The sequence below is a fragment of the Paramormyrops kingsleyae genome, chromosome 8 (assembly GCF_048594095.1).
Source record: "Paramormyrops kingsleyae isolate MSU_618 chromosome 8, PKINGS_0.4, whole genome shotgun sequence".
Lineage (NCBI taxonomy): Eukaryota > Metazoa > Chordata > Actinopteri > Osteoglossiformes > Mormyridae > Paramormyrops > Paramormyrops kingsleyae.
Genome location: NC_132804.1, coordinates 25396675 through 25539807, shown reverse-complemented (window position 1 = coordinate 25539807; position 143133 = coordinate 25396675). Strand labels below are relative to the sequence as shown.

At 42.0% G+C, this 143133-nt stretch overlaps 12 protein-coding genes across 14 annotated transcripts; 9 read left to right on the top strand and 3 right to left on the bottom strand.

Moving 5' to 3' along the window:
* Positions 1-3577: 3577 nt before the first annotated feature.
* On the bottom strand, positions 3578-9064 carry gdf5 (growth differentiation factor 5). The gene is made up of 2 exons (XM_023799574.1): positions 7938-9064; positions 3578-5306 (listed from the first exon to the last, which is right to left on the bottom strand). Exons 1-2 carry the CDS (start codon positions 8626-8628, stop codon positions 4447-4449), a joined length of 1551 nt encoding a protein of 516 aa, XP_023655342.1. The 5' UTR covers positions 8629-9064; the 3' UTR covers positions 3578-4446.
* Positions 9065-24279: 15215 nt separating this feature from the next.
* Positions 24280-34576, top strand: sdc4 (syndecan 4). 2 transcript variants are annotated; one of them, XM_023799741.2, is made up of 5 exons: positions 24280-24709; positions 31389-31563; positions 31666-31700; positions 31854-32046; positions 32208-34576. In XM_023799741.2, the coding sequence occupies exons 1-5, from the start codon at positions 24662-24664 to the stop codon at positions 32357-32359; spliced, it is 603 nt and encodes a 200-aa protein (XP_023655509.1). In that variant the 5' UTR covers positions 24280-24661; the 3' UTR covers positions 32360-34576. The 2 variants fall into 2 exon arrangements, with proteins under 2 accessions (XP_023655509.1, XP_023655508.1); XM_023799740.2 differs by having other exon boundaries at positions 24284-24709; positions 31386-31563.
* Positions 34577-50524: 15948 nt separating this feature from the next.
* Positions 50525-55518, bottom strand: oser1 (oxidative stress responsive serine-rich 1). Its single transcript, XM_023799531.2, has 4 exons — positions 55180-55518; positions 53999-54105; positions 52180-52290; positions 50525-51580 (listed from the first exon to the last, which is right to left on the bottom strand). Exons 2-4 carry the CDS (start codon positions 54073-54075, stop codon positions 50848-50850), a joined length of 921 nt encoding a protein of 306 aa, XP_023655299.1. The 5' UTR covers positions 54076-54105; positions 55180-55518; the 3' UTR covers positions 50525-50847.
* Positions 55519-61125: 5607 nt separating this feature from the next.
* matn4 (matrilin 4) lies at positions 61126-101676 on the top strand. 2 transcript variants are annotated; one of them, XM_023799527.2, is made up of 12 exons: positions 61126-61285; positions 83308-83444; positions 87592-87711; positions 87882-88448; positions 88571-88693; positions 90558-90680; positions 93682-93804; positions 94835-94957; positions 95370-95783; positions 96135-96287; positions 98435-98539; positions 100034-101676. In XM_023799527.2, the coding sequence occupies exons 3-12, from the start codon at positions 87642-87644 to the stop codon at positions 100090-100092; spliced, it is 1860 nt and encodes a 619-aa protein (XP_023655295.1). In that variant the 5' UTR covers positions 61126-61285; positions 83308-83444; positions 87592-87641; the 3' UTR covers positions 100093-101676. The 2 variants fall into 2 exon arrangements, with proteins under 2 accessions (XP_023655295.1, XP_023655294.1); XM_023799526.2 differs by lacking the exon at positions 61126-61285 and having other exon boundaries at positions 83187-83444.
* rbpjl (recombination signal binding protein for immunoglobulin kappa J region-like) lies at positions 74447-80148 on the bottom strand. Its single transcript, XM_023799528.2, has 10 exons — positions 80014-80148; positions 79869-79939; positions 79394-79509; positions 78670-78844; positions 78196-78333; positions 77875-77987; positions 76591-76728; positions 76161-76316; positions 75967-76070; positions 74447-75309 (listed from the first exon to the last, which is right to left on the bottom strand). The coding sequence occupies exons 3-10, from the start codon at positions 79466-79468 to the stop codon at positions 75036-75038; spliced, it is 1173 nt and encodes a 390-aa protein (XP_023655296.2). The 5' UTR covers positions 79469-79509; positions 79869-79939; positions 80014-80148; the 3' UTR covers positions 74447-75035.
* Positions 101677-104237: 2561 nt separating the features above from the next.
* LOC140592224 (odorant receptor 131-2-like) lies at positions 104238-107211 on the top strand. The gene is made up of 2 exons (XM_072714941.1): positions 104238-104429; positions 106221-107211. The coding sequence occupies exon 2, from the start codon at positions 106246-106248 to the stop codon at positions 107209-107211; it is 966 nt and encodes a 321-aa protein (XP_072571042.1). The 5' UTR covers positions 104238-104429; positions 106221-106245.
* Positions 107212-110859: 3648 nt separating this feature from the next.
* LOC140592223 (odorant receptor 131-2-like) lies at positions 110860-114810 on the top strand. The gene is made up of 4 exons (XM_072714940.1): positions 110860-111780; positions 114010-114145; positions 114277-114603; positions 114731-114810. Exons 1-4 carry the CDS (start codon positions 110860-110862, stop codon positions 114808-114810), a joined length of 1464 nt encoding a protein of 487 aa, XP_072571041.1.
* Positions 114811-116478: 1668 nt separating this feature from the next.
* Positions 116479-117417, top strand: LOC140592222 (odorant receptor 131-2-like). The gene has a single exon (XM_072714939.1). It carries the CDS (start codon positions 116479-116481, stop codon positions 117415-117417), a length of 939 nt encoding a protein of 312 aa, XP_072571040.1.
* A 6073-nt stretch (positions 117418-123490) lies between these two features.
* On the top strand, positions 123491-124423 carry LOC111837512 (odorant receptor 131-2-like). Its single transcript, XM_072714938.1, has one exon. It carries the CDS (start codon positions 123491-123493, stop codon positions 124421-124423), a length of 933 nt encoding a protein of 310 aa, XP_072571039.1.
* Positions 124424-125960: 1537 nt separating this feature from the next.
* On the top strand, positions 125961-126893 carry LOC140592221 (odorant receptor 131-2-like). The gene has a single exon (XM_072714937.1). It carries the CDS (start codon positions 125961-125963, stop codon positions 126891-126893), a length of 933 nt encoding a protein of 310 aa, XP_072571038.1.
* A 4926-nt stretch (positions 126894-131819) lies between these two features.
* Positions 131820-132764, top strand: LOC111837511 (odorant receptor 131-2-like). Its single transcript, XM_023799650.1, has one exon. It carries the CDS (start codon positions 131820-131822, stop codon positions 132762-132764), a length of 945 nt encoding a protein of 314 aa, XP_023655418.1.
* A 2248-nt stretch (positions 132765-135012) lies between these two features.
* On the top strand, positions 135013-135966 carry LOC111837510 (odorant receptor 131-2-like). Its single transcript, XM_023799647.2, has one exon. The coding sequence runs from the start codon at positions 135013-135015 to the stop codon at positions 135964-135966; it is 954 nt and encodes a 317-aa protein (XP_023655415.2).
* The last annotated feature ends 7167 nt before the right edge of the window (positions 135967-143133 follow it).

Here is a 143133-nt window from a genome sequence, read left to right as displayed (position 1 = left end):
AGCTGCCTCGCAGTATAGCCTTCTGCCAGCAGAACCAGGATTAAACCAGGATTTAACAATGCTGATTCTTAAAAAATACGGAGTGGTCTCTTAATTTCTTCCAGAGCTGTATCCTGTATGCATGATGTGAGGTCATTTACTCTGTTGCCCCTCAAAGTTTATCTGATCGGAAAAGGCATCCTGAGCCTTGAGTTGGTGTCAGCAGTTCATGAACCTGGGAGACCAGAGCATGCAAAACACTATCCAGATTCTGGACCCCCCTCTGTATCTCAAGGGTAAAGTCAAGTCATGAAAGGAGATTCCTCATCGTTCAAAAGCCCTGAAACAACATAGTGGAGCTCGGTGAATTGCAGCATCTAGAGTTACACTCCTAAGAATGAAAAACAACATGGTTACTTCAACTTACGCAGAAAAGAGAAACACAAGCATGAGTCCAGTAGCCCATCGCCTATGGTGGGTGGAAGCCTGGTAATAAGTGCAGGAAACACAGCTGCTTACAGTATTACAATTATAATGATGCCAAGCAGAGCATGTAACTCCTTAGGAACTTCTACAGTGAATTATAAGCATTAGCTATTATCGTTGCATGTAGAACCAGTGGGAGGTAAAGATATATACAGTATATATATATATATATAACCCATGTATCCCACATAACTGTTATTGATTTCCCAAGGAGGTGTTTAGGGCTGTACAACAGTATCCATGAAGCCCAAAAAACCTGTGTGCAGCATCACCATGCACCCAACAAGGCATGTTTCACTGTCTACCAGCTAACTGCTGGCATGTATGATGTATCAAAGCAGGGCCAATCCGCTCCATTACCGTCGGCCCCTGGTACATATTTCAGCTTCAGGCTCTGTGACAATTCAGAGCTGCAGGTAAAACTGATCTGACCGCTGATAATCTGAATCAAGGGATTCCGTAACAGGTTTGAACAAGAGCATTTGCATAAAGCACTTTTGTGTCCAAATCATGGCTAAGAATGAAACTGATTCATCACAGCAAAAAGGAGCATGTATTTATTCAGCTAGCAGTTACAGAACAGTCCAGCTCATTATTTATGACTCTGCTGTATAGAGACGACTAATAAGTACAGTTTTTGCAAATCGTGCCGGCTTTTATTACAGAGAAGTCAGTTTCACTGCATGAATGGATAGCACGTATTGGAAAACTTTGTTGTTTAACAAGGAAACGCGTTTAACCTCTCAGTGATGTGGAAAATGGGCAAGCGGGCTGTGCTTTCTGCAAAGAGTAGCGCTGGCGTGCGACAGTTTCCAAATAGACAATGGCAGGACTGGCACCATTTTTTAACCAGGCGTACAAGCGGTAGGTCCTGGCTGTTGGTAATTAGCATCAGCCTGTTAAGATAAGCAGGAAGTCTACTTGCACCTTTGCTGGCCATTACAACAAATACTATTAAAAAAAATGCATGTAAATGAGGAAATATTCATGGCCCTGGGGTGGCCGCCAAATGTTACACGGGAGTTAATTCTCAATGACAATTGGACACGTCTCTGGTTTTCTGCAGGTGTTCACCACATTGTGCACCAACACCGGAAAGCAAAGCGGAGGCAAGAAGACCGATACTTGGCTGTGGTTCCAGTCATAGAGAACAACCCCCCCCCCCCGGCCTTTAGCTCCACACAGATGTGAAGAACAGATTTATTTCAAAAGCTGTAAATCGCCATTAATTCGTCTGGCTATGATGAAACGCCGAACAATTCCGTTGTCATGCGAAGTATGTAAATAAAAAGAAGCAGACGAGCTTGCTCGCCAGAAACGAAAAAACGCTGGGAAATCAAAGACTCCCGCCAAGTTGGGTAGGTGCAGCTCTGCGCTCCTAGCGCTGCCACGCCGGCCTCTTGCTGTGCTACACACTACGCTTCTTTCCTACTCTTTATTAAAAAAGAACACATCAAAGGGCTTTTATGCCAAGCAAACTCAACGTGCAATGGAATCATCAAAAAACGTAACAAACAACGGCTCGTGAGAAAATCAATCCTCGATGGCCCCGATTTCTATTAACGGCTCATTAAATATTATTCAAAACAGAGACACTGACCATGTGGGATATGTTTAGAACGTTGGCAAAACAAAAGGCTTCTTCAAGAAATAAATAAAGAGGAAATCAGGAGCTGCTGGCATCTTTCAACAACTCTAGGGGGGCAGTTAGTTTGGCACAGGAACTTGTGAAAGCAATGGCTGAAATAACAGTGTAACTATTACCCTGCAAAGCAAAAAAAAAATGTAAGTATCTGTGTGAGCAAATAGCTAGTCTGCTCATATTGGATACTGAAGAATTCAGGAATCCATTTAGCTTAAGTGACATCAAGGGCTTGTGTTGTCAGGGGTCATGAAGTACATTAAAAATATAAATTACGCATACATGGTTCTTTGGATATGGGCGTCGTAACTGTGCGTGCGTGTTTTGTTGCTTTTAGGCGAGTCCTAGGTGACATGAGGAAACCTGCAGAGGGTTTGCAATACAGCTGGGCACAGTGGTGTCACGCTCACTGCCAGACATCACATCTCGCATTTTTTTTAATGTTGGCTTGCCACAAGATAAAAATTCCTCCAACATCTGTCTAGGAAATTCAAGACTACATTTACACAATGTTAAACACTGGTCAGGGAAGCAAAGCCAGATCTGATAATGAAACCCAACAAGATTTCTAAACTACAGCTGTAACAAACTGTGACCAGATCATCGGGCACTACTTTAGACGACCTTTGTTCAGTGTAACACTGGGTCCTTTTTTCAGTACACACATAAGGACACATTTTATATGGTCCCCCAAAATATGATTTTGAAACTGATATAGAGTAATGGGGCAGCAATTAAGGGTTCTAGTAAATTAGGTTACTCTCGTAGACCCTTTGAATGAGATCTTGCACATGTTCCTTGTTATTTGTAGAAACACAAGACTTGACTTTAATATCATTTGATCCTGTACTACTTGATTCAGTTTGACACATAACAACAATCTAAGACCACTAACGCTGACAATGAAACAAAATCTTGTAAACAATTCATGCTTCTGGTTAAGCTCTGCGTATTTCAGCAAACAAAAAAACTATCTACACAGCAGCATGCATAATATGATTTGAGTCCCTTTTTTAAACTGGTAATGTGTTTAGCCTAACCCATTCCTCAAGTCATCTAAAATGGAAAAATAAATGTTACTCAGATATTGACTTTAAAGTCTAAGAAGCATTTGCAAAAAGCACTGACGTCCATGCATATGTAAGGTCGACCAGCCCACAAAGGAGACTGATTCCACAAATACACAGAAAATAATGGTAGTTATAATTAGATGAATATGATGAATGCCTCCAATCTGCTATAGGCTGAATTTTCCTGCATGTATTTCATGATGACAGTGTGAAAATGCAATTTTAACACAACAGTAACTAATCTTATCAAAGACAAACTTGATATATTGATATTACAGGCATAACACAAATATTTACTCACTATGCAAAAAAACACAATTTAATTAAAAATGACCACAATCAAGCAATTCAAAATTTTCAAATAATGTAAATAGTAATACATCGTTATGTCTTATTGAGTACACAAACTATTTTATAATAACATTTTAAAAGAATCATATTAATGCTGGAAGTTAACTAATGCTTGTTCCGTTAATTTCATTTGCAAAAGAATAACACCAAAACTTCAGTGATTTCAAATTTTGTTCTTTGTGATTTTTATTGGATGTATAAGGTACTGCATATTAATATTATATGACTTTTAGGACATGGTTAGGGTCATACACAAAGGGATTACATAAGATTATGAACATCAGTAGTGTATTTTTTTCATTTTCTTTTCATAATAAGTCTTTTATTTAGTTTTTGTCAAGTGTGGATCGTGGTTGGAAATTCATTCATGTAGACTACTTAACATAATTAAATAGCACAAAGAAACTGCAGAAAATTAGAAGATGTAAAGACATAGAAGGGGCCTCTCCTTAATGTAAATACAGGAAATACAAAACGATGTTTTAAAAATCTGAAGAACACAATCCATAGATGATATTCAGATAGACATGCAATGGGTATCATTTTTCAAGTCATAACAAATAGTGATGATTTGCTAATGGCATAATTTTTAACCTCTGTGGACTTCCGAGATAAAATCATAATGGACTTGTCTCCAGATCACACCAGACAATCATATTTCTTTGGGAAACAAAGTGCCAGTTCTCTGCTCAACGTGTGTGTGGTACAATATGCTTTGAATGAATTGTCATTTGTTGGTGAAAAGGCAGAAAGGTTCATTAAATTATTCAGGCTAAATCTTATTTAACAGCCTAGTGAAGGGATCTGTCCAGTGCCCTAAACGATAAAATTTGCCAAGATCTCTAATCAGCTGATCTGCATCTCACACTGGTCCGATGTGGGGGCAAAATGAAACAATAAAGCAATGGCCTTCGATTGCTACCTGCACCCACACGATTCCACCACCATATCCTCATACTGTTTATAGACCACGTTGTTGGACGAATCAATGTACAGGATGCTGATTGGACTGAGTCGGGTGGGAACGCAGCAAGTAGGTGGAGTCGAGTCCGGGTCCATAGAGTTCATGAGGGTTTGAATGATGGCATGGTTGGTGGGCTCTAGGTGGGAGCGTATGGGAAACTCACACACCCCATCGCAATGGAAGGCATCGTACTCCAGGGGCGCTATGATCCAGTCGTCCCAACCCATCTCCTTGAAGTTGACATGAAGCTGCTTTCTATTGCACCTTGGCTTGTGGGTTTTCACTGGCTTCTTGATTCGAGGTGTTGGAGCTCGGCGCATGCGCCTCTGGGTGAAGAGATACTCATAAACGGTCTTGTTGTCATGGCCAGAGCGGGCTTTGATCTCATTGTAGAACAAGTCCCGTTTTTTCGTCCTACTGAACACTAGGAAAAAGGCTTTTTCTTTAGTCTGCCTGCCCATGCGGCTGAATCCCAGCGTCCTCGGGTCCACAGCGCGGCCCCGTTCTGTAGCTTCCAACTCAAAGCAAAGCTGGGCCATGTTCCTGAAGTTCTTGAATAGCTTCCAGATGTCAAACACCTCCCATTTTGGTGCATCGTTGTCCTCGATAACGCGAGACTGCAGCAGGGTCGCTTTCTGCTTACCTGCGGCACAGGTGAAAAGTTTCAGGTTGAAGACACCTGCAGAGCGGGCTTTGCGGGGTTCCGCCAGCCGCTTCCGGAGAACCCGCAGCTCCGCCCCCAACAAACCCTCCTTCTCCAGGGAACTGATGTTGAAGTGGTACTTCTGTCTTCGCAGCTGAGGGAGGTGCTCATCTGAATAAGTACAGAGAGAAAAAACTTTAACTGATTCTAACATTTAATACACGCATTACTTCTTGCTGTCGCCATGTGATCCAAGCATTACTACTGTTCTATACAGTTCCAAATAGCCACCAGGAACATTTGCTATTCGTATTCAGTTCCACTCACTGTTCATAGTCCACGTGCTCATTGTTCGGTCAATCGACAGACTCACATGCAGAACTCTTGACCATAACCTACCCTGCTTGCCATTCAGTCCCCAATGCACATGCACTGAAAGAGCACTTCAGTCAAGTGTGAGCCCGCAGATTTATGGATATGTGTCATTATTTTGTTACAAAAATAATTATACAAAATTATACTACATCTATTTTTAAACATACACATCAATTCCTTTATTTTTTAGTGTCTTGCTTGACTCTGAACAAAAATAAGCTATGCTACAATTTGGAGGCATAGTCTATATTATAAATAGACCTCTTTGGCTGTGGTTGTTTGGGTTCTTATAAGTTGACATTCTTTGAAATAGAGTAGCTTTGATAGGCATTTCTCTCCAGAAATAAGTTGATGCCTTTGTGATGTTTCCATTAGTTCACCAGAAAGCTGAGTTCTGTGATGCTAAACTCAGGGCTCAACTTGCATGGGGTGGAAATTTCTCAGAACTTGGAACCACCAAGGCACATGGGCTTCCATATATATATATATATGTGTGTGTGTGTGTGTGTATCAGCCTAGTGAGCAATATTTGATACACTGTGAACACTGTGAATATTAGTGGTTAATTCGTTTATAAAATATTTTTTTATGAAATGTTTGGAATCACTGAAAAAACATGAATGTTTAGAAAATGAATTAAAGAGAGTATAAGAACAAGTTCATATGTAGGCTCTAATTTTCTAGCTTATTGGTTACTTACTGAGTTAGTTAAAAGCAGCAAAAGCAATACCAATATTAATGGTAGTGATAATTGTAACAATAACAGGCCTAGTCGTCTTTATCTTGTCATCACAGTAAAGAAATTTTGTCAAAGATTGGCACACAATATTTTGAAATCCAGACATTCAACAAAAATAATGATCTTATAAGGGATCAGTAACAACCCTTTGAACCGTGTACAGAAGAGGTCACAGCTAAAATGTGCAAAAGACAAGTTGTATAAATAAAGCAAAAATTAAAAGTACTTTAACTAGTCGAAATGTAAACGTTTAACAGCGAGAAATATTAAACAAACATTGTTTAAACATTCTTTTAAATAGTTTTACTTGGTAAAGAAAACAATAGATTGTGGCCACCTACTTGTAGTCTCATAGACTGTTTATTTACATTGCAGAAGCCGTACGTCAGCGCTGAGAGCTCAGTGCAGTGACGCACTCAGGAGCAAAACGCTGGGGGCTTTCAGTAATGTTCTTAGTGAGCTAATAATCTGCTGTACTTTGTGTATAATGGTGGAAGACTTGTGAGGACCTAGATTTCTGACCCCAGCTTTTCACGTCTAACTGCGGTACTTCACCTTGACTTAAAACGGGGAAGTACTGCTTAATAGGACAGCAATGGGCACCCATTCTGCTAGTCATTGAGCAGCCAATGGTCACTGAAGATTAGTCCTAAACTATGAAATATTGCTTTATTTTCTGTAAAGTAGTAAACACTAAGATGGATTACGTGGGATGGGGCTGATTAAACGAACATTGTTTCAACTTATTGTGTTGGACCGACGCATAGGATAATCAGATGGATTATCACGTTGACTGATACTTTTAATCAATTAAATTTAATATATTTAATAGTTTACAATATGCCACAATTTCTAGTATAATGAACCTAACATTCATGAAGAACTTGCCATCTAGAAGTAACTATTATATATAAAGGAAAACCAACACTTATAAAGTCAGTAGCTCACCTACAGAAATAAAAAAATATACAAAAAAAAAATTAAAAATTAAAAATTCAAGATGCTAGAGAATGAGAGCGGAGGGGGATGGAGAGTCAAACTACCTAATAGGTGCCACAGATTGAACGATCTCATCCCTTCTGTTTTAGTGCTCATACTGTATCTAACTTCATAAATACAGTAATATAAAGACTAACATACAGACTACTATAGAGAAAACGATACACTATTAGTTCCAATTAAACTGACTTGGGAAACGACCCGTGTTTATCTAGTTGGCTACCAACTGACGGAGAACAGATTTCTTAAGGTTTGTATTAATACGTCTTTAAACATTAGGCCTATTTAATATTCACCTTTGGTATATGATAAGATATACCCTAGGCTGATTGTTTGTAAACTATTTAACATCTATTCAGCTAACATTATTTTGCACCTTGAATAACTGCTAAAGTATTGTATGATCTCTGACTTAAATCCGTCATGATAATGTTTATGATCAGATTATGCAATGAACCAACAATATCGACAAACCAGATTTAAACAAACTTCAAACCCAAATGTTATCACTGGAAATAAATACCCTGTGATTTTACTTTTATTACTTTAAAATTAGGAATTTAAGTAGGCTACGCAAATGCAGCCCCAACTACACTTCTCACAGACACCCGTAAGTTGTCCGTAAAGCGTCACGCAATGGCTTTTACCATATTATAGTATATTGCCTAGGATGAACTGTATAAATTTACCTTGTCCTTTGTCTACGAAGCTGGTGATGGTATTAGCCATGCCAGCCTCGTGTAGTACGCTACTGTTCACCTCTCCGGTAGACAGTGACCAGTATAGCGACAGCATATAGTCATGCGGGGTCACCAGTGGGTGCTTTGGAGAGTCTCTGTCCGCGACTTTGGGGCTCTTCTGGGCAAGCGGACCGATGTGTTTCTGTGCAGCAGATGTGAGTTGCCCGGGCCTTGCATGCACACTGGAGGTTTTAACAGCAGTCTTTATATTGTTCCTTCCTACCGGGCTCTTGCCCCCGTGCTCTGTTAACGCCCATGGTTCAGTTGCAGCGCTGGCTCTGGTAGCATCTCTGGGTACCCAGGAGAGCGCTGCTTCTTTCCTTCCCAGACCGTTAGCTAACCGCGCACGACTGGATGCTGCGCTGCCCTGCGCCGAAATCAGCGTGTCGCTTTTGATCAGCGGGGGTCCCGTCCGGATGCGGGTGATCCTCGCTCCATTCGTGGGTTTCCGGGCAGAATAATCCCCCACCATAAACTTATCAGCGCCCCCGGTCTTGAGCTGAGCCCTCTCGATGCCGCCGCCCGTGTAACCCTCCGGTAGGTGCGCCTTCCCGGTATGGCTCAAAGCCGCTGGGATGAATTCCAGGTATAACAGAGTCCAACACCCCAATAAAAGAGGGAGACGGTTCAGTACTTTCATCCTCTGATCTTCATTTGGATCCCAGCGTGAAAGAAATATTCACAGACTCTTCCAGTTTGAATTAGGTAAACATGCACGGCTTTGCACAAGAAAAACTTAGGTCTCGAGTTCAGTTTTCTTTTGACAATTAAACTGTGTAAACTGTTTTCCCTCACGTCGCTATTCAGTACCATAGTGATACAAATCGCTTGATTCTGCCTGCGCTTCCCAGTGCGGAGAGAGCAACCCGAGGAAACGGTTTGCATTGAAAAGAGAAACTTAACTTCCCTTATACTGCGGCAATTCTGCTCGATATCTTGTACGACACTTGTTTAAATCCCACTTTTTCCAAGAGGGAAGAATGGCGTAATGCTGCCGCTTAAGATTTTTTTCCTCTAAGTTTTGAACCTCGTCCAGTGAAAATATTTCACATACACAAACCTGCAGGTGCTCAGAAATCTTCACAAACCTGAATTCAAGAATTGAAAACGGAATTCAAAAAAAGTTTAATTGCTCTCTGACGTCATGCGGTCTAAACCAATTTAAGTGCAATATTTCTTTTAAAATCTTAGCTCTCTCCACAACTATGAGTCATGCTCTACATGAAAAATGCACCGGGATCCGCACTTTGCATTATGTCATTTAAAGCAACCATTTGCTAAAGCGCTTTAAGGTTCTTTAAACAAAAAGGTGAAAAGGACAGTCTAAAAGGACTTCCGAATGCTTTTAAATTGTACAGCTAAACCCAAATGAAGCATATACGAAAACAATTTAATGGGAAGCTGTTATCATTTTATACCCCAGCTAAAATTAAACTAAATGGGATTTATTTTGGTCGCTGGGAAAGTGTATTGAATTAGATTAAATAAACTTTGTTGAAAAGTGCCTGGAGTACTGATAACGATGGACATTTATGTTTTTTTTTTTTTTTTTTAAATCAAAGTACTTAAGGATTCCTCGGTTTCTTTGTTGCTGCCAGACTTTTATGGATTAAATTAGTTCCACGAACATAAAATGAAAAACCAGCAGACATTCTTCTACAACAGATAGTAGGCGATGTATATTATAATTACATTGCACCAAAACCACGGGTACGTGGCCACCATACTATGCAAAATTAATAAATATTGTACGATTATATATTGTTATATAATTTAAATATCGCATTTCTGTGTTATCTGTGTACTCGGACTGAAACGGACTGCCATCGCGTCCAGGAGCCAGCTATGCCCTTCGTTTGCAGAGGAGGAATGAAGGGGTCTCTCAGAGGTGGTCTACAGAAAACCGCCTTTTCAACACCCGTAGTGGACAAAAGTGAATGAATTGGGAGTAAGGGAGGAAACTGAATCAAGGCAATGTATTGCAGATGTTTTTCCATCAACTGATTGGTAAACAGCTAATCCTTAGTCATGTGAAGCGGCATCTTCCCGGGGTTGCCAGATTGTTGGGGAATGATACCATATTCTGGGAAGTTCTCTTAAAACCCACAGCACACTTATAAATCTTAGTGAAAGATAAGATTATTCAAATGGCATTTTAAAAATATATGAGAATGAGTCAACTGGCATTTTTAGGGAATCTGGTGGTTTATTTTAAGTTATATAAACGGTGTCCCCACAAAACGCAAAAGCACAAAACTGCTAAAGAGCAGTGCCATGTGTTAATATTTTGCATCCACATTTTACTGTGCAATTTCTTTTCCTCCTTCAGCATCCTCAAGAATAACAATTTCCACATTTGGTTTCTCCAAATAGTGAGGTCTGGCAAATCCTCTCTTTTTTTATGCATTTAAACGGGAAACATTAATTTTTCAGGAGGTGAAAAGAGAACTTATCCATACTTTTTAACAGAAACATCTGTGGAGTGCATTGAAAAGCTCTGATGAAGGTTAGAACTCAGACTCTCGGACACAATGCTATCCATTGAGGGATGAAAATTTACGTTGTCAGGATGTTACGGCGAGCCGGGAGGAAATGTGCCTTGACCTGTGGTTTACCTCGCATCGTGTAGCTGTACAATACCAAGAACATCTCTTTTGTCGAAATGTACATATGTGCTTATTTTAAGTTTCACCAGTGAACAAAAATAGGAACCTACTATGGCTAACTGCATAGGAGGAGAAGGCCTGAGGTTTATTTATCACTGAAACAAGTAAGATGAAGGCCAAAGAACATACCTAAAAGCCAGGCTCAACTTGGCAGCCCAGCTCATTGAAGCATTATTAATTGTGTAGAGCCACACGGCTAAAATGCCATTAATCAAAGCGCTTCCAAGGACAAATGCAAATCATAAAATACCCATGATGCATTGCAGTCGACGACAAATAACACAGTACATGCTTCAAAATGCTAACTACCTGTATTAGCTTAACCTGCTTTGAGTATAAGTAAGGCGATCAGATTGAACCTTGAATGCCGAGAAGCCCATACACATCTGGATAATGCTCTTTTAATGCTTGTCATGATAACATTAAGGGTTAACAGGACTACCTACAGTGAGCACAATCGTTACCTCACCCCAAAGGCCGAGCAGCTGCTAATCCAGCATATATCACAGCTGGATGAAGTAAACAGAATTACAAGCGTGTACTCCGAAAAATATTTCAGGAGTCACTGCCCCTAAAGGGCAAAGCGTTATAGTAATTTCCCCTGGATGCCGCTGAACATCCGGGTGCTATGATACCCACGGGGAGGCATCCTGGAATGGCTGTTGTTCTCCTGAATCTTTGATGCGTGTAGGGAAAAGACTCTGGATTATTTGCTTATTTCATCGCTTTACCCGGACTGTGCTGGAATAGTGTTCTATCCAGTAACTTTCCTCACATCCTGTGCTGCTCAGGATGGGGTCCAGATCTCCATGACCCTGACTGCATAACTGCTTACTGTAAATGTGTTGATTTTCCCTGAACATTACTTAGAAACTTGTTAACATGTATAATTTTAATGAACTTGGAGTTGGCTATAGTGTGTGAGTGTGTTTATGCTGTGCGATGGACTGGTATCTCATCCAGGGTATCCAGTGCCACCAGCTCTGTGCTTCCTGGGATAGGCACAATTTTAGACACCCAGTATGTAGTGGTGATGTCTGACACCCCTAGAAGTGTCCCTGCTTTCTGCCCATGTTGCATGAGACGGACTCTGGGCACCCCATGATCCCTGAACAGAATAAGTGGCTGAAAAATGGATGGATGAATGGGACACCTCATCTGCTGATTCTCGATCATTTTTAAAATCAGCGGTTGCCTAGTCCATAAAAACCACAGTATAACAGCTCCAGCGCACATGCGCCAAATTAAAATAATGCTGCTGGCCGGTATTCCTAACTTTTATTTGCTTTAGGCAGCCTGGAGCACTTTCTGCTTTCATGCGGTGTAATAAGCGAGGGGGAAATCGAGCAACGGCAGGGAATGATTCCGAAATGACGTCATTAACAATCGTCTGCGAGACACGCACCTGCAGCCTCTCCAGCTTCGTCCGTCTCTTCTCTTCCGAAGTGGGCTGTTTATGAAAACACGGCTGTGTCAGAAGTAGCTAAACCAACCAGCCGGAGATAGTGGCGTCGTATGAGGGGGTCGACTATGGTTTATTGGGCCTCGACCGTACAATATGTCTCTCTCAAACAAGAACTATGACACATTATTTCACGACACTGCCAATTATGAAAATAGACATAATTTGGCAGAACATCTTTATAAGGCTCCAAAGAATCTCTGCTCCAAAATAAGACTTTTTTTCAAGTAGAGAGATGGAAGTATGTGGACACATGAAGGCTTTTCTCAAGCCCTGGAGAGGTGCATACTATGGAATGTGAGGTCATATTCTGCGGTATAGAATAATTAGGAAAGTGGAAGGTGAGAGGTCGTTTTCTGGGAGACACCTGGGGCCTGACACACGATAAATAAACCCAGCTTGTTCTCTTTCGTCAACGTGCAAAAAGGTCTTCAAGACATCAAGGTCAGATAAAATGTGCATCTGTATATGACGGCCAAGGTCGATAAATTTGTACCAGCACCATTGTTTGAGCTGTTATAAGAAACATCATACCATAGAGGACTACTATTGATCAGCTAAATGGTATAGATTGCCAGCTAGCAACCAAATCCAATCCAAAAAAAACACCCTAAAATATTCTGTGAGAATTCAGGAGAAAAGATGTTCCACCTCACCATGGCAAAAGATCTCTAAACTCATACTGAGGAACTATCCGCACAATACTTTTCTTTACAAAGTTATTTAATGCTCTCTGCTCAAAACTCAGCAAAATACACAAGGGTGTAGATATGGTTTCAACATTGGTATGGACCAAGCCAGAACCAAACCCCCTACTCCCCCAAACACACACCTGGCACTCCCACCTTATTGGTATGGATGTGCCTACCATCCTAATCCATTTAAATCTACACCCATTAACGTACAAATACTAAAGACATATAAATGAGAATAAACAATCGTGCAAACAGATGTCCTTTGAAAACTGAATATATTTCCAAAAACTTATACCTCCGTGGAAAAGTAGACTCAGGTTTAAAATGTGAAAACTTTGCTTTTTTCTAAGGTGATCCTGATGAGAGCTGGTCATATGGGTTTCAAAGCCAAATGTCCCCCCGGCAAAGATAACGGGTCTTATATTTGCGTGCCCGCGAGCTCTCAAAGAAAGGGGCGTCTATTTCCCCCAGCGCTGCTTTCCCACCTGAACTCCAGGTGTTTGCTTTACGTGCCTGTGGCTTTGAGCGCTCAGACTCCATTCCACTCCAATCTGCGATGGAAATGTTTTCTTTTTCTCCGGCGGCTGATGCTTGCCAGTGGTGCCGAGGCCCCCCCTAGTGTTTCCATACTCTTTTTATTAGCTTTCTCCTGCTTAATGCTTTGGGCTCTTTGTTCTGCGCTAAATCAAATTCTTAATAGAAGCAATATATGATGCACTCAATTTCCACAAAAAATATACGCAAACGGTATGTTCTGATTGAGCTAATTTAGGAATATTAAAAAGAGCTGCTAATTTAAATGATGCAGAACACTAATTGAAACAATAGCTTTCAACTTCCAAGGACACGATGCGTTTAAATTAAATTTCGCATTTTGTGATGTACAAGGTAAGATGCGCGCTTGCGTAATATGGCAGAAAGAGACTTGGAATCGCGGTGAGGCGATTGCAGAGTAACTGAGCTGAAACACAGGATGTCAGGAGGCTCAGTCGCCATAAAAATCGCCAAGCCTCTGAGTCAGCAACATCCCGCCTTTAGTTTCCCGCTGGTCTCGTTTAACCTTGACAGTTAAACTTTGAATTATCTTATTATAAGTGCAGTATTTCTTTCTGGAATAAAATGTACTCTGTGTGGACTGAATGCTGTGCAATTTATCAACGTGTCTCGGGGAAATTCTGCCGTGCACCTGTAAATCTTTAGTGGGTACAGATCATAATTTTAAAACCAGCCCTTAAAGTATACAGACATTTTAGTTAATGAAAATACTACGATGCAGTCAGTAATTTCAGACGTTTCATTTTGATGAACTGCTTTTCAGATAGGCCTGCTGAATGAAAACGTGGGTTTGTATTACATGGCTCCGGATTTCTGCAATTTCGTCTTTTTTTTTTATCCATGTGAAATTGCCACGATAAATCAGAATGCACAAGGAAAGCAGGAATCGGGACACTTCCTGAAATTGTTCTAAAGAGATAAACACCGCCAGACCATTGGCGTTAGTGGTAGATTGCAGCTAGCGTATGGGCTTAAAGGTGATAACCTCGACCTACCTATCAAACATCTCCAGAACGCGCAGGTAGGGCAGATCCGAAGACACCCCGAAACTGCTGGAAGTAAAATCGAGTTCCACAGCTGTGGTCTGGGGATGTATGATGACCCAAAAGCCATCTTGTTACTAATACTGCGTGTTTTAAATGCATTCTTATTACGTCAAGGAGTGCTGCGAGCGAGAGCGAGTTAGGGAATGGAAAACGCTTTAACCTTTAGTCACGGAGAACTGGAAGTCTTGAGATGAGGGCATGGCTTGTTTAATTTGTGACTCAACTGAACCAGAGTTCAGCCTGTCCCTGTTACCTTAATCTATGCCCAGAATATAATGTACTCTGGTGTATTATATATTATACGGTATATTCTTAATGCCTTAAAGAGAAATGTTCATTTTCCTTTACTATTTATTCTGAAATGTTTTTAGCACAAATATGTTTATCTAGGGTGACCAGATAATCCATGTCAGGGAGGACACTCTGAGCTAGGACAGGATTTGTAAACTACCATTTCAATTAAAAGGACCTGGATTTCACTTGAGCACTGAGTTCTTACTGTGTGCTAATTGGTCAGTCTCCTATAATCGTGCATGTGTCACTAGAAGAAGAGCTGACTAATTAGCCGAGCACAGGAGCCTTTCAGTTTGAAATTAGTTTGTAAAACCCGAAGTAGCTCAAAGTGTCCTCCCTGACATGGATTATCTGGTCACCCTAGTTTATCAGAGTTTAACGGTTTATGTCACCCATGGACATGCATTTCAGGTCTGTTCCTGATTGCCGTTGACCTGAGATGAATTCTTCCAGGTGTAAGTAAAGTGTGAAGAGGCTAACATGCAGTCTTGTACAGTCACAGGTCAAATGAACACTTCAGAAAACCACATTTCCTATCATAAAATCGTGCTGGTTCAATGGGTATCACTGGTGCTTCACGCATCCAGGGTACGGTGCTCAAGCGTCGGTGGAGTTTGCCTGCTCTCCCCAAACATGCAGTGAGGCTAACTGTGATGGATTGGTGTCTTTTTTAAGGTGTCCCCTGCCTTGTGCTCTGTGTTACCTGGGATTGGCCCCAGGATCATGTGACCTTCTACTGGAAAAGCCATTGGAAGATGGATGGATGAACAAAAGAGGTCACTGAGAGTTTTTTTTTTGCTGGTTTGGGCATTTCAATCAGACAGCTGGAAGAATCAAATGTTAACTTGAATCTGAAAGCACTCTCTTAACTATACTACCAGGAATTCTGCATCAAACCACTAGCACTCTTGGCTCACTTCACGGCATTTAGCACCCTACGTGTAAAGAAGTATTTCCTTTGTTTTGATCTAGAGTGGCCCTCCATGCAGCTAGCTTTGATCCCCAACCCAGTCGCTCCCTGTTCTCGAATCCTTAAAAACAGTAGCCCTCTGGCTTGACCTTACCTGTCCCCCCGGGATCCCGTCCTCCTCGTCCTCGTCATGGCTCCCTCCTTGCTGCACACAGCCCTTATGTTACACTCTGCATAGGGCTCGCTGGTTTATTTTTGTGAGGATACACTTACTGGCATTACCTGCCAGACACAATATTATGCTGGAAATATACAAGGTATTAACTGTTAGATTTAAGAGAATAAAATAAACTGACGTGCAGGGGACTGGTGTGTCTGAACAGTGTGCCGATTGTGCACGGTGTCATTAATGAAGCACATGAATGGAACTCAATCACTAATAATTACTTCCACACCCTTTAATTCAAGGCCGTTTACTTACCTTCATCTATCTTTGCGTTTTTTGTTTCATAAGAACATTCGAGACCATTTTTTCCCCTAAGATTTCAATGCACGGGCTTAGGTGTCAAACAGCGACTGGAAAGTTGCTGATGTGTAACTGGAGAAGAGCTTCTGCCACCCCACCCCCCTGTCCACCAGTCCACACAGCTTTAGTAGTTTGCTCGCCAGATGCGTAACATGGGCGTTGGGGTGATAAGGACATGACAAGTCTCATGTGACAGTTTTAACAGGCCCCTCGGATGTGCACAGTTAAGACCTTTGACCACCTCCATCCTTAATCCTATACATACATACTTATGTACTGTATATGCCAGTGTGGAGCCTGAAGACCCAGGCAGAAGACAGGGCATGCTGAGGAATGCCATCTGTGCCTGTGATCGGAACGTTCCTTATTTAAATCCGGGGTTCAGCAGCGTGATTTCACTGTTGGGCCCTTGAGCAAGGCCCTAACCCCCACCCCAGTTGCTCCTTGGACTGTCTGGCCCTGCTTTCCCAATTGTCCGTCACTTAGGATAAAGGCATCTGCTAAATAAATGTAAACAAATAAATAAATCTGTATGGTCGCTAGGAGTTTCTGCCATCTGTTTCCTTTCTACAGTCCAAAAACATGCAGTTTAGGTGAATTATTCCTTCTATATTTTCCTGTTGTATCTGTGTATGGGCTACAATCCCATCCAGGATATCCTCTGCTTCATGCCCCATTCTTCCTGGGATTGGTTCCAGGCTTTCGACAATCTTACACTGGACAGGCAGTTATGGAAATGAATTGGGAAAAAAATACATCAGCAGTTCTTTCCTACAAAAAGTTTGTTGCATGAGTTTGTTGAGATTTTTATTATTATTATTTTTATCAGGACAAATGGTCAGGCTACAGTTGTTTTTTTGTTGTTGTTGTTGTTGTTGTTATTTCCCGGTACGTGATAAACTGAGATTTCATCCATCTATATCTGTCATTTAACAGCTTATCAAGGTCTAGGTAACGGAGGAGTGGGGGCGGAGTCTTGGCGTTAATTGTAATTACAGACTGAGACTGGACATACAATTATATCCCAAGACTTCGGAGGCTGCCGTCCAGGCGAAGAATGATGTTCTTGCACTCCTCCCAGCCCATCCTGTTTATCCAGTATGAGCAGCCATCTCATCATACTGGATTTAAATGTACAAAATACATATTCTCTTATTTATTAAGCAATTAGCCAATCAAGATTATGGTGACGCAAACTCAGGAAACACCTGGAGGCAGGGTACACCTCGTATGGGGAAAACAATGCACTAGTTATAGAGAGCAATACACTGCTTTATCGGTACAAATTTTTTATTTTTTTTGGTTAACGAGTTGTTGTTTCTTTTTTTTACTTAACCGTGTTTCGTTCTTAATGTAAATAAGGGTAAAACGTACAAGTCTCGCGTCAATTACTTAATGCCATACGGACAAACTAAAGTTATGAGGCTTACACGCAGTTCATTAAAACATTGATTTGAGTATATACAGATACATATACATAACACTGATTGGAGCACACAAAAAAAACCAGAATGACCACAAGGTCAGCTCAGGGCGCACTAAACCGCCAGTACTTATTATGCAAGTACATGCGAAGCACTGCGGGTGTAAAAATGATGTCACTGTTTCCCATCTCGCTAATAAGTCCGCCTTACTGCGGCCATGCCCAATTTGCATCGTAAAATTAAACCACAATTATACAGCCCATATTACACATGATGCTGACAAATCCTCACCCATCACTATATTTAATTAAAAACATACGTAATGATTACTATTGCTAATCAGCTTTGAAGCTAATTACGGAAGAACTGCTCTGTATATTTGTCAGTCCGCATCTTAGAAAGTTTTTGATAGTGTGGTTAGCTTTAAAACTAACCAAAATGCACCTCCAAAGTGCATAAGCGTGGATCGAGCGCAGTGACTGTCACCACTGTATACTAACACACCCACTGGCCAGCATCCTAAGGCAGTTGTTGTCTAGCACTGGATGGTGGCGGAGCTGACCTCGTGCCGTTCTCGTACTGTACGGTGCATGTACAATGTTTTTTGTATTTTTTTTCCCTAAACAATAGGCTACATTATATCAACTACTGTACTGTTTTTACAGAGGATTCACATTGTATAGGTACAGTTCTGTACTCTATGCATAATTAGTATACGGTAGGTTGAGAATAGGTATATATAGGCTACAAAATAAATAGGCAATTTTATATAAGTGTCTTGAACGGTTTTGGAATAGTTGGAAGTTGGACCATGCGGGACACTGCGTACACACTCACACGCACTGATGCCCCGTGTACTCAGGTGTATTATGCCACCTTCTGGTAAAACTCATGAAGTAGCCTATTTTAGATTTATAAGCGCTTTAGGATCACCACTAACATTTCGATTGCAAAACTATCACGATAGCGTAACATAAATGGTTTGTGGAAGATGGTATAACGTAAAGTTAGTAAATACACTGTGTATTGCATGTAGACCTGTCATGTTTTGTTTGATAATTCAATACAACAACCGTGTAGAAAAGTGGCCAAATACACCCTCTTACAAAATTTGTAAGAGAAATGAAGGGACAGCCAGTTGAAATGTTTAAAAGTCTTAAATCAGAGTTAGTGAAAGACGGATTAAAGACTCTTTTTGGCTCCGATTACAGTTGCTGATTTTTCCACTCGGTCAAACCCAGCGTAACCCGGACTGCCATAGCAGAACAGGTGTGAAATGGAGGCGCCTTATCCTGAGGGTACGCGTCACAAGTGATTCATAAAACACTTATTAACATTCACTTGCCAGTAATAGCAATGGCTGGATAAATCCAAACAGCAAGAGTACCTGATGTGGAAGCCAAGTTAGAGTGTAGCCAGTAGTTGGAGCAAACACAGGCATGATTTTCCAATATGGTTATCCCTGCTGTCCTCCTTGACATACGTTTGTCGGGGAGGGGCGAGGGGGTATTATGATTCCTTCCAAAGTGAAACTCAGTGGAGGGATATATATATTATTCGATCAGTTACACTCGATTACTGAGGACTAAACAAAACAGTGCTAAGCAATACAAGACAGTACTAACCTAAACAGTACGCGGTGGCCGATAAAATGCAGGTGCCGTAGATATGACTGTCACGGGAAATGTTGATGCTGGAAACGGAATGGCTAGAAGAAACGGCTCTTGAATCTCGTAGTCAGTGTTCCGATGCTGCGAAACGTCCTACCAGACTGCAGCGGGTGGGGTGCTTAGGGTCCTCAGAGAATAAATAATAATAATTCCAAAGCACTAGGTCTTCCTGTAATATGCTCAGCAATTACACTAGGTAACAGCAAATAATCGCTTAAAAATACATTCTTGATGAATGTGAATAAAAAAAATAAAATTTGTAAAGTGGTCATACGGCGTTTTGAAAAAAACTAACCGTGAAATGGAACCTGCTTTTTTTTTATAAAAAAAAAAATCACATTTCATTGGGATTAGCTGAAATTATTATTTCTATTACTCTCAAAACTTGTAAATGTTCTATTCAGTTATTACGCAAATATCTTCCTCTAATACATTGCACAAAGGCGCCATCAATGGGAAAGGATAAGAACTGCAGAAATCTGGAAATATTATCTGAGCATTTCTCGCGTATGTTAGGATGTGTCGAATCAACATCTGCTCCTCGTTCAGGGATTACACAGGACGGAAAACATTACCTTACAAAGTAGTAGCAGAGAAATGTACTCAAAATGTGAGTTAACCACCAAAAGCATGTCACTATTTATATTCCTCAGTTATACTGTCCATTTTCTTAATACCAGGTGGGTACTTCTCGACCAGTAAAGTGTCAGAAAAAAAAGAGTAGCAGTTTGTACCTTTCCTTGTCACTGGGGCTGTACCCTCAAGGGTCTGCCAGTTGTACCCTAGCTGTAGGTAATTGTACCTTTTAGGATACAGAAATGGACTCTGAGGAACATCTTTGTACCATGGATGTTCCTCAGAGCCAAAAGTCTGTACCTTAAATTAGATTAAAATGTAAATTTACCTACAGCTAGGGTACAATTAGCAAACCCTTGAGGGTACAGCCCTAGTGACAAGGAAAGGTACAAATTGGTACTCTTCCTCCTGGCAGTGTAACAGGATTCCTCATCATAATTATAGCCTTTACACATGTTTGACAAAAGGATTATCCAAGGAATTCCTGAACTACTAAAGTAATGTGATGCTTGTGTCCATTCATATTATGTATTTTCTAGAATGAAACTGAAATATGGCACATGGATAATAGTAATTTTTGTTCTGATAGAATTATAGGGTGATAATCAGCTATCACTTGGCACATTTTTTTAAAGAAATTTGAAGATCGAGTTATACAGTTACCTCAGTGGGAACAGTTTATTTAATGAGCAAATGGGGACTGCCTGACAGGTTTTCACTTGAACTGAGAGGTGACGGCCTTTTGGATTCCACAGAACAGCAATGTTTCAGTCGGCACATGGACGATCCTAAAATTGGATGATATAGATATCACTCCTTCTGAGAACCTCAAATAATCAGACAAGGAAGGAAGCATTGTTAAATATGGATCGTCCCTCAATAAGGAATTCTTGGCCATAAATAAGATTATAGTGGGGGAATGTGTAAAAAGATGCTATAAGTCCCATTATTTTGCCTCACAGCAGATTTGATATAAACTGCACTCTCCAATGTGTCAGAACTTAAATGACACATACAGCCTCTGGGTGGTGCCACTGACTTGCAAGACCATCCACCCATCCACTTTCCAGTACCACTTATCTAGTCTGAAGCCTTTCCCAGGGGGCACAAGGTGTAGTACCAGTAGGAAAAGCTACCAGGCCATCCAAGTACCACCTTAAGGGCACTTTGGAGATGTCATTCACCCCTTATCTATAACTACTTACTATTGCAGTTCTGGTAGGCCATGAATCAGGCAGAGTGTACTCTGGACTATGAGAGGAAATTGGAGAACCTGGAGAAAACCCCTGCAAATAGAAGGAGGACATGCAGAATTCACAGAGCCAGGGGGTTGGAATCCAACCCACAATGCTGGAGGCTAAAGCAGAATCCACAGGGCAATACCCACATATGATACTAGTTTTTCATAACTAAAGGTAGCTGGAAAGTAATGTTCTCTGGGGGCAAGCTATGGAATCATTGACTGTACCTACTAAAATGTTTCATTTCTAGTATTTATATTGTATGTGGTATGCAACACAAGTCCCTTGGGAAGAATATTATATTAGCTTGGCCATATTTCTTGAGAATATAATTTATATTTACAGTTCTTTTTTAATTTTGTTGCAGACCAATGTTGACGTAAGATGCTCTCATTCATTTACGTTACATCTGGTATTATCTTTAAAGTAGTCCACCTTGTTAAATTAACATTCATTCAGCAGACACTTTTATCCAAAGTAACATATGATTTAGAAAGCAGGGTCAGCCAACCTCTGAGGCAGCAGCTACACTTCCTAGGCTGACTAAGAATAGCATCTCCCTCCACCCTCCACCCAGTTCTCACAGCTTTCTACAGAAGAACCATGGAGAGCATCCTAACCAGCTGCATCACCATCTGGTACAGGAACTGCAAAACCTCAGACCACAAGTCACTCCAGCAAATAGTTGCGACGGCAGAGAAGATCATAGCACATGACCATATACAACAAACAGTGCAGCAACAGAGCCCACTCACAGGTGACCCTTCGCTCGTGTCACACAGCCTCTTCTTCCCGAGTCCAAAGCATGTCCCAAAATGAAGAGCACCATCTAAAGGGATCAAAAACGTACAGCAAATAGTTCACGGGATGTCATTTTAGCCAGCACTTACAAATAGGCATTCAGCTAGCTTTGAGGCTAAGGCTAAACAAGCATGAGCTTTGCAACACCACTGACAAGCTATTAGCAAATTAGACAGACAAATCATAGCACTTTTGAACTTCTGAAATTCTAACATCATGCATCGAGCTAAAAGTTTACCTACCTTGCATTCACTATAAAGTAGGTGGTTGTCACAAAGATTAAAAACCAAAATATGACCACACTTCAGACTTAGTCCTCTTATCAGGCTGAAAAATCTCTGTAGTGCTTTAACTGCCTTCCGCCATGTTTTTACTCGAAACCAACCCATGATGCAACTGCATTGCAGTTGCCAGTGTCAGTTTGAAGCCGGGAACTTTTCATTTCTAGAAGGTGAAGTTATCACTTCATTACCCATGACTCCAATCCCCCCCCACATCCCCATTTTAAAAACTCATCAGATCTACATGAATCATGTATTTCACCTATTTTGGGAACAATATCGTAACTCAGGTGTTCCCATGTTTTAAAATCTTGAAAAAACATTATATTTTAACTATAATGGGAAGCGAGACCCTGGTGCTATTATTTTTGGGGTCATGGGCTGAAAAGTTTGGAAGCCCATGTCCTAAACCACAGAGCCACATAGTGCCCCCAGTTATAGTGTGCGATAGCACTTGTGTTTAGAATTAATTTATCAGTAGTCATTGTTGACACATCACAGCACACAACAATGAAATGTGTCCTCTGCATTTAACCCATATGTGACATCGTGACATAGCAGGGGGCAGCTAATTCAGCGCCCGGGGAGCAGTGCTTGGGGGCGGTACCTTTCTCAGGGTACCTCAGTGGTGCCTTGCTGGTCAGGGATTCAAACCAGTAATCTGTCAGTTACAAGTGCACTTCCCACCATTAAGCCACCTCTGCCCACATGTTTATGCTATAAGCCTGCAGCGCTCTGTATCTTCAAGCCAAAATAATGTCACAATCCAGCTGTAGTCATTGAAAAATGACAAACTGCAGATATACTGTAGATGGTTCCCATTTGGTCAAGCTCCCTGTCACTCCTGAAGGTCAAGGACAATGTGACCATTGTTTGTTTATTTGTAGAGCATGTGTTGCACAAACAAATTGGATCCTGCGCCATAATGAACAGATCAGCTGAGTGATATCTATGCAAGTGTTACACAAAAAAAGCATTATGTCAACAGAGGTGCTTGGACAAAGTTATTCATGAAGGTCTAGATGTAAAAGAGGACAATGCTGTTTCATTCGGCTTTTTGCTGATTTTTAGTTTTTTGTGCTGTGCCAAATATTACTGTCATTTACAAACACAGGTTCACATAGCAGAGAAATACGAGTAGCTATGACAAGACATACAGTAATGTGCGTTCTTCTATATTTTAATGTCTTTAATGAGCAATTCTTCAAAATTAAGCACTTCCATTTAAATATGTTACCATGGAGAATTTATGAAACCTACGGTTATATCTGTGTAACTCAGACTTTGGCGAGACTCCTTGAGAAAGTGGCAGTGCCGAATTTATTCATTTATTTAAACGTTCTTACGTTTGTTAGTACTTTTTCAATAGCAAGAGAAAATAAAATTAAACTGTTGCATATTGAAGCTATAACTTGAAACCCCATAATATTTCTGTTACTTATACAGCTGGCTTTGTTGTTTTGCTGATTTTCTGGAAAGGACAGAACCGAAAGCGTTTTTTCCGGAATGCTACGTCAGCGGACTTTCCATTTGCCGTTTCGCAGTCGGGAAATTCTCTTTGCGTTCTAACGAATACGGAACTTAACTTCTATATTCAATACGGAAATTAAACCAGATATGTGTTACATCATTCATTAATGTTCCCATCTACCATTCCACGTGTCTATATTTAAAAAGACAGTTCTAAAAAAGTATCTATAAAATGAATAGGATCACTTAATGTTTTATCAATAATAGTAAATTATTGTTTAAAATGTTAATGTATAGTTTACACATACATTTATACGTAGATTATGTATGTATAACAGTATAATCCTGTATTTTTTTCAGGATCTTACACTCGTTCTCTAATTTATATTTTTAAGTTTTTGTTTCAAAGTTTTCAAAACCCTCCAAGTAATCAGTAAAATGCAATTCATTCGTTTTTCATTGTTTATTCATTGCAGGGTCGCAGTAAACATTCCCGTCCACCTTACGCCACACACCTAACTAACCGCGTGCTTTCGGACTGCGGGAAACCCGCGGAAAAACATAGAGACCGTGCAATCCCCTCACACATGCGCAGAACCGGGGGGATAAGAGCCAGCAGCCTGGGGAGGTGCTAACCGCTAACAAACCAACATGCTAAAGGTCCGGGATTGCGTTTACTTTATTCATAAGGGCGCGTAAAGCTTCATTTGTGTTTTCCTTCTCGATGAGTCACCACGCTTATCTTGCAAGCCTTTGTCGTTAGCATACTTGCGTAGTCTCCCCGAGTTTTTCCTTCTGTGCGTATTTCTCCCTCCTCCTGGGGGCGGGTCCAAAGAAAAGGATCAAAATACGGTACGTTTTCTAGTACAGCTCGATCGCGGCGCTCGAAGCGTAGAGTATCGCAGCTCTTCACTTTTCTCAGCGGTTTATTTTATTTAATCCTTCGGCGTTTAGATCTCAGAAGGATACATTTGAACGAGCCACCGATAGTTATACTTCGCCATCACTTTTAGCCGCTTTTTCTCGATTGATCTCCGGCGAGTTATAATCGCAGACATGAAAATCATCATCCTGCTTTTAGTTGCATCTGTGTACGCTGAGTCGGTAAGTAAAACTCATTTTTTTGTACATAGATTATGGTTAACTACATTCTCAGTTAGATCACTATCTGTATTCGTGTTTTAAATAAATTTGAAATTCGAGGTAGGTAATTTTTATACGTTTTTGTCTTCGGGGCACGTTTAAAAATACTAAACAAACACATCAGCAACGTAGTTTACTGGAATAGATTGACGATATTTAAAAGAATAATGTTTTGGTTTTGGACCACCGGGCTGTCGAAATTCTTTGCTGACGACTTTGCTGGCACACTAACTAAAACGTCCTTAAATTTTGCCTTTACTTGAAGATTACAAAGGGTATTTGTTGGGGGAAAGCAGATGGGCAGCGTGTCTGTATTGACGCCTGGCAGCTTTGTGGTCTGGCCCTACCCCGGCCAACAGGCTGGTCGTTTGGGAGGGACATGACCACCTACAGACTACCCTGGGAGGGGTCGTCTTTAGGCCGTTTACCTGTCTATTCACAAGTGAGATCCTGTGCTGTCCGACGACCATATATTCATATGGCCCCATCTGTTAGTCTTTCGCAGTTGCTTCATATTGGGGTGCTTTGTCAGTAGTAAACTTAATATCATGGGAAGCTGAGTATACAGGTACTCATTTGGAGAAACTAGGGTTTGAGGAGTGAACGTGACTTCTCCAAAAAGAAGTTCAATAATCTTTGTTGCCTGACGTCAAACCGTGTCATCGCTGCAAATTTGCTAGAAGGCGATCTTTCCATTTCCTTTCGGAAAGTCGACGGCATCCTACTGCGTTGGGTCTTTTCCAGGTTTCCCCGTGCATTCCGAGGGGGAATGACCGTGTACTTTCTGCTGGGGTGGAGCGCAGCCCGTCATCGCGCACGGATCCGCGGCGCGTCTCTGGCTCGCTACCGAGCTGCAAAAGGGGAGGCTTCTCTAAGTGAAAGGTCTCGCATTTCAACCCCCCCGTCCCAACCCGATCCGGTTTCTGAAGAGGTGGGACGCCTTCGAGGAGCACAAATCACGCTCTTGTAAACTACAACTTGGCTCTCGAAATGCTTTGACCCATGTTACAGGAATTTATTTACTTTCCTGTGGGACGACAATCACTCATAGCATTCCCCCCTCGAGTTTTTGTCTCTTCTCTCTCATCCTAGCTACCAATGGTAGACTCGTGTGTGTGTGTTTTTCTTTTTTGGACATGCAGTAGTTAAGGGCATAGTACATGATATTTGTCTTGTCCTGACTGCGCTGTAGATCACGCGCATGTCCGCTTTGTGTAGGTGGGTTCTTTGAGTACTGACCATGTGCAAATGCCATGCTGTTGAAGTCAGAGGGTGGGGGCTGTACCTGCTGGCTTTCCCCAGGGACAGATGCAAATTTCACAACTGACACTTTTTTCCCTTGGCATACATGCACTTTCCAAATTGTCTCCATGTTGTGGTTTTGCAGCCAAGACGTATTGATGGGACCTTTAAACTTTGCTTAATATCCCTTGTTTCTGTAATGTTTGAGTGCCAGACTTTTAAAGTTGTGTAATTTCACGGTCCAGTTCTTTATCGCCTAGTAGTTGTCTTTCTGGTCAAACAATGGTACATGATTATATGACTTAAGCTTGGAATGCTATTTTGCTTTGAGTGGTCTCACAGGTTGTTTACAGCAAAGGACTGTGCCACTCCATAGATTCACCTCTTAAGCGCCAATGAACCAAGAAGAGTGTGTTACATTCCTCAGACCAATGTAGAGGCCTCCACTACTTTTTTTTTTTTTCTTTTTTTTTTCATTTTCCTGTGGAATTTGACCCCTGCTGACCTTGACTGGCCCTATTGTGGGATTTCACACACTTGGGCAGATTTAAATGGTCAAAGCCCCTTCATTAGTCTCCTTTTAGATAGTGGGCTCCTGGCTGCAAGGACACACTTTTTTTCCCCCCTCTTTCTCAGAACCCTTTCTCTATGTCCAGCCATTGTGCCATTTCCCTTTAAAGTTAAATTATGTCCAGGCGATCATCTGGCACACTAGGTTGCTCCCTCGCCAACGTGGATGCGTTAGTGTTTCTTGTGATGTGGCCTATTGTGAGATCTTCAAACAGGCCTAGCTCTAACCTTTCCCCAGTATGACCAATACCTGCCTGTGACGTTTCGGTTATAACAGCCTGTGGTAGTGTGAACTCTGGACAAATGCGTTTAAGTATTGGTCTGTGGCCAAAATATGTTCAGAATCATTTTTGTAAATGCCTTTCTTCCATTAAAATCAGCACTGTGTGCCACAATCGAGGATTTCTGTCCTTAGTTGTATTTGTCTTGTTTGCAGTGTCTATATTTTAAGGTACGAGATCATTTGCACCAGAATGTGTTTTTTCTCCCTCTTTTTAAAATTTTGGATGAGTTCAGTGTCGATGAAAAGCTGCGCAGACGAGACGATAAATACTTTCACCAGGACGTAATGATGGTTCCTGCTTTGCGGTCCACTGGGCTATAAAATCCCTTTTGGAGGCTGGAATGTTGGCATTGAGAGTGAGGTTTTGTTCAGAACTTGGGTTAAAAGAGTTAAAAAAATTTTCAAACCTCCCCCCTCCCCCCAAATAATTTTTTAACTCCTCCAAATCAGTGTGTTAGGCGAGAGTGTAGAATAGTTTCGAAACTTTTAGTGAATGATCTAATGACTGCTTAAAAAAGATTTTTTTCTTTCTTAGGGTGGTTAATGTTGCCCTGAAGTATACAGTTTCCCCCCACGGCTTTTGCTTAATGTAAGTCATTTGATCGAGGCTTTCTGCACGCCAGACACGCCCAAAGTACAAGCTCTGCTCTGTCTTTACCATTGTCAACATATCTGAAAGGGACGTTAAAGTGAAGCACACACTCATTGTATGTAATCATATAAAGATAAAACTGGAATAATGGACCCTTTGTCCTGCCTGGAATGTCAGCTGTGAGTCCTTTCGCCCGTGTCGCTGTTTTGTTGCTGCCATGCTCACTTTATTCATTTGTTCATTTTATTTATTCGTTTGTTTTGGTGATCGAGAAATGTTCTGCAAAATTATCCTCTCGCTGTTGCCCAAACGAGTACTAGGGCGACATTGGTTCAGACATAGTCTGGTTCCTGTGATAACACGACCAGGTCCCACATGTAATCCGACATAAGTGAATAATATTTCTCACTGCGTGGCTGTTGCAATGATGTACGACGCTTGAGTTTGATTAAAAAATTCTTCAGGATTACCTCTTCTAATCCTTACATGTAGATGTGTTCTGTTCCTAACTGAACTGTAGAATCGTGGTAGGACGTATTGCACAAACTGTCCGTACAAGCCAAGGACTGTACTTAAAAGTATGTCTCATACTCAGTGAAAAGTTTTAATGAATCTAATCACAGTGCTTTACCGGTCCAGTTGTAGAAGACTCTCCGGTTCCTGAATACTTTGGATCTTCTTCCAGACCTTGTTACTTAGTCAAAGTTACTTCTACCACTGGAACCTCATGTTTCTGTCTAGCATTCTGAACTGCTGGAAGTGTAAGACCAAAAATAGTCCAGTGAGAGTGGAAGGAATCTGGGAAGCTCCTGGTGAATGTGTGAACGATGGGGCCCTGTGCAGGGTGTAGGCAGACAGCGGGTGGATTTGGGGGGGGGGGGGTGTCAGCTGACATGCTGAACAGCACAAATCTGGCTGATTCAAGCAGGGTCCTCGAAGAGCAACAAGAAGCTGGCCATAACTGTCAAGCAGGGGCCTGCGGTCACCTGGGCATTCTTGAATGAAGCCTTTCATTAGCTGGGGTGGGTTTGCATTGTTCTGCATTAACGGGCCCAGGAGCAGCTAAACTCCTGAAAACCTGACTTCAAAGAGTTTGGCTTCTCTGGATGTCGGAGGGTCGTTCTGAGAAGTAAGCATGTTGCGATGAAGGCTGTCTTTAGCTTGCTCAGGCTAGTCATCCGTGATTTAGCTAGCTATGAAGCGCTTATAAGTTGCTTCGATAGTCATAAAAGTACTGTGATGTCAAGGTGGAAGTTCTTTGCTTATTTGTAAACTTTAAAAGCTGTTAACTCAAAAATGATTGGAGTCTCTGAAGAGGAAGCAGTCCTGCTGTTTCTAGGAGTCATCACTGTGGCATTTTGTGTCAAGGTATTTGTAAATACCCCTGGGGTGTTTTGGGGGTTCAGCTGATGTACTATATAAAAAAAAACCACGGGTGTTTTTTGTGCTCGGTGGTGTCTTTGGTTAAGGTTTCAGCAGTCACGTGACGCGCCTTACAGAAAGCGGGAGTCAACGTGAATCATGTCTCTATAGCTTCCTGTGGTCGTATTGTCTCGGCTAAGCTACTTTTTTGAAGACCACATGGTGAGATGCTGACAGGTTTCATTTCTGCTTATAACCAGTGGGGGGAAATCCTGCGGCATTCAATTAAAATGTCACCTGCGTGGGGATTTCGGTGAGCGGTTTCCCCATATGCAGTTCGGTAAATGTGACAAACCAAACAGAGAAGGCCTGTGGGAGAGGTGTCAGCCCTAAAAATTGAGAACTTTGAATTGCTTTGTGTTTTGAAAAACATTTTAAAAAGTGCGGGCCTTATCTTATTCTTTCAGTGTCCATGAAACGGTAGACATTTCAAACTACTAGCCTGGAGTTTGAGGATTTATGTTGGAATGTGGGGTTTTCCCCCCCCTATATTATCTTGGGTTGAATGAGGTCTGGTTGGGTAGATGGCTGGGTGTGGGAGTAATTACACAGATCTACAAAGCCTTCTGGATTACTCTGGGAAATAAACAATGACTGTTTGAGTTCCTAAAATAAGCAATCTGGTCTCATGTGCAATTCAAACCCTATTCTGTGTGCAATTCTAATGACGTGATTCTGACTTTAGCCTGCAGGAACACATGGTGTGTTGTATCATGTAAAAATGTGTCATTTTAAAATGTATGTTTTGATAGGGAGCAAACTGAAAGTGTGTGGTTTTCTGTGCTGTCTGATAATTGGAAATTTTGGCCCACTGAATACCTTGTAGATACCTTAAAGGCTTTTGACTTCAAACCCCCTGAATCAACAAGTGTTTCGTATTTATCATGTTATTTTGTTTGTGTTTCACATTTAGACCTCAATATGACCGTAGTTTCTGACCTCATGCATGCTAATTTAAAGTCCATGGGTGTGTTAACGGGGGAATCAGACACACTTCCGGCTTCACGTGCATTATGTTCAATCAGAAGTTTTCAGTTAATGCAGAATTGGGCACATAATGGGTTGTATGAATGTAAATATTCTCATTAGACCATCTGTCACTGATTACAAAGAGGTTATCTAGATGGCGTTGCTGCTCTTGTTATTGAAGTCAATGCCTCCCACCCCTTTAAGACTAGTAACCATTACTGAGGTTGTGGATTTTATTTTATGTTCTCTAGTAACGTGAACAAGGATGTGACTTGTCGGGACTGGAAGCGTGAATGTTGTTGTTTGCTATCAACAGGTCGTTGTCGCTCAAAAGACTGCGCTTTTGTCGATAGATATTAATGAACGTCCTGCATGCTGTGGCCTGTTCCAGGATTTTCCGAGATTAACACAAAGACAGAGATCCCAGTACTTGGGAGGAGGATTCCAGGGGCCTGTACTACTAAGCAGGGCTACTGGCTACAGGGTTACTGGGGTAACTTGTCGGATTTAAGGTACCACAGTTTAAATGGACTTCATATTCGTTCACATTTTGCCCAGACTACCTTAAATCCGACAAGTTACTCAGATAAGCCAGTAACCCTGCTTCATAGTACAAGCCCCAGGTGTAGACTATGCAGGCTGTAGTTGTTGTCGTTGTTTGTTTAGTTTTGATCTATTTTTTTAACTAAAGCCTTTCGCTTGTGTGACATGAGCTCGGGTGGCCTAAATGTCTGAACACACGCGTCTTGTTTCCTTGGATTTTTATATCCCATTGCCACTGGCAAGCGAAATGGGATTTATTTGAAACTGAAACAATGGTTGGATACGTAAGCATTTTCTTTAGCGTGAGTGTTTTGACTTTTTGATGTTTAAATTTCGCTGTTTTATGTTTCGGTCGGGGCCACCTGGCTCCTACAACAGAGACGTTCCTGTAGCATGACGATACCGAAGAAAAGATCCTGTTTAGCCCTGCTGCAGCAGAACAATGAACAGGGCAGGAGTGCTTCCCTAATCAGACGCAGAGCACATATTTGAACAGCCCAGCACCAGGTGTTAACAAGAGCTTGTTTCCTTAGCTTAGCAATCAGGGCTAATCGACCCAGTCGATGATATCAGTGGTCACGTCCCCACTTTAACCCAAACACGTTCTGCATTAATGTGCCCCAGGAATCCCTAATGTCTTTCTTTGTGTTTCCTTTCTTTGTTCCTTGCCTAAAATTGACTGTTTGCAGTTTGTTTGATTAATGCCATTCAGAGTATTAATCCCGTTGGGTAATCTAATCAAACCCTTTTAGCAGTCTGGGTAATTAGATTAGGGATTTATATTTTGTTAATTGGTCTTCTCTTCGGTCACTACTGGATTAGCTTTACTGTATTGGTCAAACTATGTAATTGGTGGGGACTAACTGAAGTTTGTTTGTTCTGATAACTTTCAAAATGCAACAATCACCCAATGATATTTAGTCATGTTGGTGCTGCCACCTATTTCTTTACCTTTATGATGGTTATCGTTGTAGTTGATGTCTAAATGGTGTGTGGTTTTCCTTTTTTGTCTTCAGCAGGTGAGGGAGACTGAGACGTGGATTCCCAAGCCAAAACCTGAGGATCTTCAGGAGATGCTAGTCTCTTCTGGTGACTCCCCTGTTGACCCAGACTTCACATCTGACCTGGATCTTGATTTCAATATGGATGATGAAGATGATGAGGACTATGACATGTCTGGTTCTGGAGATGGAGGTATATTTAGTTTTTCAGCATTTTTTTTTGCACAATTAGAATGGAAGCACAGCTCCTCTACACATTTGTTGTTTTTTCTAATCCATTTTATTTTCTCCACAGATCTGTGGAGCAGCAGCATCATTCCCACAACTAAGGTATTCCCCTACCTCATCGATCATTTTTTTTCCTGTTTTGCATTGATTTGTTAGACGTGTTATGAAAAGTTACCATTCTGAATGTTTAAATATAAGAAACCTAAGCCTGTAAACGTACCATTGAGTTAATGCAAGTGACAAATCGTTCCTCAGCTCGATGTGAACGACAACAAGATTCCAGATGAGGACCAGTCGAATAGGCCTAGGGTCCTGGTCAACGACGACGAGCTTGTAAAGAAGAATGAGGTTGCTGAACTGGCTTCGGCGGACCGGGGGAGCCAAATGCCAAATGTGCTGATGGCCCATGCAAATGAAGACATCTTCAAGAAGACCGAGGTTGTAGCAGGTGAGCCCTCGGGGTGTCAGGGTGTGCTGTGAGTGACTGAGGAGTACCTGATGGTATTAAATATAATGCAGTATGTGACCTTACTGTTAAGTGTTGACTGTGAATGATCTCATGCTTTGTAGTTTGGCCGTATTAATTGACAGCTTTCCTCTCCCCATTAGCTCTGATTGCTGGGGGCTCAGTCGGGTTGGTCATCGCCGGCCTTCTCATCCTGTTGCTCTTCTACCGCTTGAAGAAGAAGGACGAAGGGACCTATGACCTTGGAAAGAGGCCTATTTACAAGAAAGCTCCCACCACTGAGATCTACGCTTAGGGTCGCATGGAGTTGTGCGACGGTGCCTTCAAAACACAACCTCTCTACTACCTGCCTTCTCCAAATCGCCGACAGCCTACTGGTCCAAGAGGAAAAACTTCAGATCAATCACTGTTTTTCTTTTTTGAAAACTGAAGTTTAAGAATTCACAATCCATAAATAAAGATGAGTGAATGGGACATTTCCCTTCACGAGCTGTGTGGTACAGAAATTTTCGCATCTTTTTGCCCAGCCTTAATCTGAACTGTCGAGACATGTAATAGTCTTCCCTCTTTTAACACTACAACATCCTTACATGCAGAGCTTGGCATATCTTTGTTTTAGTTTAAATCATGGTGCACCCTCTTATCTGACGCTCAGCCATCTTAATTATGTGGAAACTGGTGCTACGGGGGACAGTTGGAAGGCTCTACTATCTTAGTCACAGTAACTAAAGTTGAGCCAATCGCACAGCCTAATGTATGGGTTTGAGTTGACTTGACCTAATCCTCCTTTCCTGGAGATCCTGTTCCATTCCAACAGCCAGGCTCATGTTACGGGGCAACACCTTTTTTTCTTTTTAATGATGTCAGGGTATATGTGTCCATGTTGTACTGTTACATTTGTAAATTGATTTTAAATTGTATTGATCATAATGTTTTGACTCCCACTACAATATTTCAAATGAGTTAAACTTCATTGTAAATGTATAGCCATTTGTAAATTAATCTATTCCAGTTTTCTACTTACTAAATATTTAAATACCAAAATATTATTTTTCCAGTTCCCAGTGTCATGTTTCTTTCCAGTTAAAAAGTCTTTACATCAGAAATGATTTGCTAGAAACTACCAATGCCAGTAATAGTTGCCAATACTAACTACTTTAAAATGTTTTTATTTTGTGTTAGTAGATTTTTTTTTTTAAATTTTATTTATCTGTCAAATATTGCTTTTTCAGGTTGGGATAGCTTCCCTTTAAGCTGTTTATGGTGTTTTTTTTGTTTTTTAATATACACAAGTTTAAATTTCTGAAGCAAAACTGCTGCTGTTTCTTATACGCAGCGCTTTTATTTTTGTAGAAGGAAAGTAAATGTTCAGGGCTGCTTCGTACTGGAGCCGTGTCACTTGCAAGGAGGAAAAACATTATATATCTGCTGCTTTAAGTGTTTTTTTTTTTTTTTTTTGTCTACAGTAGATGTGAATCTCTCCTCTAGAGAAGTCAATGAATCATTGATTTCATATAACAGGTTCTGATCTCTTTAAAGCATTTTATGCTTATTTTCTTCTTATAAATTATTTGACTTTTTCTTCATGCCCAGTGGCTGGTGTTTTTATCTGCAAGTGTTAAATGGATTAATCTTAAAATCTGTCTCACAAGACCGATTTTTTTTAAATTGTTTTTTTTTTTTTAAGTAATTGGTTCTTGGGTATTGTATGGGGGAGTTGGCCTCCCCTTAAGTTTTATTGTCCCCCATGGGTCACGTTTTATGGTGGACTGCCTGCATTGCTAATAAATACCGACAAAGCTCTTGGTAGTGGGGTGGGGGGGGCGGGTGTGAATCCCTAATTGCAAGGGAGCGTTCAAAAGGTACAGAATGTCATCCGTATAATACTGATAACTGTGTGTATGTCGGGGGCAGTACGATTCGGTCGGTGTGATCTGCAGAAATCTTATTCCTATGAGTCTCCTGTGCCCCTGACTAGCTGGTCAGTCCCATCTACGCCAATTCTGGCGTGTGATTTATTTTTTTATATTTTTAATAACTATCACCACTGGTCTCTCATCCTGTCTGCAGTGGGTTTGGTTTTCCGTTTCTGAATGAATCGAGGCCCTTTGCCAAAATGTGGTTTTGCGGGGGTTGAATAATGTCTTCTGTGAGACAAGCTCTCTGACAACTATGGTAGATTTTTAAAAAAATAATAAACGGGAAACACTGCAGTGATCTGTTGTACTGTAAATGGTCTATAAAACACCTTATGCTGTCATGTACTTGTCTGCTCACTGATTGAATGAAAAATTTTATATTTTGTTATTTCATATTTACCGTTTTATACTGGCATATCTAAGCTTTGCATAGTCTGTGGAGCCACATCGTCGCCTTGGCTGAGAAAAAAAGGCGTTAATGTGAGATGCAGCGTGTCCTGCCTCTCAGTGACCAGCGAGATAACGTTTGTACATACTGAAATCTTTATTCTGTTCTCTTGTTGATTTTATTAAATAATTGAGGAAAAAAAATGTTTGCAGTGTCCCGAGTCTTCTTTTCACATGGTGAAAGTTCCTGACTCGTAATGGAGGGTAATGGAAAAGAAGCGTAAAGTTGCCTCTCGGAGTCAAGGCCAAGCCGAGAGCTGCGGTTGCGTAAGACCCCCCAGCCGCAAAGAGTACGGGAAGTTATGGTTGTTTGCTGGTGTCTAGCAAACGTGTCGACGCACGCCTCGAGCTCCCGGACTTGCTTATTGTACTGTAAAGGTGATAAGGAAATATGGTAGGAAAATAACAGGCAACGGCTAAATTAGCCAAGCTGCATTAGTATTGTCCCTCCGTCTTTCTGCGGATGACTACGGTGGTGACGTCAATGTCCAGGATCGGCAAGCAAAAGCCTCATTAAGCCTTTAATTCAACACCTAAATACTTATATTTAATAAGCATGTAATCTCAAATATATAATCACTAGCAAGCAGCCTTGCAATTTGTGCGCAGTAAACGCTTAGATTGATTTCATACGTCAAATATAATACGTCTGTGGCTTAACACATCCTTGTTTATTTTTTGTTTTCAGCGCTGGAATGCGCAGTTTTCCTCCTGATGGCCCCATTATTTATGAATTATGTTGTGTTTTTCCAACCCGTAGCCGCCAATCTGCTGTTCACAGAGCAGAATTTTGCTCTGTTTTACTAGCTGTAGATCTTACCGCGTAGTTGGTCCAACAAGTAGTGTACTGGTTAATCGTTAACTAGGCAAACAATGGGACGTATTTTTAAAGCAAACTGCATTCTTGTTAATCATTGATATTCGATGGACTTTGTTACCGGACAGGAATGCAGTCGTCCTTTCCTTCCAGCGATGCATACCTATAATAAAAACGCGCTAAAAGTGTTTGCCGCAGATTGGTTTTGCCAACATTCCCGCGGTCTGTTTCGATTACACTTTCACTGGCATTTTAACAGTATTTATAAAGCAATGAAGCTTGTCTCTGGTGCCACAAAGGCTTTGACTAGTAATGAGACTTTTGGACTTTGAATTAACCAAGCAAACCCCCCCCCCCCCATTTCTACTTGGGAGACCTTCTCTTTTTGCCCCATTCACACTGTTACTCATTCTAATATCCAGCTGCCTTTTTCTCCAGCTAGGTATGAGTTAATGCAGAGTCTGCTTTACTGTATAGCAGGAAACTTAGGGTAGGTATGGGGACAAGATCCCAGCTCAGGGCAGAAAACCCAAGTGGGGTGATCTGAACTCGGTGGCCCCCATGAGAATACATGACCTCTATCCAGAGAGTTCTGGGAAACCCTTGCAAGCACATGGGGGTAACATATAAACTACTCAGACTTACACCTGGTCCTGGGTTCAGTCCTCCAACTGTGGTGATGTGAGGTCTACCTGCTCACCCCCCCCCCCTCTTTATGCTTAAACCAAATTCCTTACCACCCACAACACAGAGACACATTCTTTTTAATACAATGAAATCCTTTGTATTTGTGAGGGTTTTTTCCCCCTTTTTATTATTTTTGTGTGTAGCTTGAAGGGATGAGAGGTAATTCTGCTGTGTTATTTACCAATGTGAACACATGGATAGTTCTGCTAGGACGTGATGGTTTAAATAAGGGGATGCCCATTGTGTTCAGAATGAAACCCGTCTCTGGGTGCTAAAAAGGGAACTGCTTGGGGAGCTTTAAAAGTTAAAAGATCTAAATCTGAGGACAACAATGGACTGATTATGAGTAGTGTGACCATATTTTGGTTTTCAAAAAAAGACACTGGAGGAAGGACGTAAAGAGCGGTGTCAGAGCAATGCAGATATGCAGATATGCAGCATTCCGACTAGAAAGCAAACGTCAACATGAAACAAACTGAAATCCCATGCATTTCAGGAAATTTTAGGTCCCAAAAATGCACTTGTGGGTCCCGAATGTTGAGACATTAAAGTAAATTAATGCTTAAAAGATGATTAAAGCAAAGTAGTTATTATGTATAGGAATCACACCTTGGAAAAGAGAAAAAAAATGTCTTGTTTGCATTGTATGTACACATTCTTGTTCTGTTCAATAAAAATATTGCTACAAAAAAAGCAATCACACCTTAAGGTGAGGTTACTGTTCGCCAATAAGGACAGACAGCTTCAGGGAACAGCGGCGCAGATTTTGAAAGAGGCGAGAGGCCACACACCCTGACATGGGACTGCAAAGGATCGTGGGTATACACAATTGGAACCAGTTTGGTAAGCTGAATTTTATAGAACAAATTATATTGGGGTTTATGGGAAGTTGAGAGCTGAGATCTATCAAAGCCAACCTGTTACATCTTTCAAAAAAAAAAAAATAGAAGTTCAGAGGTGGAAGTGAGAAGAAAATATTTGATATTGTCAGCAGTCCTTGCTCTAATGCCCTGTGCTCTGTAAGTTAATAGGTAGGATACTGTGTAGAGGGAAGGCAGCTCACTGAGGTGTAATGTAATACCCCTTAACTGACACAGGATACGTATTGTGGGAGGACCCAACACGTCCCCTAGAAGATAACTGTATTTATAAAGACACTGTAATACCACTGAGTAGGGTTAGGGAAACTTTACATGCTCTTTACTTATATTACACCAAAAAAGAACAATCGCCCTTTTGTTACTTATTTTAAGAAACTTGCCAGCCCGTAAGAAAAGACAAAATATGTAAAGTAGGCAGTAATCTGTATTTGTCTTTTATTACATACTTACACAGGTAAGATCGTGCTTACTTCTCATAACTTCCATATGCACAAGGTGGTTAAATTGGGTTTCTGAGGATCACACTTGCATTGTCCTTGGTGTTTTGATATTTCTTCATGTGGAGAGAAGAAACCTTGCCAGAGGCACTTTCAGATCCTTCCCGAACTGCCTCCTGAATGCAGGTCTAAAGTGTCGGGGTAGGTTTGAACTTCAGTCAAGTAAAAAATAAATAACTTAAATAAGCTTTCTTCCGTGAAGCATAATATTGGCACACAGACGTGTAGAAAGGGTCGGCCAGGGGTCATTCCTGCATGCAGAGGCACTAAATGCACAAACCAAGGGGCTAGAACTGTTGGTGATCTTTTGTTTGTCACAACAGAAGTAAGTAACATCCATCAGGTCAGGATAGTGAATTGAAATATGTGGCACAGATTGGTAGGAAGTGACATCTTATTCATAGGTGAGGCTCTTTTCAAGATTTATGGACCAGGGTAGAACCGGTCAGGGCTGGCTTCAAGAAAATGCAAAAAGTCAACATAAGGGAAACAAAACAAAACAAACATGGATTTGGGAGAAACTGCACTGGACTGTACTGGACTGCACTGGAGGCTGGTATCAAGAATCAAGTTACTTGGTGGGTGAGGAAAAAGCAGATCACTTCAACTTGTGTATTCAGTGAGACAGAGAGACAGGTGGAACCAATCAGCATGACTACCCCCTGTCACATGACCCTCGCTGCCAAGACAGCTAGGGGTCACTCCCCCATCTCATATAGCCATTTTAAGGTTAACTATGTGCACACATTTGTGTCTGGAGAAATTTTCTGTAACACATTACCTGTCTCTTTGCTTGATTCATCCTAGTCAAAAATTCCACTGGAACACCCCCTGAAATCGTAATTCCTACTTTGAAAGTCAGAGGAATCTACACAACCTCAACCTTACAATTGAAGATGGCAGCGTCCCTTTATCAACAGAAGTTAAAGCTGTAGTTTTATACTGTTTATTAGCACTTACGTCTTATTTGTGCCTCATTGCCAGCCCATAAGAAAAGAGAAAATATATAAAATAGGCAGTAATCTGTATTTGTCTTTTATTATACCCCAGTTAAATTAGTCATACACAAAGTTCTGCTACAGTGTTACTATCCACAAAATACCATGTAATGCATTGTTAGCAACACTGGCTAATAATGTACCTGGCTAGAACTGATATCGCTAATCGGCTTTCCGACTTGCCGTACTGGAACATGGTTAACTCAGGTGTGATGTCATTCCCAGCTCCGACTTTTGACCTCAGAGGTAAATTAAACACAGCAATAAAACAGAAAACTTAAATACTCTTCAGACGTGTCAGTGGAACATTAATCCCTTACTGAACTACACAATATGGCTAAACGTATGTGGACACCAGCTTGTCCGTCTTGAAACCAAAGGTATTAATATGAAGATGGTTGGCTCATTATTGCTTTAATAGCCTCTACTCTTTTGGGATGGTTTTCATTAGATGTTGAAATATTTCTGGTCGGATTTGCTGCCATTCAGGTGGGGCATCGACGTTGGGTGAGCAGGTCCCTTTGTCTGAGCTTCTGTGGCTCACAGCTGAACTTGCTACCAGACATTTTGACCTTGACAATCAACAAGTGGAAAGTCACTAACCTCTCCTGTACAACCACACGTTCTGCTGATAGTGTTTGTTGAAACATATAACGTGACTGTGTGTGTTTGCCAGGCTGTCAATGTAAATTAGAAATTGTTCTCAGTGCCTCAGCGGCTTTTTGCACCCCATCCTGCATGAAAGTGTCATGAATAGTGCAGTCACCTATTAACTAAATATTGCCTGGATTCGAAGGGTATTAAAATCTTCAATTGCTCCAAAGGAATTAGTCTAACTCCTCATTATGTGTGAGTACTACTCACACTCTCATTTTGTCAGAGTACTACTCCCTCTCTTTCTAAATCTGTGGAGGGCCAATACATTCATGTCATTCACATAGACTTCATATCTTCACACCATTTTAGGTCTATTTATATACCCCATTGGTTGATCATGTGATAATCAGTCTGGGACACCCACATGGACTGGACACTACGTAACAATATGTTTTTCTGAGCTTCACCTCTAATGGGTTTTGCACTGGATTGAACCAGCAGATGAATAATTGCTGATTCAACATTGAATATACTGGTGGTATAAGTCTGCCTGAAAGCTAAAAAATGAGCAACAAGTGAGACATTTCCTAATGCTGTACGCACACTGGGGAGAATGTCGCAACATTATGACCCTCTTTCCTGCCCAAAAGCAATACAAAAATGCCCCCAAGCGTTTCAGTGAACTTTGGACCAGAAAAGTCACCTAATTTTCATGTCCACCGCCCAGTCTATAAACATACGTGTGTCTCACCGCATGGCTGTCAGATAAGATTAACAAACACGTCTGGAAAGCGCAGTGCCTGAGGCCGCAGCTGTAACTGTATGGGGGATCCCACCGATCCACCTGGCCTCTGTGGAATTGCCCACCAAATAACCCCTCAGTTGTTATCCTATCACAGGCAGCACAGAGCCCTAAGGTGGAGAACATTTTGGACAGGATGCCAGCCAATCACAGGGCACCCACACGCACCAATGGCAGTTTAAAGATATAGCATAACTGCGTGTCTTTGGACGGCTGGATTGCCCAGAGGAAACCTGCCCAACGTGGAGAGTAGAGCCAGGATTCAAATCCCAGTCTCTGGCTCGGTAAAGCAGCACTGCTACCCGCAAGGCCCCCACCTTTACAAGTATATATCTTCAAAGAAACTAAAATGTTTTGTTTGGTCTGGTGATATATTATAATTTAATAACCCAGTATTGAAAGAAGGAATAAGGAGACTGGTGTATAATGAATGTGATATGGCTTGGATTCCAGAATCATCGCTCTAATCTGATTATTTAAAAGGAGGAGAGCACAGTGACACCATAGCATAAGTTCAATGAGTCAGCGAACAGAAGAGAGGGCAAGCGTGAGTAATCGAGTGACCTCAACTGGGTGTAAACAAACCTTCTGGTGGGGGGGGGGGGGGAGATATCTGCCTGTGAGGCCAGGATGAGGCAGGGGTGGACAGGAAGCCCTTAGCAGCAGCTGGAGGAAACGGGAATTATGGGGAATTACTCTGGAATGGATGGAATTTCCTGCAGTTTTGGCAGAGAGGGACTCTGCAAATGTGAGAATTGCAGGACGAATCAGGAGTGACTGTAGAACGAGGATGACGGATATGCCAGACAATGGCCACACCCTGTCCTTTTGAAACACTCCCCTTAAATTATCTATGACGTGAAGGTAGTTATTAGTAGTGTTTTTAAATCCCTGTATTGTTTGAAATATTACAATTCCTTCCTGTCAAAGATTTGCATATTATTGCATGTTTTGAATTATTATTCACCCAAGTAATCTTATTATTTAAGATTAAGGTTAAGAGGAACTTTATTGATCCCAGAAGTAAATTCATAGTAAGCAGCACTTCACATTTAATTTTAATCTGAGTACAGCTTTCTAAACACAGATACCAGAAAACGTATGTGTGATATAGACTGATCTATCGCACACTGAAATGTTTATGCCCTGCTTGAGATTTAGATACATCTGGATAGACAGCCATGTGGGCGATGAGGGAAAAGTATCAGATGCCATTTCCTGGTTGGTGTTTAGCAGATGAGCGGATTCCGCGGAAAGTGCACGGCTAGACTGATTGGCACACCTATGTGAAGGATTGCTTCATGCTGGGGAGTTGAAGCAGATGTCTCCAGGGGCTCCGATTATTTATCATCCTGGGGCGAAAAAAGCAGGAAGTACTTTTGGGTGGAAGTACTCACAGGTTGTTGGCTGATGGATTTTTGTTGATATTTTTTCTGACTTCCTCCTTGCTCGACAGCATCCCCGCTGCCCTCTTTTCTGACCTGAGGACCTGCCACTTCCCCCTGCTAATTGGCCATTTTTCTCTAATGCAGAATTTGATTGGATGATCAAATGCATACTGTACTTTTCCAAAGTAATCATTATACCAAAAAAAGTGATGTACAATAGCTGAAACATTTAGATTTATTTATTTAGCAGACAGCTTTATTCAAAGTGACATACAAATGATGGTCAGAGAGCAGGAGGATCAACCAGGATCCCTGGAGCACTTGATTTCATGGTCTTGCTCAAGGGCTCACGGTGATTTGATTACTCTGACGTTACACCCTGCTATTTATCTCAACAAACATTAGGAATGAGGCAGCAATGGCCGCACTAAAATCATTGTAACAATGGTTTTGATTCACTTACAATTACAATACAGAAACTATTATTGAGTGTGAAGATCCAGTTATCTGAAGGCAAAATCAGCTTTAATCCATATGTTTATATGGAGGTCGCAGAGGATTTGAGTCCTAAATCGGATTCAAGCCGAAGTAGCTGAGTTTCTGAATAGCAGTTCTTGTTAACTATGGAACTGCTGAACTGTTCCTAGTCATGTTGTCACAATTCTCTGAATGTACATATAGATGTAATTGTTACTGACAATTCGGAAGTCCCCGCGGAGGGGGGCATGAAATCTCTATTCTCTGTAAAGGGAAGTGCAGATGAGCGGCGCATCCTGTCAGACTTTCACTTCTTGAAAAGATTTGCTTTTATAGAATGAAGACATGGTGGCAGGTGGGCCACTGTTGCTAGAGAATCTCATTCTTGGTTCAGCTTGACATTGGAAACTGTGGGAAAGCGTAGAACTTCAGAAAATGAAAAACACATACACTAATGCTGTAGTCATTTTCTATATTTTAATTTTCTGCGACTGTTAACATGACAGAACCAAGAACCGTGAAGGTTAGCAATGCCATGAGGGCCGTTTAATCAACACAAAATACTTCCACAGGAGATTAAATCCCTTATTTATGGTAACTTATATCAACTTGCAGTTGTTCATTATATTTCATGGTTGCTACTAACAGCACCTTTATTTAACATTAATATTAATCTTGTGAATCTCACACTGAGTGAGATAAGCAGGCTGTAAAGGAGCAGCGTGCCCCAACAGTGTAGCTGTTCGGGGAATCTGATGTCACTGAAAAACTGGGCAGTGAATCAACTGTTAGATCAAGTCAAGTCAAGTCACTTTATTGTCATTTCACACATATGAAACAAAGTTGCTTTTCTACAGAGCAGTTTATAACCACAACAAAGAATCGGTAAGAACATACATCAAAGACGTACTGGGGGGAGGGGGGGGGGGATAAGTAAAGAATAAATAATAAAATAAAATAATAAAAAGAAAATTAAAAACAAAATACAATAAAAAACAGTACACAAGATGGAAATCTTGCCTGGATCCCACAGCTAAGAGTTACCTGCATCATGGGCCTCTGAATGATTTCCTGCTATGTGTTTATTTTAACATTCCATATAAATGATTATCTTCTGACTTTTTCCCCCAGTTTTGTTTATATATATGCATCAAGGGATAATGAACATAGCATCAAATACATTACTGAGTACGACAGCGGCTCCAGCCTAACCGAACCCAGTTCTTTGGGTAATTACATCAATGGCAATATGCTATCATACATACAAATGACACTTTGTGTATTATATACACCATCTTTTAAAATATTGTAGCATCTTCTTCCCACATTATTATGTAAATTATGCATTTTCATTTGTTAATTAATCAAAAGTAAAAAGTGGATTACATAATGATATCACTTGTTCTATTTTTCATTGTTAACCGTTTGAATTAGACTTATAGCTTTGTGATTTGACACAGCACAAAAAGAAAGTTCATTTTTTTGAACGGCATGTGTTTTAATTCCAAGATTTTGAATGTTAGCATTTCTATCCTCAAGCATTTGGTTTTTCTCACATTACCAAAGCATTAACAGCTGTGTTTTTTATTTCCAAAGTTTCTTGATTCACACATGATTACCCAATGCCCAGTTCTCAGGATAGCAAAGATTGTGTCATATGGAATCATTTAGGATGTTTGTTTCAAAACAGTTCTGTCACCCATTCGGACAAGAGCCACCTTCAATGGAGCACGATCCCAGCAATTGGGGGTCAGAGGTCAACAAGGCAAAGCGAGACAGGAAAGGCCAATGATCTCTGTAATAATATATGAAAGAACAGGGCACTGGCCCCCGGATGGGATCTGGAGGGTGGTAGTTTGTTGTTAATAGAAGAGACACTTTCAGAAATTTCCCAGGACAGGAAATTTCCCGAGGTCATGTAAAAACTTGACTGGCGGTACACAAAATATAACAGGCTCCACATGCAAGATTCGTCTGAAGGTCTGAAAATCAGAAGAAGAAACTCCAGAACCATTTACGCTTTAAAATGAGCGTGCATTGTGCTAAGTGTAACCCCAGAAAAGTAAATGAAATCACCTCAAGTGTTAGATCTGGGAAAAGAGGGGTGGGTAACAATTGAGCTCCTTTCTTTAGATCAAGACATCCTGTATGCAACAGTAAATTTAATCTGGGGGGCCAACATTCCAGGTGAGAAAGGGGGAGGGATCTGGTTCGGGTTAAACGACAAGTCTGGGCAAGACCTGTCTTCTCACATTACAGGAAAACGGTGCGTTTCTGTGAGACTTCTGTCACACACACACACAGACACACAGACACTCTATGCATTATATTTACACAAAAGAGTGAGGGAGCACATGCATAACAGGTTTTGAAATCTAAAAAGTTCTGTATACATGCCACATCGATGTTACAACATTCGTTCTGGGGCAGTTTGGTTTTTCTTCATCTGAAGTAGATAAGCTGCACTTTTCCTGCTTAGCACAGTGCATCTGGAAATGTTGAAGGATCCAACATGTAGACATGGTGATTCCTCTAACTCTGAAGAGAAAGTCATGCTTAAAAAATGCGATGTGCCCATTTTAGCGGGATGGAGATATGGAGGCAGGGTCTGGTCTGCATTATGACCCACAGCGTTTTTGTTGCAGTCGAGATTGTGATGCAAATGAGTCCCTGACCAAACATTCCTAATGCACTGGCTCATGATTCTTTGAATTCCTAATGGCGTTGCCATAGTTTCAACCTCATTCCTGACTTCAAGAGGAAAATGTGCTGTGCAGGCTTTACATATTTCTATGCCTTATATTTGATATAAAATAATAAGAACAACACAAGGCTCTGTTTTTTTCTATATCAACTTTGGTATGTCGTGTTCTAGAAGGATTTTGATTCTCATGTTTTACAACAATTTCAATAAATGGTTAACTGTCTGATGTATTTATTTTATTTAACAGATGCTTTTGTCCAAAGAGACATACAAGTAAGTGAAGCAAAAAGCACATGACAAACATACATGTTGTCAAGGAGCTGACTAGGCAAAAGGGCAACTAGGCTGAGCTTCCAATATTAATACTGTTTTTAATTTTGTTTTTCCTTTACATACAAGTGGTATGGTGGTTCCGTGGGTAACAATGTTGCCGCATACCACCAGAGGGGGGCTCAGTTCCTGCCTTGGCTCTGTGTGTGGGGGGGTTTGCATGTTATCCCGGTCTCTTGCAGATTCTCTCATTTCCTTCTGTAGTCCAAATGTGTGCAGTAGGGCCACCTGATGTCCCTAAATATCCCGTCGTGTGTGTGCAGTTTGTGCCCTGCAATGGATTGGCATCCCATCCAGGGTGTACTCCAACCAAGGGGCCCTCCTTGATCTATTTTGCTGCCATCTGTGGGTGGTCTGCCTTTGTGTATTTCACAAGGGCAATCACCAGCCTTGAGGAAGGCTCATTGACCCTCCCAAGACCAGTCCACTGGAAAATTTCCCTGATGGCCTGTCCACACCTGATCCCGGCCTTGTACCTTCTACTGCCAGGGACAGGTGCAAAGTGACCCTCAGCACGGCATGCGGTTTAAACCTAGATGGACATTAAACCCTTCCCATCATGTAAAAGGACTTTGATAAAACTTTTCACATACAGCCCATTTGCAAGTTTTTTAAGAACTGAATCAGATACTCGATAATGGTGTACATTGTTTCGCATACATATTGCATAAAGATAGCTGAAACATGATTAAGATCATAATAGACTTCATTTTTGCAGTTTAGCTTACATAAAGTCACACAAGTTCAAACTCGTAGACCCTCATCTGACATAATACAGGATTATCAAAAAAGGAATCAAGAAAGGAAAACATTATGACACAAATTAAGGTAGAATAGGCCTGTTGTTCTATGAGACTCTATTCTGCTTTTTTCCACTTACTAAGCAGATAAAATTTATCATCCCCCCCACCAAAAACCCCCCACAAAAGCTCATTGTATACATTGTATAAGTTTTCACATTGCATGTCATTAATAACGTGATTCGGTGAAACTACAAAGTTAAAGTTGAACCAGATGTTCATGGGCATGAACAGCAAGACGTTGTTATCCTGTGACATCAGTGAGATCAGCCGCATGAATAATTCAATTTCGACTGCTAAAGTCCTTGAAAAATTGTATGAACCAAAATCAAGAGCAATGAAATATACTGCTTATGCAAGTCAGGGGGGAGCTGGGGGGGGGGGTGGCACAAGGTTGAGCTATACCCAGGACCATATGCCAGTCCATCACATTAAAAGTAATTAGAGACACCGATTAGCCTAAATAATAGCCTAATTGGACTCAGGGTGGGAACAAGAATATACAGAGGACAACAGGGCACATATGCAAACTCACAGAGAGAGCAGAGCTGAGTCGAACCTGCAGCCCTGGAGGTTTGAGCCAACAATGGCACCCACTGAAGCACAGGTCACCAGTCAAACCAATACTCACTAAAAACTGAAAAAGATCTGAGAACAGTCAGGGCGACATATCCTTCGTTAATGTATGTTTTATCCCTGTGATTTTCTCATTTTCAAGGGCAGGCAAAGCAGCTTAAAAATCGAAAAGGTGAATAACTGTATAATTATGTTATAAAAAAAAACATTTATGTTGAGGAAAGCAGCCACCTGGCACTTAGATTTAGAAATCAAAATGCATTACCTTACTGTATGTCACTGACTAATGGAATTACACAGACAACCACATAAACTATAATTCTGTCAACTCATCCATTGAAAGAGGTGTGACATCATTGATTGAGAATGATCCTGTTTATTTGGGCAAGTACAGAAACAAGCAGGGTATGACATGTTGCAGCTATGCCTCTGGCGTATTAACCTCCTCTGCATAAATAAATGAAAAAGTAAGAGTATTGCAGTTTAATCTGTACACAATGCACATACCTGTACGCCAGTGCCCCCCAACAGAAGGGGCAGCGTATGCCAGTGATCGGACGGTCACTGGTTCAAGAGCGGCTGTGGATTGGCACGTCTGTGGACACGATTAGGAATTGGGTATATTAAAGGGGCAGCTCAAATTGGAAGGTTTGGATACAAAGTCAGAGAGGCGAAATTGGGTCGGTTTGGACATGTACAGAGGACAGATGCTGGGTATATTGGGAGAAAAGCAGTTAAAGCAGATGCTTTTGTGCAAAGTGACAGATGCAGATTACAGATATGTGGCTGTCAAACAGTCGACTAGGCATTGGTGCAGCTAGGCTGAGTTTCCAATGAATATCCAGGTACAGGTGTAAGCAGTACATGAAAAAAATACATGAAAATGAAAAAATAACGCGTTACTATATATAAAACAAACCATAAGGAGTAGCAAAGCAGAAATTTAATAGAAATTGAAATATGTTCCTAAGTCTCAGATGCTTAAAATAACCACTATTTGCCTTGAGAACTGCTTCACAAACATGAGGCTCTCAGTTGACAAGTTTCAGCAAGAAATCGCCAAACATACGGAAGGTTTGTTTTCCATTTGCACAAGTAGAGGAATGCTGGCATGCTTCTTTTCACATATCCCATCTTGCTCTTCTTTGAGACATACACAAAGTTGAGTTCAAAACTCAGGGTCTAGGCCATTTATCTGGGACCCCAACAACATGTTTTTTTTTGGGGGGGGGGGTGAAAAGCATTTGAACTGACAACCTTCGGATCACAGGTACAGAGGCCTAACCGACTGAGCGACATGTACAACACAGAATGGGGATGATCCTGGTGGCTTCTGTCCAGTTATTCTGGAAAACAGACAGGTCTGGCCATTATTTTGAATTGTCCTTCAGCTTCCTTCTTCATCAGATATGTCTTGCCCAATTTTGAGGTGTGTCGTTGGATCGTTATCTGGCTGGAGAATGAAGGACTGCACAAACAGCCATAATCCTAATGGAATGGCGTGCCTTTGAAGTGTGTCATGATAGCTCTGCCGGTTGAGATTGCCAAGGATTTGGCAAAGATCACAAACTATTTCACTAGCAAAGCAACCCCTGACCATGGAACTGCAACCTCTATGCTTGACATGGCAACCCACACATGCACAACTCATGCACATACCCTCTACACACCTTAGAGTTAGAACCCGAGTAATTCACATTTGGACTCAACAGTTCATAAGACTTGCAGTTTGAATTGACAGTTAAAATCATAGCTAATTGTGGTTCCAAGCAGGTGCACTTAAACTTTTGACTGATGTTTAATGCATACACATGGCAGTAATGGTGCCAGAGATTAGATCCTGTTATGTCCATCTATCTTTATTTTGTTTGGCTTTGACTTGTAACCACTGTTTGGCATATGCTGTTTTTACACATTAAATCATTTTGCACCTGCAATTTAGGAATTTCACCCCATTAAGTTTTGTAAGCTGCCACCTGTTGCTTTGAGAATTATTTTTCACCAGAAATACACTGCTATTGGTTCCAACTTAATACTTATGACTTACCCTTTATATACATACAAACATATATATATATATTTATGTGTGTGTGTGTCACGCCCCGCTCCGTCCGCTCCCGATGTGTGCCACGCCCACCTCATTACCTCCTGTTTCGCCCTAATTGTTCCCACCTGTAGCTCGTTCTGTTACCTAGTCTTGTGTATTTAGTCCGAGTCTCAGTCTGTATTCCCCAGATCTGTCATCGTTGTATGGTCCGTCGTTGTCTGCACCTGTCCTTTTACCTATAATAAACCCTGCACTGGACCTTCTGGCTTCATTCGCCTGCTTCCGTGCTCGCGTTCCATCCCGAAGCTGACAGTGTGTGTGTGGATTAGGTATATATTACATTGAGGGGACCAAATGTCCCCACAATGTAATAAAAAACAGTTTTTTGATGTGGGTCCCCACAAAGATCTGTGGACACAATCAAAAAAGTAAAAATGCCATAAGTCTTGCATTTTGTTTGTTTACTTATGATTAAGGTTACAGCTGGGTAGGGGTTAAGGTTGTCATGTTGTGATTAGAGTTTTCCACAAGGAAATGAATGGAGTCCCCACAAAGATATAATAACCGTGGTGTGTGTGTGTGTGGGTTTGCATAGATCACATTTGAGGACCAAATTGTCCCCAGAGTGTAGTAAAACCTGAAATTTCCCTACTTTTGGGGACATCTTTTGAGGTCCCCATTTGGATAACCTCAGTTTTATAAAAATCTGTGAATGCAATCAAAAAAGTAAAAATGCCAAAAGTCTTGTATTTTGGGTTGGTTACTTATGGTTAAGGTTAGGGATGGGTAGGGGTTAAGGGTGTCATGATTGGGATTAGGGTTTATCCCATAGAAATGAATGGACGGTCCCCATTTAGATAGGTACACCAACGTGTGTGTGTGTTTGTGTGTGTTTGTACAAGCACTTCAGGATACGTTTTTTTTTCAAAAGTCATATGAAAATTTTTACCGAATTTCCAAAACGGAGAAAGGACTAAGCACAGCAAGATGCAAATATTCTGTGCTCAGACTGCCCTATTTGTCGTTTTCAGTACCCCCTACCAACACTGCGAGCTCGAAGACTAAAACAGGGGGATTTGCGCCCTCTTGTGGGAAAATGTGTCAATCACTCGTCCATTCAGAGTACAGGGTTGCGGCGAAGCAGAAAAACTTGAAATATTCGCCTCTGGATACATCTCGATTTAAAATACTTTCGACACTGAACTCTGAAAATGCAAAAGTGCCTGTACAAACAAGTTAGCTAAATACATTACACCAAATCCACCGGATCGCAACGTAATTATCGGTTATGAGATTACTTTCTGAAAAGGCTTTTAATAAAAACAGTGAAATTACAAATATATTAGGATATTAACTAAAAGGAAGCCAACGGGTAAAATGGATATGCAATACGTACGTACTAATATGATCTTACACAGTACAAACAGGTGTGCATGTCGTCGTCTTTTCGGGAAAAGCAGCGTCTCTAACCTGACGTCATTCCTAACTTAAAACGTGCCTTTCCGCACTGCTGGGAAAATTAGCTGCAAGCTGCCAAAAGTCTTGCAAAATACTTTTAAAATACGCCTCGTTCAGAGCTTTACATTTCACAGAAGAAAATTATAGTTTCAAATAGTTCAAAGTATAATCGTGGTGATGATTAAACGTTAAAAGACGTGTTTTAGGAAACGTAAAAGACGAAGAGCGTAAATGGTTGCATGAAGAAAATGATCATAAACGGAACATATAAGGAGTTAGAAGCACTGAACAAATTTAATACGTCAGAATACTGTCGCGCCATAAAAGGTGGATATATCTACATCCACTGAGATTGGTTTCTTATTGCCATTTTCCCCCATATGATGTGCTTGTGGGAGTTTCATATATGCGGTGTTTTTAGGGTCTGTGTGACCGGTACCGATCGCAGGAAGCGTGGGGCTCGGAAAGGCACCGATCCGACACAACACGGGGGACTTAAACGTCACAAATTTACCCTAAGTGAATCTCCTAAGACTACCAGCTGAACACTTTTGAATTAAGTGCAGTAAAATGAGATTATTGTGACATATCACGTGACTCAAAGGAAACCAACGTGGGAAAAGGAATTGAAGATTTTTAAACCAACACTGAAATGAGAAGAAACTTGGTTAAAATTGTCCATTAAAACCAAACTTGTTTAACGCAACCGCAGATAGAAGTTAATTTTTACAGCTTAACACTTAATTTATTATATGGGACTGAAAAATAAATACGTATAATTGAACCTAAAGCAAGTCCAGTTTAATGGACTAAATATATTACCGAACATAAGTAAGCAATACCCGAGTTTTTTTTCCGCTGCATTACTTCACTTTAGCGTCATCTGGCCAACTGCCAGACAACTTGTTTAATGAATAAAAAAGCAATTATTCGTGGATGCAGTAATACTCTCCAACAATTACAAATAAGCAGCAGTGTAATCGAAATTAAATTTAATTAGCTGAAATAAGGATTTGGGCATCTCAGGGCAAGAAACCGTTTTCAAAAAAATGTTTATTAAGTGAAATGGAAACTGCAGAGACAGCATTGGCCATGAAAAATATAATTTAAATTGGCATAACAAGTTAGCACATACCATAAATCACATCTGTAGTATTCGCAATAGCTTTGGCAAAACTGTATCATGTAAACCAATGTCTTCAGAGAAACAAAAAGAAGGAAAAAACGCTGTTAGAAATTCTTGATGTGTATTTCACCACTATTTCTGAACACAGGGAAAAAGAAAAAACACAGAGTAAACCGATTACTCTATGATGGGATGGACTGACAGTTATCAGCAAAAGCAATATACTTTTCTCCTAAGTATACATCATCTCTGCCATGTGTGACATTTTCTTGGGAATATATAGGTAATATTCCATGTATCCTGACAGGTCCTCTATCGTGATATCATCCACATAGGCGCGTGCCTGTTCAGAGCAGGAGCGCGGGGATCCGGAGTTTCCGGAAGGACAGGCAGTCCGCCGGTTGGGGGAAGTCTGATACGCATCCTCGACACCTGACAGGTTCCTCTCGCACTCAGAGATGACGTCCCGGAGGCCGGTGAAGGAGTACACTTCCACGCCTCCCCAGCCTTGGCACTGGCATTCCTTCTCGGGACATGGGCACACTCCCGCGTCATGCAGCTTGGACAGGGACTGGAAGTCGGACGAGGCTGCACTGCTCATCGCCTTCTCCGACGGGAGTGAGGCTCCCAGACTCATGCTCGGGATGCTCGTCCCGGCCTCAGGATCACACTGTTTAAGGCTGATCTTCGAGGCCGATCCCTGAGTGTTGTGGGCATACGGCTCATATCCGGCTGCCCCAAACACCGGAGAGGACTGGCCCAAAGACAGCAGCTCCTTCTTGGCAGGGACGCCGAGGACGGCTGTACTGTCCTCGCATTCCGACAAGCTTTTGTGCTTCAGGTGGCCAGCCGGCGGCGACATCTTGGAGCTACAGTACGTGAATTTCGGAGGATGCAGGATGGGAGACTTGGAACGCCTCCGTCTCTGGCTCCTAACTCCACCTCGAGATGGTTTCCGCATGCATCTGTCATTGGAGGGAGGGAAAGGAATCCGTTCCATTAGTGTGAGACACTGATTTTTAAGACATGAATGAATCAGAAGGATATGGATCTCTCGGAAGGGCTATAAGTTCCTAGAAAATTACTATTTCATTAGCATAAGTAATACATAAATAAATAATGCAGGCAGTTCGAAATAATCCATTCCACAACACCCTATGCAACTAAAATTTCACATTAATTGGATTTACCTTCCCATATCATTCGATACCTTATAGCAAAAAAACACATAAAACCAAAATTACTAGTGATACAAACTAAAGAATACTTAATAAACAAACAATAAAGTTTAAATATATTTTCAGCGATATCACCTTGCTACATTTTTTACAGAAGTGCTAATGTTAGATATTTTAAGATAAATACAGATTTACGCAAGGAAGTTCTACATAAATTAAGATATACCTGTACTGCCAACTAGAGACCATTTTCGGTCATCCTTTCTAAAAACAAAAACTGTAGTAATACCCCTTCTTAGACTTGGACTAATGGCCTTTGAGGTACAAGCCCCTCCCTCTAGCCCCTCCCTGCTACAACACAGCTCAAGCAAAAATCTGCATGTTACCCGTGCCAGTTCTCCTTGGGACTAGCCACTTTAGCCTTGGCGCCATCACAATTTGCCCGAGTTGCTGTCCTCTGAGTCACGGCCTCACAAACATGCACCGCATTTATGGAGCTGAAAGACAGATGACAATTCATGCTTTTGGGGGGGGGAACAGAAATATGATGTGGTCATAGACTCACTTTCACATAATGAAAAGCCAGTGCATGACACAACACGTCCACACCATAGACAAGTGTGACGCCAGGCACAGAAGACCAGATGTATGCATTGGCGAGGGCGAGCACCCAGATCAATCGCATGCAGATAAGTGGGAAACATGCAAATGCAGGGATCTGTGACGGACTCCAGTTTAGAGAACATAAATAGTGGGGGAATTAGGAGCTGAAATAAACAAACAAAACTACGCACTATCCCATCTTTTATAGAAGTCTACATGCCATATGAGTTTCCAATAAAGTGGCATAACATAGACTACTACTTTAAATCTATTTAACAAATCACAATGTCAAATAGCACTCTTCTGCCAGTCTGTTACCGTATGAATGTTTACCTGCAATTACAGGTATTCCATAGCAGACTGAACTGATATCTATAACATGCTTACAGTAGCAATATTGTTATTCTTTAATGATATGCTCTATTATATCCAGAAGTCAATAATATATCTATAATAAGTTAACAGGGATTTTATTTATTTTTTATTTTTTTATAAATCAGGAGGAAAAAACTCAACGAAGTGAATGTACTAGAATGACCTGGTTTATTCCTTCAGAATGATATTAGGGTAATTTCAAAAGAGTTTTTGCCAATTAATATACAGGCAACCTGGTTGTAATGAGGAATCATAAGCACAACGTTTCTGCTGCTCTTCAGATTAATCAATCCACAGCCTGTCAAGTGGCCCATATGCTACTGTGCTATAGAGGCATTTAAAAATGCCATTAGGGGAGGTTGTTACAATGAGTAAATATTACACTAGGGAATGTAGAAATACAATCAAATTAGAGCTGGTACACACATCTGGTCTAAATGACAAAATTTTTCACTAGATTTTTTTCAATTGAATTATTACAATTAGCCTGCATTTGAACAGTTTGTAGGTCAAAGGAGCAAATTATAAGATACTGACATTTTGCAAAAGAATTATGATGAGGCCTTTATGAAATGAGCAATAAAACTCTGATAGATAATCAAGCTGTAATATGCAAATTTCAATTATTCTGTAATTTCTGATGTATGACAGATTTCGGCTTTAAAAGAATTCCGTGGTTATAAAGGTGTATTTCACAGCACTATTTATATTCTAGTAATCTACTAAAATATTTTGCTTGCCTACAAAAAATCCTTTAAAGATATTTAACAGATACTATAAATGACATTTTCAACTAGTGTATGCATTTATAAACAGCCACTATTATCCATCAAAACATTAGCTATATAACTGTCAAAAGCCCTCCCATTATTGGAGGTAACTTGCCAGAATCATTTAAAGCTTGTATACCAAGTTCGTAGCCATATAGTCAACACTGGGGGGGGGAGGGGGGGAATAAGGCCATAATTATAATATATATATATATATATATATATATATATATGGGGGGGGGGGGGTATTGTGAGCGCATCTGAATATTGGTGGGGATGTGTCTCCCCCAGTAAATATTATAACTATGGCCTTGCTATACAAGCTATGCTTTTTAATGGGAAGCAGTTGGGAAAAACATTCACTTTGACAGCAGCAGGGTGCAAAGAACAATCAGATGTGAATAACGTGGCAATAAAATTGTGTTACGACGAAGCGCGTGATGAAGATAACACGGACCTTTCAGCATCGACCCGGAGTTTCTTGAAAGCCGTCTGCAGAGTCTCTTCCTCGCGGTCCTTTACTCCAGACTCCATCGTGGGAAAACCTCACCGGGAACAACCACTCTAAAGAACATGCATCACACTCTTTAATATCAAGCTCTGTGTAGATATATAAGCATATGAGTCATTAATACCTATGCTATGATTCAAAAGTGAATTCATTAAGCGGTGTGAGTCATTAGTCTTCACCTGACCTAGGAGTGTCCTGTCTGACAAGTCTGAATATTTGTATTTACTTTGCCTGACAACTGACAACGCACAGTAGACGAGTTCAAAAGTATTTTACGACAGACTATTCCATCCTTATCCATGCAGTACATAATATTCATGAAGAGATGTTACCATTATTTTCTATTAGCATCTTAATATTATATGCGAATCTAGCTATGCATAAAGAAAGTGTTGAGCACACGCTTGGTCTGCAAGGGGTGTCACAGGTGAACTACCCATCGCACTGGGGGGGGGTTCAAAAAACAGCAGTTTTACGTTTTTTTTTTTTTTTAGTAATCGGTCCAAATATACACCATAATCCTTTTAAGAGTGGATGTAAAACACAACTAAAGGTATCAAAAATTACGCATTTATACTGACTGATTAGTAACTGCCATTTAAAAATAATAATTATAAAAAAACACACTGGAAAAGGGGGAGGTGCAGCTCTCAGGACTTATATGGATCTGCATTTGGCGCCCAAAATTAAAAATTAAAAGTGTGGTTTGGCTATGAATGTAAATGACTGGTTCCGTTAACAAAACTTGTTATTAAATAGAAAACGAGAGGAGAAAAGAGCCCAGCAAGCAGAGCAGCCGCCAGCGCCGAGCCACAATGCAACTCCTCGGAGGGTTGCGTAACTCGGCCAGCGCCGCCTCGCCGCGAACCGCGGAGCCCGAAGAGCCTCGTCCCAGCTGGACGTTAGGGTGGTGAGCACAGATGGCCGAAAGGAACCGGTGCAATTAATCCGTACGCGACGAGAATTCACCCAACGAGGGACGGAACTCGGTCCCGCAACGGTCACGCTGTGATATTCACACTCCCAGCGTCGGGAACGCGATCTAGACTCGGGCCTATACGTACGGCTAGACGCATTTGAGACAGATACCATCCGTGGGGAATTTTCAAGCACAAAATTAGACTCACGCTTCAGGGGCTCCTGCCCGCGGTCCGGACCCAGCAGGCCTGGGCATACAGGGACTTTCCAGCCACTCGCCGCTACAGATCGCTTTTTTTTGTCTTGTCCTGACCCACTGTATTTTGTCGAAGTTCCTCTACGGTTGCTCCACCTTAATCATCAAGCCCCACAGCTTTATATATTTCTTATAACTGTAAAAACGATATGGTAAACAATAGTGAAATGAGCACTTCTAGACTTTTCTTCTGTCAAGCTCTTGTTTACACTCGATGCACTAGCAGTGACTCTGCAACAGCGCACATTACGCTGACGTAGAGCGCATGAAGCCGTCTTTCCTTACCTCATCGTACAAGGTCATGTGATTTGTTTCTGGTTAGTCACGTGGGCTCTGGTAGCCAAAGTGCACTAGACTTCGAGTTATACCCGTACGACTGGTTTGACGATATGAAGGTCGGTTGTGTTTAGTCCATTTATGAGTTTAAGCAGTATTTGTATTACAATTCCTGCTACATCTGTTCCCCAGTGTGAATTAGAAAAATAAAATATGTTTTAAAATCATGCTATTTAAAGTTCATTAACGCAGGTCGGACATGTGTACGTGCTTTTTAAAAAAATAGATCTTTGCGGATTTTAAGAATTAGGGTAATACGTGGAAGAATTTTGCTTAAATTCTACGACTATGACATTACCATAACAGCAATATGCCATAGTTTTACTAAGGCCACTTAAAATTAATAGATTGTTTTACATGACTCAAACTTCTAAAATATTGGTGAGTAGGGGATTTTATATTTTATATTTTATATTTTTAGCGAAAAGACGAACGGCAACAGAGATATACTAAAACTAGAAAAAAAAAATTATTCTGTCAGTGTCTCAACATTTTAAACTCTCAACGGTGCAAACAATAAAAAGTGGAAAAATCCGAGGCTGACATTCAAGATTTTTCACTTACGGCAGCCAGTTTGAGAGAAACACAAGATGATTTCAAACGACGTACGTGCGTATTGACGATCTCTGCGTATTGACAATCTCTGACAGCTTTTGAGGTGAAAAAAACGGATTTTTTGAAAAATATAAAATATAAAAAAAATCGAGGCGGCACCAAAAAATTGAGGCGGGCGGCCATGTAAAACAATTTATTAATTTTAAGTGGCCTAAACTTTCGCTTAATATGACCTTTAAAGGGACCACAGAACTAAAATGTGGAAATGAATAAAAGATTTCATAATTCTTGTGCCACATTATAAGGTAATTTAAGTTGTGCAGTGTATCATACGTACTGTATATAAAGGAAATTCCATGTTTTATTTGAAAAGACTTAATACAAAATAAGTTTGAAGTTCTTAACATTTTGTTGAAAATTAGATCTACATTTAAAAAAATGAGTAATCTCACATATTTTGCTTGAAAACTGCATTTGTGTCAGTCATTTCTACAGGTACCTATTCAAACCCATCTAACCAACCCTCTATATCCATCCATCCATCAGCTACTTTTCCAGTCCAGGATTGCAGGGAGCTTATCTCAAGTAGCGTGGGTCACAAGGCTGGGGGACACTCTGGACGGGAGACCAATCCAATGCAGGACTCAAACACTGACACCCGGAATCACACATTATAGACATTTTTTTTTACCAATTTGAGAATGACTCAAAAGAGAGCTGCTTATTCATTTCTTCCCAGTAGATGGCACTACAGAACCAATGACAGACATACTATAGGAATTAGGTTTTGCTCTTTTAAAGCAGTGTTTCTCAATCTGGCCTTTGGGGGCTCCCAGACAGGGAGCTGGGAGGGAACAAAGATGTGGACTGTCTGGGGGTTCCTGTGGACCGGGTTGAGAAACACTGTTTTAAAGTGTGTCACTTCTTCATAGAATAAGTACAAAGACAAAATTGAACAACTTTATTGTTACATCTATCCCCCCCAATATACTAACTCTGGGTACTAGAAAGGGCTGTGTTTAGTCAATGTCAGAATATAAAAGAATTGTCATCACTATGAGATGCACACAGCTCTCCTTCAGATTCAGGCATGTGGGATTTAATATCTCAGAAGGAGGTTCAATAAAAACGACCTGTTCCTGTGTAAGCTGCTCTGCGACCACATTGTTTTTGTATACATGAAAATCTGGAGCTAAGGAGAATTGTAAACAGACCTTAACTTTAGTTAAGCAGTGCCACAGTGTTCGGTCACCTTTAAAATATACTGTTTAGGCTATATGTTCAACTTGTTTTTAACCTCTTGCTCATCTGACACAGATAAATGGGAGGAATAATGAATGCCAAGTGTGGAAGTTAATGGAAGACCTAGTAAACAAATGGAAAAAGACTCAAAGCCCGATGGTCATGTGTGGGGGTTTTCTTGTGTTGACTATTCGTCATCCGTTGGCTATTCCAATCCTTTTTTGAATATATTTTTCATTATGAAAAGGTGTCATATTTAAACGTTTCTCTGTCACACTTTACATGGAATATTGAAGAAATATTTACCTAGAGAAAACATATAAAAAACAAAGTATAAAAATATTGCTTTGCATCCAAAGAGCCACATGTTTCCAGAAGTTTATTTTTTTATTAACTTTTTAAGAGTAATTTTGATTTACAATACAATGTAGGAAGAATGTACAGTAGTTTGATAGGAGACTTTATTCAAATAAAAAAGGAACTTATTCAAAAATCCATTCATTATGTTTTTCACCATGGCTATAAGCCATGAGTCAATAATAAAAGATTTTACCTTAAATTTTTTTTTACTTCATTATAAAAAAATGTACATAAAGTTTGTACTTCTTTATAACTCTAAGTTATAAAAGCACATATATAAATAGTTAAAAATATCTATTATATAATAGCATAAACAACATGATAATTTTTATATCAGCCACTGTATTAATGAGACAACTACTCTGGATCCAGTGCATATGAAATATGCATAGAGGTGATATAAAGTAAAAAGGAAACATTACATCAGTCAGTCATGATTACAAGTTTCATGTATGTACCCTATGTAACAAACCTAAATAATGCAACGTTTAAAAACATCAGCTCATTCTATTATCATGTATGTCACTGTTACAAATGAGTGCTTATGTATAAAGTTGCCTGTATAATAATAGGCACAATTGTTGAGGTGTTGAAGAGTAGTGACACTACAGTAAGGCTTTTATAAGTTTTCATTCTGGTCGCTGTTGTGGTTTGACGTGCCCATTTGGTCTGACATGCAAAACATTGCAGATAGAGAAGAGTGTGAGAAGAAGGGGTTCTTGCAGGGAGGGGCTTATGGGTAATCAGAGCAGTTGTGATTGGCTGAGATTTGCAATGCCTGACATCAAATTGTCTTGAAAACATTTAAGATGGAAGCCTACATATGTAGGTGCTCCAAAAACATGTAGGTGGTCATTGTGTCACATGGTTAAAGAGCAGTACACTGGGAATCATTATCCTTGGAAAAACGACATTATATTAAGGCAGGAATTGTTGCTACAGGTACCTCTCCAAACAGGACTAAACGTGTTTTATTACAAGCACTTTTTACGATAAGTGCCACAAAGCCTCTGTTTATTTGGCAAGGTACAATTGCAAAAGGAGGGTCAGCCAGTCCCTGGAGCAACTGGGATTCAGGGTCTTGCCCGAGGGTCCAATGGACAACTTACTCTGCCTACCACAGAATTTAAACTGGTGACCTTGAGTCCTAACCTACAGAGCCACGTACCACACCCACACCTTTGCATCCATTTTTCTAAAACTTCAAGAAAACAGTAGATACCTAACACTCAGTATCCTCTGCTTTTCAAGCCAATAAACTGGTGGAGAGTGCTGGTGATGTCCTGCCTTGCAACGTACCTTTTTGTTGAGGGCAAATGCTGAGATTGATAGGTAGTCCAGTCTGTTTACCTTCAACTCTGAACATCTGTCCCACCAAAATGCACCTGTGCTTGTGAAATACTAGCATTAAAAATGATATGCTAAATAATATTTGATTGATTGACTGTTTTACCTGTGATTTTACAGATAAATGTTACTACTAGTAAGACTGAAAACAGCTGAAGCTTTGAGTAGCCATTACGATGGGGTGTTATATTTAAAACGCTCTGATAGTGTAGGCACGGCTTTAATTTAGCAAACTCAGGGCTTACAAAATTTTCCACAAGCTTATCTCACCCTTTAATTTTGTCCAGATTTGCATTCATTTCTCACCGAGATCTTGTATTGACAAGTGAGTTGAACCACATCATAAAGCCTCCTTCAGCACATCCCAAAGACCTTCATTGAGGTTAAGGTCACAACTCTGTGGTGACAAAGTCATATTTGAAAATGCTTCCTGCTTCTGAACTACTAATTCAAGCCTGATGAATCTTGGCTTTCTCGTCCTAGAATATGCTCATCCCAACAGGGAAGAAAAAAATTCATTCATGATGGATGGAGGTGTAACCTGGCCAGTAGATTCAGGTACTCAGCTGACTTTACTTTATCAGGTATAACATTGCTGAGCTGTAATAATGATCCAGCCATTGGCTCTTAAGTATTTGCTGATATAAATTCAAATGGCAACTTTTTTTTGGCCGGGCAGTGTATTTAGACTAGCACTAATTAGAAAAGGCAATTTTAAATGTATATATACTCAAGACAGTGGTTAGCACTGCTGTCTCACACCTCTGGGACCAGGGTTCAAGTCTTTGTCATGGTGGAGTTCGTATGTTCTCCCTGTGTCATCATGGGGATTCCCCTTATAGTCCAAAAACATGCTGAGGTTATTTGGTGTTACCAAATTGCCCGTTGGTGTGAATGGTGTGTGAGTGTGCCCTGCAGTGGGTTGCCATCCCATCATGAGTTGTTCCCTGCCTTGTACCAATAGCCTCCTTGATAGGCTGTGCAACCCTGCATAGAACAAGTGGTTACAGAAAAAATGTATGGAAAGCAATGATCAAAATTGACATGGAAACCAACCACTATGTATGACAGAGGCAACATTAACGGGCACCATCATGGATGTCAAGACAGGAATGCAAGAAGAAACAAATCCTCAGAGAGTCCTCGCAGCTGCGCATATACATTGATCAACAATTAGCGTGTTGTAATAACAACAATAGGTACAACACTGTAAGATTAACATCTCAACACAGAGCAACATAAATCCTTAGTTTTACCATTGCATGATGAAAATAACAATAAACAACATTTTGCAGTGCTGGGGGTACCCAGGGGGCCCCTGTTTAACCAAAGTCATGTCATCTAGCTACTGCCACCGCGATGCCTGGGTCTGCAAAGCGCTACGTTGGTGTCAGAAGTGGGGGTGCCAGAAGCGACCCCCCCCCCCGTGCTACTGGAATGGGTTCTCCTTAACATTGCTCTGGCAGCCCGCTTCAGCCTGGCAGAATAGAAGGTGTCTGTAAAGCGGCGGTTCGAGAGCGGCAACAGCGATTTCCTGGCAAGGCCGGACCGGACCCCAGGCTCTGGGATAGGAAGTGCTGTGGGAAGAATGGACACCAGGCACACTTTTGCCCAGAAGGCCGCACCAAAGCTGCCAGTGGATGAGTGGGGGGGGGCGACGCAGTGAGGGAGGCTCCACCCCGTCCTTCCAAAGTACCCTAGACTTGTGCAGTGCACCCTCAAGCCACCCCTGACAGCCTGTCAGACCCCTATCCAAGACAATGTCAGAAAATGAGGAAGGTGGGAGCATCTGGGGACTCTGATCATTTGCTGGCCGGCAGGGTCTCTCGGCTTGCCAGCTGTGAGGAAGCGTGCCACACGCTGGAGTCCCGGCTGGCTCAGCAGTGCTGTAACCTTGATGAACAGCAGCAGTAGGGCCAGCAAGACTGGGATCAGCTGCGTGATGAGCTGGCCAGCTGGGAGCGCGAGCGCGACAGCCAGAAACAGCAGGCCGAGGCAGTGGAAGCTTCGATACTTGACCATGAGAAAGTGCTACTTGGCTGCGAGGAGGCTCGTGGTGCTGTGGAGGCCCAGCTAGGGGCAGTACCAGCGTCCAATAGCAGCATGACTATACCAGTGGTCCCCAGCTGCTGGGTGCTCGTGAGCAGACAGCTTCTACTGTCTCTAGAGAGGGAACACTGGGTTGCCACCGGATCCCTGGGACTCAATCTGGAGCTGAGGTAGGGGACTGGTTGTGGTGGTAGCTGGGACTGTCGACCCTTGACGGCAGGGGGGGATTTGGTGCCCTGCGGCCGTGGAGGGCTCACCACTTCTCAGAGGGCTTGCTAGACTTTGTGGGGGGTCCCAGAATGGGTAACCCCTTAGGAAGGGGGCAGTGTAGCACTGGGAGTTCCAATCAGGCATCACAGCATGCTGGACCCGTGCTAACCGTGTAAATAATGTAAATGCTTCCATGTATTTGTCATGTATTGCGGTGTTATTGAATTGTAGCATTAATGTTAATTAACCATACCACTAGCCACTTAGGGCAAAAAGGGACAAGGACAACAAGATGTTCTCAGGCTTCAGGAAAGCCAGTTCACCATCTTATATGTTGTAAATAGTGGTGTGAGTAGTTAGGGTAACCAGCTTAGTGGGCAGTGTGAGTGCATAGTCTGGGTGAGTTGGTGCTTGATGGTTGTGGTCAGTCCTTTTAAGGACGATGAATAAAAGAGTTTAATTGAAGCTGTCTTGTCTCATTACTGGCCCCGTGATGCCTGGGTTTACCGAGTGCTACAATATAACAATTAATGAAAATGAATAAGCATGAGTGCAGGCCTAACCCTAACCCTAACCTTCTGTCTGATCTTGGTCCCATGATTGGTTGGAATTTCTGCCAGTTGGTGTTGCTCCACAAATAGCCTGTAATGTGGGAGGAGCAGAAAGTTAAAAGATGCCTGCAGCCATAGAGATGGCAAGCTGGCTTGGCTGAAGCCTGAGAAGGTCTTGTTGTGCTTGCTTAATGCTCTGTGTTGTATCAGATGTCTTTCACCTGGCGCATATGCATGGGGAATGGGACTGGCAAGGCATGGTGCTAGGTGCAGGCCTACATATCCACATAGCGGGTTATTATTAAGCCACACTAGGAAAGTGGGCGGGTGCCTAACCCTTCTAGGTTTTGTTTGTGTAGGAGGTAAGTAGGTTTTTCATTTTTTCTCCCCCTTCTTAATAATTAGGTTTAGGGACCTTAAGATCTGTTGTGTTTCTTCCCTTTGACACCATCCTTGTCCCTGATTCTCCTAAGAGGCTATTGGCATGATTATCTGCAATGCGCTGATTCTGGGTGAATAAAAGGCCTATTTCATTGAACCTTCCCAAACCTCTGTGAACTCCTTTTCTCTTCCTCCTGCCCATAATGTACGTCAGTCCCCTGCTTACCTGTTATAGCCTCCTGACCTCGACCAGGCGTGTAACCATGGGGGGTCATATCCATGAATGCACTGAAATTTTCACCACGCTTTTTCCTCTGATTTTTTTCTACCCAGCCAGAAATCAAGGAATTAAACCTCCAGTTGCATTCTTTTGCTTCAGTGTTACCCACAACGTTTAAAAAAAAAAAAAAGCTAATTAATGATATCCTCATAATGATTAATGGGCAGCATGTCACCATTTCGCCTTCACTGTGCATGTGTCCCATCCAGTAATATCCGTTGTCTCTTTATATTGTTTGCTTTTTAATTTTCTTTTATATAATGTTTATATAATGTTATTTTAAGTCACGAGATGCACTGTACTGAATATGTCTGGTGTGATATTAAAGCAGTACTTGACTTAACTTGCTTGCTTTAACATGCTCAGAGAATTCTATTACCTTGACCGACAATGCACCAAGATGGCAGCGCAAGACAATTGCGCGATAAATAAAGCCTAAAAATCAAGGCTTTAAGCGTAACCTACATTTCCTAGCGGACAATCCATCATAATGATAAACAACTCGATGGTCAAAGTTTTTAATCAGAATAGCAAGTCAAAAGGGCAGAGAAGGCAAATAAATGGGGGAATTTTATTTCACTTAAGGGATAATTTCTAATAGGTAATTCTGAGGTTGTTACATTTTGGTAGCCCAACAGGAAAACTTGATTGTCCTGGGATGTCAGACTAGCGATTTTACAAGCCCTGAAGCTACTCCCAATATTTGTTCCATGAACCCTGCTAGATGTTGGATTATTGGATCAGATTGAGCTACAAATATTTGTTACAATAGCTTCCTCCACAAATCATATGTCTTGCACTCATCATCAGCTGTGACCCACTGAATCGATGAGCTGAAACAGCTAGCTCTTGTAATTATAACTGCATTATTCAAGAGAATTGCATCTTCCATACAGATGAATAACCGTGAACATTTGGGGCAGAAGCCGTGAGGTTGCTAGAGCCTCCTGTACCCTTCCGTGAAATACGGGGGGGGGGGGGGGGGGGGCTGTGTTTTACAGACTGTCACAGAAGCGTGACACACCACATCCAGACAGTAGAGTTATCACTGTCTACGATTTTTAGGTCAATGTGCACTTGTGTTTAAACCTTCTGGGGAATGTTCCGGACATTCCAGACACGTTCCGGAAGATACTTCAGCTGAGTGGGCTTTCTTGTTTAACCTCAGCCTTGACCAAGCAACTTCAGAGTTAATTATTCTATCAAGATCAGCTTTAAAATACTAATTTGGCCAAACATGACCCTACTGTACAAAGAGCTTTACACAATCACAGAATTATTATGGTTTAATTGATGGCTTTGCATATAAAGGATCATCATCTTCACACTCAGAGAACTTTGACAATATAGTGACCTCAGACTGTGGTCTAATGAGATTAAAGCGAAGTAGTGCAAAAATGAAAGCAAATGTTTTGATCTTTTCAGTCATATCAAATTGAGCATTAAGTAGCAATGCTGTATTTCTCAAAATGTGAGCTCAACATCTGCCTTTCATAGACTTCACATCATTACATGTGATTTTTTGAAGATATATTGAGGATGATTCAGATCAAATTAGATCCATTTAATTCACTTAACTTAAAACACTTCCTACAAGTTCTGGTGGTGTATTCCTTCAGATCTTAATTTTTTTTATGAAATTGTGTAACCCACGTCTGTGTCATTTATACCAGATTAACATCATATTAGTCTGATTTTTCTTTAAAAAAAAAACAGCATCTCTGATATATATTAATTGTGTTATCACAGAGAGCTATTGAAAATACATAGTGACAAATTTAGCTGCAGACATCATCCTCATGGTGACTATGAGAAATGTGTAGGACTGTGGTGGTACAAAAATAAAAAACTTTATTGACAGAAACTAAATGAAGAAAAACCTTCAGCTAAAGAAGGCACAGTGAACTGAAACTGAATCCTAACCCAGAAGTGAAAAGTCTGCCAAGTGGGAGCCTCTGTGTTCGAATTCAGGGGCTGCATCCTTCTAAGACTGCATTCGAGGACTGAATGTATCACAGCGGCATGACAAAGCCGTCCCACTTTGAAAGCTCATTCAGATGAGGCCTAGGAATGCATCCTTCTTTTGCCAAGATTCCAAGATTCATTGCGGGAACCTTTGAAGGACAAAGCCGACAAAGGCTACATAGACCTTGTCCTTTGAAGGATGCAGCCCCAGAAGTCAGGCACAGCCAGCGATTCTGTCAGTGATCACAGCTCTGTGATTCTGTCCAGCTAGCCCAAGCTCTTCATGTCCAGGTTATTAGTGCCATTGGGGCCAGATGGATTTTATTAAATCTGCAGGCATCACCCAAATTTAGTCCTGTGTGTCACACCCTGCCTCCCTGCCGCTCCTGTTTTCACCTTAGCATGGCCCTAACGAGCCACACCTATTATATGTTAGTCTTACCTCTCGTTCCTGCCCTTGTGTGATTCACTCCAGCTGCCCCTTGTTTGCTCCCTCATTAGTCCTTGTAATAAAGTGCTTCCCAGTCCTGTGCTCTCCAGTCCTGACATTAATGTTCCTGGTGCTGTTTACCTGTGTGGTCCTCCCAGTTTGTGATCCCCCGCGATCCCTTTGCCTTCTGGTCTGTTGCCCTTTTGTGAATAAACCCGTTTTGCTTGCCCCAGTTCCTGTACCTGCATCCTTTGTCCTGCATCATGTAACACTGTGTCCACACAATAATTCATGTGAGAGTAATCTCATATATAAGCAGTTAATATTTTAATACACATTCTTAATAAATGACTTCAAACTTCCTCCATATGTGATGCTGTTTATGTGGTATGCATCTTGTATATTGGTCTGGATATCAGTTTCTTTTTGCTATTGGCCTCGATTTGCCTGCCTTTCACCGTTGTGTAAAGTATATCCCTCTGAGAATCCCTCTCTTCGACGGAGCTGTTTTCTTTCCTTCCTTTCCTTTGTAATTTCTTTGTAGGCATTCCTTAGATGTCGGCCTTCAAAGGGATCACTTTGTCCGCTGGCTATCGATAATCGCGTCACATTAGCATACATTTAAAACTGATTTCTTTCTCAAGCATTCTCATGTCTCCTTACAAACTTAACATGCATTGGCCACTAATATATTTTAGAAATCAACCAAATAACCATATGATTGTCTGTTTGTATGATAAGTAAAATGATATAGTTTCATGATACCTGGAATATGTTGTCATATTTTTTCATGAATATTTTATTTATTTTATTGAACAGTTTGTGATAGTAAAATATAGAGATTAAAGTTGACCTGTTACTTGGTTCTGTGATTTTTTTTGACACATCTATTTACTTAGTGCTTTTAAAAGAGTTTCTTTAAAGCACTACCAGAATGCATGCCAAGAATTATACAGTGTAAATATGCTGGAAATCTACTAACTGTGGTGCATACAGTACTGCCATGCAAAAGCAAAACACAAGTAACTACACTGAGACTGAAACTTAAAAAAGGGCTCCAACATTTTTGACGGACCACCCATATAAGTGTGTGTGCAGTGGGTGGGTAAACGACACTGTTTCTTTAAAAACTCCACCGTAGTTATGGTAATATATTTTGTCACGAGGTACAACAGAGAGACCTGATTTGATAAAACATGCAATTACGGTGTTTTGCCTTTTTACAGCAGAGTATATACCTGTGACACCGATGCCAGCAAATATACCTGTAGGTACCTTGGGGAAAATTAGTTTTGGGGCTTAATAGAGTCAGCAGGGAGCCAAATGACGGCAGCCAGAAACTAGAGACAGATGTGGAGGAAACGGCGGAGCGAAAGCCACTTGCAGATTCATTCCCACCGCCAGAAGTTTACCCTGTTTTTCTTGGCCACTCATAACGAAGCCTGAGGTGAAGATTATTTTTTACAAAACTTTCTTGAGCATAAGTGAGACGCACAATCGTTTCTCGGGGTTAAGCACAGAGCAGCACCTTTGCAGTGTCGGCTTTGCACTAGTGAACCAGCAGAAGGCGCGTAAAGATTCCAATCGGCTCCGTCCTTCCATGACAGTGACGCACACCAGTGACTGTAACTTGTTCATTGTCGTTATGCGCCCCCCCCCCCCAATGCCCTCCCCTCTGCCCCCCAATCGTCCCGTGAAAATTCCGCGGCGAAGAAGTGCTCTGACATTCCTGCTTCACCGCCGAGGAAATTCAGACCCCATAAAATTGCACGTTACGCGTCTCCGAGACTGAATTTTTTTTTTGAAAACTGCCTCTTCCACGCGCCAAATAACACACTGTGCGATAAATCAAGCGATATTTACTGTCACAAAAGCTGGATTGTAACTAAAAATATAATTTTATTCCAGTATTAAATAGCCAAATGGATTTAAAAATGTTTAAACAATACTTTAATACTACGATATTATTTTGGTTGAAAGCTGTTAAACTGTCATGATAATGTAAAATGATATTTGGATCCGATGACTGATTTGCCTTTCTGGCATAAAAATATATGTATTCTTTATTATTGCCTTTTTTGTCGTACTCTGCCATAAGGTAACCTTGAGCCCTGATACCCTCGTTCCCAGGAAGCATATAATCTCGCTTCTTTTCACTTCTGGAGCCCCACCCACCTCTTTGCTGAGAACACAAAGCGCAATTTGGCCCTTTATGAGAGGAATTTCTCAGTATGAGTGAGTGAATTAAGCAAATTATTTTACACTGCATCCTTTTTGTGTTGCTAAGTTTATTGTTACTCCATAGTTTTTCTTTGTAATTATTTACAGATAAATAGAAATGCAATTGTTACTTACATGCTAATTGAATATCATATAATACATAATATTTGCATAATAATAAAAATTTGGTATATGATATTCATGATATTCACAATCCAGTTCTGTGGATTTGTGTTGCTTCATAGTTTGCTTGAGGTGGTCTTATTTTGATCATCAGAGTTCTGTTTGTCTGTGGGATGTGGTCAGATTTTCCTCCATCCTGTTCTCTTCATCTGGCCGCTGGCCACAGAGATCCAATCTCATTTGGACCGGTGTCCTTTGTGCCATGTCTCATCCAAGCTCTTGCCAAGTCCAAGCTAAAGTTCCCAGATGTTTGCATCTTTGGGTTGAACACAAGGCCCATTTGTGCTGAGGTCATGTGTGATCTCATCGAGCGTGGGGTCTCTCCGTACCTTAATTTCCGCCAGCTTCATCTGGGGGCATATGTGCCTTGTTTTGCCGTGTGAGGAGAGACAGCATGGGTTTGCGCTTGCTGACATTGTACTCCTTAATCCTGCCCCATGCAAATCTGTCCAGTTAATGAGGCCCAGCTGTTAGTTAATGAGACTAATTGACAGCGTAATTCGAAGGATCAAGACCTCTGCTAAGTGTTGCAATAGTTTTCCTGTTGGCTATTATTATTAATGGCTATTATTTATATTGTTTTTTGTATTCTTCTTGGTCAGACTCATGGTTTCTTGAGGGACTTGAAGAGAAAACAACCAGTGATTTGACAGCACAGGAAGTCCAAATAGCATCATATAGGCCAAAGCTTATTAATATGGATATAAGTTAATCTTTTTAAATAAATATTTCAGCATGTTCCAGAAGACTGATGTGACGTTCTCGGAAATTATGATGCATATACACAATGTCTCTCCTTCTGACCAGTTTCCAGGTTAATTAGTTGAATTTCTTGCTGTTCTTTTGACCAATTTTGTGGCCCATTTTCTGATATTCTGTTTTGTTTTGGGAAACAATGTGTGTGTAGGTGTGTTATTCAGGAACCTTTAGCACAGTATTATCAGTGATAATATTAATGACTGTACACAGACAATGTGCAATGCCAGATGCTCCCAGGGCAGTGGGTACAGTCTATCTCCATTGCTGTCTTGGTGTGTGCTGGGTAAGATCATGCTGAACCACCAGTGTTCCTCACATCAGACTCTAACAAACTCGTGTGTGAAAGTGTGAGTGTGTGGCAAGGAACAAGCATGTGTATTGACACTGAAAGCAGACCTTCTTCCTGTGAGGAAAAACATTTCCCATTGGAGCCTAAACTGGAGAGGTAGGTGAAGTATAACAGTAATGGATACAAAGACTCTCTGATGGACAGCATAATGCTTGGTTTCATGCTGCCAAATAACGTTATTCGATTCAATTACAATGTTAAGCAGCGCTGTCTATAAAGACTGACTGCTGACGGTCACTATTACTGAATAATCTTTTCACCCAGAAATATAACATTTTGGACAAAGAGTTCTCCTGTTTGGGCCTTTGGGAAAGATTATAGTATTAGTTACTCCATGTGTAAACACTTTTATTATCTCCATGTGTAAATGCTTTGATCAGCAGTCACCATTTTATGATCGTACTATTACTAGTTCTGGTACTAGTACTGCGTTTTCACAATTCAAAGGGCACACTCGGTCAATTAAAATAGTTGCAACTGTTATGTTTTCTCATACTTTTTCTTTCAAAAGTGTAAGCTTGTTCACATGTCTGCAGGTATGTTTGTTGGGTTTGGATTATTGCAGAAACGCATTTGTCAGTCAAGCCAGAATTTCTCCAAGAGCTAGAATCTAGCAGGAGGCGTAAGACATGCTTTTGATTATGGGGGGGGCAGAACCTTATCATTTAAATACAAAGGTCTATTTATTGGGGGATGAAAGAAGCCAAATTAAATATTGTGGGTCCCGCCCCCACCAACTTCCTCTTCCCCTAGCTGGAAGGTTATAAGAGGTTAAAAAGGGTAGCTAAAGGCTAAAGGGCTCAGAAGCCATGTGTGTCAGTCTTGGGATTTTGATTGTTGCGTCACTGTGAGCTGATCCTTGTGTTTTAGTTACTGTTGCACTGTTTTTTTTTAAGTTTGTCATTGAACGAGGTTCTCATATCATTTGTTTAATCCGTTTTGTCAATTTTTTCTTGACTAAGCTTTGATTTCTCAGCACCTGGTTTGCACTGGCACTGCATCAGATAGTAATAAGGTCATATTATGCACATGAAAAACAAGTTTGCACACAAATAATATCGCCTGATAATCTAAATGAATAGATTTTCAGTAAAATGCTGGTTCCCCTCATTACAAGAGGCATTATGTCCAAAAAGCAACTGTGAACATTTTTTGTTATTTGATTAAAATTCGTAGGCTGGCTTTCTCTGACCTGATTATAATTTTATTCTTTATTTTTAAGGTATTTAAGTACGTAGGTAAAGAACATTTTGCAAATTACAAACTTCATGAAAAAGTAAGAAACTGTGAACATTTTCAACAGGATTGAACAGCCTGAAGTTGAAGTCATGGCAGGTTACATATAATTGCTTGATCCTTTTAAAAAAATGTATCACTCTAAACTGCTGCCAAGCACAACCCACGACACAGCTTAGTGTGTCTTGCTCATAAGAAGCAAAACGTGCATGTTTTGAATATTTTCCCAGACTTATTTTCTCGATGTTTGTCAAACAGCTCCTTTTAAGTACAGAATGTCTCCATGTCGACGGTCAGTTGTCCGGCATTCAACCAGACAGCAATTTTTTGGTTTGATGCGAGGGCGATGAAATGTGTGGATAAATCAATGGCGGTAGACGTGGTCTTTTAGGACAGTGTGTTCTTTATTCCCCGTGAAGGAGCCCACAGGCCCACAGGGAGCAGGAGAACACCAGAACTAGGCGTCGCGAGTGCCAAGCTTCAGTCCACACTCCCGGTTTTGTTTTGGATGCAGAGCACACAACTTATCGTTGTCTTTAAGCAGCCTGTCCAACAAGTGTCCTCAACGATGATGTCATTCAACACCAGAACAGTAACGATAGTCTGTATTTGTTTCTATATTTTTATTAGTTTGATACTGTAAAGTGCTAATCCAGACAGTTTTATAAGCTAGCTATGTTCTTAAAGATTTATTTCCACGGTATTAATTGTTATTGTGTCATTTTATTTATGTTTTTAAGATAAAATGTGCATGAAATTTGCTGCATATATTTAAAAAATGTCATAAATATTCCGGCTTTGAAAACGCAAAAATTTGAGATAGCTTTTTTTTGGGATAAAGATACAACATTTCTTCTACAAACTACTTTCTGCTGTTGTTTTCCTACTACAGTATAACTGAGCCCCGCCAGAGAGCTGGATGTGCTACCTTTCTAGGGCTCTTTTACAAAACAAGATTTGTCAGCTTTGCGTATTTGGATCCTAGTGCTCATTGCGCAGAGAGTCTGTAGCACAAAGGCCCTTTGTTATTGTTTGCCAGCATGATGATCTGCTCAGGCCTAATGATAACTATCTGTCTAAGCTTTGAGCCTGACAGAACAGCTGCACGGCACCAGGACACTCCATCTCAGACTCCTCTGACTCCATTTAGCCTCATTTAATAAACTGCGGAATGATAAACCGTGGTGTGGAATTTAAAAAAAAATGTTTAATCAAATTCATAGGCAGCAGTCCATAGCTGAAGAGACATCTCACTTCAAAACAAACAAGGAGTAAATAAATTATGCTTTTAAAGATGTGTCATGTACCCTTTTACAGTGAGTCATGATACCTCAGATAGTATAATGTTAACAGAATATTTTGAAAGACGCATTAAATGCAGTAAGTCTATGTTATTGTTCCTTTTTTGGCTTCCGATGGGATTTTTTCCTGTTCATTTGTCAAAAGATCCTCTGTATAAAAGTGAGGATGTTGAAATGACTTGTATTAAGTACCTAATCTTTTAGTACAAAAGAGTAATGTAAATATGTATGTAAATGTTTTTGTAGACTTTACTTGTACAGTGGTACTTCGGTTCTCGAACTTAATCCGTTCCGGACTCCGGATCGAATCCTAAAAAGTTCGAGTTCTGATCGAATTTTTCCCATAAGAAATAATGGAAAACCAATTAATTGGTTCTTGGCCCCCCAAAATTACACACACACATATATATATTAGCATTTAAACACAAAATGAACAGGATAAAACAAGAAGAGCATTTTTTTTCTTAATGGCTTCCAAAATGATAAAGATCTTATCCCAACATTACCCCTGTCCTGCCCCGATCGTCCGCTCCTTCCGTGTGCCACGCCCCCTCGTTAACCTCGTGTGGGATCCCCATGTGATCAGCTGTTTCTGGTTGTTGTCATTAGTCCTTTGTATTAAGAATGCATTTCAGTTTGTTTCCGCAGTTCGGTCACTGGGTGCCTTCGATTTGCTTACAGCGCTGGCTTAAAGCAACGCATTCTGATCCTGACGCAATGCATTACGGTTAGATGCATTGCGACCTCTCACCCGGCTGCACAAACTGGAAACGCCTCCGTGACGACACATCTTTGCCCTTATTGGCTGAAGAGTTTAGCTACACGCATGACGTTTGTATCCCAGGCAGTTCCGAACTTCCGATGTGTAATCTGCTATTTCTCACGAATATCACGTAAAGCAGTGAGAACTGGTTTTCAGTTAGGCTATTTTACCTGGTAAAATAAAGTTTGAATAAATCACATAATTGCTCTAATAGTACACGTAAGTTAGTGGTTTATTTATTGTTAGTTACTGTAATGTTGCACTGCTTTATTTGGTTAATCGTCCAGCTTGTGAAGAAGGCATTCAAGTAAGAATTGCATTGTAATATGACTCATTTCCTGGCGCGTACAATTTATTTTAGGTCAGCGTTCACGGTTCGACTTCTGATATTCAGATCGAGTTCTAGGTCAAACTGGTTTGTTCACCTTTCAAGAAATTCGAGTTCTAGTGAGTTCGAGAACCGAAGTACCACTGTATTTGTTCAGCTCTCACATTGTTACAGGTCTTTTGTGGCTAAAATAATGTGACACTGGAAACTGGAATTGAAATAACTGGGTAACACATTCTGTAAATGCCCTGTCTATGAGAATCATATATGATTATAATGGCGCTCATTAAGCATTATAAACATGGCTATAAATATTTATACAAAAGCATACATCATAGCCATGTTTATTATGCATTGTGAATGCTATATGAAGCTCTCACCTATAATGCACTATAGATACCTTCAAAATGTAGTACAAAGCATTCATAATTCTTATACTGATCATTATAATGCATTATGAAGGTATCTATAATGCATTATAAATGAGAGCTTCACTGGAGCATATAAAGTATAATAATCAACATAATAATGCCTCATGACTGCCAACAGAAGATGCAGTATTGCTTTATCAGTTATTATACTGACCATTATAACTCCTTATGAAGGTATCTATATCTTATAGATGACAGCTTCAAGTGTTACCAATAATTGTACTAGAATGATTGGAATATGTACAAAAGTTCTACCGCTTAGTTCTAGAATTAAATATTATTTTATTACCTAGGCTAATTAAACTCTTTCTTTAGAAAAAAATCTCATGCCATTTGCCATGGAAAGAATGAATTCATATTTTCAAATATTCCTCTTCAGCTGCTCTAATTTACTGCCCGCCCCCCAACTTGAGCGTACAAACTTTGTGTTTTGTGGCTGTCTGTGATTATTCTGGTTGAAAGACTGATTTGTGGTTGAAATTTCCTCCCAGCATTGTAGGAATACATGGAATGGGAACAACAGATCAATTACTCCTCAAATTACTCCTCACCTCCAAAATTATAGTAACTAATCAAATTTAATATATCATCTGTGTAGTATTTTAATTGATTGTGTTTCCAGTAATGATTGTAATCCAGTAATTATCATTGCATCTTTTGCATTTCTTTCAACTTTTATTTGTCACATATGCAATCATTAGGTACAATCACATTCACGATATGAAGTCATACTCACAATGTGTGATTACATTCACAATGAGCAATCTCCTTCAAAGTGTGCGATCGCATTTGAGGTGTAATTACTGTAATTACATTTGTAATAAACATTACATTCGCAGCACATGATTATATTCACATTGACCAGTCACCTTGGCAACATACAATCACGCTGCCATAATATAATCACATTCCCAGTTTAAGACTGATATGAATTGCCATTCTGGTACACACTTTATGCTGAGCCCCCAACATCCACAGGAAACATTTTACACCGGGATTGTCGTGAAATCCTTCCATGGCAGCAATTTAAAAACTCCCAAAATTCCCTGATTTATGATTTATTTTCTAACCCTGCTCTTATATAAAAGAACAAAAAAGCACAATTTGAATCTGAAAATAAATATAACTATTACAATATAGCACAATTACAACTGTGTAATAATTGTGTTTCCCATTTTGATCCAGGAGGAATTAGAGTTTTTTTTATTATCAATAGGTGGCATTTAAGTTGATCCCTGATATTAATATATAGCAGATGGTAATCATCTTCTAGAACTTTCTATCTTCTGTCCGGGTCTTCAGGCTTCCTGAACAATGCTCATTGTTATGAAGGTGGAGTTCACCCAAGAGCAGTATGATGGCGCAGTGGTTAGCGCCGTTCCTTCCCACCTATAAGGCCTGGGTTGAGTCTGGGTGGGTGCCTCATTGGGTGGGTGCCTCATCCTGAGTTATTCCCTGCATTGTGCCCATAGGCTCTGGACCTCCATGACCCTGAATAGGAAAAGTGGGTACTGAAAACAGATGGATGAAGTTCATCCAACTTTTTGCTGGTCTTACTCTTTTACGTTCAACATTTGCAGCCATTTTGGTCTTTTCCCATGTGCTAGGTCCTTGCATAACATGACCAAAATAAGATACGGTCCAATCAGGCCATCTGTGCTTCTTATGAAAGTCCAGGCTTGATTTGATCAGGAGTCCACTTGTTTTTTTCATCTTGCATTTCACTGTTTTCTTAATAGTCTCAGCCAGCACCAAAGTTCAAAGGCATCCGTGCTCTTCCTGTCCTCCTTCTTCATTGTCCAGCTTTCACATCCATAAAAAGTCACAGAACATCACCATTTTCTGAACAAGGAGTTTCTCACCAGCCCAAATACACAGAAATGTTAACAACAATTCAATGACAGAATAAGCAAATGTATATATGAACTACTTATACAATAAATCAAATATCATTTTACTATTGAAAGAAAAACATTAAAAATCATGTGCTGATAAGAATACAGATGAAGCCTACTGTGATTACCTGTGATTGCCACACTTTACTATTTTACTATATTTACTATATTAGATTGTTGGATTTATAGATTACTAGGCTGTTGGACAGCTGGTCTGTTGGACTATTGCACTGTTTGACTATTGGACTGTTGGATATCTGAACTTTTGGACTGTTGGACTTCTGGATTACTAGGCTGCTAGACAGTTGCACTACTTGAGCTGCTTTATCACTGGACATCTGCGCTATTGAACAGCTGACCTGTTGGACTATCGGACTGTTGGACAGCTGGGCAATCTGATGGCTGACTCATCTGAGTTGCTTTATCACTGGACTGCTGGTCTGTTGGAAATCTAGGCTACTGGGCTGTTGGACAGCTGGTCTGTTGAGTTGTTGGAACAGCTAGCCTGTTGGACAGCTGAGCAATTGGACTGTTGGACATCTGGCCTGGAGTTGCTTTTTTCACCCGACTGTTGGACAGTTGAATTGCTGGATTATTGGATTTCTTCTGTAGCTCCTAAGGCTGCCCCTGCCTCTAGGCTAATTCTGCATGAAGAGGTGGAAATTGGTGCGTGTGAACTCCTGGTGAATGGAGTGTATGAGGCTGTCAGAGTCTGTGTTGTGCTCAAGAGGCACCTTGGGCTTGGCGGGGGGGCTGTGCTCTGGGGTGTAGGTGAAGGTGAAGGTGCTCCTGTAGATCAAACCATCTGAGCGGATTAAGGACAGGGGGACGGTGATTGGGTGCCGCAGCCATTTCCACTCCCCACTGAACACTGACACGTCTGGTACAACACACAGCATCGACTTGGGAGTCCTGGAATCACATATTAATACAGAGGATTTCTACTTGATGTATCCAAAAAGAGCACGAAATGTATTGCTGTCTATTAACCTTTCAAAAAACTTGTTTTCTCAACTCTGTAGTGCATAACTGCAGTCAGTGCAGTGTGACTGTTTGCTTTATGGTCAGGATTTAATGGCCTTAATACTGTCTGTGATGTGCACTGTTGTTTACAATCATATTTTGGAACAATGACCACAGACCTCATTTTGGATAAGAGCCTCAGATAAGTAAATAATATAAAAGTGTGGCTGATATGTTGCAGCTCATTACTGCATTTCACTGCATTGTGAATCCTAGTGAAAACCTTCGGCTGGGGTGCCTGTAAGACGAGTGTTTACAGGGTTTAAAAGATCATTTAAAAGACAACGACCCGTGGATTATAGGGCTTTCCATGCTGGAACTGTATATTTTTCCACTTGCATTCTAGGGATTCCTAAGGATATAGATATACAATGCAAAAGAAGTAGAGAAGATATTTGCTCTGTTTCTCTCTGGTTTGTTAGCAAGTTAAATTAAAGTTAACACGTGAACATAGCTTAAAAAATCAATACAACTGAAACTTAAAAAATTAAGATGAAATGGAGCATCTTTGCACAGGATTAATATTCATAATGACTCTGTATTCACCTGAACATTGTTTCCGCTTCCACATTTCCAAACCAGACCTTCAGATGTGGGCCAAAATTCTCCCCGTGTATCTCTAACATGGCCACATGTCCGCCACCGTTCAGCTGAAGAACCAGGTGTCAAGTTAGCTGGAGAGCAAATGGGCGCCTGGCCGTTTTATGGTGTGAATGGTCCAAGCTGGAGGAGAAGCTCACCTCCAGAGCGCTGATGATGGGGATGGGGGTGACGGAGCTCTGCAGGGAGGCCTGGCTCTCGCTGAAGGTGTACTCCACCATCTCCGTGCCAATGATGGTCCAGCACGAGCCGTCGTTCAGAAGCTCTCGGCCAGGTTCCTTAGAGCACGGCAACGCCTTGGAGGACCACAATAAATATGAAAACTGAGCCATTTCCTGACACACATATTGCTGTAGAAATATACTGTAGTTTTCTCTAGAAACTGATTCTGTTTTCCAAGTAAAAAATAAACACATGGAATTTCCCCCTAGGGATCAAAATCTTATCTTATCTTATCTTATCTTATCTTATCTTTTATCTTCTTTCATCTATCTACATAGCACCGGCATTTCTTAAATACCATCATGCAAGGTTTGATAATGCAGTTCAAAAAGTTCCTGTGATACTAACCTGGAACTGTATGATTTTTTCATTGGAGAGACACAGGTACATTTTGCTCTCCTTGAACTGGAAAGCACATTTGTGGAGTTGGGAGACAGGCTCCTCCACATCCAGAATGGCATGTTGCTTGTTCACCTTTCGAATCACCTACAGGAGGAAGAACGACAATGAATAAATCACACCCTGATTCTTCAAATCATTTTGGAAATTAACATCTACACTACTCCCAAACTGAATGTCACAGCTCAGTGAGTCTAGCAACTAATAGCCAATGTTATTTGAGAAGTTCTGCGCACCAAAACAGCAGCCCGTTTCAGTCTTTAGTTCAATCCGCTGACTTGTAGAGATTCTGTGGCAAGAATTAACACAGATCTCTAATACAGCTTATCTGATGGTGGAAAGTCAGCACCTCCCAATCACTGGCATCAACTAGTGTGGAACCAGTCAGCAGCATTGTAGCTTAACAGAGACAGCCATGCAGATACGCCACACCGCAGCCCTGAGCAGAGGGGCAACAAAGAGCTCTTCTTCCCCCCAAAAACCACCACGAAGCTGCCCAAAGGATATATAAACAGAGGAAACACACAGCTGGAAGCGCAGAAATCTTTGGCCATCCACAGAACCTAGTCAGTCAGCAGTCCTCAAACTAAAGAAAACCACACATATTACCCTACACTGAATGCACACTTTTGCCCCCAAATGCCCACATTTTATTAATGCTTAGTAAGCAAGCTATCGAAGACTTTTCAGTCTGCACTTTACAGAGTACGGTTTCCATATTTATTCTTTGTAGGCATATACATTCATTCATATATTTCTTAAAATGAAATTTCATTTTCTTCATGTTCTTGTTTCATGATGGTTGCAAAAACCAATAATAGCTGTAATTTTAATTAAAATACTTCAATCTAAAAAGTTAGAAAATAACTTTGTAATTATGTAAATTTGATATTAATTTAATTTAAAAACTTCAGTTAAATCAATTAGTCCAGAATGGTATTGCTTTAGCTACTTATCCATCCATCCATCCATCCGTCCATTTTCTATACCTGCTTGTCCTAGGCAGGGTTGTGGGGTTCTGGAGCCTATCCCAGAAGCTATGGTGCAAGGCAGGGAATAACCCGGAACATTGTGCCAACCCATCACAGGCTTTAGCAACTTATATATTTTATACTTTATAATTTCAGCATGGAGATTGTTAAGTCGATCACCGTTATTTAAGTAAAGTCACACGATCGTGTGATTGCAATAAAAAAGCCTTGAGCTGGCAGGTCTACATTGCGAGGTCTTTACCATGGGGGGTAGAGCTACCCCGGTGACGGTGCAGATGAGTTGGACTACGCAGCCATAATAGACGTAGCCTTCCCGCGGCGAAAACTCCCCCTTCTCCGTCTGCTGCCGCTCCACTGTAGAAGCGAAAGCAATGACACTCAGAGCAGGTCGTTACGGCTGCTAAAGACTAGCCTGTTAGCTAGCGATCGTGGGTAGGGTACAGTTGGGCACAAATCGTTTGCCCACCTACCAGATCAACAATTCTTACCGTGGCCAGTTCCCCCAGTTGTCAGCTCTGGCACCAACACTGGCTAAGTGGACCACTGGAGGAGAGTAACTCACCGAGAGTAATGGTGAAGGCTGCCCACTGCCTGGCACTGGCCACAAATGCACCTCCTTCCACAGCCAGGTAGCGTGTGCTAACGGTCTGAGATCGCAAGCGGTTAAAGAGCGACACCTTGGATCCTGACAGAATGCACACTGCAAAGACATACACAAGCTTAAAGTAAATGAGTAGTACAGGGTGAGGAATTTATGGGTGCCTTCTATCCTTTAACCGGGACATGATTTTCACACGCTGCGTGTTGCATTGTATCCTCTCTAGCAATAGCTTGAGAAATTCAACGTCATGGCACTCTGTGATCTCAGCTGACATCTGCTTGTTCGTTCCCAGCCTGGGACAGGGCAACAAATGTCAGGAAAGTAGATTTCTCGTCTACTCCTGGACCAGCAGGTCATGTGGAATGTGTTCTGTGGGGTCATCGCCATGGCGGCAGTGACCAAAGGCCATGATGGTCAACGGCGGCCTTGACTCACGGTCTGCATTCTTCATCGACTGCTTCTTCTGAGACGGCTTGGAAATCACTTTGATCAGCTTGCTGTAGAAGGAGCCGACTTCGTGTCCACTGCTAAAAAAAAGCTTCACTACCAGTCGGAAGTGCTTTCGCTTGTCTGCGTCAGAAATGTACAGCGCCTTTGCACAGGCAAACTTCTGCAAGAAGAAGAATTTCATCCACTCTTTCTCATCATTGCAGTTGATGTACAGCATATTTATTAATTTATGCATTGTTATCTTTATGTTTACATTGTCATATTATGTGTAAAGCTTTTTTTCAGGTTTCACTGTATGTCTGCATATTTTAAAATGACAATAAAGTTTGAGTTGACTTGAATTGACTTGAGATGATGGCCAAACTAAGTGGCAACTAATGACTCATGGAGGTCATGACCTCATTTTTAGAGTTGGAGGGTGAATATTTCTGTCATGCCCCGCTCGTCGCTCCTTCCGTGTGCCACGCCCACTCGTTAACCCCGTGTGGATTCCCGGAGTTTATCAGCTGTTTCTTGTTGCTGTCATTAGTCTTATGTATTTAAGTCTGCGTTAGATATATTTTCCCCAGGTCATTGAAGTCAGTGGTCCTGTATTGTGCCTTGCCTCGCGTGTTCCTGGTGTTTTTCTACAATAAATCCCTCGTTTACCCGAGTTCTGGGCTCTGGCTGCTGCTCCGTGCCCGAGTGAACGTGACAGTTTCTTCCCTACCTTTGCATCAGCTTGTTCCTCAAAGGCCAGTTTAAAGCTGTCCATCTGGGCACTTCCAGGGTTGTCAAGACCCATGTAGCCGCAGAGCCGACAGCTAAAGTCCGCTAAGCCATTGACTACATGAGAATGAGAAAAACTGTAATTATCACAATTAATAATTGTCCATCGTTTAAATGCATAAAATACTGAGTCTACATGTATATGGAATTAATATTTAAAGGGCACTTTCATGCAAAGAGAGAAGTCAATGCGTCCAACATTAGTAACAGAGCAACAAACAGGTGTTTCTTCAACACGATGCAATTCTTAAGTTGGAAAACTGAGTAAAATGAGGTAAAATATAACTTAGTTACTTGTATCTTCTGCTACGCCACCTGAACAAGGGGGTTGTCTGTCTTTCTGAACTAAAGTTTAGATTAACAATTGATAACACTAGTTAGTGATGTTAACGTTAGTGATTTTGACTTGGCAGTACCTTTCAGATGCTCTTGTTTGAGTTTCCATCCCGGCCCACTGAGGAACACGCATGGAGGGGGGCACAGGAATCTGAGAGACATAAAATCAGCGGTTACATCACAAACACAGGCCCTTGAATTTCTGGCCGAAATATCTGAGCTCACCTTTTCTCGTTGCCATATGACTTCTGCGCTACCTTGGCGTGCAGGATGAGAACTGATTGGTCTGGGTGGAACTGAAGGTACTGCTGTCCTGTATCCTGGGTCACCCCAGGCTGCTGGGATAAGCTCTGACCTGGTTTACTTAAAGAGAAAAAACTTGAACTAAACCCATCATTTTCATGTTTGAAAATCAAACAACCAAAACTCCAACTTTGATTTATATAGTTCAGTAAAAACAATGTGGCATGTTTTCAAAAATGTTCCACTCCACATTTTCTTTGAATTTTTTTCCTTTATGTATTTTTTACCCCAAAATAATGCAGAATTCAAACAAGTCATGAAAATGGACAACTTCATTAGCATGGTTTCAGTTCCTCAAATGTTTCAGCTGTCACCTTGAATTCCTGACATAAACCATATGTTCCCAAGTCTGCGACCAATAAAAATGTTTTTTTGCAAATAAACCATGCAGCATAAACAACAAAAAATTAACCTAAAATACTTCCCCAGCCTGAAATGCGTGATTCAGAACCGATGCGGGACAAATGTGGTGGCAATTCTGATCAGACTGCCCAGCATTTAGGCCGAGGATTAAACAGCAAACACTTCCAAAGAAACAGCTTCAAACAATCACGCCTCCGCACTCCTCTCCGCAAAGCCAACGGTGTTCCACAAGGCTTTCTGCCGTCTTTCTCTGTAGTACAGACATGGTTCAAAACTAAATTATGAAACACCCACAAACCCTCTTGTTAAAAGGAAGGAAGAGAGAGTTGTAATATAGAAACGTAATCAGTTTTCCAATTTGAAACAAGAAGTATGGAATATATAAGCGCTACACACATTATTTAGTCTTTTATAAAGAATGAAAATCCCACCCAAAAATCCAGCTACACAAATCATGACTTGAATAAAGTTGCTTTATGTATGTTTATCTTTGGGAATTGTTGCCCCTGGTTAAATACACAAATATTAAAATAATATTAAATCAATTACTATTACTGGCATTATGGGATTGGTTTGATTTATCTTTGATTTTTACAGTAAAATCATTTATCCCAGGGGAGAGCAGACGGCATTTTAATGCTTTTAAAGGTTATGTAACCTTTATTCATCCAAGGGGAAAACTATTAATGCTGCCATATCTGATTACAAATGACCAGAGCCCTGGATGAACAATTATTATTTTTATTAGTTATTAGTAATTACATTAAGACGTGGCAAGGAATGTAGCACATCCCAACTAATGCCATGTCAGAATTGAACCATATTATTTTCACCAACCTGGTTATGTGGTAATACATTCTATTCTATTCTATTCTATTCTATTGTATTCAATTCAATTCAATTCTGTTCTGTTCTGTTCTGTTATTAAACAAATTCCCCCATCCCACTGGCATCTGTGAAGTACCTAGTAGCAAACTGGCTACTGCTTCTGGTTTCCCCTTTGCTACTAATTTTAATGGAATGCATGTATGTTAATGGAACCACAGATATGGTGATCAGAGGAAAAATATTTGCTTTCAAATTTATCGCAAATAAGTCTGTTAAGTCTGTGTAAGTCTGTTCTTTTCCCATATAACCTGGCTACCACATTGCCCTAAGCGATCAGCTCTGATACAGTATAATATTTAGCCAACTGATGGAAGTAGAGATGTTAATAGAGATATGAACCTCGGCAAATGTGGCCTGCTGGCTTGTTCAAGGCCGTTGAGAGTCGCCTACTGAGTCAACTGCAAAGATGTAACATGGCTTTATGGAAGTCACACGTATTCTTCCTGGGTAATTAATACCTGTGAAAGTGAGAATGGCATTTCATTAAAGGGCAACAGAGGATGCCTGTATCTCATCAGGTTGTCATTGTATGCTTATGGGATGCTTTGCTTCTGGTGGCCAAGAGTCAACACTCAATGCCAGCCTCATACATTTCATTCTTGCAGACCGCTGGAAAAATATTCCGCCTTTATGAAACACTGGAGATTCTTAAATTTCATGTTATTAGTAAATTATGTATTTTTCTATTTCATTTTACATCAATAAATCAGGCAGTGGGACAGGTTTAATCTGACGGCTGATCAATTATGCAAAAACCTGCCATCCTTTCATCTGACGCTTTTTAGACCACACCGAAGTTTTCGTCCAAAAGATTTCAGTTGTGGGAGGCATAGGGTTTCACGCTGCGCTCATTAAACACTAGGAGAAACTCCTGTTTTATTGACCACCAAGGCTGGGCCAAGGAATGTGCCTCATAAGGTGTAGAATGCAGAACATTTCCACCAATAAGAATTGCTGAGGAAGCAAAGGCAACAAGAAGAATACAAATATCGCAAAGGGAGCCCTGTTTTAGACATGTTGGTCTTTAATTGCCCCTGCAATAGGCTAAGCTAGAATGCTTGGGAGCTGAAACTGTAGTGGGAAATTCTGCATGCACATTGAAGCCTTTATATCATGTTAGTAGACCTTCAGTTAAAAAGGTGGTAGTCACTGGACCAAAATCAGTTGTGGGTGATCAAATACACGGTAAAAACGTGAGTACTGCTTCTTAGACTGTTATATGACTTTTGAAGGCATTTTTAGGAATAATGACTCCGTCCTGGTGACGTTATATTTGATGTTGAGATTTGCAGAGTTATAAATGTTGCCGGCCTCGTTTACATGGCTTCACCTCTGTGCGGTGGACTCGGCAAATGGGGTTTTACCCTGAGGTCATGATGTCACGCGCACAGACACACTGGCATTTCACACCGTGCCGTGTGAGAGCCACTGTCTCCACTGTCGCTCTATGTCAAGGCCTGAAGATCTCCCGCAAATGAAAACAATTATTTGATATGAACTGTGTAAAAGTGTGCTATGGAAGAGAGACTTCAGGTCTTAATGGGAGTTCAGGTTTGCCTAGTAATATTAATGATGCTAGGCAGCCTTTCATTGTTCCGTTGGGGTAGTGGTTTTCCAGTAAAATGGCATTTTGTCAACCCATTTCATAGTACCTCACCTTTGCACCAGCATAATATGGACTATTATAATCTAAACTATAAAAAAAAAAAACCGCCCAACCAAGCGCTCAGCTACCCTCCCTAAAAGTAATAAGAACCCCGCCACTCGAATTTCAAAGGGGAGGGGTCAAAACTTTTAACCCTTTTGGCTTAGGCTTTATACCTGCTCATACTTCGAGTTATCAGTCCACTCTAGGCAGAGCAATAGCAAAGAGCATCTTAATCTGACTAGTGATAAAATAAAATTCGTTAACCTGGGACTTTTTAATCATTATTATTCACAAGACTTCATCATTTTATGTTTCAGTACAATAAGGCTGGTGGCCAGTGGACCTTCACCGGACATTTTGCGGAGACTTTAGCAGAGTTTTTGTGCGCGAGGTGCCCCATTTACCTGTCCCACCGTAACAGCTGCGGCTCCGCTCTTCCCCGTATTGCGCCCAGGTGAGTAAGCGCGACTCCAGCCGTGTACAGGTCTGTGGGATCGCGGGTATCCCTAGACGCTGGGGGCGTGAATTAAAAAGAAAAGAAAAGGTGAAATAGTTAATCATTCATTCATTAAAAAAAAAAAAACGTATTCCGGGTTATTTTTTAAGATTTAGGCTATTACGATATTAATACAGCTATTCAGTTAGCCTACCTAAATTTGAAGTAATGAAATAGCTTCAAGCGATTGATTTTAGATACATTTACATATATAATTTTACATAAAAACATTTTAAAATTTTTATGTACATTTTTCCAGCATTTATTTGCAAAACGGTCGTTTCCAATTGCTCTCTCACACAGGTGATGCCAATATCAGGGCTCTTTTAGAAAAGTTTAACAACTGGTGTCACAATTTTGCAGGTAGAAGCTTGACGAAGTAAAAAAATATTTCCGACATCTAAGCCGTTTAAATGCTACACATAAAGACAACCAGCTGTAATTTAACTGCAACTTAACTGAACCTTCTTCTCAGTCTGCTTTAGATAAAACTAGGAAAGATATGCATGATTTATAATGCAAATTGGCATGTCAACATTACGCTGTTGTGTGAACAAACTGGTTACTGATATTTAATAATTGGGATATTTTATATTATTTATATAATTTTTCATCGAGATCGTCTACTGTAAAGCCGAAAGTGGGTGGATGCTTCATTTGTATGAACAAATGCTCCAGAAGAACTGAAATTGGTAACAGTGATAATATGATGCTGAGTTGGTCGCCTGTGCTTTAGTTCTTCAATGCTGCTTCTTAACAAATTGGTTTGTATTAATTCTTACGCGCACGAGTTTGCTTAGTTTGTATTTTATCTGAAAGTGATATCCAATTAGCAAATGTTTCATAGTGATCCTTTGCAGTTGTGACACCAGTTTGCCAACCAGACTAATTGTAGTTACGTTTTGTGAGTGGCTTTCTTCCTACCTCCTTGCAAATGCCACCGTCTGTAAATTTGGTTTCGTGATCCACCGCCACAAGAACATGAAATGTTTTTGCATAATAATAGAAAATTTGAAGTTATTTCACAAACTGTTGTGTCTCGATTTGCTTCTCCGTGGGAAGGTCTCGAGCAATAAGGTGTTAATAAGCCTTTGTCTGGTATGTAACCAGGTGTTCCTGAGCTGTCTGAAGGTGAATACAGAGACATTCAAACAGTAGCAGAGCCAACATCTGCTTTCAATCCGTTAGGTGTTAATCAGAGCCTCCTGTAGGGCTGTCAATCATGCTGCAGCGGCTGTAACCGTCTTTTCCTGCCTTCCTAACCTAACTGTGCTCTATGAAGCAGCAGAGAATACCTTCACTGTGCATAATTTACCCATGGGAACTACCAAGGGGCTTGCATATCGTACGAACGTTTAAAGAGGAAGCTTGTTGAAGCATCACACAGTGTTTGCTCTGGACTCCGAGCACCAAGCCTGGCCAAACCGTCCGTCTATTTACCTCTCTTCCTGTTTTTCTGTTTCTCTCTGCTGCTACACTGATTTCTGCCCTTTCAGTGGAAACTCCTGATTTTGTTCCAGACAAAGCCGTAGACTCACCGCCATGCCCCTCCTCTGCCACCCCTTCGCTGTGGTGCTGCATGTCTCAGTCGACAGTCCAGACTCTTCCCCTAGTCTTGATCTCAAATTCCTCCCAGCATGGTATCCTTCTCACCTTCTTCTTCTTCAGATCCCCAGCTGTCTTTGACATGGGGCAGCTCCGGCATTGATTCCTTCACCTTGCTCCACACGGTCTTGCCTATACTGTCTGTGACCTAAGGGTGTTTCTGGAGGAGGGAGGTAATGTAAAGGTGTAGTAATTTTCCAGCTACCCCCTGCCACCAGGACTCTCCCCCAGCCCGGATGTGTTGAGCATCCAGAGACAGCATGTCCTCTAAGCGGCCGGACCTTTGTTTGCTCTCGAGAATGTCACCTGTTCCCCAGGCGTGTGCTTCTCACGCCGCCTTCGTATTGAACAAATAAAGCCTGATATAGGAAGCGAATTAAGAGACTAAGGTTCAACTAGACGTCTGGAAAAGAGCACTGATTGGCCAGGCCTCTGACTTTATCGACCTATCAATGGCTGGCGAATGCCATATGTTTCAAATAGTTTTTCAATTAACCTCTGCTGAAAAAAATATGCCTCCAGGGCTTGTGGCTGACAGTTGGACCGTGGGTGGCTCTCAGCTTGCCCCAGATGAAGCTCTATGATCGACTATAAACATGGAACTTACATACATACGACTTGCTACTGCAAGGGTAATGCGATCATTCTGACTGTGATTTATGGCCCGTGAGGAAGCTATGCTTCAGTAAATTAGCAAACTGAACACATGGAATGGAGGGGTAAACCTGAACACTTCCTTTTCCTATAGTGTCATGCCTCCAGAATAGTGGTTTAAGTGTATTTTACTTGAATTGGTGGTGTAAATATTTAGTAGGCCATATATATCCTATGACCTAACCAGGATAAGTGAATGGATGGATGGATGGATGGATATATTGCTGTAGAAAAATATGTTCTGGCAAAGAGCTAAATTAGAGCTCAGTATAAGTGTAAATATATCCTGTTTCGAAAGAATCTCATTACCAGTTTAAAAAGAATTTGCTTATGGAACAGTGCTTTGTAATTTTTCCCCAATTTTTTAAAATTTTGTGAGGATGAAAGATCTGTATATATATATTGTAATTTAATGATCCCAAGTGATTATTTCATTGCATATGTTGAGCAGATGCCTTTGTCCGAAACTCTCCATAAGTCAGGATGAGGCGACAGGGTCACTGAGTGTCGATGGAGCAATAGGGGTTAGGGGCCGCGCTCAGGGACCAAACTGAGACATCGCTCTGCCAGGCACAGTATCTGAACTAGTGACCTTCCAATCACAGACTCAGAGCTGCACACACCTTCATTTAGATCACTTTAAATTGACCGTTTACCTAAAATAGCCTGGTAGGTTGCATCCTTATTATAATATAACATTTAAGCATATAATACTGGGAAAATCCTGATTTGCTAATGCTTTGACTGGGACTTGGAACTGGTCTTAACATTAAGAAATTCATGAATCGCTATATAGTTGTTTTATTTATTTTATATTACTCCCCTTCCTGGAGTAGCTGCCCCAAAGCGAGAATGAGAGAGAATGTATATGTTTTAACATATTCTTACACATAATGGATATGTTGTATATATAATAGTAGAGGTTCCAGTCGGGGGCCTCCAGGGAAGAGAGCCCTTTCAGTGGTGCGCCCGTGTGGGGAAGAGACACACTGACGCTTTGTGACACAACACAAGAGGCGGTGCTGTGAATGCCGGGCCGGTGGGGGCGAGGGGACCCCTGTAAGAGCCGCTGAGTTATGCTCTCCGTCTCCGCAGTGGACGACTGGGGTCCACGGACATGATCCACTGTGTTTCTTGGTCAACCTGCAGAATTCCACAGAAAGATACCTTCATAGTTTCTCTGTTCTGGCCAGTGGCCCATGTCAGCAAGTTGCTAGTCACTGTAGCACCCCTTAAAGGCAGCGCAGTGAGAGCGCTCTTTCCATCTCCGGGGCTTCTAACGATAATTAATGGAAGCTATATATTAATAAAATTATACTCTGACTAAATCCAATTTCACTCCTCCGAGTGATATTTATACCAAAGGATTGTAGCATCGCTGTCATAACATCCAGGCTGGTCACTTGCACCATGGAACAAACTTCTCCATTTGTAACATCCTGGCTGCACAAGTGGCCCGTATATTTGTTTTCAAGATAAATTGCATGCATTGTAAATTAGTGAATAGCTGAATCAAACTACTACTTCTGAAACCATTTCAGCTGGTCCTAGCGAGTGTTTGTGATTAAAAAAAAAGCTCATCAGAAAATCCTTTGGTCTGATACAATACAGTATTTCATATTTAAAAAGTGTTTGGCTAACCACTGTTGGTTCATGAGCTGTTTACGACTTGTCTTCCATCAAGTAAATGCTTTAAAAGCCGGACAGGCCTTCAGGTAACAATATGCTATATATTACATGCAGTTCCTTCCTGACATCTGTTAGGGATAATTTTTTATGGAAGACGCCATTCAGGAATGCGTGTGTCAGTGGGGATACCTCAGTGAAAGGCTTGTTTCCCTTACAGTGCCGTCTGGAACTCAAAAACATTTACACGCAGCAAGCTAAGGTTCAAACATGAGTCTGCTATGGAGCTGTCTGTCTCTCCTCTGCTTGGCTGCCTCTTCGAAAGCCAGGCCGCAAACAGGTTGGTATCTTTCATACAGCTGCGTTTGCATTGTGTAGTCAATTAAAGCTTTTATTCAATTGTGACTCATGTAAGTAGCTGTAAGGATGATACAAACGCTTGCTAACAAAACTACAATGTAATGATGTGACAGTCTCAAAGTAAAGTTTTATGTTATTGTACATCAACAGATACAGCCCAAAAGTGCAAGTCTGTGGATCTCGTGTTCATCATTGACAGCTCCCGGAGTGTGCGTCCTCATGAATTCGAGACCATGCGCAAGTTCATGATCAACATCATCCAGACTCTAGACGTGGGCCCCAATGCCACACGGGTGGGCGTGGTTCAATACTCCAGCCAAGTCCAGAATGTCTTCTCTCTCAGGACCTTCTCAAGAGTGGAAGACATGGTCAAGAGCATCAACGAAATCATCCCCCTGGCACAGGGCACCATGACGGGTCTGGCCATTCAGTACACAATGACTGCGGCCTTCTCGGCTGTTGAGGGTGCCAGACCCAATGTCCCTGATGTCGCGGTGATCGTGACGGATGGGAGACCCCAGGATCGCGTGGCCGAGGTGGCTTTGGCCGCCAGGCAGAAAGGAATTGAGATCTTCGCCGTGGGCGTGGCCAGGGCAGACATGAGCTCCCTACGTGCCATGGCCTCCGCACCTTTGGAGAGCCACGTGTTTCTGGTCGAGTCCTTCGACCTCATCCACCAGTTTGGGAAGCAGTTCCGGGGAGAGCTGTGTGATAAAGGTAGCCTCCTTCGTTCATGGAGTAGTGAAGCAGCCCTTTGCTGTAGCAAGAACACCAGGGATGGGTAGGGAAGTTATTCTAGATCCCTCAGTGACATAGGCTGATCCTTGATGTGTCTGCAGAGGTGGACCCCTGCCTGGAGCCAACCCATGGCTGCGAGCACATTTGTGAGAGTTCATCAGGATCCTACCACTGCAAGTGTTTCCCTGGGTATCGGCTGAATGCCGACGGCAGGACCTGCTCAGGTGACCTACTTTAAGTATCGCTGACTCACCAAAGATGTATGTGTTTTTTCGTAAATGAGGTCACATGAGATATTCCCTGAGATAATTAGGTCACACCAGGCACATAGGCAAGTGGCAAAATTTGTCTTGGCTGCCCGATTGGCACAATCTAGCGAAAACTACCAAAAGGGACCTATCGATGGGGTAGCCCCTTGCTGAAATTTAGTTATGACTACAGGCCTGGGCCACACATGCGTAAGTTTAGCATTTTTGTATAGTTGAGATTAGGCTTGGTGCAATATGTCATGTTAAGCCAGCTGATTTGAATCATACCTTTATGTTTTTCACTTTTTACTCTTTTACTTATTTTTTTTCTAAATGAAAGATAATTAAAAAAAACACATGTAAATAAATATTCTCATTTCTGAAATCGTGGTAGAAATAGTTATTACTTAGTTACCTGGCCTACCATTAACTTTGCTAGAGTGAGGGATTAGTAGAGAAAGTGTTCAGTGCATCTCATTAAAATAAGTCTGATGGAAAACCATTCTGATATTTGTGTTTTGCACTTTGAATTATGGGACATTTGCTGGCAGAAGTAGGTGCCTGACCAACAAGTTCAGGTCTAACTTAAAGCAATAGTACATTGGTAATGTAATATTTGGATAAGACTTCGAAAAACAATCACACTTTACTGACATGACGACATGTTGTTTTTAAAGCAAATGCTCACTGGCAGCTCTGTCATTTTAAAGATCACAGTGAAGCAGGAAGTGATTCTGTACTGTGTGAAAGTGGAGATTTCTTTGAAAAAGTGCACATTACGCACATGAGCCCCTATTGCTGTTATATTAGAAGTGAGGACATGGTGCCTCTAATCTGGTGCCAAAACAGTGCTGGAATGCTATAAACCCCAATTAGACCCTGCTTGCTTCAAGTAAAAATGAACATAACTTTGAATGGAAACAATGTTCCTAATTTTCTATTCTGGGACTAATCTGATTCCGATACAGAACAGAGCCAATGGTATATCTGATTAACATAATTTTTGAAGTAAATTGCACCAAGTTGTTGACTGTTCATTCCAGAAAAGCATTGATAAGAGATTGCAACAACAGCGAAATATTTTTTGATGGCCATTTTTCCATTCTGTCAGCTGAATGAAAGAGTTCTAAAGTGACCGGAAAAATTCAATGAAAGGGCAGAGATAGTTAGAAGTTTTCTAAGAATTGGTGCCAATTGTACAAAAAACTCCTACTGATTGACACTTTGAGTGCACCTCACTGTCAGGATCCACTCTGGAGAAACATTCAGCTGTTAAATAATGGTCTACATCAGTGTTTCCCAATCTGGTCGTTGGGGACTCACAGAGAATTCATATTTTTGAGGAAGCAAAAATGTGGACTGTTTGGCAGGGAGCTTGGAGGGAGCAAAACCATAGACCGGCTGTGGACCCTGAGGGCCGGACTGGGAGACACCGGTTTGCGCTCATGGCTTTGAGATCCTGCCTTGACGGACAGTAGTCCGTGCAGACTATCCAGAAATCCTTGAAGAGCTAATTCTGGCCATATTTTGAAAATAAACCAAACTGGATCACCTGGACTAGTACATAGCTAGTGTCATGCAGAAGTGCTGTAATTCTCTTAAAAAAAATAATGAAACCTCTTTTATTCCTTATTTTTCATGGCATCATGTGACATATGGTATGTTAAGATATGAATGTATCTGACAGGATGTATCTCCTTCAGCTTATTTGTGCTCTAGAGATGTGGCCTCTTGTTGCAGGGATACTGACCTGGATATGACTAAGACTGGGGAGCAGTAAATGCTAAGAATGAAGACTGTGGTATTTGTTATTGTAGAACTGAGACCGTGTCTGTTGCAGTGGTGGACCTCTGTGCGGAAGGGAAGCACAACTGCGAGCAGATCTGCACCAGCTCCCCTGGCTCCTTCACATGCAGCTGCAGGACTGGTTACAACCTCCACCGAGACAAGCGGACCTGCACAAGTCAGTGGCCACCACAGAACTGACAGCATTATTACACTCTCGCACAAACATTCAATCAATCTTTCATTTCATCGGATTAGGAAAGGTCTGTGTGTATAGACTGAACCCTTTCACGTAATGCACAACTTTCAAGAAAATACTAGTCCAGAAATTGAATATGGTGGAGAAAGAAAATTTTATTTCCTGAATACATTAGAAATAATATACCCTGAAAAAAGTATGTAATTTCCATCCATCCATCTCTCTAGCTCCATTTCAACCCCTTATCCTGGTCAGTGTATTTATTACAATGAAAATTATTATTCCACAATTATGGTTATATACAACATATCTTTAGTTAGGTTAAGCCAAGCTGCCAAATCTACACTTTTAAACAGAGCCAAAGTGGGGATACGTACAGCTTGGAATGTGAGCAAGGTGAGTGATGTGAAATTGGGCAAACTCAGTTTCCAACTCACTGTGGGCCTGGAATCACTTGCTCAAGCTTATGTGCCACTGATAAATTTTAATGAACGCCAAAGCTGCCATGTCACCTGCCTTTCAAAGTCAATCACCAACTAATTTCTACAGATATGTATGACATTACCCAGGAAAAGGCCTTGCAAAAAAATGATGCAAATAATTATTAAAAATAACATTTTTGTTTACTCTGTTTTGCCAATAGCACACTTACAGTTGTCAGGTCAATCATATATATGTTTTGAAATGAGTTATCTGCCATGGTACCTTCTGGAATTTACTCCATGAGGGGTTTAAGTTTATAAACAAGTTAATATAGGCATTTTCCCTTTAAGTTTTAAGCAGGCGGTTATTCAGCCCCTACTTAAAAAGCCTATTCTTGACCCGTTGGATTTTAAAAATTATAGGCCTATTTCGAAACTGCCTTCTGTCTCTAAAATATTGGAAAAGGTAGTTTTAATTCAGTTAAGTTCGTTTTTGGCTAAAAACGAAGTGTTAGATGTTTTTCAATCTGGTTTTCGGGCAGGACATAGTACTGAATCAGCTCTATTGCGAGTTTCTAATGATTTGTTACTCATTGCAGACTCAGGTAACAGAGGAGCCCTAATCTTGCTGGATCTCAGTGCAGCCTTTGATTTAATTAATCATGATATCCTTATTAATCGTTTGGAACATGCTGTGGGGCTGAGAGGGACGGTTTTAAAATGGTTCTCCTCCTATTTAACGGGGCGTTCAATTTCAGTTAGGGTTGGGGACTATTCATCCAAGTCCGTTCCTCTGAATTGTGGAGTACCGCAAGGCTCAATCTTGGGACCTATTCTTTTTTCTCTGTTCTTGCTGCCTTTAGGCCTAATCTTCAAGAAATATGGGATATCTTATCACCTATATGCCGATGACATTCAGATTTATCTACCGATCATAGCTGGAGGATCAATTCCTAATCTATTACTGGTATCTTGTTTAAAGGAGGTAACCACCTGGTTAGAGCAAAATTGCCTGCAGTTAAATGCTAGCAAGTCGGAAGTTATGGTTTTTGGGATGAATAAGGATAACACTGGTTTAACTGATTTGTTAGGTACATGGGAATCAAAGGTTCGTCCTAAAATAAGAAATTTAGGTGTCATTTTTGACTCCGCTCTTATGTTTGACCATCAGGTTAAAAATGTGGTTAAAAATTGTTTTTATCAGTTGAGGATTATTGCGAAAATGAAATCATTTTTGTCTGTTGCCGATCTTGAAATAGTGATTCATGCTTTTATCTCTTCTCGTTTGGATTATTGTAATGCTCTTTATGTAGGACTTAGTCAGTCTCTAATTTCAAAATTGCAGTTGGTTCAAAATGCTGCCGCGAGACTACTTACTGGTACTAAGAAAAGGGAGCATATTACACCAGTTTTAGAACGGCTTCATTGGCTACCGGTAAAATTTCGAATACAATATAAGGTGTTGTTGTATGTTTATAAAGCTGTCCATGGCTTGGCCCCGGAATATATTAAGGACTTGGTGCTTATGAACACTGGTAGATCACAAAGGTCTTCTAATTGTTTATTGCTCTTTGTTCCAAGAACACGTCTTAAAACTAAAGGGGATCGAGCTTTCTCAGTAGTTGGCCCTAGACTGTGGAATGTGCTTCCCCCTGATATTAGATCTGCTCCAACAGTCGATGTTTTTAAAGTTCATGTGAAAACGTATTTGTATTTTGTGGCTTTTAATTCTTGAATTTGTTATTTGATGTTATGTGTCTGTTTGCTTTTATGTACAGTCCTTTGGTCTACGTTGTGGTTGAAAGGGCTATATAAATAAACGAGACTTGAGACTTGAATATACAGTGTGAACCCCTTAGCTGCAGTTTCAGAAACCATGGTTTCAGTTTTTTGCGGTTTACTGTAGTCCAGAAAAAAAGTTTCAAACCTTGTGCTAAGCGTGTACAAGCTGTATGCTGGTAAGTACCCGCAATAGCCTAAGATATTTTTTAATAAATTAAATTTTGTCATTACAGGCCATGTACAGGCACATGATACAATATTTGTCATTGTAAAATGTGTGACAGTATGTTTTTTCATTGTTACATCATCCTTTGAGGGATATTTGAAGCATGCTTTTCATTGCTCCATGATCCCTTGATACATATTTTGTCATTGCTTTGTTGTCTCTTGAGAATTAGGTTAAAATGTCAAAATCCCATTCATTTGAGAGAGTACAGTACTGTAAAGTACTGTATAATACTGTACAATGTACTTTACTATTACTGAATTTAATGTCGGGTTGTTTTACTGTGCGTAATATATCAATTAAACTTTACCATATGCATGTACACAAAAATCATACTGGATATGGGGTTTGTGGATGGTTTGTTCTTACCTGGGGTTTTGGGCATCTGTGGTATCTCTTGGAACATATGGAGCATTTGATTCTGTGTCCAGAAGACAGGAGGTAGCTATTATGGGTCTCCATTCTATTGTGAAACGTTAGCGCTAACAGAAAAATATTAAAATATTGCTGTTCTTACTAAACTTGTCATTTATCTCTTTTCTCTCTTCAGTGATCAACTACTGCTCCTTCGGGAATCACAGCTGTCAACACGAGTGCGTCAGTGTCCTCAATGGCTATTTTTGCCGCTGTGATGAAGGATACATACTTCAGGAGAACGGGAAGGACTGTCAGCGTAAGTATTCGACAGGGCAGAGAACAGAACCATCTTGTATCTTTATCAGAGGGAAAGATGGTCTTCTGACAGTAAAGTTAGGGTGGCATCCGTGCCCGCAAAATAATATAAGATACGATGTGAGAGCTGTTGTTGGCATGAGTGTGAAACAGTATATTTTGAGTGCCCTTCCATCTTTATTTGGCTTATGAAAAGAAAGATACATGTTGGTGTATGAGTCAGGCACCAAGCACCTCCAACCAAACTGAATTGCATGCTGCTTGTGGTAAGTGGACACTTTTCCCAAAGTGCTGTGTTTTCTTTTCCTTTCCTCTCAAAAAAAAATCACACCTCTGTGTCTATATCTAATTTAGCTCCTCACAAGCATGTCACTGTCTCTGATTCCAGTATGTAACCAAGCCCAGTGAGCTGTGCTTAGTGATGGACCACACAGAGTAGTTTTTATACAGTGCATTCCTATTAATTATGCAGTGGCATGTAGCATTTGTGCAGCTCCGGTGACTTTTATCCCCCATAACATTCTTTCGTCAATAATTTCACATACGTAGGGCAGAAGAGAAACTATCCACACACTGTAATTATTTTCCAAAATTTAGAGTCGAGCTGCTATACCGATTCACATAAGATTTTTATGAAGTGTTACTGAACGTGCTGCCTTTGAACCCTCTGTGTTTGCAGTCGCTATACTAAGCAAAATGCTTCATAATGCCGATAGAAACCACAAAATCATTTTGGCAGCGCAAAACAGTTGAAGTATTTTCTATCCATATATGTAACACTTTTAGAAATCCCTTTGTGTTCTATCAACATTTTGTGACTGTCAGGATTTAAATCAGCCCTTGTTCAAAAATGTAGTAGAAGTTGTTCAAGAGTGATAAACATTTTATTTTGGGTGCGTCCTATTTTTAAACGGAGTCAAGTTAAAAAGACAGTAAACGCACGTTCACAAGGCCCCTTGGTAGATGAGGCCCCAAGCACTCGCCTACCTATGCCATATGGTAAAACCAGCTATGTTTGCATTCCTCCTCAGTGGAGAACCTGTGCAACACTGTGGAACATGGCTGCCAACACCAGTGTGTCAGCATCCCGGGCTCTTACTACTGTGTCTGCCCCGAGGGCCAGGTGCTGCAGGAGGACGGCAAGACGTGCGGCAGTATGTGTACCGTCGCAGCTGAAGGTCACCCTGGTTTATCTGGTAGCTAAGGCTAAGGTAGTAGCAAACATCCACACCACAGTACGACGAATATGATTGTGGTCAGAGTCCGATTCAATGAAATCATGTTAAAAAAACATCACAGCATTTTCCCACTATTGGGTAACCAGTAGAAGGTTGCAGTGAGTGTAGAGAAGATGCACAGGACACAAGGTGTGGGACATCCTGGCCAAGATGAAGCTGCCTATGTGACTTGCAATGAGCTGACATCCCATTTAGAGAGCGTATTCCTGCCTTATGTTCTGTGTTGCCTGGATTTGGCTCTATACTTGATGAGTGGTTGGAAGATGGATGGAAATTTGTAAGTTTACAGTCTGTGACAGTCAGACATTTTACTATTTATCCTCTACAGCTTGCAGATCTGCAAATATCGACCTGGTAATGCTCATTGACGGCTCCAAGAGCGTGCGGCCTCAGAACTTCGAGCTCGTGAAGCAGTTCGTGAACCAAGTTGTGGACTCCCTGGATGTTTCGTCCCATGGCACTCGGATTGGCCTGGTCCAGTATTCCAGCCGCGTCCGCACTGAGTTCACCCTGAACAGCTTTGCCAAAGCCCAGGACATCAAGGATGCGGTGAGGAAGGTGGAGTACATGGAGAAAGGCACCATGACAGGCCTGGCACTGAAACACATGGTGGAGAACAGCTTTTCAGAGGCTGAGGGTGCCCGTGTGGCCAACAAGCACATCCCCAAAGTGGGCCTGGTCTTCACGGACGGCCGCTCCCAAGACGACATCACAGAATGGGCAAAAAATGCAAAGGATGCAGGTAAGCCGGCTAAGTTCTGTCATTTACTCTTAGATCAAAGCTGAACTGAAGCTGTGTAACACACATTAAACATTGTTGGGCAATTCTTTTTACAAAAGGCTTTTAATTCAAGTAATTGGGGCCTTGATAAGTAATTAATTACCTGATGTATGACTACTGAGATAGATTAAAAAATTTTAGATTTTCTGGACAGGTCACAGCCAATGATCTTTTGAACATTAATAATTTTTTCTTGTATGTAGTATTTTTTAATTAGGTAGATGGTTTAGTAATTACAGTACGGTGCAGGTTTTATAGTATATTATCAGTGTGTAGTGAAGAAAGTGAGGGTTATCGTTTTGTGGGCATCAGGCATCATGATGTACGCTGTGGGCGTTGGGAAGGCAGTCGAGGACGAGCTACGTGAGATTGCCTCGGAACCCCTCGACAAGCACTTCTTCTACGCCACCGACTTCTCTGCCATCGGGCAGATTGCAGAGAACCTGAAACTCAACGTCTGTGCAGGTATAGTACCATACCGTGTGCCTCTTAACACAGGTCTCTACTGCCACCTAGAGGAGCTGGCGAGAAGTCTGTGAAAGCTGCGGTACACTCTAAAAACTGCTGGGTTAAAAACAACCCAATTTGGGTTATTTTGGTAACCCAGCGCTGGTTAAAAAAGGGACTAACCCAACGCTGGGTTATTTTGACCCAACAAGTTGGGTTACACGTTTAACCCAGCATGCTGGGTTGTGATTTTTAACCCAACTATTAGTTAAAAATGACTACACTGCTGGGTTGAATGTAACCCAAAATGGGTCAGAAATTTAATCTAGAAACTTTGGTGATTAAAATTACTAAAATAAAAACAATTCTACAGCAATACATACTTCAGTAATGGAATTTTATTTATGACAAAACATGTAAAAATGTGTCCATATGAATTTAAGACATTTTCCCATCTCCACCTCAGCATTAAGACAATTTCTATTAAAATGTATCAAACTATCACAGAAACACTGTGACTGAAGTCAGTAACAATGCATCAGACTGAAGTCAGACAAATTAACTTTAGAAAAACACAATTTGAAATATGAAAACTTTTCATAACATTTACATCATGCATAAACATTAATATATCCTGAGATATACAGGAATCATCAGTAAGAATCAATTGCAATGTAATTGCAGAGTAGAGGAAAAATAAAAGTATGTAGAAGTAATAATGAAAAAGCATCTAACTGACTGAAGTCAGAAAGATTAACTTTAAAATACAAATTTGTGCATAAACATTAACATATCCTGATATATATAAATCATCAACTGAAAAAATATGTAGAAGTAATAATGAAACGGCATCAAACTGACTGAAAAAACAAACAAAAAAAAAAACTTAAGAAAATACAAATTTAAGATTAAGAAAAAATAGGAAAACATTTGATAACTTTCCCATTAACAATTATGTGCAAACATCAATATATCCTGAGATATAAAGTGACTGAAGTCAAATTTACTTCCAAGAAAATATGTATTTAAAATATGAAAACATTTCAAACGTCCACTGCAGCAAGTAATGTACTTTGCTCAAATGCTGTGCCATTTATTATAGCAAAGGCTTGAAAGCAGTGGTTGTCTCCAAGCATGAGAACATAAGAAAATTCAATGGACTCTTCTGAACGAAGGTACTCAGCCATATTGGTCCCAATCTGAAAAAAGGAAAAATAAATAAAAAAGAAATGGTATAGATTCATTAAGAACTCAAAAATGTGTAAAAGTTAAATATCCTTAGAGCTACCTTCAGAACACCTAAAAAACCTTTAGGAGCATTAAAGACCATAACACACCAAGCTATCAGCACTAGTTAAACACTGACCATGGCCTTAGCACTATGCTTAGAAAATGTCCGTCGAACATGCTTAGTTTCAAGCCTCCTTTAGCCTGAGCTGAGCTCAGACATTCCCGCCTGCATCAAACCATTTACAGGATTAAAGAAATTACATGTTCGTAGTAAATTAACATCGTTTGCTGTCGAATGTACAACTAAGTCAAACGAATTGAACGAAATGTACCTTACAATTAGAGCGGGAAATTTATGTGGATGTGCTGACAAAATCAAATTAGTTAAGTAAACTCCGCTATATCAAAACTGTATCTAACATATACAAAAGTAATATTTAAAAAATTTACGTTATGGCGAAGCACGGCCGTCGCTTAGTCGTTAGGTAATCTCAGTTCAACTGACCGAAAGCCTAAAATTTGCGTGTATATATATTATACAGTAAAGCAAATGTTTTATTTATTATGAACATTGTTAAATACACACTGAATAACTTACGTTTCAGACAGAATTTCACTGGCTTCCCTCTAAAGACGGCGCAAAACTCCGTCAACTCTCGCTGATGTCCCTGGATGTTGACGTGACGTGCGTGCTCTCTTTCACGTCCGCGTTCCCAACCCAGCACTGCTGGGTTATAGATCAATACCGATTTTCAACCCAAATTGGGTTAAATCAACCCAACTTTGTTACCCAGCAGTCTCAACCCAGCATATGGGTTGAAAAAACAACCCAGCGTTTTTTAGAGTGTAGAGTTTTTTTTTTTTAAAAGAAGGTTATCTGACTCGCTTCGGGTGCATGGAGGTGCTCACCCATTGACCTGTATGTCTTCCCTCAGAGGAAAGTCAGGGAGAGATAGAGGTGAAGGATCCGTGCACCTGTGAGAGCCAGGTGGAATTCCAGCAGACCACCATGGTTGCCTTGGAGCAGTTGACACAAAAAAATATCCTTTTGCCTTCTTTTTACAACCATTTACTCTCTGCTGACCATACATTTGTCTTGACAATGACATGCCGGCATATTTACATTCGGATAAATTAAGACATACGGCATCAGATTAAATTTCAAAGCGTGTAAAGAAATAATATACACATTTAGCATACGGGTAACATATGGGTTTCGGTGCTGTTTCAGAGTCTCTTGGTAGTACTAAATCTGCCTGAGGAAGTTAACACTTTGACATTGGGCAGACAAATTACATCCATTTGGTCCATCACAGTGAATTATAATGCCTATGAGCAAGGGTCACAATAAGTCTTTGTCGACAGACCTGGTGAGAGCCTGTCAGCAAATACCTCAGTACCTACCATTCATGAGAATAAAGCAGGTAAGCAGATCCCTGTGCCAGGCTGGAGCCGGGGAACAGACGGGCTCCGAGAAGGGCAAATTCCTGCAGTCATTTTTGCGTTAAAGATTCACTTGTTTTCTCCTGCACCCATTATTAGGGTGAGGCAGCGAAAGGTACAATGGTGCTTCTATTGCAGTGAATTTTCAAAGCCTTCTACTTTTTAGTGTTTGTAAAGGGCTGGCTGAATGCCTACGTAAACTTTACTGTATCAATAAAGTGGCTGTCATACATACAGCCAACCTCTATATGGCCTAGCGACCAGCCCGCATTAGCAGAGCACATCGTCCGTAAAATATTGTGATTTTTGAGATTTTTCGGTGCTGTATTACACACCTACAAAGAACAGACTGGAGTTAAAACATTCAGTAACTAAATACAGACTAATGTTCTATCCACCATCAGCACAATTAAGTGAGTTATTAATTGTATAAATTAATATGCACATAATTAAAATAATAAAAGTTAAAGAGACAGCCACGCACATATTGCGTGTGAGATATTTTAGTGAAATTTAGACCAAGTTAAATCTAAATGGAGAAAATTTTGGAAAATTGTTTGTTTCAGCCCTAGAATTATGTAAATAACCAAAAAAAAAATAACAGGTGATAAATGGTCAGCAGACCAATTAGATCAGATTTCCTCTCCTCTGATGTTGTTTCTACCTCATTTAGAAGTTTGACAAAATATATTCTGTTAATTGTTGATATGTTCATCTGCAGTTCTATTCATTTTGCTAACTCATTGCCAGCTACAACAGAATGGGAAAATACAGCAAATAAAACTGAATTATATGGACATGTATTAACAAATGTAATAGTTGCATTTAAACATTTAAAATGTATTTAAAAGCCATTAGTATGATTATGTTAATATAACACATATAATGCAACTTTATAAAAAATTGCCCTATTTATCTAGCGAGACATTAATTTTCTAAGCTGCTTATGTAGATGAACGCTCCAAAATTAATGGTCTATGACACACAGTATGTTTTGTGTTCATTTCGAGTTACGCTCTGTTCCCGTGTGTTTGTCTATGTGGCTGCACCACAGCACGTGAATATTCATGATGTTCCTTAACCGCTCTCACTGGCTGGTCTGACAGCCAGACTGGAGGATTTGGAGAACGAGCTACTGACTCGGAAATGAGTACCTGGTGGTCACCACCATTTTTCCAGTCTTGCTTTCTTTTTCTCTCAGTACAAAGTGTTACTTGTGTAAGATGGTCCTCAAAGCATGTGACAATAGACAATCATTATACAGTAATATACATAATACAATTGATCCAGAATTAGGTCCCCGTTATATGTGCACTGGTATTACATTGTATACTTGGCAGTGTTTTTTGAATGGTTATTATGTAAATTGTGTAATGTTTGTAAGATCAAGATGGTTTCATCAAGTGCAGGCTTTAATTCTTTTTGTGATATGCATTTGCCTTTTTTTAAATTATTACATTTTTAATGTTTAATTTCTATCTATCAATTACTGCTGAATAAGAGTTCTGTATATTTCACATTCGCCAACTGTGCTGAAAGAGACAGTGTAATGTTTCCAAATCATTTCTAATAATAAATATCCATCCATCATCTAATCGTTTATCCAGGGTAGGGTTACAGTAGGTTGGGGGGCTGGGGGGGGTAGCTGGACCCTGTCCCAGGCAGCTCAAGGCCCACAGCCGGAGTATACCCTGGACAGAGTTCCAGTCCATTGCAGGGCACACACACTACAGGCAGTGTAGAGAAGCTAATTAGCCTACCCACATGTTTATTGACTGCTGGAGGAAACCCAGGGGCAGGATGCAGTCTGACGCAAGAGTGCTACATGCTGAGGCAAGGTACCACCCTAATAATACATATTGTCAATATTTATTTATTATTCAATAACTAAAGAATGTTATATTTGATTCTTATCTGGCTGGGAAACACTGGCTCACTCTTTTCCCCCCTCTGTTTCTACTCAAAAGAAGAAATAATGGTTATTAATCTATGCGTTGGTGTTGGAACTTTAGAGGGCAAAATTCAATGAGTGAAATATTTGAAATTGTGTAATCCAGCTTCTCTGATTATGTTATGTATCATATGTATGTTTGATAGTGTGCAATTCGCCAATATCCCAAAACATACTTTACTTAAGATGCTCAATATAACTGATTTTATGATATTTATGATATTGACAACCACGATGCCATTTAATAACCAAAATAGTGGAGGGGCAGATGGTTTTACAACAATCAATACATTTAAATTACATAAATGTACAATAAACTATTACGTTTAGCAAATAAAGCTAAGCAGATACATTCAACCCAAGAAACCGACTGCACCCTAACAGCTGCTTAGTCAGACAGAGAGGTTTTTAAACATTTGAAAAACTGTCATTAGGGTTTTTGATTAAAGCACATTATGTTTAAGGACACTGATAACTCTTCTGTATGTATTTTCAGACACTGATGTACAAAGGCACGAAGACAAATGAAGCAAAATTTGACCATTCATTGTTACATAGATTCTTTTCCTATTACATAATAAAATGTGTACATAGCTTGAATCAAAACCTTTTACTAACATTTGAAAAACTGAAGCCACAAATTAAAGATGTGCACTGCTACACATTGGCTGCTGCCATTTTTTAATATTTCTAATAATCCTTTGAAAATGTTCATATTTTAATGTTTTCTGAAGACTGTATTCTTACACAGGATACAATAAACACATTTAATTTTTCTTAAAATGTGTTTAATTTTTCTTGGTATGTTCTCTTTATGGTCACGAGTTGTAAATGAAAATGAGACCAATATATCAATGTGTAAAATCATTTTTGCCTTCAATCCATTTATTTAGCAGATGCATTTATTCAAAATGATGCACAATTTTGAGAGCAGGATCACACAGTATCCCTAAAGCAATTGGGGTCAAGGGCCTTGATGAAGGGCCTAGCAGTGAAATCCCTCTGACAGACTTGAACCAGAGACCTTCTGATCACAGCAACAGAGGAATGCACCACCTCAGGACAAAGGTCACACCAAAAGCTTTTTTCTTGCTTAATTCTTATGTGATTGTTATATGGAATAATTGATTATGCACTTTATTACATAAAGTTTTAGAGATGGCCGTTTTCATTCTTCAGAAGTTTGACTAAGGTCCGGTATGTGAACCGCTGGATGTTGGCAGCAAAAAAGGAGGGGCAGTTTGTATGAAAATCAGAATCAGAAAAGCTTTATTGATCCTGGAGGGAAATTGCTTCTGTTCCAACTGCACAGATAGACAGAGACACAGTAGAGAGGATGAAAACTTGATGAAAATGAAAGGTAATAAATCACAGGCAAAAAAATCATGTAAAACAAAATTTAAAATAAAATAGAAAATAAAATATAAAAATTGAATAGTCACATAATCTACAATATACACTCTCCAAGGGGAGAAGATAAATACTATGTTTTCCGCAAAGTGGCAAGACATAGTCATGGCATAAATTATTATTGCGCATTATAGTCGTACATTGCTGACCTGACAGGCCGGTATGATAAACACTCAGTGAAGAACTGAGGCCAAGGCCTCGAAGATTCTTTTCCAAACAACAGACTTGCTGCTCATCATAGCATTTGCCTTTGGGCTTTTAGTTAAGGTACTCAAAGCTCGGCAGAGGGTGTCAGTCACACGGGTTTCCAACTGAGGCTTGTTCCGTTTCACTGAACTTTATCCACTGTCCCATTAGGGTGCTTAATAGGTGTCTTGTACACCCAAAAGTGCTTTCAAAACATGGGTCCTGCTGCCATTAACCTTTCTCAACAGCTCCTAATGAGGACTGATGGGGACAGGTCTCTTTCGCTCAAGCGTTCGCTCTGTTTCCGTGACGAGACTCTGTGGAGCGCGAAATGTCAGCAGATCCCTTAAGCCATAGTAAACAGATGTTAATTGTCCCAGAAGGATCATTGCCAACAGCCTAACAAGGGTATTTGAGAAAAAACAATACCTAAATAAAAATAATTATACAAAGGGATTGTTATCACCATCAACCGCCAGAAGGGTGTTTTTCACAGTTTCTTAGAAGACTAAAGAAAATTTATCATAAGACCAGTTAAGGCTGTTTAACTGGATGACATTTAGTTTAAGTTTAATGTTGATCTATGTTTCAAACACAGCATCCTGCTAACGGGTCATAAAAATGGGAAAGACGACACAGGGGCTGTTGTGGTTCATTACAGTATCAGAGAAAGGGTCAGGTTTAGGTTAGGGTTAGGGTTAGGGTCAGGGTTTAGGTTAGGGTTAGGGTCAGGTTTAGGTTAGGGTTAGGGTTAGGGTCAGGTTTAGGTTAGGGTTATCCAGAGTGATAAATCCAGAGTGAAAATCTTCTCACTGTAGACTTGATTTCCTTCTACAACAATTTTCTGCTAATGCCCTTACATTTAATATAATAATGCACAAAAATAAAAAGCTTTTGTACTTACTGTTTTCACTAATCTTCCATAACATTAAAACCTCTGACAGGTGAAGTGAATAATGTTAAATATTTCATTACAATGGTACCTGTCAAGGGTGCCATTATATATTAGGCAAGTGAACAGTTAGTTCTGGAAGTTGATGTGTTGGAAGCAGGAAAAATGGGCAATCATGAGGATCTGAGCCACTTCAATAAGGGTTCAATTGTGATGGATAGATAACTGGGTCAGAGCATCTCCAAAATGGCAGGACTTGTGGGGTATTCCCAGTATGCAGTGGTAGTACCTATCAAAAGTGATCCAAGGAAGGGCAAGAGGTGGAACAGCAACAGGGTCATGGGTGTCCAAGATACATTGATGCGTGTGGGGAGCGGAGGCTAGCCCATCCGGTCCAACCCCAAATTGCTGAAAAAGTTAATGCTGACTATGATAGACAAGTGTCAGAACACAGTGCATCACAGCTTGCTGCATATTGGGTTGTGTAGTCTCAGACCGGTCAGAGTGCTCATGGTGACCCCTGTCCACCACTGAAAGCACCTACGATGGGCAAGTGAGCATCAGAACTGGACCATGGAACAATGGAAGAAGGCGGCCTGGTCTGATGAGTCATTTTTACTGTTACATCATGAGGATGGCCGGATGTGTGTGCATCATTTACCTGGGGAAGAAATGGCACCGGGATGCATTGTGGGAAGAAAGCAAGCCAGGGGAGGCAGTGTGATGTTCTGGGCAATGTTCTGCTGGGAAACCTTGGATCCTGGTATTGACGTGGATGTCATATTGCATACTAGGTGCACCCCTTCGTGGCAGTGGTGCCACACTGCAAAAATCTGAGGAACATGAAAAGAGTTCAAGATGTTGACTTTCAAATTCCAATTTTGCCTAGATCTCAATCCTATTGAGCATCTGTGAGATGTTCAGGACAAAGTTTGACGCATGGAGGCCTCACCTGACAACTGACAGGACTAAGGATCTGCTGCTAATGTCCTGGTGAAGGGTACCACAGGCCAGCTTCAGAGGTCTTTTGGAGTCCAGGCTTCAATAGGTGAGAGCTGTTTTAGTGGCACGAGGGGGGACATACACCAGGGGTGGCCAATCTTATCTGCAAAGGGTCAGTCTGTATGCAGCGTTTTGGGATAACCTTTAGGTCACCTGTCCAGACCCAGGTGCTCAGTCCTCTAATTAGTTATCTGATTAGGGAGTTCTAGTGAAAATCTGCATATGCAACAGCTCTTTCTGTTGCCCACCTTTGACCTACACAACATCAGGCAGGTAATTTTAATGTTATGGCTGATTAGTGTATTCTAATAGCAACAAGCTAGATGTCAGCCTAACTAGCCAAGCTTTTGCTAATTAGATTCCTTTGCTATATATCTATTAAAATTCAACTTTAATTAAGTATTGTTATACTAACCTTTGTCCCAATACTTTTGAAGTTGTTGTCAGCTTGCTTTTAGCTGCTGAATTTCATTTTTCAGCATTAAGCCTGCTGACTGGCTCATTAATCCTTTTATAATGCCACAGATTGGTACTAGCTTGTATTAGTCAAACATTAATCTTGTGTGGATCTTACACAAGAGATGGGACCATGCAAAAAGAGATAGGAAAGTGTTGAAACAGGCAAACAGCGACATAGGAAAGTAAGAAAATGAAGAATAAATGGCAAGTGTTACAGCCCACCACTGTTATTCTGGTGGTTTCTCCAAATACAGTAAGTTTACAGCTTGCTGGACTGTAAGATAGATAAAATGTCTCCACAATGTGATACAACCCTGTTATTCTGATGATGTGGAGACCATTTTCTCTGTCCCCACAGGAGGAAATTCAATTTTATAAAAATCCGTGACTGCAATCAAATAACTAAAAATGCCAAAACAATTTGCATTGTATTTGGTTACTTATGGTTAAGGTTAAGGGTTAAGGTCGTCATGTTGGGATTAGAGGTTTCCCCTAAGGAATGAATGGAGAGTCTCCACAAAGATATACTGTAATTACAAACCTGTCTGTGTGTGTGTCTGTGTGTGTGTCTGTGTGTACCCAGCAATACAATGCCATACCATTTGGGATCACCTCCAGGTGACCACGACCAGAGTAAGGAGTTGGAAGATGATGGATGTATCATGGGCATGCAACCTGGACAAGAATTCAGTCTGTCATATATTGTTAACAAACACTGCAGCTCCTCAAATTGGATAAAGTGAGCTCTGTCATGTCAGGTGGGCCTCAAACTGCATGTTCTGCACATGTGTAACTCACTGTGTGTGCAGAGGTCACTGTGTAAAGGTCACGGTGCTCAGAGCTGGTAGCGCAGTAAGCCTGCTTCTTAGTGCTGTTCTTAATCCTGCCCTCCAGTGGCGCTCCCATGATAGTGTTGAGTATACATTTTAGCTGCTGGTCATGGGACTGAGCACGCATGTGTCAAAGCAATCCCGAGATACCACATGTACTGTATAAATTCCTCTCAAAGCACCACAAGCTGGTCACAGTCTTCAGGTGACTTTCATTCTGTCTTTGAATTAATGGTGAGATGAGCTCCATTACTTATTTTATTGTAACTGCACTGTACTAAAATGCTACGGAACTGAAAAATCTATATTTCTGGCATCAAACTATGTCATTATTGTATTTTTGATATTATCAAAATATCAGTTGATAATGTAATAAGCTTATATGCATGCAAAGAACTGGTGTAATTACTGTTTATTATTATTATTATTATTATTATTATTGTTTATTATTATTATTATTATTATTATTATTATTATTATATTTAGTCAGAAGAAAAGGACAAAGACTTTGAGAACAGTTTGTATGTTCTTCTCTTTCTGCATGTCAGACAGCAGGTGCCTGGGCCCGATGAGATGAACTTCTCAGTTGACACAAACACGTCCATCGTCCTGCTGAGGGAGTCTTTCAAAACAGCGCTGACCAAGAACATCATCGTTGTGTTGCTCTCCATCATCATCAGCTACATCAATGGTGTCATGGTCCACACCTTCCTAAGACACGAGATCTTAAACGAGGACCCGCGATACATGCTCTTCATCCACATGGTGTTTAACGACATAATACAGCTGACGATTGCAGTTATGCTTCACGTTTTCAGCTATGTCTTCTACACCATCAACATGTCCTTCTGCTGCCTCCTATTGATGATCGCCATCTTCTGCACTCAGAACACTCCTCTGTATTTAGCCAGTATGACAATCGAGTGCTACATCGCTGTCTGTTACCCCTTACGACACGCCCAGATCTGCACCATCAGAAAAACCTATGTCCTCATTGCCCTTATCCGCACCTTGGCTGCACTCCCTATTCTGCCAGACCTCTTCGTTTTACTGGCTATGGATCCACTGAATTTCTTCCGCTCCACAGTTCTCTGCGTCCGTGACACTGTCTTCCGACATCCCATTTTGCAGCAGAAGAAGGATATTACAGACGTGGTGTACCTGGTGTCTGTTTGGTGTATCCTGATCTACTCATACCTGAGGATCGTCATGGCAGCGAAGGCGGCGAAGTCAGATAGTCAAAAGGCTCGCAACACTATCATCCTGCATGCGGTGCAGCTTTTGATGTCAATGCTGACCTACTTAGCCCCAGTAATTCATAATGTCTTGCTGTACATGTTCCCTAAGTACATTCTAGAGGTGAGATTCACAGCCTACCTGATAGTTCAGATTTTGCCAAGATTTTTCAGTCCATTTATCTATGGTGTTAGAGACCAAACTTTCCGTAAGTATCTAAGGAAATACTTGTGTAACATAACTGTGCATAATAGGGATGTATCCATGTCAATTCGAATTAATCCTGCCAAAGTTCAGCCCTGATTTCTGATGTGTCAGCAGGGAAGCCTGGGGCCTCGTCTATATTGATCACTAATACCTCTTGCCAGCAGGTGGAATATACAGTTTGTTAAAAGTCAATCTTCCATAGTCATTGTAACCTTAGCAATGCTTTTTTTATAAATTTTTTCTCAGAATCTACTGTTCAGAACTACAGCCGTGTGACGTATCCCATATGTATAGATAAATAAATGCCAAGCTGTACATTTATGTTAGGTTCTGCTTTTCTTTCCTTTAACGCACAAGGTTCTCTTTGCTTATGCTATTCAGGGGGCCCTAAATGCATATGCTACTTGTGTCAGAATAATTTTATTCATCCAAGAATGTATTCAGCAGCCAATACATATTTTTTTTTTAGAAAGCAGGGTCAAACAGGCCTTGGAGCTGTTGCTGATTAAGGGCCTTCCTGCAAAGGTGAAGCCACACACTGAATAAATAACATCAGTCTTGAAAATTGTCTTGTGCTTCTTAATGCTGCCAATCTAGCATAAGTAATACTTGGAGCACATTAAGGTCAAATGCATCTGGCCCCCCTAACAGAACAATTGGCCCCAGTCTGTCTCCCCTCCCCTCAGCTAAAATGGTCTAGAACCTCCACTGGTGCTATTATATGTTAATGACCTTTGATTACAAAGGTAAAAAATGCTGACTTCGGGATTTGTGCTGACAATCTTCCGATCACAGGAATGACGTTCCAGCCATACTACTCTACTCCCCTTTACACCTAAGGCCATCGCTTTAAGGAAATCTCTGCTTATATACAATCACTCAACCGACGCAGTTCTAAGTCATGGAGTGCCTTAGACCAAGAGGATACTCCTTCAAACCTGCTCATCCAGTGCAGGGCGACAGTGAGCTTGAAGCCTAACCCAGACAGCATGGGGCATGAGGCAGGGACACTGTAGACAGAGTGCCAGTGCATCACAGGGCACATGCTCACTCACCAAGGGCAATTCAGAGAAGTCAGTTCCCATAAACTGCCTCTGTCCCGTGTGTTTGCATGTTTTCCCAGTGTTGAGCATGTTTTTTTTTCCCTCAGCTCTTTCTTTCTGCATTTAGGCTAATTAATGCCCCTTAAATTGCCCACAGGTTTGACAGTGTGTCTATGAGTATGTGCCCTGTGATGGACTGGCATCCTGTCCAGGGTGAACCCCTGCCTTTATGCCCCATGCTGCCTAGGATAAACTCTAGGCCGCCCCGAGTCTCTGACAGTCATGGGGAGAACTCACATGGTCAGAGGCTGGAGTCCAACCCCCCTGGAGGTGATCCTGAAGGTGCAATGCCTGGCTATATGGTGCCCATAAGCTCTAATACAATGTCCATCCTTCGTCCAACAGCTTATGTGTTAAGGTTCAGCTGCTACAATATAATAATTTCATTTGAAGAGAAAAAGTACTGTGAATTTTTAGCTTTGGTGGCACGGGGGTGCAGTGGTTAGGGGTGTCACCTCACATCTCTGGAACCCAGGGGTCATTTCCCTGCCCCAGTGCAGTGTCTGTGGTTCTTCCATGTTCTTCCTGTTGGGTGCTCCCTGTTTTCCTTCAATTTCCAATCACAGACGCTCCCCGGGCTACGATGGGGTTACGTTGCAATCAACCTATCATAAGGTGAAAATATCGCACGGCGAAAATGCATTTCAATACAGTAGATCTAACCTATCAGACATCATAGCCTAGCCTAGCCTACCTTAAACATGCTTAGAACACTTACATTAGCCTACAGTTGGGCAAAATCATTAAAACAAAGCCCATTTTGTAATAAAGTGTTGAATATCTCATGCAATTTATTGAATAATAATACCCATCGTCAAGTCGAAATATCGTAACACGGACCATCGCATCCCAGGGAACATCGGTACATGCTAAGGTCAGCTGGAGTTGCCAAATTGTCTCTAAGTGTGAATGGTGTTGGTGCCCCAACCTGGGTTATAATCCCGCCTCGTTTCCAGAACAGGCTCTGAAAAAAGAGCAAGTATAAAGGGTGATGAGTTGATAATCTTTTTGTGCTGGGAGTCATTTTTGTATTGCTGCTGGACAGCAAAAATTCTACTTAGGGATCATCTGTACTGTGTAAGATTTTTTATTTTTATTCATATTTCGTCAGGCTGGAGTCTATCCCAGGCACCACAGGACACAAAGCAGAGGTACACCCTGGTCAAGAAGATGATCCCTTGACAGGCACTTGCCACCCTGAACTTTTCTAAATATTATGAGGAGGGGGTATATGTGTAAAACCTATTTTCCGAATCAGTCATACCAGAGATTAAACAAACTTTACCCTGGTACCTCCCTATAGTACAAAGTCTGGGTAAAGTCTGATTGACCCCCATGTGTTAGTGGAGTAGGAAATTGTCTGGAGAATTCACCACAAGCGAGTGGGCGTGTTGGTAACGTTCTATGATAAGAATGGTGAAAAAAAGGCAGAATACAAACATCCGAGGGTACAGAAGAATGGTAATTTACACAAAGAAGACCCCAATTAGCATGGCTAGCTGGAGAGACCACGAGATTTGGGAACTTATGTCAGTTAGAGCTGACGTGCTGTAAACAAAACACTGTGATTTCTGCAGCATACTTTCTGCATCATATCCTGCTCCTGACATGGTCCCCTCAAGCACGACCCCTCACCTTAAGCAGCCAGAGAATTTCTAATACGTGTGAATGCATTTGACACAGACAGTATACGGCTGTGTGCCACATGTGTGAAAAGGCAACTCCTGAAAATGTCCGAAGTTCATTTGTGAAAACAGCTTATGGGTAACTGCATGCATTTTAAAACTGCATCAGAATCAGAATCAGAATCAGATATATTGGTCAAGTCTATTAACTCATAAAAGGAATTTGGTTCCAGCCGATGGTGTCTCTCAAGTTAGACAGAAAAAATGCAGACAATGAACATATATTTTACAGACAATACACAATATACAAGCCATATATAGATTTTATATGACACAAGTAATATATATAAAATGCCAACAATAACAACGGATACAGTGAAATCTGTTACTTCAGGTGGGCCTCAAACTGTATGTACCGCACATGTGTAACACTGTGTGTGTAGAGATCACTGTGTAAAGGTCACAGTGCTCAGAGCTGATACCGCAGTAAGCCTGCTTCTTAGTGCTGTTCTTAATCCTGCCCTCCAGTGGCGCTCCCATGATAGTGTTGAGTATACATTTTAGCTGCTGGTCATGGGACTGAGCACGCATGTGTCAAAGCAATCCCGAGATACCACATGTACTGTATAAATTCCCCTGAAGGAAGCACAGGTTGGTCACCCCGTTCGGGTGACTTTCATTCAGTCTTTGAATTAATGGTGAGATGAGCTCCATTCCTTATTTTATTGTAACTGCACTGTACTAAAATGCTACGGAACTGGAAAATCTATATTTCTGGCATTTAACTGTTACATTGTTGCATTTGTAATATTTCTACTTAGTTTATATTGTAATAAGCTTACATGCATGCAAAGAACTGATATAATAATAATAATTACAATTATTATTATTATTATTATTATTAATAATAATAATAATAATAATATATTTAGTCAAAAGGAAACAAAGACTTTGAGAACAGTTTGTATGTTCTTCTCTTTCCGCATGTCAGACAGCAGGTGCCTGGGCCTGATGAGATGAACTTCTCAGTCGACACAAACACGTCCATCGTCCTGCTGAGGGACTCTTTCAAAACAGCGCTGACCAAGAACATCATCGTTGTGACGCTCTCCATCATCATCAGCTACATCAACGGTGTCATGGTCCACACCTTCCTAAGACACGAGATCTTAAACGAGGACCCGCGATACATGCTCTTCATCCACATGGTGTTTAACGACATAATACAGCTGATGATTGCAGTCACGCTTCACGTTCTTAGCTATGTGTTCTACGCCATCAACGTGTCCTTCTGCTGCCTCCTATTGATGATCGCCATCTTCTGCACTCAGAGCACTCCTCTGTATTTAGCCAGTATGGCTATTGAGTGCTACATCGCCGTCTGTTACCCCTTACGACACGCCCAGATCTGCACCGTCAGAAGAACCTATGTCCTCATTGCTCTCATCTGGACACTGGGTACGCTTCCGTATCTGTTGGACCCATTTTTTCTACTTGCCACAGAACCTCTGGGATTTTTCCGCTCCACCATCTTCTGCATTCCTGAGACTGTCTTCCGACATCCCATTTTGCAGAAGAAGAATGATATTTCCAACATGGTGTTCCTGGTGTCTGTTTGGTGTATCCTGATCTACTCATACCTGAGGATCGTCATGGCAGCGAAGGCGGCGAAGTCAGATAGTCAAAAGGCTCGGAACACTATCATCCTGCATGCTGTGCAGCTTTTGATGTCAATGCTGACCTACTTAGCCCCAGTAATTAATAATGTCTTGCTGTACATGTTCCCTAAGTACATTCTAGAGGTGAGATTCACAACCTACCTGATATTTCATATTTTACCGAGACTTTTCAGTCCAATTATCTATGGTGTTAGAGATCAAACTTTCCGTAAGTATCTAAGGAAATACTTGTGTAACATAACTGTCCACAATAGGGATGTATCCATGTCAATTCGAATTAATCCTGCCAAAGTTCAGCCCTGATTTCTGATGTGTCAGCAGGGAAGCCTGGGGCCTCGTCTATATTGATCACTAACACAGTTTGTTAAAAGTAAATCTTCCATAGTCATTGTAACCTTAGCAATGCTTTTTTATTAACTGTTTCTCAGAATCTACTGTTCAGAACTACAGCCGTGTGACGTATCCCATATATATAGATAAAGAAATGCCAAGCTTTATATTTGTGTTAGGTTCTGCGTTTCTTTCATTAAATGCACAAGGTCCTTTTTGCATTTCATTTATTTAGCAAACACTATTATCCAAAGTATCACACTTTTTTGAGAAAGCAAGGCTAGACAATTCCTGGTGCTATTCAGGGGGCGGTTCTGGGTGGGGGAGGGGGGGGTTGGGGGGCAGCGGGGCCAGTGCCCCTGTGACAACATGCATGCCCCCCCTGTGTCCTCTCTAAACAGATATGCTGCTTGGGTCAGAAATAAATGTATTATTATTATTTATATATGTGGGGTAAAACTTTGTTTGCTGGGAAGAGGCAAAACACAAATTTAAGGACATTTTCTTGATGGACTCTTAACATGGGTGCACCGGGTGGTCGAGTCACTTCAGTTGGTGAACAGCAAAGTTAATGACAGAAAAAAAATGATAACGCTTGTGAAAGCAACACAGTCTAAACAAGCAGAGTGAGTTACATATTTGTAAGAACTGTGAAACGTAACTGCAAAACATTGTATAAATATCTTTTTGGTTTTCAAAATTGTCTTTTGCTTCTTAATGCTGCCAATCTAGTGTAAGTAATACTTGGAGCACATTAAGGTCAAATGCATCTGGCCCCCCTAACAGAACAACTGGCCCCAGTTGGCACCAAGGGCAATTCAGAGAAGTCAGTGCCCATAAACCGCCTCTGTCCCGTGTGTTTGCATGTTTTCCCAGTGTTGAGCATATTTTTTTTTCTCAGCTCTTCTGATTTCTTTCTGCATTTAGGCTAATTAATGCCCCTTAAATTGCCCACAGGTTTGACAGTGTATGTATGAGTATGTGCCCTGTGATGGACCGGCATCCTGTCCAGGGTGAACCCCTGCCTTATGCCCCGTGCTGCCTAGGATAAACTCTAGGCCGCCCCGAGTCCCTGACAGTTATAGGGCCACTGCACCTATATGCTGCCTGTAAGCTCTAATATACTGTAATATCCATCCATCCTCCAACTGCTTACGCATTAGGGTTCAGCTGATACGGTATAACGATTTAATTTCAGCAAAATAAATGCAGTAACAAACTGATGAGACTGGCATGGCAGCATCTTTGTTATTGCAGTTGTTTCAAACCTCTGGAGACCAGGATTTGTGTGGAGTTTGCATGTTCTCTCCGTGTCATCTTGGGGTTCCTCCGGCTACTTCATTTTCCCCCACATTCCAAAAACATGGGTCATCCTGCCTTGTGCCTGCTGTATCTGGACAGGCTAGGCTCTGGACCCCCATGACCCTGCATAGGACAAGTGGTATAGAAGATATAGAATTATATACCATATTCTATAGTATAGAATTATTTCTGTGAGCTGGGAGTCATTTTCAGAATGTGGCTTTAGAGTTGAAACCACTGGAGAGCTAACAGGGTCAGGCCTGTTGGGATCGGGGCTGGTGTGGTGCTGAGGTGTCACCCACTGCATGGCGGCACTTGGGTCCCAGTTTGAGGCAGGCGATCCGGGTAGGTGCGTGGAACATCTTGTCTCTCCAGCAAGATGACCATCTTCCTCTGCTGTCTGAGGAAACTCGTAAACTCTGCGTCTCAGTGGCGGCACTCTCTGAGGTACGCAGACCGGGGAGTGGCCAGATCTCTGTAGGTGGGTGCACCTATTTTCAGTGTGGTCGCTCTGATGTCTGCCATACTCTGGGAGTGGCTCTTTCTGTGGCTGATAGGCTCCTCCCGATGATGTCCGATTAAACTCCCTTCAATTGGCGTATTATGAGACTCAGGCTAAGGCACTCCTTGGGTGTATGTATGCTCCGACCGCGGTGAATGATGGGATGAGGGAGACATTTCACTCGCAACTGCGCTTGGTGCTTGATGGATGCCCATAATGTGACACCCCTCTGGTCATGAGTGACATCAATGGGACCACTGGCACTGACAGGGCTGGCTATGAGGATTGTGTCAGTCCCCATGGGTCTGGAGACCGAGGTGAAATTGGTTCCATGTTCTTTGACTTTGTGAAAGGTCTGGGGCTGCGTGTCTTGGAATCCTGGTTCCAATGCCTTGACCCGCATTAGTGGGACTTGGTACTCCAATACGAAGGAGATCGATCACATCGTAGAGATCGGTGGTGTTCGGGGTAAACTTCACCAAGCTAGTGGTAAGACTGTCCTCCTGGCATTGCAGCCAATCTTTGCTTTCATTTGGTCCATTTGGGGGTCGGGTGTTATCCCAACTGACTGAAAATGGGACTTGTAGTCCCTATCTGAAAAAGGAATGGTGATTGCTTAGATTGCAGCAACTACAGGGGAATAACACTGCTCTCAGTGCTGAGTAAGGTCCTTGCTGGGGTCATCCTCAACAGGATCTGTGACCACTTGCTCACCTACCAGCGACCGGAGCAGTCTGGATTTATGCATAAGAAGTTTATCATCAATTGCATCCTGGCACTGAGGGTTCTCATTGAGCGCAAATGCGAATATTGGCAGAGGTTCTTTGCAGCCTTTGTCGATTTTCATAAAGCGTTTGACTCCGCTGATCAAGCTGCCTTGTGGGACATCCTGAGACTTTGCGGGATTCCCCAAAAGTTGCTAGACGTCATGCCCAGCCTGTACACTGGTACTGTGAGTGCTGTGCAGAGAGGAGCCACAACCTCTGTGTTCTTCCCAATTGATTCTGGGGTTCAACAGGGGTGTGTTCTTGCTCCTATTCTGTTTAATGCTTGCATGGACTGGGTGTTGGGCAGGGTCGAGGGGTCCAGTGGCTGTGGGGCATTTGTTGGTGAAGAAAGACTTATTGATCTTGGCTTTCCTGATGACGCTGTGATCGTCATGGAGTCAATGTAGGCTCAGATTGGGGCTCTTGAGAGACTGAGCGAGTAGTCTGAATGTTTGGGATTCTGAGTCTCCTGGTTAAAAACTGAGATCCAGGCATTTAATGACTTCTTGGGCATGGCCGTCAGTAGTGTGTCTGTCTCCAGGGACAATATTGACCTCATTGAGAGGTTCACTTACCTTGGCAGCGACATGTTATGTCTCTGATGGCTCTTCCTATGAAGTCAGCAGATGAACTGGGAGACCATGGGGGGTCATGTGATCGCTGAAAACGGGTGTGTGGTGCTCCGGATATCTTTGCTAGAAGACGGAAGTTCAAGTCTTTAGAGTCCTGGTGCTCCCTGTCTTGCTGTATGGCTATGAGATGGACGCTATCCAGTGAGCTGAGATGAAGACTGCACTCCTTCGGTAATGTGTCACTTCAGAGAATCCTTGGGTACCACTGGTTTGACTTTGTGCCAAATGAGCGGTTGCTAGAGGAGTCCCGAATGAGGCACATTACCTGCATTGTGAAGGAGCGTCAGTTACGGCACTATGGTCATGTGGCGCGTTTCCCTGAGGGTGATCCGGCTCGCTGGATCCTCATTGCTGGAGACCCAAGTGGCTGAACCAGGCCATGGGGACGCCCACACCTGGCTACAGCAGATGGATGGCCATTTCCTGAGGGTGGGACCAGATCAGGTGTCTGCCTGGTGGGTTGCCAGCTGGGATCCCAGGGTGTTTCGTCATGTGGCGGCAACATGTTGAATCAGTGCATAGTCCCCACCCAAACCTGACCTGCTTTATAGCAAAAATCCTTCCTGGGGATCATCTTTTATGTTTAGGAAAAATTACTTTTCAAATTATTTTATGTTTCTTCAGGCAGGAGCCTACCCCAGGTAGCAAAGGGCTCAAAGCAGAGCTGCTTCCTGGATGAGAAGCCAATACATTGCAGAATGTATTTCTGTGTCTAACAATAACTGCATGGATTATAAAGCTGTATGTTCTTGCAGTGCAAATAATAAACTCTGTCAGTTCATGTGGGCCTCAAACTGCATGTTCTGCACATGTGTAACTCACTGTGTGTGCAGAGGTCACTGTGTAAAGGTCACGGTGCTCAGAGCTGGTAGCGCAGTAAGCCTGCTTCTTAGTGCTGTTCTTAATCCTGCCCTCCAGTGGCGCTCCCATGAAAGTGTCACACCGGCCCCCCACCCTCAGTAAAGACTCTCCCTCCCTATTCACTCACCTGTAACTACACCCCTGCTGTGAGGACTGAGCATGTGTGTGTTTTCCATACAGGGGGGGTGACACAGTCTCATGATACCACATGTACTGTATAAATTCCCCTCAAAGAACCACAAGCTGGTCACTGTGTTCAGGTGACTTTCATTCTGTCTTTGAATTAATGGTGAGATGAGCTACATTCCTTATTTTATTAAAACTGCAATGTACTAAAATGCTACAGAACTGAAAAATCTATATTTCTAGCATTAAACTATGTTGTTATTGTATTTTTAATATTTCTACTCAGTTCATAATGTTATGAGATTATATGCATGCAAAGAACTGGTGTAATTATTGATAATTTTTATTATATTTGGTCAAAAGAAAAGACTTTGAGAACAGTTTGTATGTTCTTCTCTTTCCGCATGTCAGATAGCAGGTGCCTGGGCCCGATGAGATGAACTTCTCAGTCGACACAAACACGTCCATTGTCCTGCTGAGGGAGTCTTTAAAATCAGCGCTGACCAGGAACATCATCGTTGTGACGCTCTGCATCATCATCAGCTACATCAATGGTGTCATGGTCCACACCTTCCTAAGACACGAGATCTTAAACGAGGACCCGCGATACATGCTCTTCATCCACATGGTGTTTAACGACATAATACAGCTGATGATTGCAGTCATGCTTCACGTTCTCAGCAATGTGTTCTACACCATCAACGTGTCCTTCTGCTGCCTCCTGTTGATGATCGCCATCTTCTGCACTCAGAGCACTCCTCTGTATTTAGCCAGTATGGCTATCGAGTGCTACATCGCCGTCTGTTACCCCTTACGACACGCCCAGATCTGCACTGTCAGAAGAACCTATGTCCTAATTGCTCTCATCTGCACATTGGGTGCCCTTCCTGTTCTGCCAGACCTCATTGTTCTACTGGCTATGGATCCACTGAATTTCTTCCATTCCACAGTTCTCTGCATCCGTGAGACTGTCTTCAAACATCCCATTTTGCAGAAGAAGAAGGATATTATAGACATGCTGTTCCTGGTGTCTGTTTGGTGTATCCTGATCTACTCATACCTGAGGATCGTCATGGCAGCGAAGGCGGCGAAGTCAGATAGTCAAAAGGCTCGGAACACTATCATCCTGCATGCTGTGCAGCTTTTGATGTCAATGCTGACCTACTTAGCCACAACAATTAATAATGCCCTGTTGTACATGTTCCCTAAGTACATTCTAGAGGTGAAGTTCACAACCTACCTGATAGTTCAGATTTTGCCAAGATTTTTCAGTCCATTTATCTATGGTGTTAGAGATCAAACTTTCCGTAAGTATCTAAGGAAATACTTGTGTAACATAACTGTGCATAATAGGGATGTATCCAAATCAATTTGAATTAATTCTGCCAAAGTTTTGCCCTGATTTCAAATGTGTCAGCAGGGATACCTCAGGTCTGTATTTACCATTAATACCGTTTGCCTGCAGGTAGAATATTCAGTTTGTTAAAAGTAAATCTTCCATAATCATGGTAACTTTGACAGTGTTTTAGTATGATTTGTTTTTCAGAAGCTACTTTTTAGAACGACAGCTCTGTGACATACCCCATATGTATAATAAATAAAGGTCATTTAATTTAACGCACCAAGACCCTTTTGTATTTTATATATTTAGCAGACATTTTTATCCAATGCAAAATATTGTGTTCTGAGAAAGCAAAGCCGCACAGTTAGGGGCTTTGCTTCCAAAGATGAACTGAGTCTCCCAAGTCTGGGATTTGAATTTGCAACCTACCGGTGACATGCACAGCACCTTAACCCACTGAGTCACACAAGCCCCCCTTTTACTCTGTAGGCAGTTACAATAACGAGATATCTGCTGAAATATAAATGCTCCCCCATTCAGTTTCAAGTTACAGAAGACTGTGGAACATAAAGACAATCCCTCCTGCAAACCTACTGATCCAGTAGGCAGGGCAGGGCTAGACTCTGCATGTGCTATACCAGGCCGAAGGTATGTGGGCCGGTAAAATTTACCGATTGGCAAAATGTACCATTTACCATGGAGGCTCCAAGATGCAGGACCAATTTTTAATCCCAGTCCAGCCCTGGACTGGAGACACTGTAGATGGAATGCCAGTGCACTATAGCAGTGGTTCTCAACCTTTTTGCACTGTGACCCAGCTTTTACCATGGCAGCTCAACCGTGACCCTATGTCAGCCATATACTGTAGCTGTAAATTAATGCTATGATCAAGCACACAGTGCACTCTGCAATTTAATATAATATCTTTATCTTAGCAAAATAAGTCCCATAAATGATTTATTAATAATTTATTTGTACTGGGAGCATTTTTTATGCTACTGGAGAGCAAGAATCGTCTTTACAGATGTGTAGGAAAAACATTTTTTCTTAGTTTTATATTTTATCGTATGTATTTTTCTGCTTTTGCTTATGAAAAATAAAACATCCCATAGGTTATTAGAGATACTTGTTGCGACCTGCGCGAGCGAACGAGCAGGGAGCGGAAAAGCAGACGAGGGGAGCCGTGAATACGGGTAAACGGGATTTTAATAAAGCAGACAAGGAGCAGCACAGGACGAACGTTAATGACGGACCTGGGGAAACAGACCTGAACGCGGACTAAATACACAAGACAGGCAGAAAACAACAGGCAACGGGTGATCACAATCGGGGTAGCACGCTTAGGTAATGAGGGGGCGTGGCACACACGAGGATCGTACGAGCCGGGCGTGACAATACTCCTTCAAGACTCCCAATTAATAATAAACACAAAGAAGAGAGTTACAGCGCTTACAGAGCTTACAGTGCTGATTCCGATTGCTAAAGTTGATGAAGTGCAAAAATAAGCGAAACAAAAAAATATGACAAGCAAAAAACTATTAAAAAGAATTATATTCACTCCCATGGCAAGCTGAAAAAAAAAGAATTCATTGGTTCTCCTAAGAATACACTGTAGTTTTTCATTTAAAAAAAAAAAAATGCAAATATTAAACATAAATGAAAAACACATGAACATCTCCCTTATTGTCTGCTTAGTATGGAGCTAAATCAGGGCCAATATCTTTGCTAATCTGATTTAACACCATACTATTGTAGTATAATTTCCATTAAGTCATCAGTGATCTTACATGCAAATGTATGTTTTTTACACAGTGCCCCCATCGCCATATTTTTGCAAATCACTGTCAGGGCATAAACAGAATCCAGGGACTAGAGACAGTGGTTGCAGTGTAAACAACACAATTTTTTTAATAGTGCATTAACCAGAACCCAGCGGGGGAAGGTGAAGGCAGGGTCTCTGCCACCAAAAGGCGCAGGGCAGCATTAAGGTGTGGAAGCGGCCAGGGGGAGGGGCCGTAGGAGCCCTTGGTGTGTCTTTGTCTGTCAGTTGAACTCTGTCAGTTCATGTGGGCCTCAAACTGCATGTTCTGCACATGTGTAACTCACTGTGTGTGCAGAGGTCACTGTGTAAAGGTCACGGTGCTCAGAGCTGGTAGCGCAGTAAGCCTGCTTCTTAGTGCTGTTCTTAATCCTGCCCTCCAGTGGCGCTCCCATGAAAGTGTCACACCGGCCCCCCACCCTCAGTAAAGACTCTCCCTCCCTATTCACTCACCTGTAACTACACCCCTGCTGTGAGGACTGAGCATGTGTGTGTTTTCCATACAGGGGGGGTGACACAGTCTCATGATACCACATGTACTGTATAAATTCCCCTCAAAGAACCACAAGCTGGTCACTGTGTTCAGGTGACTTTCATTCTGTCTTTGAATTAATGGTGAGATGAGCTACATTCCTTATTTTATTAAAACTGCAATGTACTAAAATGCTACAGAACTGAAAAATCTATATTTCTAGCATTAAACTATGTTGTTATTGTATTTTTAATATTTCTACTCAGTTCATAATGTTATGAGATTATATGCATGCAAAGAACTGGTGTAATTATTGATAATTTTATTATTATAATTTTTATTATATTTGGTCAACCCCTCCTGGAGCCGACGCCTTATCGTGGTGGAGGGGTTTGCGTGTTCCAGTGATCCCAGGAGCTAAGTTGCCCGGGGCTTTATGCCCCTGGTAGGGTCACCCAAGGCAAACAGGTCCGGGGTGAGGAACCAGACAAAGTTCGGCTCAAAAGACCCCATATGATGAAAAAGATTTTGGAAACACGTTTTCCCTTGCCCGGACGCGGGTCACCGGGGCCCCCCCCTGGAGCCAGGCCTGGGGTTGGGGCTCGATGGCGAGCGCCTGGTGGCCAGGCCTATACCCATGGGGCCTGGTCGGGCACAGCCCGAACAAGGCACGTGGGTCCCCCTTCCAATGGGCTCACCACCCGTAGGAGGGGCCATAGGGGTCGGGTGCATTGTGAGCTGGGCAGTGGCCAAAGGCGGGGACCTTGGCAGTCCGATCCTCGGCTGCAGAAGCTAGCTCTTGGGATATGGAATGTCACCTCTCTGATGGGGAAGGAGCCTGAGCTGGTGCGCGAGGTTGTGAAATTCCGGCTAGATATAGTCGGGCTCACCTCGACGCACGGCTTGGGCTCTGGAACCAGTCTCCTTGAAGGGGGTTGGACCCTTTTCCACTCTGGAGTTGCCTGCGGGGAGAGGCGCCGAGCGGGGGTGGACATACTTATTGCCCCCTGGCTGGGCGCCTGTACATTGGGGTTTACCGCGGTGGACAAGAGGGTAGCCTCCCTTCGCCTTCGGGTGGGGGGACGGGTTCTGACTGTTGTTTGCGCTTATGCGCCGAGCGGCAGTTCAGAGTACCCACCCTTTTTAGAGTCTCTGGAAGGGGTGTTGGAGAGCATTCCTTCTGGGGACTCTCTTGTTCTGCTAGGGGACTTCAATGCTCACGTGGGCAATGACAGTGAGACCTGGAGTGGCGTGATTGGGAGGAACGGCCCCCCCGATCTGAACCCGAGTGGTGTTCTGTTGTTGGACTTCTGTGCTCGCCACGGATTGTCCATAATGAACACCATGTTCAGGCATAAGGGTGTTCATATGTGCACTTGGCACCAGGACACCCTAGGCCGCAGTTCGATGATCGACTTTGTAGTCGTGTCGTCGGACTTGCGGCCGCATGTCTTGGACACTTGGGTGAAGAGAGGGGCGGAGCTGTCAACTGATCACTACCTGGTGGTGGGTTGGCTCCGCCGGTGGGGGAGGAAGCCGGCCAGGCCTGGCAGGCCCAAGCGTATAGTGAGGGTCTGCTGGGAACGTCTGGCTGAATCCCCTGTCAGGAGGAGTTTCAACTCCTACCTCCGGCAGAACTTTTCCCATGTCCCGGGGGAGGTGGGGGACATTGAGTCCGAATGGGCCATGTTCCGTGCCTCCATTGTGGAGGCGGCTGACCGGAGCTGTGGCCGTAAGGTAGTCGGTGCCTGTCGCGGCGGCAATCCGCGAACCCGCTGGTGGACACCAGTGGTGAGGGATGCCGTCAAGCTGAAGAAGGAGTCCTATCGGGCCTATTTAGCCTGTGGGACTCCAGAGGCAGCTGACGGGTACCGGCAGGCCAAGCGGGATGCGGCTTCAGCGGTCGCTGAGGCAAAAACTCGGGTTTGGGAGGAGTTTGGTGAGGCCATGGAAAACGACTTCTGGACGGTTTCGAGGTGATTCTGGTCCACCATCCGGCGGCTCCGGGTGGGAAAGCGGTGCAACATCAACACTGTTTATGGTGGGGATGGGGTGCTGCTGACCTCAACCCGGGACGTTTTGGGTCGGTGGAAGGAATACTTCGAAGACCTCCTCAATCCCACCGACACGCCTTCCGATGTGGAAGCAGAGTATGGGGACTTGGGTGTGGACTCCCCTATCTCGGGGGCGGAGGTCGCTGAGGTGGTTAAAAAGCTCCTCGGTGGCCGAGCCCCGGGGGTGGATGAGATCCGCCCAGAGTTCCTGAAGGCTCTGGATGCTGTAGGGCAGTCTTGGTTGACACGCATCTGCAGCATCGCGTGGACATCGGGGGCAGTGCCTCTGGACTGGCAGACCGGGGTGGTGGTCCCCCTCTTCAAGAAAGGGGACCAGAGGGTGTGCTCCAACTATAGGGGGATCACACTCCTCAGCCTCCCTGGTAAGGTCTATTCGGGGGTTCTGGAGAGGAGGGTCCGCCGGATTGTCGAACCTCGGATTCAGGAGGAGCAGTGTGGTTTTCGCCCCGGCCGTGGAACAGTGGACCAGCTCTATACTCTCCGCAGGGTTCTGGAGGGTTCATGGGAGTTTGCCCAACCAGTCTACATGTGTTTTGTGGACTTGGAGAAGGCATTCGACCGTGTCCCTCGGGCAGTCCTGTGGGGGGTGCTCCGGGAGTATGGGGTGCCGGGCTTCCTTTTAAGGGCTGTTCGGTCCCTGTATGACCGGTGCCAGAGTCTGGTCCGCATGAGCGGCAATAAGTCGGACTTGTTTCCGGTGAGGGTTGGACTCCGTCAGGGCTGTCCTTTGTCACCGATTCTGTTCATAACTTTTATGGACAGAATTTCTAGGCGCAGCCAGGGCGTTGAGGGTGTCCGGTTTGGTGACCTCAGGATTAGGTCTCTGCTTTTTGCAGATGATGTGGTCCTGTTGGCCTCATCAGACCGTGACCTTCGGCTCTCGCTGGGACAGTTCGCAGCCGAGTGTGAAGCGGCTGGGATGAGAATCAGCACCTCCAAATCCGAGACCATGGTCCTCAGCCGGAAAAGGGTAGAATGCTCTCTCCGGGTCGGGGATGGGATCCTTCCCCAAGTGGAGGAGTTTAAGTAAAATATATTGTTCACGAGTGGGGGGACGATGGAGCGGGAGGTCGACAGGCGGATTGGTGCGGCGTCCACAGTGATGCGGGCGCTGCATCGGTCTGTCATGGTGAAGAAGGAGCTGAGCCAAAAGGCGAAGCTCTCGATTTACCAGTCGATCTACGTTCCTACCCTCACCTATGGTCACGAGCTGTGGGTAGTGACCGAAAGAACGAGATCGCGAGTGCAAGCGGCCGAAATGAGTTTCCTCCGCAGGGTGGCTGGGCTCTCCCTTAGAGATAGGGTGAGGAGCTCGGTCATTCGGGAGGGACTCAGAGTAGAGCCGCTGCTCCTCCGCATTGAGAGGAGTCAGATGAGGTGGCTCGGGCATCTGATTAGGATGCCTCCTGGGCGCCTCCCTGGTGAGGTGTTCCGGGCATGTCCCACTGGGAGGAGGCCCCGGGGAAGACCCAGGACACGCTGGAGGGACTATGTCTCTCGGCTGGCCTGGGAACGCCTCGGGATTCCCCCAGAGGAGCTGGAGGAAGTGGCCGGGGAGAGGGAAGTCTGGGTTTCCCTGCTGAGACTGCTGCCCCCGCGACCCGACCTCGGATAAGCGGGAGAAAATGGATGGATGGATGGATGGATATTTGGTCAAAAGAAAAGGACAAAGACTTTGAGAAGAGTTTGTATGTTCTTCTCTTTCCGCATGTCAGACAGCAGGTGCCTGGGCCCGATGAGATGAACTTCTCAGTCGACACAAACACGTCCATCGTCCTGCTGAGGGAGTCTTTAAAATCAGCGCTGACCAGGAACATCATCGTTGTGACGCTCTGCATCATCATCAGCTACATCAACGGTGTCATGGTTCACACCTTCCTAAGACACGAGATCTTAAACGAGGACCCGCGATACATGCTTTTCATCCACATGGTGTTTAACGACATAATACAGCTGACGATTGCAGTTATGCTTCACGTTTTCAGCTATGTCTTCTACACCATCAACATGTCCTTCTGCTGCCTCCTATTGATGATCGCCATCTTCTGCACTCAGAGCACTCCTCTGTATTTAGCCAGTATGGCTATCGAGTGCTACATCGCCGTCTGTTACCCCTTACGACACGCCCAGATCTGCACTGTCAGAAGAACCTATGTCCTAATTGCTCTCATCTGCACATTGGGTGCCCTTCCTGTTCTGCCAGACCTCATTGTTCTACTGGCTATGGATCCACTTAATTTCTTCCATTCCACAGTTCTCTGCATCCGTGAGACTGTCTTCAAACATCCCATTTTGCAGAAGAAGAAGGAGATTATAGACATGCTGTTCCTGGTGTCTGTTTGGTGTACCCTGATCTACTCATACCTGAGGATCGTCATGGCAGCGAAGGCGGCGAAGTCAGATAGTCAAAAGGCTCGGAACACTATCATCCTGCATGCTGTGCAGCTTTTGATGTCAATGCTGACCTACTTAGCCACAACAATTAATAATGCCCTGTTGTACACGTTCCCTAAGTACATTCTAGAGGTGAAGTTCACAACCTACCTGATAGTTCAGATTTTGCCAAGATTTTTCAGTCCATTTATCTATGGTGTTAGAGACCAAACTTTCCGTAAGTATCTAAGGAAATACTTGTGTAACATAACTGTCCATAATAGGGATGTATCCAGATAAATTTGACTTAATCCTGCCAAAGGTCTGAGCGGAAAAGCAGACGAGGGGAGCCGTGAATACGGGTAAACGGGATTTTAATAAACTAAATACACAAGACAGGCAGAAAACAACAGGCAACGGGTGATCACAATTGGGGTAGCACGCGTAGGTAATGAGGGGGCGTGGTACACACGATGATCGTACGAGCCGGGCGTGACAATACTCCTTCAAGACTCCCAATTAATAATAAACACAAAGAAGAGAGTTACAGCGCTTACAGAGCTTACAGTGCTGATTCCGATTGCTAAAGTTGATGAAGTGCAAAAATAAGCGAAACAAAAAAATATGACAAGCAAAAAACTATTAAAAAGAATTATATTCACTCCCATGGCAAGCTGAAAAAAAAAAGAATTCATTGGTTCTCCTAAGAATACACTGTAGTTTTTCATTAAAAAAAAAAAATGCAAATATTAAGCATATAAATGAACAACACATAAACATCTCCCTTATTGTCTGCTTAGTATGGAGCTAAATCAGGGCCAATATCTTTGCTAATCTGATTTAACACCATACTATTGTAGTATAATTTCCATTAAGTCATCAGTGATCTTACATGCAAATGTATGTTTTTTACACAGTGCCCCCATCGCCATATTTTTGCAAATCACTGTCAGGGCATAAACAGAATCCAGGGACTAGAGACAGTGGTTGCAGTGTAAACAACACAATTTTTTTAATAGTGCATTAACCAGAACCCAGCGGGGGAAGGTGAAGGCAGGGTCTCTGCCACCAAAAGGCGCAGGGCAGCATTAAGGTGTGGAAGCGGCCAGGGGGAGGGGCCGTAGGAGCCCTTGGTGTGTCTTTGTCTGTCAGTTGAACTCTGTCAGTTCATGTGGGCCTCAAACTGCATGTTCTGCACATGTGTAACTCACTGTGTGTGCAGAGGTCACTGTGTAAAGGTCACGGTGCTCAGAGCTGGTAGCGCAGTAAGCCTGCTTCTTAGTGCTGTTCTTAATCCTGCCCTCCAGTGGCGCTCCCATGAAAGTGTCACACCGGCCCCCCACCCTCAGTAAAGACTCTCCCTCCCTATTCACTCACCTGTAACTACACCCCTGCTGTGAGGACTGAGCATGTGTGTGTTTTCCATACAGGGGGGGTGACACAGTCTCATGATACCACATGTACTGTATAAATTCCCCTCAAAGAACCACAAGCTGGTCACTGTGTTCAGGTGACTTTCATTCTGTCTTTGAATTAATGGTAAGATGAGCTACATTCCTTATTTTATTAAAACTGCACTGTACTAAAATGCTACAGAACTGAAAAATCTATATTTCTAGCATTAAACTATGTTATTATTGTATTTATTATATTTCTACTCAGTTCATAATGTTATGAGCTTATATGCATGCAAATAACTGGTGTAATTATTGATCATTTTACTATTATTATTATTTTTATTATACTTAGTCAGAAGAAGAAGGACAAAGACTTTGAGAACAGTTTGTATGTTCTTCTCTTTCCGCATGTCAGACAGCAGGTGCCTGGGCCCGATGAGATGAACTTCTCAGTCGAAACAAACACGTCCATCGTCCTGCTGAGGGAGTCTTTAAAATCAGCGCTGACCAGGAACATCATCGTTGTGACGCTCTGCATCATCATCAGCTACATCAACGGTGTCATGGTTCACACCTTCCTAAGACACGAGATCTTAAACGAGGACCCGCGATACATGCTCTTCATCCACATGGTGTTTAACGACATAATACAGCTGATGATTGCAGTCACGCTTCACGTTCTCAACAATGTGTTCTACACCATCAACGTGTCCTTCTGCTGCCTCCTATTGATGATCGTCATGTTCTGCACTCAGAGCACTCCTCTGTATTTAGCCAGTATGGCTATCGAGTGCTACATCGCCGTCTGTTACCCCTTACGACACACCCAGATCTGCACTGTGAGAAGAACCTATGTCCTCATTGCCCTTATCCACACCTTGGCTGCACTCCCTATTCTGCCAGACCTCTTTGTTTTACTGGCTATGGATCCACTGAATTTCTTCCGTTCCACAGTTCGCTGCGTCCGTGAGTTTGTCTTCCAACATCCTATTTTGCAGCAGAAGAGGGAAATTACAGACATGTTGTACCTGGTGTCTGTTTGGTGTATCCTGATCTACTCATACCTGAGGATCCTCATGGCAGCGAAGGCGGCGAAGTCAGATAGTCAAAAGGCTCGGAACACTATCATCCTGCATGCTGTGCAGCTTTTGATGTCAATGCTGACCTACTTAGCCACAACAATTAATAATGCCCTGTTGTACACGTTCCCTAAGTACATTCTAGAGGTGAAGTTCACAACCTACCTGATAGTTCAGATTTTGCCAAGATTTTTCAGTCCATTTATCTATGGTGTTAGAGACCAAACTTTCCGTAAGTATCTAAGGAAATACTTGTGTAACATAACTGTCCATAATAGGGATGTATCCAGATAAATTTGACTTAATCCTGCCAAAGTTCTGCCCTGATTTCAAATGTGTCAGCAGGGATACCTCAGGTCTGTATTTACCATTAATACCGCTTGCCTGCAGGTAGAATATTCAGTTTGTTAAAAGTAAATCTTCCATAATCATGGTAACTTTGACAAATGTTTTAGTATGATTTGTTTTTCAGAAGCTACTATTTAGAACGACAGCTCTGTGACATACCCTATATGTATAATAAATAAAGGTAATTTAATTTAACGCACCAAGACCCTTTTGTATTTTATATATTTAGCAGACATTTTTATCCAAAGCAAAATATTTTGTTCTGAGAAAGCAAAGCCGCACAGTTAGGGGCTTTGCTTCCAAAGATGAACTGAGTCTCCCAAGTCTGGGATTTGAATTTGCAACCTACCGGTGACATGCACAGCACCTTAACCCACTGAGTCACACAACCCCCCCTTCTACTCTGTAGGCAGTTACAATAACGTGATATCTGCTGATATATAAATGCTCCCCCATTCAGTTTCAAGTTACAGAAGACTGTGGAACATAAAGACAATCCCTCCTGCAAACCTACTGATCCAGTAGGCAGGGCAGGGCTAGACTCTGCATGTGCTATACCAGGCCGAAGGTATGTGGGCCGGTAAAATTTACCGATTGGCAAAATGTACCATTTACCATGGAGGCTCCAAGATGCAGGACCAATTTTTAATCCCAGTCCAGCCCTGCACTGGAGACACTGTAGATGGAATGCCAGTGCACTATAGCAGTGATTCTCAACCTTTTTGCACTGTGACTCAGTTTTTACCATGGCAGCTCAACCGTGACCCTATGTCAGCCATATACTGTAGGTCTAAATTAATGCTATGATCAAACACACAGTGCACTCTGCAATTTAATATAATACTTTATCTTAGCAAAATAAGTCCCATAAATGATTTATTAATAATTTCTTTGTAGTGGAAACATTTTTTATGCTACTGGAGAGCAAGAATCGTCGTTACAGATGTGTAGGAAAAACATTTTTTATTAGTTTTATATTTTATCGTATGTATTTTTCTGCTTTTGCTTATGAAAAATAAAACATCCCATAGGTTATTAGAGATACTTCTTGCGACCTGCGCGAGAGAACGAGCAGGGAGCGGAAAAGCAGACGAGGGGAGCCGTGAATACGGGTAAACGGGATTTTAATAAAGCAGACAAGGAGCAGCACAGGACGAGCGTTAATGACAGACCTGGGGAAACAGACCTGAACGCGGACTAAATACACAAGACAGGCAGAAAACAACAGGCAACGGGTGATCACAATCGGGGTAGCACGCTTAGGTAATGAGGGGGCGTGGCACACACGAGGATCGTACGAGCCGGGCGTGACAATACTCCTTCAAGACTCCCAATTAATAATAAACACAAAGAAGAGAGTTACAGTGCTTACAGAGCTTACAGTGCTGATTCCGATTGCTAAAGTTGATGAAGTGCAAAAATAAGCGAAACAAAAAAATATGACAAGCAAAAAACTATTAAAAAGAATTATATTCACTCCCATGGCAAGCTGAAAAAAAAAGAATGCATTGGTTCTCCTAAGAATACACTGTAGTTTTTCATTTAAAAAAAAGCAAATATTAAACATATAAATGAACAACACATGAACATCTCCCTTGTCTGCTTAGTATGGTGCTAAATCAGGGCCAATATCTTTGCTAATATGATTTAACACCATACTATTGTAATATAATTTCCATTAAGTCATCAGTGATCTTACATGCAAATGTATGTTTTTTACACAGTGCCCCCATCGCCATATATTTGCAAATCACTGTCAGGGCATAAACAGAATCCAGGGACTAGAGACAGTGGTTGCAGTGTAAACAACACAATTTTTTTAATAGTGCATTAACCAGAACCCAGCGGGGGAAGGTGAAGGCAGGGTCTCTGCCACCAAAAGGCGCAGGGCAGCATTAAGGTGTGGAAGCGGCCAGGGGGAGGGGCCGTAGGAGCCCTTGGTGTGTCTTTGTCTGTCAGTTGAACTCTGTCAGTTCATGTGGGCCTCAAACTGCATGTTCTGCACATGTGTAACTCACTGTGTGTGCAGAGGTCACCGTGTAAAGGTCACGGTGCTCAGAGCTGGTAGCGCAGTAAGCCTGCTTCTTAGTGCTGTTCTTTATCCTGCCCTCCAGTGACGCTCCCATGAAAGTGTCACACCGGCCCCCCACCCTCAGTAAAGACTCTCCCTCCCTATTCACTCACCTGTAACTACAGTTTGCACGTTTCTGGCTGCAGTAGTTCATGAGGCGGGAACTCTGGGGGGTGGTGGATGGTCCAAGATTGCCCGTCCTGGGATATGCCCCCCCCCCCCCCCACCCAAACACCATGCTACCGCACATGAGACTAGAACAGAGGCGACAGATTTGCTGGTGACCCGCCAGGGGGCTAAGGTGGGCCAAACGCCATTTTTTGCAAACCGAAGCCCCCGCTGTGACAAGCCAGAGAAGGGCTGAGGGTTCTTCACCTAGGGATCAGCATCCATAGCCTCTGCTGTGGGGGAGCTTCACCCTAAGTGGTGGGGGCCCTGGTGCGGGATCAGGTTCTCTTCACAGGGATGATGGAGTTCAGTAGGGCTTTGACTCCCAGCTAGTCCCGCCCCAGCAGGACCCATCAGGGTCCACGCCCCCAGTGGCCCGCAGATGCAGACGGGGGCCGCAGGGATGATATGGCTGTCCTCGTGCACACAGGTAACTGGCAGCGTTATACCGTGGGTCACCGCCAAGGCAGCCGTAATGGCTGGTGAAAGCTGCAGCTCGCACTCCAGGTCCTCATGACAGCCCCCACACCTGGGTCGGTGGTCATGGGCTCATCCTGGGCCAGGGGCCTCCATGCCTCCATTACCCCCGGGTTATCCCCCTGCCCCTTGGACATGGCGGCAGTGGAGAGGACCCACTCCCTGGCCTCAGTCATGGCTAAAATCTCAGCCTTTAGTGCGGCGTAATCCTCGCAGGTACGGTGGGCTGCTTGGGCCTCGCCCATGAGGAATGGGGCCACACCACCGTGCACTCGAATGTGGCATCACTATAGACATCAGATTTAGACATTGGAATTCATTATATCACCTCTAGGCAAAGGTGCTTTGAATCTCTTTGTTTCTAAAAGGTGTAATAAAATTGCACTAAAAGTAGACAAAATGACAAGTATACAAGTGCTTAGTGACTTTACCCCTTTTTGCTTCAGCCTAATTCTGTCCTCTGACTCTGGCAGGTAAGGGGTGATGGGGGGGTGCTGTGGTGGATTGATCGGCCCTGGTTCACAAGCCTGGCATGTGCCAGTGGTGCCAAAGTCTGTGCCCTGGATGCACGTAAAGCTTCAGCAGACCAGGAGAACCAGTAACTGTCCGAGATCTGGTCGTCCAAGACTTACCACAGGAGCGCTGGGCCAACACTTCAGACTGCTCCACCTGAGAGGTCGTTTCAGATCAGCCACCGCTACTGCGGCTGATACTGCCGGAAGACACAAAGTCCGCCTCAGTGCCAGCCAGAGGTGTCAAGAAGTGGTGGCTGTCACACATAATACCAAAGGACTGCAAGACAACTGTTGTTACATTTTATTTATTTAGTAGACTTTTTATCCGAGGCAACGATTTATTTGTTTGATTGTTTATTTAGAGCAGGGGTGCCCAACTCCAGTCCTGGGGGGCCAGAGCCCCACATTTTTGGGTTTCTCCTCATTTAACACGCCTGATTCAACTCCTTGTGCTAATTACCACACAGCTTTTGAGCTGAATCATTTATGGTGGAACAGGGAAAGAACTAAGCTACACAGGGCTCCGGCCCCCCAAGACTGGAGTTGGGCACCCCTGATTTAGAGAGAGAGCAGGGTCAAAGAATTCCTGGGGCAATTGAGGGTTAAGGGTCTTTCTCAAGGGCATGACTGTGAAATCACTCTGCCAAGTCTGGGATTCGAACCAATAACCTTCCATTCATAGGCAGAGCATACACCGCTGTTTACTATTACTATTTTACTATTACTATTTTACTATCATTTTCATTTTAGTCCTATAATGAGTGTTTCAGTTTTCCATCAATGTCTTTAATACACTTTGGCATTTACCTAATTTTTGAAATCATAAATATGAAGTTTATACCATGTCTTTTGTCAAAACAATTGTCAGATTTCAAGTTAAGATTTCCGACAGTTATTAAGGCTGTATATGTTTTCTGCAGGCATTGGTAAAATTGTGATGGGATTTGATGACATCAGTCCCTGGATATCAATTATATCACATGTTTCTGATGGAGAAAAAATAAGTCCTGATCTGAAATGTTTATAAAGCGAATCCCCAGCACCTCAATGCCAGAGCGGCACGGTAAGTTACCATTTCGTTAGCTACCTTTTTTAACTAGGATGTCTAACTGGAAAGATTTTTTTATTTTACCAAAACTGCCTTTGAAGGTTTAAATAATACAGGCCATACTGGAAAGGTACTCAGCTGAACAGTTAAAGGTAAGGACTCCGCGTCAAATAAATACCTATTAATTTCTATGTTACAGAGAACCAAGTCAAAAACGGGTGTGAAAAGTTTTAACCTTTGGATATCGATTTCTAATTATAATAAACATTGTATTTAATAAATTTATAAGTGCATTTAATTAATGGTAAAAGGTGGCATAGTTTTGCCACTGATGCAGTATAAAATGAATATAATTATTGCATAAAATCATTCCAACTTGATTTTTGTAAAGTGTTTGTATTCGGTTAATTTTGGTTTCTAAATAATGAATACATACTTTTTGGTGCATGCATTGCTACACTGCATTTATGTTGTATGTACTAATTTCTAAAACACACCATATCTGTACATTCTGCTTTATAAATGCTTTTCCTCTCTTTGTCACAAATAGGACCGACGGAACAATGAACTCTACAGTACTGGAAACAACGTATATGAACAAGACGACTCCAGTACTTGTCAGGGACTTGTTTTCTACTGCTTTTTTGAAAAACTTTATTGTTGTTTCAATCTGGTTGAGTCTCAGTTACATTAACTGCACTGTCATCATCACCTTCTTCAGGCACCAGATGTTTTGCCAAGATCCTCGTTACATCCTCTTCATTCACATGGTAATCAGCGATGCCATCCAGCTAACGGTAACCATAATGCTCTTCATCTTGAGCTATGTCCTGTACACCATCAATGTGTCAGTTTGCTGCTTTTTCCTCCTCGTGGCCATCTTCACCACGCGGAACACGCCCATCAACCTGTCTGGCATGGCGCTCGAGCGGTACATCGCAGTTTGCAAACCCCTCCGACATTCCCAGATCTGCACCGTCAAGCGGACATACGTCCTCATCGGCTTCATCTGGTTCCTGTGCATTACCCCAGAAACAGCTGACCTCTTCATCACTTTGAGCAACAAGCCAATCAGCTTCTTCTACACATCTGTCTTCTGCTTGCGACACAATATTTTCAAAGACCCCGGACAGACCTACCGGCGGCAGGCCTTTGACGCTTTATACTTCTCGTTTGTGGTCTTCACCTTGGTTTACACCTACCTGCGCATCATGTGGGCAGCTAAAGCTCTGTCCACAGAGAAGGTCTTGGCCCAGAAAGCCAGGAAAACCATCCTTCTGCATGGAGTCCAGCTTCTGATGTGCATGCTCTCCTATGTTTCTTCCAGCGTCGAGTTGGCCATTAACCAGATTTTCCCAAGATATGCCTCAGAGATCCGCTATGCCACGTATCTGATTGTGTTCATCCTCCCGCGATTTCTAAGTCCCATCATTTATGGTATTCGGGACAAAAAGTTTTACCAGTACTTAAAAAGAGATTTTATCTGCAATGTTGGTCGGGCCAGACCTACTAGCATTCTTCGCACTGTGAATGTGTAAGAAGACAGAGTGAAAAGTCTGCAAACCGAACATACAGATGAAAGGAAAAATAAGTATATAAATTATTAATTAATAAATATAGATAAACATGATCAAAATTTGCTGGGGTGGGGTTGATCACACATTCTGGATCAAATTGTGTTTCATTCCGGAATCCGCCAGCTGAGCATCTTTATATGACCAACAATTACACAAAACAATTTAGAGGGATGGTATATTTCAATTAATGGGATGGTTTTCAATTTTTTCCCCACAGGGGGGGTGACATCCGCCTGTATCCCGTGACAACGTGAGCCCTGGTGTTTTCCATTTTGAATAATTTCATGGTGGGCAGCATGGTGGTGCAGTGGTTAGCGCTGCTGCCCTACAGCAAAAAGGTCCTGGGTCCTTTCTGTGTGGAGTTCACATGCTCTTTGTGTGGGTTTCCACTAGGGGCTCCGGTTTCCTCCCACGGTCCAAAAGTGTGCAGGATAGGTTGATAAGCAACTCTAAGTTGGCCCACGAATGTGTGCACCCTGCAGTGTGTTGGTTCCTGCCTGCACCCATTGTTCCTGTGATAGTCTCCAGTCCCCCCAGCAACCACAGTTGGGATTAAGCAGTTACAGTGATGGATCACTTTCTAAAATACCCCAAATCCCCTCAACATTTTCTTTCAACATTTTGATTGTACTATAATATTTCAGTTCCTGTTGATTTTATGTCATTGAACTCCACCCCCATAAACCATTATTGAAACACTCTGTTGACACTGAGGAGTCACAAAATCACTGCTCCCTCCCCCCTCCCAAAAATATTGCTCATTTCACTCTTTGTTAAGAGCAATAAAGGAATCACATATCCTACCAAAGAACATTCCTCACCGGGGCACGTTTCGTCTTTCTGTAGTATGCAAAGCAAAATAAATTAACAAGAAAATGCTGTCTCCACACTATTGCATGTCTGTTCTCTACTGGCTCCTTTGTATATTGCAATAATTTGCATATTACTCCTTGTTCTTTGTCCCGGGTGTGGCTGAATGAGTCAGCATTCCATTGCACTTGCCTCACACGGACAATAAACGTCTTGTATCTCAAAGCAGGAGTGGACATTTGCATGTTCACACTGACAAAACTTCCCCATTATTGTTAGTAAATATTTTCAAAATCTTGCCTTTTTTGAATATTTAAATAAAGTATATATAATAAACGCATATGCTTCATATCATTTATGATAATCTTACCTCCAGAGCACAATCTCTTGTTGTCCCTGCATACCATCCTTCTTTCTGCGTTTGCCTCCTATGTTGACATACATAATGACACCCGTTTTCCTTGACCTTAGGAGCACAGCTGCAGCTTTTTTTCTTAATGTAAAAAAAGAAACACCGATGGACTTTTCTGGAAATGACTTGGGATTCTGAAAGCAGCAAAACACCTTCCTGAATCCCAGCTCACAAGGTGTCCTTGTCTCCAGACCCTCATTATAATGCCATCTCTGGCATCACCCACGACATCCTAATCAATGACACATAACTGCAGGGCCATGCTTTAAAATCCCAGAGTAACCTCAGGTATCTGAACAAGACAAGGTAGGTCAGACACCACGCAACACCGCTAGGTTTTAGTTCGGCTGTAATTCCAAACAGTTCTTCTGCATTTGACTTTTTTAGCAATGCAATACTACAGCAGATATTAAACATTATTAATAGAGATGTTCTGAAGACAAAACAGCTTATTCGCAGCAGCAATATTCAGTAACAATGTAGCAGCAGGTAACTCACAGTGAAACAGTGAAAGCCAAATGATCATGCATTATAGAAATATTTATTCTGATGCAATATATTAATTGCTTATTTCTAGCCATGTGTATTTCTTTATTATCCAAAACTTGATATGTTGAATTCTTTATAGTTTGTGTGGATGTTTTCATTTGAAATATTTTATATCATTTCCTTATTTTAAATAAAATTTTTATCAATATAAAAAACTTTTTTTTTTTGCTTTTTACACTTTTTTGTAGCTCATATTTTTTTACTTTAAATTGTGATTTCCTATTTTGATATATTACACTTTTCTATGTTATGATTCTATTATATGTGCAGACTGTATGCATGCAAATAATACAATGATATTTGGCTTCACATGTGCCAAAAAAAATTGAAAAAAAAGGGGAAAAAAAGCCAGGCGTCAGAAGGACATATTGTAGTATTCACAGAATTTATCCCAGAGATCACAGCAAGAAACTGTCTATTTGTTTGCAGCTCAAAAACATGAATTCATCTGTCGTCGCACCAAACATGACCGCTGTTGCTGCAGGCTTTCTGAGGGAGAACTTCCTCACGGTATTCACCAAAAACATCATGGCTGTGCTGGTTTGGATGACGCTGAGTTTAATCAACAGCAGCATGGTGGGGACCTTCCTGAAGCACAACTTCTTCTACGAGGACCCGCGCTACATAATGTTCATTGCCATGGTAATCAATGACACAGTGCAGCTCACCCTGGTGACGACCCTCTTCGTGATCAGCTACGTGTTCTTCCAGGTCCATGCCTCAGCCTGCTGCGTGCTGGTGATGGTGGCTGTGCTGACCACCCGCTGCACCCCCTTCATCCTGGCTGGCATGGCGGTGGAGCGCTATACAGCCATCTGTTTCCCACTGCACAACCAGCATATCTGCACGGTAGGGCGCACGCTGCTGCTCATTGGCGCCATCTTGCTGCTGTCCTGGTCAATGCCCATGACGGACCTCTTCATCACCCTGGCCAAGAAGCCCCTTGACCTGTTCCGCTCCTATATCTTCTGCGACCATTCGCTGCTCTTCACTGACCCCTTCATCTATTTAAAGAACCTTGTCTTCGACGCAGTCTTCCTCTCCTCCATCTTCCTCACGCTCTTCTACACCTACTTTAAGATAGTGCTGGTGGCCCGGGCAGCCTCAGGAGACCTGCAGTCTGTGAGGAAGGCCAGGAACACAGTGCTCCTCCACGGCCTGCAGCTGATGCTCTGCATGCTTGCATTCGTGGTGCCCTCCATGCAAGCCTTCCTCATCAAGTACTTCCCCAGATACAGCTTGGAGATTCGCTACGTCAACTTCCTGCTGGTCTACATCATACCACGGTTCCTCAGTCCCATGATCTATGGTTTCAGGGACGAGAAGTTTCGTAAGTATTGGGTCAGTTACATAATGATAAAGAATACAAAAGTCCATCTGACCATCAATTAACATGAGTAGTGACGGATAAATAATGACAAAAATATGTGCATTATTTTTTACTTGAACTATTTTGTTAATATTTCCTTATTAAACCACATTTTGCAAACAAAGAAAAATATGTTGAAGTATTCAAGCTGGAAAAAAATATATTCATGCCTTATTCACACACACACACACACACACATTTTTCCTGTACAACGTCGAGATCATGTTTTCCCATGCGTTTTAGGTATTTTTGAATTTGAGAATATTTCAAAAGCTGCTATTTACAATCCTTTTATGCACTTTTTCCCTTGTAAACATAAATGTGCCAATTTATAGTAACAGCTGTTACAATTTCTGTGCCTCTTGTGTCATATAAAATTCTATGCCTAAATACTAGAAACACCAAATCCAGCAGGATTTTTTTTTTTTAGTTACCCAACAGCAACAGAATATTAGCATGTATTTTTTATTGTAATATTTTATCTTGACAGCTTACTGTTCTGTCTGTTTCATGATCTAGTTTGAATTGTTTAATCATTTCCGTCACCGTCAGATGTGTTCGTTGTTGTGAAAAATACATTTTTGTATAGTAATGCTGGTATGACTTACTGTGCTTATGCAGCATATGTGCAGTATATACCTAAAGCACAACTTTATACCTACAGCTGAAATCGTGTACATACAGATCGAGTGAGAAATCTTGGTAAGTCACAAAAAACGCGTAGTGATTCGAAGACAGCGTGTCTGTCACACAGAGCTAAACGGTGCCCCCTGCTGTTTAATTATCCCGCAGCGCTGAGAAACACGCACTGCATCCTGGGCTTTCCCGTGTTAACATGATCAGGAAAAGTAATAAAAGCAAAACTGGGAATGATTATTAAAATATTTACTTTACATTGGTAAATCGGTTTCAGCTAGGCGTGTTTCAAATGTCTTTTTTTCCTGTGTAATATATACCCTCCAGTTTAGGGACATTGGTAGCAATGCAGCGTGACTCTGGATTGTCTTACACGTTCTTGTGTTACACTTAGGCTATTATACCTTGCAGCACCTCTGCCTACGTGTGCACTAATGCTGCCCTGTAACTGATACTGTTCAGATCCTATTCAGTACTTAAAGCCTTTTAACGTCCCACGGTTAGTCTTGTCCTGCCCAGGAATGAAAGCCACGCGATAGCACACTCAGCTCAACAGCAGTGCATTTCAGGGCACACGCACTCACACACTCACTCCTGCATTGTGTTATGTTGCATACCATGTTTTATTACATTTTACATTAAATATTACATAATAATTTTGTAGCATGTTTTTGGATTTCATATCGACTCTAATTTCATTGAATTATTCAGCAATTAAAACATAAATGATATCTATATTTTATAAATGAGGCCACTAATTTAACAGAGTAACACGCTTAGAAGATTTATGCATATTCACTCAGTGTGTTTACCACCACTCCAACCACGCATCGACCAGGGTCCTCCTATTGGCCACAAACAGTCACTACACTAAATATTAAATAAATTCGTTCCTTATTTAGGAGATGCTGAAGCAGCGTGTTCTGCTAATACGCACGCTAGCTGCGATCTTATGAGTTTACGCACTAGGTATCTATTTTGTTTATGAAACATCTGGGGGGGATCTGAATTAGTTAGTGGGGCTCCAGGAACAACAGATATGCCCCTTTAAGCCTAGTTCATAAAAGCTTAAAAGTTATTAGTCAAGGCTTGGGCGGTTTTACAGTAATAAGGCAAACCACAGTATTTAGATCTCCTTACGACAAAATTAACCGAGATCCCAACCATCCCCACCTGCTCAGCGAATTTTATGATTAAGATTTCAAAATGCCACAATAGTGCTGCTTCTTCAAATACCGTATAATGTGATATGATGTCCAGACAATATGAAAAATTACATATGCGGTTACCTCTGACCCTCATACAGCTGCTCATTGTAACTACTACAACATCTACTCTTCCTCTACTCCTTTGTCGTTGACCGCTGATCTGTAAAGTCTACGCTGCCACCTACTGGAAATACCTAATCAATTATCTCGCACATGCCAGGTCGATGTGCACGGATGCATAAGGTTTCCGCTAGATATAAAAAGCTGGCTACCTGCACTGACCACAGTTGTCCACAGCCAACCCTGAAATATCTGCATTAACTCTAGCCGGTGGCCAGTAAATTTATTTTATTTTCTATGCGGAACAAAAATCTATTTTGTCAATACCTTGAAGACATAATGGTATATAAATTGAAAATAATCCCTGATGTTGCTTCATTTAGCCTCCGCCTTGGTCAATCCCAATCCCAATACCCATTATTAGCCCCCTCTGAGGGGAGTGCACGGTGGGTAGGAAGATTGTCACAAAAAAAATAAGTCCTGAGAGAAAGGTCCAGGATGTGTCTTGTCTGTACCCAGGACCGTTCTTCTGGGCTGTACCTCTCCCAAGCCAGCAAACACTGCAGCCCCCCACCCCTATGATGGACATCCAACAAACAATGGACCGTATATATGCCTCACCTCCATTGATTAGCCTCACCAGAGGAGGAGGCAGCGCAAGAGAGAACAGGGGATTGACCACATGGAGGAGAGACATTAACGCACAGGCTAGATATGGCTTAAGCCTAGGGGGCCCACGTGTGCCAGCCTGCAAGGGGGCCCCCATTGGCACGGAGGGGGGTGGGGTTGGGGGGCCCAAAGACTACTGTAGCCTAGGGGCCTCTGTACACCTTAATCCGCCCCTGGACATAGGGAATGGTGAATGAATTTGCCACATGGTCATCGGTAGCTGGTTGTCGGCTGCAACTTGCCTGCTCAGTAACCCACACCCACCAGCTGAACCTGCTCCCAGCACAGACAATGGAGAGTCACAGACTGGGTCCACGTCTTGCACAGTGGGGCCTGCCACCTCTTCCACTACAGATCTGGAAGACTGGGCCACCACCACTCCAGAGATGCCCTACCACAGTGAGGCCGCCGCTGCTCCACTAGCACCCAGCCTGGACGAGGCCGCTCAGTTGCCAATGCCTAGTCCCGCTGAGGCCCCCATCACTGCCGCGCCCTGTCGAAGTAAAAAGGCTGCTGCTTCTAGGCATCTGGCCTAGAAGAGGCCACTTTGCCTGCTCCACCTGCATCCAGCCCAGAACAATTGGACATGCTCCTACTCTCCATCACTGGTGCAGGAGAGTTCTCTGCCACTGCTGCTGATGAGGCCCCCGCAGCTCCGCTAGTATCTAGCCTAGGAAAAGCTGAAGCTCTGTCAGCGTCCGGTCCAGTGGCTACCACTGCTCCACTAGCATCAGGGTCAGGAGTTACCACTAGTGCACCCAGTCCAGGTGCACTGGCTCTGGATCTGGTTCCATCCTGCCTTCCTCCAGATGGCTTTGATGTGTTTTACTGGTCGTGCTCTTCCCGCCAACAGAGGTTCTTGCGACACAATCACCTAGAAGAGCCACTCCACCCAGACAACTTCTGCTTGCCTGCCTACGACCATTAGCCAGACGGTTCCTGCCTGCTCGCCCACCTGCTTGCCTGCGGCTATCGCCATACCTGCTCTTCCTGCTCTCCAGAGGCCACCATCTCTGCCCTTTGGGAGGCGATCATTAAGAGAGGGCTGCAGTGGGGCCCAAGGAGAAGAGTCCATAGCCTCCAGGCCAACAGTACTGCCATGTCAACCCCAAATCCAGAAGAGGTCATCAACCCCAGAAAGCAGCCAAGCAGGGGGCTGGCTAAGTCTCTGTATCCTAAAGAGGACACACCATCCAGGGCAACCATGCAGGTCCAGCACCTACCTTACCGGCTCCTCGGGGTCCCCCTGTTCAGCAGACCCCTTGGGGCTCTCCAGTCCTGACTCCTGCCCCTGTCCTTTTTACCCTGCAAGTGTCATGAGTCCCAGTTCTCAGGGTTCCTTGGCATCCACTGGGCCCAGCCCAGCTGTTTCCATGATGCTACTTGACTCCGCGAACTAAGTGTGACCGCTGGGTCATCTTGACCCATCAAGGCATAAAAGGTGGCTCAGCTGTTTCCCCCCAGTCTATATCTTATTGGGGTCCCTGTGGCTAACCGGTCGCTGTTCCTGTGGTCCATTCATCTGTGTGCCTTATTGTGGTCTTTGTTGTTTTGGTCATTTCCCCTATTGTCTTTAGTCCTGCCCCAGCCTCTGTGTCCTTAGTTGTACTGTGAGGTCATCACACCTGCCCTGTCATTGGCTATGTCCCGTCTGTAGGCTGCCCATCAATGTTCGATGTCTGGTCCTGTGTTTTAAGTGGTATCCTACCCTGCCCTGTCTCTAGGCCACCCCTGTATACTTTAGTTGAATCTGGTGTCATTGTTCTTTTTGGCTGGTCTTGCTGTTTCCAAGTTCGGTTTTGTCTTCCCAGGTCCATGGCCACAAAAGCCCGTTTGCCTGGTGTCCTACCCCATCCAGTTAATCAAAGCTAGCCCTATGTTCCAGCCCTCATGATCCCGTCCTCTTGTCTGGTCCCCTGGGTCCCTTCTCATGTCAGTCCTGCATGTCCAGAGGACATACCTTTGGGGTGTGGGGTGTATTGTCATGTTCAGCCCACTCAGCCTGTCTGATCCCCATGTTTTCCCCCAGGCGTGGCTCCACATCAGCCACGCCTATGACTTGTCAGTCTTACCTCTTGTTCCTGCCCTCCTGTTGATCATTCACAGCTGCCTTGTGTTTTCTCCTCAGTAGCTTAGTTTATTAGCATTTCTCAGTCCAGTGTTCCTTGTCTGGTCATTGTTGCCTGTTCGTCTGCTGTCTGCCTCGTCAAGTCCCAGTAAAACATCCCCACAAGGGACTACCCCTGCACAGCCTACACTGTGGGTCGTTCCTTCCCTGCTGGACATGACAGTGTGGGCGTTTTCCAAGAACCGTCAGATTTTATTTTATTCCCCACTAGTCCACTAATTATTTTTACCTCCAGTATTAATTGTTTGTTATTCTACAAATATGTACAGTCATGTGAAAAAATTAGGACACCCCATTAAATATTTAGTTCTTGATCAAGAAATATCAACATATCAGTATTAAATCTTCTTTTAAATTATATCTGTAGATAAAGTTGATGAAATGGCATCATCTATGCAAAAACAAAAAACAAATTGACCTATTTCGAAAAGAAATTAACCAAGATGCTAATTTCCACTGAGGAAAAAAAAAAAAAACTTAGGACACCCTCACATTCATCACTATTTAAAATTCCTGCAAGTAGATCCTGGTGTACCACATCAGGTGAAAATGATTAGAACATCATAACAGAGCTTTTTGGTGGAGCCCGTCTTATTTAAACCACAAATATTTAGTTTGGATTGCTCTTGATTGTTGAAATGAGTGCTATCACCATGGTGAGATCCAAAGAGCTCTGAGGCCTTCAGAAAGAAACTTGTAAATGCATACAAATCTGGGAAAGATATGAAAAGATCTCAAGAGAGTTTGGAATCAGCCAGACATTGGGAATGTCATGGTTTGGGGCTGTTTGCTGCAGCAGAACCTGGCCAGCTCACTGCAAGGGTCTCACACGGAAGTAATCACTAGATAGAAGATGTATGAATTGAACTACTCCCAGTGCCAGCATGTATCCCCTCCACATAAATTCATTCTACCGAGTTGGGAGACAATGCGGATATGGAGAGGAAGGACACAACAGAAACTCAATATACAGCTACCTTTATTAGAACACCATTAGACAACCTACACAGGCACTTGCACACAACATCAGAGCCATTTAGTGTGTGTGTGTGTGTGTGTGAGTGCAATAAACACAGCAATACCATGCAATGGTGTTCCCAACATTCCCACATAGACACAGCTCACAATTACACAAATTAAGGAAACATCTTTCATAACGGATGAGGATAAGAGCTGGGAAAACACCTGCCAAATCCAATCAAAAGCCATCAGTTTTAATCCCCTTTCTAAAACCTACCACAAAAGGAGAAACATAATAAACTGACCGAAAGCTTGGCCGAACATCCTCTTGATCATTACACTTCTGCGCTATTTATACATCCGGGAAACCTTGATAACCTCAATAACCGCAGCTGGGTGCAGAGGGCTCACCCCCCCACCCCTCTCCTGGAGCCAACCCATCAAAATATGCAGAAGTGCATGCAAACATCACACAGCTCAAGGAATTCTGCGTTCCTGCCAGTCAATGTCAGAGATGGTTATAGGAAACGTGTCACTGAGGTTATTTCAGCCAAAGAGGGAAATACTAGCTATTAGGGCACAGGGTGTCCTAACTTTTTCCTCAGCAGGAATTGCCACCTTAATTTCCTTTGTTAAATAAGTGAATTTGTTTCTTGTTTTTGCATAGGTGATGCAATTACATCACCTTTATCTACATATATCATTTGAAAGAAGATTTAATATTGATATTTTTATATTTCTTAATAAAGATTTATTCAATGGGGTGTCCTAATATTTTCACTTGAATGTATAAATATAGAACACAAAGGATCGTGCAGATAAAACCTTTCTAATGAACGGTTTATATCTGTTCTGTGTGTGGGTTACTTTGATTTAAATGTTCGGGTCCTTGTTGCCACAACAACGGAGCAAGTTTCAGCCAAAAACCAAAACACAATCTTATTGTACGGTGCACAGCTCCTGCTCTCTAGTTCATTTCTTTTATCAACCCTGTGATTGATACAACTGCATGCTGTTGTTGTTCCCCGTTAATAAAACCAGTGCATTATTCTCCACTTTTCTTTTTACAGATATTGTCCCCAGATAGGCCTATCTGTAAAAAGAAAAGTGGAGAATAATGCACTGGTTTAATTTATGGGGTGCACGACCAAACGTTTTAAGACATGTCAAGAAGCAGTTTTGCTGCAAGCGGTGTACTGAAGAGCTTAAGTCAGCGCTCTTTCTTAACCAAAATAAATGCCGTATAATATAGCCATTTTAGATTCGTGGTGTAACTGGCATTTATCGACCCCGCTGTGTTGATCCTCTGCAAGTGCATTTTTAATTGCGTTTTCTATTGATTGTTAGTTCATGGGGGACCTATAAGAGCCGTGGGATTAACCACAATAAACACGTACCTTAACTCTAATAAAAGGAACTGAAATGAAATTATTTTTTTAGGTCCTTCATTAAATGTTCAGTTATTCGTAGTTTTTAATGAGGGGTTCATTTATCTCATTGCTGTCTAATTCAAACAAGTAGCTCATGTA

What these genes read in the sequence shown, in the direction of transcription:
- LOC111837512 (XM_072714938.1), top strand. Translation starts at nt 123,491, where the DNA reads ATGAACTTCTCAGTCGACACAAACACGTCCATCGTCCTGCTGAGGGAG.
- LOC111837511 (XM_023799650.1), top strand. Translation starts at nt 131,820, where the DNA reads ATGAACAAGACGACTCCAGTACTTGTCAGGGACTTGTTTTCTACTGCT.
- LOC140592223 (XM_072714940.1), top strand. Translation starts at nt 110,860, where the DNA reads ATGAACTTCTCAGTCGACACAAACACGTCCATCGTCCTGCTGAGGGAC. An exon ending in TAAACTTCACCAAGCTAGTG is followed by an intron (nt 114,146 to 114,276) that starts GTAAGACTGTCC and finishes GTGATTGCTTAG; the next exon opens with ATTGCAGCAACTACAGGGGA. An exon ending in CATGCCCAGCCTGTACACTG is followed by an intron (nt 114,604 to 114,730) that starts GTACTGTGAGTG and finishes GGTGTTGGGCAG; the next exon opens with GGTCGAGGGGTCCAGTGGCT.
- LOC140592222 (XM_072714939.1), top strand. Translation starts at nt 116,479, where the DNA reads ATGAACTTCTCAGTCGACACAAACACGTCCATTGTCCTGCTGAGGGAG.
- rbpjl (XM_023799528.2), bottom strand. Translation starts at nt 79,468, where the DNA reads ATGGGTCTTGACAACCCTGGAAGTGCCCAGATGGACAGCTTTAAACTG. An exon ending in AGGAACAAGCTGATGCAAAG is followed by an intron (nt 78,845 to 79,393) that starts GTAGGGAAGAAA and finishes TTCTTCTTGCAG; the next exon opens with AAGTTTGCCTGTGCAAAGGC. An exon ending in CCATCATCAGCGCTCTGGAG is followed by an intron (nt 76,071 to 76,160) that starts GTGAGCTTCTCC and finishes CTGGTTCTTCAG; the next exon opens with CTGAACGGTGGCGGACATGT.
- LOC140592224 (XM_072714941.1), top strand. Translation starts at nt 106,246, where the DNA reads ATGAACTTCTCAGTTGACACAAACACGTCCATCGTCCTGCTGAGGGAG.
- sdc4 (XM_023799740.2), top strand. Translation starts at nt 24,662, where the DNA reads ATGAAAATCATCATCCTGCTTTTAGTTGCATCTGTGTACGCTGAGTCG. An exon ending in GCATCATTCCCACAACTAAG is followed by an intron (nt 31,701 to 31,853) that starts GTATTCCCCTAC and finishes ATCGTTCCTCAG; the next exon opens with CTCGATGTGAACGACAACAA. An exon ending in GAAGACCGAGGTTGTAGCAG is followed by an intron (nt 32,047 to 32,207) that starts GTGAGCCCTCGG and finishes TCTCCCCATTAG; the next exon opens with CTCTGATTGCTGGGGGCTCA.
- oser1 (XM_023799531.2), bottom strand. Translation starts at nt 54,075, where the DNA reads ATGGAGTCTGGAGTAAAGGACCGCGAGGAAGAGACTCTGCAGACGGCT. An exon ending in CTCCGGGTCGATGCTGAAAG is followed by an intron (nt 52,291 to 53,998) that starts GTCCGTGTTATC and finishes TCTGTCTTTCAG; the next exon opens with CTCCATAAATGCGGTGCATG. An exon ending in CCCAAGGAGAACTGGCACGG is followed by an intron (nt 51,581 to 52,179) that starts GTAACATGCAGA and finishes CTCCAATGACAG; the next exon opens with ATGCATGCGGAAACCATCTC.
- gdf5 (XM_023799574.1), bottom strand. Translation starts at nt 8,628, where the DNA reads ATGAAAGTACTGAACCGTCTCCCTCTTTTATTGGGGTGTTGGACTCTG. An exon ending in CTTCGTAGACAAAGGACAAG is followed by an intron (nt 5,307 to 7,937) that starts GTAAATTTATAC and finishes GTACTTATTCAG; the next exon opens with ATGAGCACCTCCCTCAGCTG.
- LOC140592221 (XM_072714937.1), top strand. Translation starts at nt 125,961, where the DNA reads ATGAACTTCTCAGTCGAAACAAACACGTCCATCGTCCTGCTGAGGGAG.
- matn4 (XM_023799527.2), top strand. Translation starts at nt 87,642, where the DNA reads ATGAGTCTGCTATGGAGCTGTCTGTCTCTCCTCTGCTTGGCTGCCTCT. An exon ending in GAAAGCCAGGCCGCAAACAG is followed by an intron (nt 87,712 to 87,881) that starts GTTGGTATCTTT and finishes GTACATCAACAG; the next exon opens with ATACAGCCCAAAAGTGCAAG. An exon ending in AGACAAGCGGACCTGCACAA is followed by an intron (nt 90,681 to 93,681) that starts GTCAGTGGCCAC and finishes TTCTCTCTTCAG; the next exon opens with TGATCAACTACTGCTCCTTC.
- LOC111837510 (XM_023799647.2), top strand. Translation starts at nt 135,013, where the DNA reads ATGAATTCATCTGTCGTCGCACCAAACATGACCGCTGTTGCTGCAGGC.